Source organism: Diplotaxodon limnothrissa, linkage group LG20 (genome assembly GCF_057381915.1).
Source record: "Diplotaxodon limnothrissa isolate DT_005_m linkage group LG20, D_limnothrissa_male_GT1.1, whole genome shotgun sequence".
Lineage (NCBI taxonomy): Eukaryota > Metazoa > Chordata > Actinopteri > Cichliformes > Cichlidae > Diplotaxodon > Diplotaxodon limnothrissa.
In genome coordinates, this window is record NC_140615.1 from 27078302 (window position 1) to 27209353 (window position 131052).

The 131052-nt window shown below is 40.6% G+C and overlaps 2 protein-coding genes across 2 annotated transcripts; one reads left to right on the forward strand and one right to left on the reverse strand.

Annotated features, from left to right (window-relative positions):
* The first annotated feature begins 3184 nt into the window (after positions 1-3184).
* LOC146611087 (dystroglycan 1-like) lies at positions 3185-13694 on the forward strand. Its single transcript, XM_085344492.1, has 3 exons — positions 3185-3422; positions 9587-10153; positions 11210-13694. The coding sequence occupies exons 2-3, from the start codon at positions 9731-9733 to the stop codon at positions 13514-13516; spliced, it is 2730 nt and encodes a 909-aa protein (XP_085200618.1). The 5' UTR covers positions 3185-3422; positions 9587-9730; the 3' UTR covers positions 13517-13694.
* A 13602-nt stretch (positions 13695-27296) lies between these two features.
* LOC146611088 (metabotropic glutamate receptor 7-like) lies at positions 27297-100948 on the reverse strand. Its single transcript, XM_085345435.1, has 10 exons — positions 100445-100948; positions 71938-72154; positions 64828-64963; positions 64095-64249; positions 59260-59397; positions 57306-57506; positions 50690-50829; positions 45031-45966; positions 32776-33028; positions 27297-27346 (listed from the first exon to the last, which is right to left on the reverse strand). The coding sequence occupies exons 1-10, from the start codon at positions 100946-100948 to the stop codon at positions 27297-27299; spliced, it is 2730 nt and encodes a 909-aa protein (XP_085201561.1).
* Positions 100949-131052: the final 30104 nt, after the last annotated feature.

Genomic DNA, 131052 nt, shown 5'->3' on the forward strand with positions numbered 1-131052 from the left:
GTTGAGACAAAATGAGAGCCGGGCGATGCATTTGCAGTGAAAATCCCTCTTCTGTCTTGAGTGTAAACAATAAGATGAGAGAACAGCAACTATTAGTAAACGCTTGCATTCCTCTCACCTGAAAATGATATAATTTATTAATTATTGTCTGTGCAGATGGCGTATTAATTCAATTTTGAGACAATTAGGTGCAACATGCCTATAAAAAATAGATTCTGATTACAATGACTGTAGTATGTAGTGTGATGTGCAAATTGTAATCTGTGATTTAAGCAAATTGTCCCACAAATTTGCTACGTGATGATGAATTCTTTATGCACATATTTCAGTGCTAACTCCGAAAGAATTAAAGCACAGATGCACATTCATTACAATGTGCATTAGATAAAATATTGTTTTAAAATACTCAATATGCTACATGTACTCTCAATTAGATATGCAGCTAGGCAGCTGCAAGAGAAAGCCTTTAATTAAATCCATCACATTTTCAATTTGTTTCAATTCAGTTCAGTTTCTTGCAGTTTCTTGCATATTCTGCTAATATACAATGGCCACGTCAGAGCACTTTATATAGTATGATAATGTTTTATTGTATCGATTACTCATAAAATGTCATCTGAGCTTCAACAACTTTTCCAAAGGCTACTCAGAGTTAGGCATTCATTTAGCATATTCTTCTGACAAAGTATGCTATTCTCAAGAAAGATTGGTTAGTGCAGAGCAAGTCTCAGTCACCGCAACCTAAGACTTAGCACTGTAGAGATCCATGAAGCTGGAAAAGGTCTATATATAAAATGGTATAATAATAAATCTGTCCGCAAACTGAGAAAATTTACCTAGGAGTTGACACCTTGCAACGATTGCATTAAAGAGGTAAAAAAAAGAAACCAGTGGTAAAAACAAAACAGCTCAGGCGGAAAGGACTACAGAAATCTCAAAGGTAAAGCACGGAGGAGGAAGCGTCGTAGTTGGGAGCTGCTTTGCTACCTCAGGGCCAAAACGCCATGAGATCAGTGAAAAAACGTATGTATTCAAAACTTGTTTAAACTAAGTTTAACATAGAATCACGGGGCAAGCAGTCCATGACGCTCAGGAGAAGTGACATTGCAATATCCGAAACCACAGAAAGAAAAATTAAACAAAAGTGGTTGGAAAAAACAGGAAATGCAACCCACTGGTGATGCAGTTTCATCAAAAGATAGTTGCACAATTAAAAAACAAAATCACAAAAATGCTGAGGAACTGAAATATGTCTATATTGAGCAATGATCCAAAAGTCTCATCTGATGAGGTAAAGGAGGAATCAGTAAACATGTGAGGTTTTTCCTGGTAAAGGAGATTCTATAAGTTACTTAACTGAAAAGTACATTTTTTTCTGCAGCCTGCACAGCTGGTAGCAGGTTTACTAAAGATGTGAAAAGTGCTTCATCGCATTTTGTTTTTCGCCTGTATTTGTGAATATATCTAATAAATCATGTTAATGCTAAATGGGTTTTTTTTAACATGTTCTTGCAGCTGTATATACATGTTGCCTTTCAGGGGTGAACAAAGAGTCAAAGCGATTCGGATGACTGACATGTCTGTGAACTATTACAGACAGCTACTGTTTTTCCATCTTAAAATTCTCCTCATGGCTGCCAAGGGTTTTATTAGTATATGAAAGTCCTTTCTTTGTTGCCATAAACACAGAGTCAATTTTTTTGCTCCAAGATATTTGTGCAATTTATTGTTTATGATTATTTATGATGATGACATCATGTAAATGGAACCACATATTTCAGGCAAATATTTTCTGCAGGGTAAAAGACATCTAATCATTTGTTGGCAAAGTGAGTAAGAATGCCCATTTTTACCATTTTATCTGGCAGTTTTATTTGGCAGCTTTATTTGGCAGTATAATGACATCTATAATTGTTGTTTCATTTGAAGGTTTTCACTGTGCTGCTTGCCTCTTTTTCAACACCGACTGTCAGTCTGGAAAATGTTCCATTTTCTTTAAACTTTCCTTTCGTCTTTTAAGTATTTTTCCCAAAAGAGCTCATGCCCTATTTAAAACCATAATAATGCAGGCTTAATGCAACCAGTCATTCGTACAGGCTCAAAGATCTTCACAAAGGATTGCCACCATCTTTGTGTTCCACCTATAAGAGGAAAGGTAAGAAGTTGTCAAGGTGAAGAAAGGGGATTTTAAGGAATTTTATGCAATGCAATCAGGCAGCAGCTCAAACCATTGCTAAACAAATCCACGAACCAATACTGACCTTTTTCCTCATAGCTCTAACTGGTACAGGATTTTATATATTTGACATTTGAAAACGTCACACGTTACATAATGTATCAGAAACTTACCAAGGATGCTTTAGCAATGAAATGTTAACCTAGAAACACCTAATTCCTTTAAACCTTGGACTCATAAACAACCACATGCGTGCACCCTGTGACTAATATTACAGCTGCCCTCACTCAGGAGTCTGAGAACAAAAAAATCACTCTTGCAAATGCACATTGGTGAAAACCGTGCACGCACACACAATACCCCACTTCCAGCTTTTAGTTTGTTTTGACGATAAGAATGTGCAAACACGGACTGTATTTCTACCAGCACAAACAGAAAATCAGTTCAGCTGTTAATCATTTCAAAACCCTTCTTTGAACAAATATAACCTCCAGACCACGAGTGACCCTTAAAATATCTGACCAGTTTCCAGCGAAAAACAAGCACAATCTAAACTGTTGCCGCAACAGCTTAGATATCTTTGCCAACTCGTTGCAATGACCCCATAATATTTGCTATAAAGCACAGAAAGAAAGTCAAATATATCACTTCAAGAGTGTTAGTTAAAAGGGTACATTCACGGCAGAACAAAAGTACAAGTGGGAATACCTGCACTTGCCTTTTTAATCATCATCAGAGAGGCACATTGTCATAAAAATAAAACAAAGCTCTGCAGGGAAATACTTGCCCTCACTGAAGTTTGCATCGCAAGCAACACTGTGAGGTTAGGTTACTGGGGAACTTGTGTTTTGCTGCATACTGTCCTGCATCACTTTATTCTGCGTTCACCTGCACGTCTCCAAATAAAAGGGAGGTGGAGTCACGCTGGTACACACGATCGGCCTCAACCTGTAGACCTGTGTAAGAGAAGGATAGAGCGAGGCAGCCGGGGAGGGGTAGTAACCGACATAATTACAACACAGAGCTGTGAAGTGTCTGTAGACTTACCAACCCAGAGGGGAGACATATGTTACCTTGACTGTGCCCAGGTACCCTATTCACACGATACTAGACTTTTTATTTTTTCCTCCCGTGGCGCTCAAAGGGAAGCGCATGTTTTATGGCATTTGAGAAGTCTTCGCTGCGCTCTCAGGGTAGAAGAGGAGACATTACGGCGCGAGTTAGCTAACGTTAGCTCGCTAACAAGGTCAGTTTGAATTTTGGGGTTCCGTTGCTTTTTCACGAGTGGCACTAAGAAAAACGGCTGCCTCTTCGTCTTTACTTAAATGGGCGCATTTTGTGGCACGAACTCCTCTCGGCCGACGAGGCAGGTAAAGAGCTATATTTGTCACCACTATACTCTACTGCTGTTAGCTTGTTAGTTAGCCCGTTCGGTGGCTACCAAACCTCGGTCCGGTTCTTCGATTTTAGTGTTTGTGAGTTGATGTATTCGGACGGTGGCTTATGGAGCGTGCTGCCATGCAGCCCAGTTTTTGTCGTGTATGAGTTTGAGATTAGCGGCGTTTATTTTATTTTATTTTCCGAGAGCGAGAGTCGGGCATCTGTGGTGAATGCCCCAGCAGCAGCTCGCTGCTCTGGTCCGCCTAGAATAGAACAGGTGCATCCCTGAGCTAGCGATGGACGGGCTCGGGATGGCACGCATCGCGGCTCCTCGATTATACGTTTACTGCAGTTTTAGAGGCTTGTATTGCAGTCAAGGTGGAGTTTATTTACTGCGGGTTGCCAAATGGTTTATCAAGGTTGAACGTCGTAGGCGGCGTTGTCATTTACAAAGGCCTCGTCTACCGAGCCCGACGGAAACGGGGCAAAGGAAACGGGGCCCGGTAGCCAACGTTTAGTTACTTAGCTGACACTACCTCCAGGGCAATAACTGGCTACCCAAAATTACTAACAATCCTATAAACATGTAAATTAGGTGTTTTTAACTAAACACACACACACACACACACACACACACACACACACACAAATAAAAAATAAACGACCGCAGTATATGCATCTGTTACATCGCTAATTTCCTTTTAGCCTGAGTGTTTTTTCCCCTCTTCTTTTTCTTTCTATTAAAGCTGGGTGAATATCGAATTTTGACGTTATACCAGCTCGTTAGCTTCGCTTTAACCTTGCTTTGCGGGTTGTAACCTCACAAACATCAGTAGTCTCGGCCATAAATGAATTCTCACGACTGAAGGAAAATTAATCAGTAACCTAGATCTGAACAAGGACCAATTTCCAGATTAAAATATATTTGGCTAGTTGCTGTTTTTCTCCTGAAACTCCACTGCGTCTTTGTGCATTACAGAGCTGTGAATTCATTTACAGAAAAAAAGAAGTGTGATTTGACTTCCTGCGTTTGACAGCATACAGTAGTTTTTCCTGTAGCGTTAAACGAGCTGCTCGCAGGTCACCACGGCAGGTTACACTTTGACTCAGTCAAGGCCGATTTTGTGTTTTCTTTCCACATTATTTCATTACTTTGTTGAACAGAGTGGAGGGCAACACAAGGGAAACATCCAACTGCAAAGCAAGCTTGTCTTGTGGATATGTTTGTTATTCAGCTCATGCACTATCTAGAGGCTGCTGGATGTGGTACGTCAATTCAATTGGCCCAGAGTGCCACTGTGCATCGGAGCCCTAATTATTTTTGATGGTTTTCAAGTTTTAACTACTGTTGAACTGCAGACTGCATGGATACCACGGCTGTTAAACGGTGTCGTCGCCCCACTAGTGTGGGCCTCAATGTGAAATGGGCAGAAATCACCCACGCTCAAGTCTGTGTCATTGCTTTGTTTACCATAGATTTTTTTAAAAAAAAGGCTTTATCATAGAAATGGGGAGGTTTTGATGTTTTCAAGCATTTATACAGTTGTCATAGGAACATGATTTGTTGTAGCATATGTATTTGGCTCCACTATGTGTATAAAACAGAACAATTTAATGAGGTTTGGGTTAATGCTGGGGTTTTGAAAGTATCCTTTAAATATTTTAAGGAGTGCTATGTAACTCGGCCTCAGTGCTGCTACAAAGAAAATATGACAGTAACAATGGTGCATAATTATACTCTTTTATGTGCAATGGGAAAGGTAATTAAGCCAGAATAGGTTTTATTTTCTTTTTGAATGAGTGCTTTGATGAAGAACACTTTAGTTTATTTTTGATATATTTAATGATTTGAACACCAGAGACCCAGACTTCATGAGTAATCTCTTTATAAAACAATGTTTAGATTGCTGGGCTTTTCCTGAAATGACACATCCTAATTAGTCCTGAGGATTATTCATCTTAAACACACCCTGTTATGCAGACGTTTGAATTTTAAAGCCGTTTAGTTGTTCATTTGAACAGCGTGTTGGAACACTACAAATGCACATTGATTTGAAACGTTTAATGTTTCTTAATGAGATGTCGTTTGACTTTTATTTAAAACTTCCTACATACTGAACGTGATTAAAATCTAGGTCACACTGTGGAGAGCTTACTTTGATGCTCAGATGTTGCCTACCCCCCCCCCCCCATTTGTGTGTGGCAGCAGCCTGAGGTGTGGTGCTCAGTCTAAATAAGGCTTATGGGTGTAAACTGTTTTCATGGTAATGTTTGTGTTTTACATTTTGAACACAGATGGATACACGGCTCAAGCAGTACCTTTTGTCTTTACACTCAGCCTGCATGTTGCAGTCAATTCAAGATGTATGTGTGTTAAAGAGACTGCCTGGGTTTGGAGTCAGAAGAGAACTGGGGGAGAGGGACAGGGGATTGAAATCCCACTGAAGTGACTCAGATAAAAATCCCAGATAAGCAACATGTTTCAACCTGGTTTATGTGTTAGGTGTGGTGTGACTCAGTACTCTTTTGCGGAGTAGGCGTCAAACTTCATATTTGAAGAACAAATCCATTGTGTTCTTTTTTTTTTTTTTTTTTTTTTCTTTTTTTTAAACTAGTGTTTTAAAGTGCCTTTGTGTAAATATATTTTGTATATAAAATGCTCCTCCTCTGATATGTCTCTTCAGCAAGCTGGTGGGGGATACAGAATGTGAATTTTTCTTGTATATCATCATTTGCCCATCTGGCAGTGTAGTCGTAACAGTCCAAATCAGAGTGAGATACAACATACCTGCAGTGGATTTTGATCTGTGATTTTGTTTTTTGTTTTGTTTTGGGGTTGTGTGTTTTTTTTTTTTTTTTGTTTTTTTTTTTTTTTTTTTGGGTTATCTTATCTTAGACATTCATCCAACCGCATTTGGGAGACAGGGTAGTGATGCTTGTAACAGTCTAGACATGCAAGTTCAGCAACCTCAAATGTGACCAAATTTACATGTCAGTAAATTTATTACATTTAGGTTTGGAGTTTTGTTGTGTTGTTTTTTGTTCCATATATAAACCTAAAGCTTTCTGGTAATTGTAGTATATGTACTTGGAGTTGTTCATGTGTGGCTGTTTAGTGTCCTGATTAGTTGTCACATGGTATTAGCTCAAAACAAGCAAACAAAAATAGTCTTATATGTATCTATATATCTGTATAAATTGAGGGTTGTCCTCTCTTAGTCTCATTGGGGCATTGGTTGACTTGAAAACTACTGTAATGTGCACTTGTTGTAAAAAGAACTTGAACGATCTATATTTAAAACGTGGAACAGTAGTTGTTGGTTGTACCATTTTGACGGGTTAACAGGAAAAGGGTATTAATTTGCCACAAAAGTAATGACAATATTTCGAGCTACAAATTTTACAGTAATGTAAACTGTTATTTTCGTAATTGGCTTTTCTGAAGAACATGTTTTAGTTACTTAAAGCAAATCACTAAAATTAAAACATTTAATGTGTTTAGAATAATTTAGATCACAAAGGCAACATGGTATCTTTAGTCAAGTAAATATCCCATCCAAATGCCTTCTTAGTTGCAGTGTGATATTATAAAGGTTATTATATATGTGTATATATATTATAAACGTTATTAACACCTTAAAAAGAGGTGTTGGCTTAGGGATGTTCCAATTTTCTCCTCTTTTTCCTTTTTTTTTTTTTTAAAGCAGTGAAATGAGCAAATTGATAGAGGTCTGCAAATAATGTGCAGGATTTGCCGTTTCAGATTCCCTCTGAGATTCTGATCACTCCCACCTGCAACATTGCTTTCTATTGAAAACCTTCCAGTAGAGAAAATGCATCCATTCAGCTGTTTAATCAGCTGAGTTAGAATACACAAATTGCAAATAAGGCTTACTAAATGGGTGTAAGGAGTTTGGGGGGCAGGGGGGGGGGGGGGGGGGATAACAGTAGGAACTAAGAATGGGTACAAATTTTAAAGGTTGTCTTATTTGCATAAAATTGATCAACCAGGTGTTTGAGTGTCAGTGATGTAGTAGCAAGTAACAGTTATTCTTAGGAACTATCCATCCATCCATTCTCTTCCACTTATCCTTTTCGGGGTGGGGGGTGAGCCTATCCTTGCTTTCTTAGGGCAAGAGGCAGGGTACACCTGGGCAGGTCGCCAATCTGTCTAACACACAGCCACAGACAACAATTCGCACTCATTCACACCTATGGGCAATTTAGAATTACCGATTAAACTAACCCCACTAACTGCATGCCTTTGAACTGTGGGAGGTAGCCGGAGAGATCCCACGCAAACACAGGGAGAACATGCAAACTCCACACTGAAAGACGCCAGCCTGATGGTGGAATTGAACTCAGGACCTTCTTGCTGTGAGCCAACAGTGCTAACCACCGTGCAACTATAATTTCTTTTTCTTTTCTTTTTTCTTTTCCAAAGAGATTCAAGTTTAAATATGTTATAGATTGTCTTAATGCTTTTTAAAGGAGAGCGAGTAAGGGACACAATCAAATCTGAACATTAGAGTTATTGCTGCTGCATTTCAGTTTACAGGTACACCAGAGTTTCATGCATGGATGATTTCAGTAATGATTACTTTTCATTATGTTCATTAAATTTAATGGCTTATTGCAAAACAATAATGCACAGCCTGTGCTCCCACCAATGTAAAGTAAATACTTGTGTATATATTTTGTGATGTCTTGCTTCCTGTGAGTTTCCTTTCATTCATTTCCTTTCATTGCACGGCTGCCCTTTTTAGTTTTTATGCGCTTTCTTGTATGAATCATCCCGGTAATATTGTTTTTATTGTTAGTTTTTTTCCAGACAGCATAAAGCATTGATAAATGAGCAATTTGTGTATTAACTGTTTTGTTTTTCTATGGCTTAGATTATACATAAAGGGATTCTAGTGAGGGACAAGTGTAGCCACTATTTGACAATATATTGGAGTGTGTCTGTTGACGTCATACGTTGTGCGAGTTAAGCATTAGGATTCTGGGCAAACGGCTGACCCTCCTGTGCCCATTTGAGTGTTACAGGATTGGGGTTGGCTAGGTCAGCGCAATGGAGACTCTAATTCCAACCCCAGGGCATCTAATTAAAATTTACAACAAAGACAAACAACCTTTGACACTCCATCATCTCATGAGACTCATTATAACTCAAAATGGCGTGGCATAGAAGTAAAGATCATTAGGTGATCAACTTTTTTTTTCTTTCTTTTTCTAATAATGTATTTAAAATGTATTAACATTATGTTACATTGTTATTGAACTTTTTTTTTTTTTTTTTTTTTTTTAAAGAAGAATGCATTTGGGAACTTACCTGAATAATGTTGTGGCTCTAGATTACAGTGAGAAAGCTTAATACCGTTTCAAATCCTTTTCATTCACTAGGCCATGCATAATACTTGACAGTACTTGACTCCATGGTGACCTGTAAATTAAGATGTCAGACATTTAATATATCAAAAAACAATTTAATAACTTAAAAATTGTTGCCATTTTACACCATAAACCACAGATTTAAAGTTGCATAGCTGCAATTTGCATATCAATAAAATAAGACAAATAGTGTTTTGAGGGTTCTTGGCAGAAAGTGAATTTTTTTTGGATTGGCAGATGTGTAATGTAATGGGCATTTGTGGTGGTTTGTCATTATGTATTAATTCTGGGTTCCTTCTTAGAAGCTGGGCTATGGACCAGTGACAGAGTGAGACATTGAGGTTTTTTTTCTGTTGCTGATTTAGCATTCTAAATAAATGGAAAAATGAAGTGTCATAGCAGATCCTTTTTATTTTCCACTGAGCAATTTTTCAGGACCCTCTACTGTGTAGTACATATATTTACACCAAGAATTATGGACATTAATATTAATTGGTAAACAAGTGCCAAAAAACCCCCACCATAATAGATGTCTGCAGAAACTACCACGCAACCTGTAATAATAGATGTATGTTTACACTGATGTTTTTATGTATGTTTCCACTTTGTTGCCCTCATTTTTTTTTCTTTTCTATATAGCCAGATGTCATGGCTGTCTAGCAGGCTGCCAAAGATCTCTTCATGGATCACAGAGGACAACAAAGAGAAACCGTTGCATTTTCAAGCATAGCCAATCACTAAGGAATCTGACTGTCAAGCATATCATCAGTTTGACTTCAGTGCATGTGGCCTCTTCAGTTGTTCATAGACATCTGTTGGGCAGCCCAAAGGCCTATTGCTATGCACTATAAACGGAGAGACGTGAGCTGTGGGGATGCTGGGGGGAGCAGGCTTATTTCGTGCAGGACTATCCCTCTGATAATGGGGCTTCTGGCGACCCTGACTCAGGGCACAGTACCAGAACAGCAAGAGACACTTGTGGAGATGATATCTGTGGAACTAGAGGCATCCATGCAGTCCTCTGTGCTCTCTGAGCTCAACGCTGCAGCATCCTTAGTTGGTGAAGGGCCGCCCACAGCTGTCCCAGATTCCTCTGCAAAGAATGAGGGAGTGCACACCAGTATCCCTGACTCCTCAGCAACTGTGGGCCAGGTGTTCCAGTTGAAGGTACCACCAGGACGTGCCCATGCAGGCTGCAGTGTGCAGGTAAAAAAAACCAGCAAAATCATTGAGATGAATCTAATGGTGATATATGTGGCAATTTATTAATTATAAATTAACATTTTAAAAAAAATCTTTCTCTGTGAAGAAAAGAACAATGTTGCTGTACAAATGGTAACAAAAATGGTCTATATTAATAAAGTTTGCATAGTAGATTTGAGCTCCTTTTATTTGTTGGAAAATACAACCATATTCCTCTTCAGTGTGGATGTAGTGTAGGAGAAAAAAAGACAACTGAATGTTAAGGGTCCCCCCCCCCCCCAGGTTAAAATTCATTCTTATACTAAACTAAATGAAAGCTATATAGAAAAGTGTGTTAAATTTTTGTTTTTTTCTGGGCCTCTAATGAAAGTATAACTGAACTTAAGTGTGGTTGAGGAAACAAAATTTAACACATTACCTATTTTTTGTTGTTCTGAGTCTTGTCTCTTTTTTTCGCCTTGAATTTCAGTTGGTGTGGAGATTTGTCTTATCCCATTTACCCTTCAGATTTGATCACTGTATCACTGCTGATTGAAGCTGACTTTGTTGCAATTTGTTCAAGTCAGACTTACGAATGAGATGAGATTATTATTGGCCCAAGTGGTGATGCAGAATGATATCCTGTCATACAGTAATAACTCAAAATGATGAGTGATGACTCACAGTTCTTATTATGAATAGACGCTCACTCGGCTTCCTGTTCATGTTTGGAAGGATTTGATAAACTGAACTGAATGACGGTCCCGTTTACTGGCAGCTCGTTCAATGTGAAATATAAAAAAAAAAGATTCACATGTTTCCAGACAAGACTATGAATCTTCGAATTACTACTTCAAATATACTTGTCTGTCTTTGTTCTGTGTCATAGAATTTAATCTGCTAGTCAGACCAGGTAATTTTGATATTACTTGAATCCTTGTACATTTTCAAAGTCATTTGCAGCTACTTCTGATATGGAGCAGTCAATGAATGTGCTCAATTTTTATCTCAAAATTATCTTTGTTGTAAAAAAAAAAATGGTAATGACGTGTTTTGTTTTTTCCTGTTTCCCTCTTGAAGCTCACCGAGATGGGAAGGGAGACTTTACCCTCCTGGCTATACTGGGACAGAGAGAGCTGCATTCTCAGAGGTTTGGCTCTGGAGCAAGATAAAGGTGTATATCATATCATGGTGTCAGGTGAGGAGCAAAGTCAGAAGACTAGTAGCCAAGTATTCCCCAGTACAGTCTTCTCTATTGAAGTATACCCAGAAGAACGAGCTGATACTGAGCCACCCCTAATCACACTTCAGTCTGATATTGGTGGCCTGCAGCCTTTCACCTGTGGTTCTGAGGAGCCTGTCACTGTCCTTACTGTCATCTTGGATGCTGACTTGACAAAGATGGTTGCTGAACAGAGGGCCAGCTTACTGGGCAATATGAGGAAATTCTCTCATGTGCCACTGGAACACATGAGGGTGGTCCCTGTTGTCAACAACCGCTTATTTGACATGTCTGCTTTCATGGCTGGACCAGGAAATGCAAAGAAAGTGGTGGAAAACGGCGCCCTACTGTCATGGAAAGTTGGATGTGCTCTTGACCAGGGCAGCGTTCCTGACATTAGCAGTGTCCAATCCTCAGCAAAGGATGGGACTATGTCAGCTAGGCTGGGCTATCCAGTGGTTGGCTGGCACATTGTTAATAAAAAGCCCCAGGGAGTCAGACGGGTCAGGCGGCAGTTGTACAATACTCCTACTCCAGTGCCCTCCCTGCTTCCTCCAACTATTAACCAAGAGCCATATTCACGTGTTATTCCCACTCCAACATCACCCTCTATTGCCCCAGCAACTGATAATTCTGCTCCACCTGTCAGAGGCCCTTTGCCCCTTCCAGTCAAGCCTACCATGAGGGTCAGGGATCAGATAGCTCACACACCTGTCTTTGGACCTCCCCAACCCACCAGAATACTAGGAACTACAAGCACTATCCCCATTCAACCTACCATGACCCGGCCTACTTTTGTGGAAGCTACTGCAGTGCCAACACCACCAAGCACCACTAAAAAACCCAAGCCCTCTTCCACAAAAAAACCTAAGAAACCCAAAACCTCGACTCCACCTCCCCGAGAACCGAAGTCCACAACTCCTAAACCACCTAGGCGCACAACAGCTCTCTCTCTTGCTCCGGACTCTAATACAACTCCAGAGATCCGCAACCCCATTGATCAGGTGACTGCATGGGTGGGAACATACTTCGAGGTTAAGATTGCTGCTGATGCATTTTATGACCGAGAGGATGGTACTACTGATAAGCTGCGTTTGACTTTAAAGAAGACACCCAAAGAACCAGTAACTGAAACATCTTGGATCCAGTTCAACAGCACTATCCAGCTTTTGTATGGCCTTCCAGAGGAGCAACATGAGGGGAATCATGAGTATTTCATGTTAGCCACTGACAAAGGGGGGAAGAGTATCATGGATGCGTTTGAGGTTAGAGTCCATCGCTGGTCTAATAATAACAAACCTTCAGTAATGTTTGCTGCTCGTTTTCATGGTGACCCCAACACTTTAAGCAATGATGTGCATAAAAAGATTCTTTTGACTAAGAAGTTGGCTTATGCCCTGGGAGATCGGAACAGCAGCACAGTGACCTTAAGAAGCATCACTAGGGGCTCAATTGTTGTGGAATGGACCAATAACAGTCTCCAGCAGAGTCCTTGTCCAAAGGACCAGATCACAATTCTCAGCAACAGGATTGCTGATCCCCAAGGAACCCCTAAAGTGGTCTTTATCAAAGCCATGGAGCCTGAATTCAAACCCATTAACATCTCAGTTCGTGGCACCAATAAATGCCAACATTACACATTCATTCCACCAGGAGAGGTGCCAATGCCTGAGCTTCCTACAGCTACGCCTTCACCTGATCCAATTAAGGGCCCTGATGACGTTTACCTGCACACTGTCATTCCTGCTGTAGTAGTAGCTGCCCTGCTGCTCATCGCTGGAATCATTGCTATGGTTTGTTACCGCAAGAAGCGTAAGGGGAAGATGACCATAGAGGAGCAAGCAACTTTCATCAAGAAGGGCGTTCCAATAATATTTGCAGATGAGTTGGATGATTCAAAGTCACCACCGTCCTCCAGCATTCCTCTTATCCTCCAGGAGGAAAAGCCCCCACTTCCTCCTCCAGAATACCCAAACATGTCTGGCCCTCACAGCACCCTGCTAAACCAGGATCTGTTGGAGGAATATTCAGTTTATCAAGATGATGATCCTAATGCCCCACCTTACCAGCCTCCCCCACCATTTACTGTGCCCATAGAGGGCAAAGGCTCCCGCCCTAAGAACATGACCGCGTACAGGTCACCTCCTCCCTATGTGCCTCCCTAACGCACACCAGGGGCTTTGAGTTTTGAAAGCAGGTGCAATCTAGGGATGCTTGTCGAATTACTACAGGAGTAATTTTACATGTTTAATGAAATGGCTTTGACTTTATAGAGAAGCAGGCAACCATAATCATATATCTCACCAACATGGATAAGACAATACATCATACAATTCAACTACAGGCACAGGGCGAATGGATGAAAAACTGTTTAATTTTTCTTTGTCCTTCAGATCTGCTTTTGACTTCTTGCATATTTTTTTTTTTTTTTTTTTTTGTCTGTTCTTGCCAAGAGGAGTCAATTTTATCTTCAATGATGTACTATTTCTATTGTATAGAAAATAATAAAGAAGCAGGAAAAAATGAAGCCCACAGGGCCATTGAGCAGATGTCACCATGACAACAGACTTGAGGCTCTTCCTCACAATGTTAATCTTTATGAGTTCTATATCACTCTTATCTGTCTTTTCGGCTAGGTTTACTAAGATTTTGCACCTGTTATTTCTAGAGGGGAATGAAATTCATAATGCCAAACTGAAAGCATGAAACATTTTATTTACACAAAAAATTAGTTTGTTTCTTAGACATGAGTCTTTCCCTGTTCTCTTCTATGCTTTTTGCCTCCCTCTCGACAATAACATGCAAATGTTGCACTTATGCAAATTCTTGTTAAACCTTGCACTATGTGTCTTGCGCAGAACCGAAAGCATTACGTGGTGGTCGAATGAGGAGGAGAGGGGGAAAAAAAATGTATCCTTGAACTCATTACATGACTGAAATTCCTCTGGTACTAGATCACAAAAGAACATTACACTGATCACGCCTGTTGTAGCTGTAGCCTAATTAAGTTACAAAACAAATGATTTTATTTTTGTTCATCTGTGCCACTGAATCTGCCTGTGAGATGTCTGCGGTCACGAGGCAAACCTTGTAGGGATGCTGGAAAGATAACAAAGGGGCCATAGGAATGCTGTGCTTTCGAACAGTATGAGAAATGGAGACGTACCCGATGAGTTGGATCCACTGTCTTATATTCAGTTGGTTTTGTTGGTGTGGGGGCGGGTGGGTGTAAGAGTACTGTATTATCACTGCTCTGCCTCTAGGTGTTGCACTGTTATGCTTAGTGCACTGCCTGTTGTCAGTTCAGATGAGGCATGGGGACAAGGGGATGTACATAATTGTGTGCCTGTGAAATTAAACCACTCCATAATGTCAGTGTTTTATCAGTAAACCTAGTCGGGGGGAGGGGGCAGATTGGGAAATTATTTTATTTTTTAATTGTATGTCTAGATTTATGATCACAATCATAAAAAAAGACTTTATAGTTTGTGAGGGTATAAAATGTTTACCTGCCCATCACAAAAGAAATTCTCAATATGATGGGGGATCAAAGAAACCACTATAATATGTGAATTATGTACATTTCATATCTGATATCACCATAAGAAAAAATGGTTAAAAATCTAATGTTTTTACTGAGTTTTTGATACAGTCTTAAACTTGTTTTATGAAAATATATTAATAAAATGTAATACTATTTGTAAAGCCTCAAAGATGGTGTAAAGTCCCATTTATTTGAGAACATGGTGCAGCATTAAACATGTTTTCAATGATGATGTGTCTGTGTGTATTACAGGGGAGATAAACACAACTCGTGACAGAAACTAAAGACTAGTTCTTATATAGTGCTTTCTATATCTGAGTACTCTGAGAGCATGATACAATATGCCTCATTCACCCCTATTCATACAAGCACTTTTTTTCTTTCCATGCTTAAGTGCTTTCTGTCGAATATTCATACTCCGATGGATTCATCAGAGAGCAACTCTGGATTAGGATCTTGACCAAGGATATTTAGAATGCACCAACCTTCCGATTAGTAGATCAATTGTTTATATGTACTTTATTATTACACCTCTCTACTAGGTATTCAGCATTATTTTATTATTGACATAATGGCATAAAACAGTTACTGCAGTTTTGTCAGCTGCACATCCATGATGTTAAATTTCCCTTTCCACTGCATTCCAAAGCTACACTATTGGATTGCGATCTGGTGGCTCTGGAGACCTTTTGAGTACAGAGAACTCACTGTCTGGTGATGATTGAGCTTTGTGACATAGTGTGTTATGCTGCTAGAAGCAGCAATCAAAAGATGGGTACACTGTGGCCATAAAGGGATGGAGATGCTCAGCAACAATACTCAGGTAGGCATTTAAACGATGCTCAATTGGTGCTAAGGGGCCCACAGTATGCGACGAAAACCCTCACATCATTACACCAACTGCAGCCTGAATCGTTCATACAAGGTGTGATGGTTCCATGCTTTTATGTTGTTTATGCCAAATTCTGACCCACCATCCAAATGTCTCGGCATAAATTGGGACTCATTAGACCAGGCGACATTTTTCCAATCTTTTATTGTCCAGCTTACTTTAAAATGTTCCTTCAGTTTCCTGTTCTTAGCTGACAGGAGTGGCGCCCAGTGTTTAGCCCATCTCCTGTGTTCAGAGATACTCTTCTGCGTACCTTGCAACAAATGGTTTGCCTTCCTGTCAGCTCAACACAGTCTGGGCATTCTCCCCTGACCTCTGGCATCAACAAGGCATTTTCTGTAAACCCCAGAGGTGTTTGTGCAGGAAAATCATAGTAGATCAGCAATTTCTGTATGTGTGTGTATTAGGGTATTATTCTGTCTTTCAACAACAGCTGAAAAAGTGTTCAGGTTGTTCTGAATATGTCTACATGACTGAATGCATTGAGTTGCTGTCATGATCAGTTGATCAGTTATGCTAATGAGCAGTTGAACAGGTATATTCAAACTGTTCAAACTCATTGATTTGCACGTAATCAGTGACAACTTTTCTGCAAATCGGGCATCTGTGCAAAGTCGAGCTTGAATTTGAGTCAGCGGAGTAGATAATGGTACAGTCTTAAAATGTTGCCACATTCTTGACAGCGTTTACACAAGCATGCTACATTTGGCTCCTGTAGTTGGCTGGGTTTGCAGCATGAGCTATGCTCTCTTTGTTGTAATAAACCAAGCACACAGCAAGCAGCCCCTGCGAGACGGTGTGATATTTTAAGAAAAGGGCTCCCTTTCTGTGGCATTTCGGTGGGCAGTTTTCCTTTTTTTAGGCTCCATGCTCCTACGTCTCTTGGAGAAATATCAATAACAATGACTAATATCTGCTTTCAAATTCTCTTAGTATAGAGTTGTTGTTACAATGGCTTATTCAAAAAAGGTCAAAAACAGTTGACATGCTGCCGACCCATGCTGCTTTGGAAAACGTATATTTTCAAATTACAATACATGACATTTTGATTGGTTTTTGCGTAGTCCGAGAAAAATCATTAAACTGTGAATTGCTGTGAAACATCATGGCAGTGGTGTACACTTCAGGACCTATTTGATGTACTTTATATTCTGCTATTTCTTTAGATAGCATTACATAGAAAGAAAGACCGCTTTTATTTTTTTTAGAAAGGACTTATTCCCATAACTTGTTATACGTAAGTCATGTATCTGTAGCAGGTGAAGGTTTATGCAGAAAATGTCCATGAATTTCAAAAATTACATTATAAATTTCTTTGGCAGTTCTGTAATTATGCTCTCATTTGCTCAGTCTCACCAGTCTCTATTACACATAATTGATCATTATGAGGTGAATTATGTTACAAATTGAAGGTAATAATCATTTATCAGTTAGCCAACAACCATCTAACTGTGGGCGACTGATTCATTTACAGGAGATATTAGTGGCCAGCACTTAAAAGCTCTGTTTCCTCCAAGCACTAACTGTGTGATTGAACACTGCACAGATTAACCACAGCCCTGACAGGTGAAGTGTGTAACACTGATTAACTTATTTCAATGCAATGTTATGTTAGAAACTTGGCTTCTGGCACTAGCACAGTGGACGCTACTTACCTACCACCCACCTAAATACTGTTGCTTGCCAAGAGCTCTCCTTCAAGGCAAAACCACTGCCTGATGGCCAGACACTGCACCTCACAGCGCTAAATCGAAAACTGCTGAAGGATCATGACAGAGAGCCCAAGAAGTCCAAAATCCCCAGATTCTAATCGAAACAAGCTCCTACAGCATGCACCTCAGCAAGCCCGACGTTTTCGTGGATGAGGGGAGACCTACACAGTATTAGGCAGGTGATTTTTAATGTCGGGGGTGTCTTGTTTAAATATGAAGACATGGCACCTCCTCTTGCAGTAATATTAGCCAGATTTTTATTAACTTAAGAGCATTTGTACACCGTATGGATCATTAGATTGACCAAAAAAAAAGAGGTTTTAGGCCGTTAAGTGTCACCAGAAGGTCTTCAGTACACTTTAATTTATCTGACTTTTTTTTCTAATAGTTTTGAGAAGAAAGTCATGACCCCAAAATATATATATATATTCAGTGACACTAATCTTCTTCACTTTGTAGTATTTAGTTTTATCTGAATGTATTAAGAAAATCAATTCACTTGGGTGAATTTTCCCCTATTATTCATTTTGGCATTATGTCTTAAAGATTGCTCGGATATTTTTAATGACTTTCTAATGATGGGAATTTTAAAAACTGTTTACCAAACCATTAACACCTACAGGATCGCCTCTGGCTTGCTTTGTTCAACACGACCAAAGATATGTCGCGTCTAGATATGCCGTTATGATAACACACCACTGTGTTGCTGAGCAGTAAGAGTCACAGTTTCTAATATCAGCAGCTCTGGAGTCGAGGAAAGGCACAGAGGACAAGAACAGTTGTTTGTATCTTTTCTTTTTCTTAAAAAGAAAGAACTCAAGCTGGACCTTGTTTGGTAAAATGAACAAATTTGCTAAACATGGTGAAGGACTTGAAACAAAGGGATAGCACGTTTGCTTTCTATTTATACTCCAGGTGAAGACTTACCTAATTGCTACAGCTGAGTGATTTGATTCTAGAAATGGAGCTGAGCTGATCAATAAATAGATGTAATAGTAGGGTACATCAGAATGTGGAGTTGAGGCTATTTTATACCCTGCCAATCTCTCACTTCATCAGCCTCCCCCACTGCACTCATTAATAATGTACCTGGAATGAAAGTTAATGTATGTGATGAAAAATGTATAAGCTCGTGAAAACTGAACTGACCTTTCAGTTGTTGATGTGTCTGATGCACTTTACTCGAAAACCTGCTGTTGCGGTTGCTTTGCAGCTCTTCACACAAAGCCACTAATCTCATTTATTTCTGAACTTTTCATTTCTAAAATGAGAGAGCCTGCAGCTGTAGATACAGATCAATACAAATACTTGACTTTATGCGTTTAGTTATTGAAATTCTTTCACGGGTATCGACGTACCCACATTAGATGTTTATGCAACTCAAGCTGTATCCGCTAATCAGAAATACTGTTTTGTAAGTGTGTTTATAATTCCTACCGTCATAACAATTTCTAATTACACCGGTAGCCATGCCAAGCCAGGCTGTTATTATGCTCAGGAGGGTAATTATTTCCATTGCCCTGTATTATTGACACAAACTTTTCTCTTGATTAAAAAGGAAAAACTAATCAGTCATTGTATGTACCTTAGTGTTGAGGGGGCGGTAAGGCGATCTGCTACTAAGCACTGGAAGTAGCAGAGAGGGTATGATGGTGGGCAGCACCATGTGATATGGACGGCTTAGTAATAGGCCTCATTAGATGCCCAAAGCCCAAGAAATGTGGCACTCTGTTTCCCATTAGGAAGAAAGCACCATAATAAAAAACATAATAATGATGAAGGATAATTGTCAGCGAAACACAAGTTATATATTTCAAATGTTATTATTAGCAATCCATAAAAATGTCTTGCATATGGCCATATTAAATCATGCAGAATGTGCTGCGGTTGGAGAGTATCTATAAGGAGAGGTAGACTTTAACCTCAGCATTCAAGGTACTAAAATATTAAAAATGCTGCCAAGCAAAACTAAACTGAACCAAAGCCAGATCTGCTAAAGCCAGAATGTGTTTATCATTCAAAGGACATAAAAACAAAATCAATGCTAGAAATAAAAATAAAACATTAAATGCATTTAAATTTTAAATGATACTGCTAGCTTAAATTGTGTAGCATCATTAGCAAAATAAACACATTTTTTACAGAAACTTGTAAGTACACGAGTAACTAGGAAGTTTATTTGATAAAATAATTCACTATAAACTTTGTACAACAGAAGAAGAGACTTCTTTTTACCTTTGGTTTTGTGGTGTAAATACACGGGCATCCTGCTAGCCTGAGTGCTAATTTGCTAACTCATGTCAACACTGGCTTTTTTTACTGCTAGTAGGTCACTTTGGTTATTATCTCCTCATATGAGCATTTTTTTTCCTTTTTCTTTTTCATCATAGATGGGAGCTTTTATGGTAAATATGAATAAAACATACTTCTTCTTAATGGAGATCTCTAATCAGTTATTTACATGGTAGGAACTCATGTCGCAGACATGGACAAGATGACCTTCTGAAGTTCAAACCAAACATCTTCCTTTTCGTTAACCTTTATTTAACAAGGTTAATCCCATATTTTTTCTTGGCACACTATGGGCCCCTTAGTACCGACTGAGCATCTTTACTGAGCATCGTTGCTAACCATGTTCATCCCTTTACGACCACAGTGACCACAGTGTACCCATCTGTAATGATCTGAGCTGATATGGTGCAGTATCTTGCTGGAAGCAGTCATCAGAAAAGCAGTTTCTTGAACTTGAATGAGTTCCCTGTACTCAAATGGCCTCCACAGCAACCAGATCTCAATCCAATAGAGCACCTTTGGAATGTGGCAGAACAAGAAATTTTCTTCATTGATGTGCAACCAACAAATCTGCAGAAACTGTGCGATGCTATCGTGCCAATATGCCCCCAAACCTCTGAGCAATGTTTCCAGCACCTTGTTGAATCTGTGCTACAAATAAGTCTAACAGAGCATGCATTTGGGTAGTTCAACACCATTTTCAACTTTATACACAGAATGTATTATTGTATGCATATATCATAGTATATTGCCAGGACCCAATCACCCAGAGAAGCATATTTTTACTTTCTTTTGTATTTAAGCCATAACTAAATTGCACATAGGCCTATGAATTGGTTAACTGCACATAAAAGGACTGTTTTTCATTTTTGCTCTCACAAATGAGCATTGCTGTATACCACTGTGGTATTTTTAGGTTTTTGTATATTGTTTTTGGTATTTTGCATCACATTTTCTAGAAAATTTTCTCTTTTAGCGCACATTAAAGTAATGAGGAGGAAGATTGGGGTTAGACAGATTGTATATTCGTAATAAAATTGAAAACTAAATATGCACCTAAGTATGGCACTGAAAATGATCGTGATGAATTCTTCATCTCAGGCCACAGCTTGCTCTCCCATCAGCAATGACTCCAGCACCATCTTGTGAAAGAATTAGGTAAGTCAATTTAAATGCTTTTTAACAGAGACACAATGAGCTTCTTTGCCCTTAGCACTGAACAGGAAGTCTCTTCAGAACTACTGCATTTTGTCATTTGTCAGTACTGGTTGCACAGGTCTTACATTTAGAGATGTGATGTGAGATATCTGAAGGCTTTTAAGGCACGGGGGGAAAGCAAAGCTAGATGCTGCAGTATCAATAGATGGCAGTAGCATCACATCATGGCAAAGATACTGATTAATGCCCTTTGCATGAGATCATCACATCTTTTGTAGAGTAATAAAAGGTAGCCTCAAGCTGTGGCCAACTAAACACAAAAGTGCAATTATCATTAATCAGTTTCTGCATGTATAGACAGCAAGATCCTATTACAAGATATTTGTGTTTATTTCAATTCATTACCTTCCAGAAGGGTTACCATGGCATCACATGCTCAACAATGAAGGTATCATCGATGCATGTGATGCTATGTATTAAACAGTGCATCAGCAAAGAAGTGATCCTCGGTCAGTTCCCGGTGATAATAAAACGTGCCGGCTCTCTCTTGAGTCACACTTATAATTAGAAAATGAGATAAGTTGAGACAACTGTGAGACTCCATCATTCAGTCACAGATTTAGAAAGTGTAGAGTAATTGCATTTTGCTCCTTATCTCATAAATTGGATCCATTCCAGAGCTGGGGATGGAAATCCTCGTCTTCAGTCATGGAAGGAGCCCATTTGCGTCGAGGCTGTGGATTTTCAGAGGCATGACAAAGCTAAGAAGTTGGGAGACTTTCACAATCGACTCGGGGATGAAACATGACAGAATTCGCCTTGCACCGGCGTTAATGGTGAGCGCAGCCTTTTAAGCTGAGGCTTACTGCGGCAGCTGAGGGCGCGCGGCAGACACTTGTCGTGTGAGAGGTCACTTGAACCATTTATGCGGCGTTGCATTCCAAAGTAAAGGAGAAACAACAGCATTGAGGTCAGGTTAAATAACCCTTTGCTCTGTAATGTCATGTCGAGCCAACCTCCGCTTCACTTGAAAAGATCACAGCTGAAGCAACATGTTGTTTCGGCTCTAAATTATACACAACACAGCAGCAGGATCACTGTCAGTTTATGCACCGTGCCGCATCTTGCTCTTTGTGGTATGCATTTAGCTGGAAACTCTCTGCCCTGTGTCATTATACATGGTCCGGACAACACACAGCACATCAAAATAAAACATGAGGGTTTCTCAGTGTGTGGTTGCTGCTGTACACCATTTCTACCTTTTACAGGCATTGTGCAGTCTGCAAGGCTCATGTAAGCACAGGATGTTTGTGCACAGCTTTGGTCTTACTCCCTGCTGGCTTGATGGCCAGATGGGTCAGTGACAGTGTGGTCGGAGCTTGGCGGGCCCCTTCTGTTCGCTGTGAGGGTCCACTCATGGGATCAAAACCCCCGAGACCAGAATTCTAGAAACTGGATCACAAGGTAAATGGATTGCAAGCTGAGCTGAGACATGCAGTGCACACACATAACCCCACACAGTTACAATAAGGAATATGCACTGTCTCCTGAGTAGCAGAGCGGCTACGTGAACATATGCTTACACGTGTATGGCGTGTATAAGGATCTCCCACGATGAGACAGATCTGTCAGAGGACAGAATGTTTTACCCAGAGAAACAGAAAAATTAACTAAAGAAAATGTGATTTTATTTAATAAGCCAGAAGCAGACCTGATCTTTTATCATTCAAGGCAAGCTGTTCAGGAGGGTTAGATTGCCAAAGTGATATTTTTCTGGTCATGTCATGTGGAAATTTAGTCAAGTCATCTTCAACTGCTATTGCAGTCCATTAACTCCATTGTGAAGATACATAATTGATGCAGCCTTTGGGTAGAGTTTAATCAAATGGAGAGTTCTCCGCACTCCACCGCCAACTGAAAAATGAGACACACGATCCTCAGTGATGTAGTGCGTGAGGTAAGAGTATAAGTCACACTTTGAATTGATTTATAATCATTGCACTGTACACGTCCTGCACAATGCCCAAAGCAAAACATGTGGGTATAAGCTTTTAAAGTTGGATTCGTGTGTATTTATGTGCCCGAGACAGGATCAGCAGAAAGTGTATAAAAATGAAAGTATAACAGCCAGACAGCTGATTTTACTAATCTACTCCCAAACAAAAAGGAGCACCGTTTTGGTTTTCACTTTCATTTCATTTTTGTTTGATGTGGATTTTCTATCACTCTTCCCCAACTATTCATTTCCATCTTGGTATTTTGATTCTCTTTAGGCGTTTACTTTTCTTTGAAATAACAGTGATCTGTGTGGGATGTGGAAATGCATTGTTTATGCCATGCTCCCTGAAATCAAGGGCTTAGCTCTCTAGTTAAATTTCACACTCAGCCAGCACTTATCTCTGTCAGCTCCTGTTTGAGCCACAGATGATCTGCCTTGTTTTAAATGCTGTTGGCTTTTGTTTGTGTCCTGAACCTGAGCTGTGATTCAGTGGTAGAAATGTACTACTTTATTCTATACAAGTACACGCTCCTGAGAGTGTGCTACATCTTCCACGCAGCCAAGGCGGGAAACAAATATGCAACATATTCATAAGATCTATGCCAGCTCGCGTACGTCTTTTCTCCATGAATGCATTTTTGTGACAGGGGAAATTGGGGGAAAGTGGCAGATTAGCGCACCTACTCAGCTGCAAATTCTGAAGAGCATTCGTCTCACTCAGCCATGCTAATAACACAGCAGTCAATTAAATCCATGAAGTCAGATATGTAATTTTCGAATAATCATTAACTAGAATTAGAAGTTTGGCTATTGAAGAGATGGGAAAGGAAGACGTAGAGAGAGGCGGTGAGAGACGTATAACCATCATTACATTAGAAGCGACATATACTAAATCCCTCAGCCGAAGATGAGTGAAGATAAAGGAGGTGACTGAGCTAATTGTGTACTGTCAGAATCCATATCTCTAACGACTGTCAAACGAGCAAATTTCAAATCTATTCTCTCCACCCACCGACACCCCCCCCCCAGGCACTGAGAGAGAGAGAGAGAGAGAGAGAGAGAAATAAATACCAGGAGACACTAATGTGATGAGAATGAGGCCTAGTCTCTTCCGCTGATTAAAAATGCAATAACACTGTGACAAACACACACATGCATACACACGATGTGCAGCCAAGGTGTTGCTCTGTGGACCGACAGATAAGGAATGGCACCCCGGACTAATTATTCACTTGGAGTGAAAGGCATTGTATATTTTCATGTATCACTTCAAGAAAAACAAACAAAGGAGCGAATGAATGAACAGCATTTCACTGGTGGAGCAACAAAATTTACAAGTGATCTTTCTTCATATGATAATTAGAGTCAATGAGAAGATGGTGGATGTTATGACTCATGCCTAGCCAGTGGCTAGCTTACTGTACTTATGAAATCTTGACGTCACTGTGTACTGGTAATGGTAACTGGCCTGGTTTCTGGAGAACAGAAGGAATGCAGTGGAAGGAAAAGATGCTGGTAAACAAAAAGCATCAGAAGGAGGTTTCCAGTACAAGATGCAGCGGGGAAGAAATAAGTGGAGTGAAGAGTGTCTTTATCCACCCCCTGTTATATCAGGCTTCAGTTGGTCACTGATGGGAAGCAGATAAGGTTTCAGTCTGGCTGGAGTTGGATAATTGGACATTTATGGAGAGATAGGAGAGCCCAGAGCCCAGGAGCCATGAAACAGAGCTAATCTAGACCCAGCATCAGTAAATTGTCTGTGAAAGAGCGCATCAGGAGTTCTGACAAGATAAAGAAGGCTTTCCTCAAAGGCGGAGCTGGACCAAACTGACATGAAAACTCAGATAGAAGAAAGCCTGAGCCTTCGGTGCCAGGACTTTTACAAGTCACATGATGTGCGCGCTAAAACGCACATTTCACAGCGCAGCGCCATCACCTTGTCATCCAAATTGGGTCGCGCAGGCTTGTAATTCGTAGACAGAGAAGACAGTTTTGACAATTTTTGTAACTAGACAGCTCTTAAAAGCCAGAACTCTTTTCAAGCTGGTGTACATTTTTAAAAAGCCCATAAAACCTATTGTTCTGCATCAAATACTCCATGTCTTATAATCTGTGACTGGCATCCCTTAAAAGTTTCAAACATTTAAGCCCTCCTGGTGGAATGTGCCTTACTCTTAGTCCACCATGATTAGTTTCCTTCCTTTGATGATTCTTTCTCCCATTTGAGTCTCCCTGGAATGTGCTGCCTACAGAACAGGTGCATACTAAGCAGGTGGGTCCTTACGCAGGAGCCCCGAGAGCCTCGTGATGGAGTAGTTCATATCCCATACTATTTCAGGCAGGTTTATAAAAGAGATTCCAGGACCTGCTTTGTTTTTTTTTACACATTTTCTGCATTTTAAAGTTTTTCTTTTCTTTGCATCACGATCCAAAAAGATATTGCTTGAGTTATTTATTGTTTCGGTTCTTTTTTTTTTTGCTGAGCTGCAAATCTAAACTCTGTACAGCCCCTACTGATTGCTTGCACATAGGCACTGACGCAGGCAATTAATTTGGTGGGGGAGAGGCTAGTCTTAATTGGGTATAAGTGGGATTTTTCTTGGCTGTGTGCAACAGAAAATGACAGACTGTGCGTATGAGAAGTAAAGACCATCTGGTCCCACAGGAGTGGAGCGAGAAGCCAGACAAATGGAAAGAGAAACAACTGAAAACCTGTGTGTATCATTCCCCCTCTCGCACAAACACACACACACGCACAGACAAGAGGAATCGGCATTTCTTGGTCATATATCATTTGCCAAGTAACAGCCTAGAGGGTGAAGAAGCAGAAGTCTCTCATGTGTGGCCTATTCATGTTTTGATGCAATAATCAATATTGAAAATAGTAACATTATGCTTGTAGGCAGGCACGGGAATAAAGAGCGGTTAGCTTGTAAAGACTTGGTCATCAGCAGGACAAATTGATCTGACATGTTACATTATTCATGTAGGGGATTGGCGGTGAGACTCGGGAGGGGTGTTGGTGCGGGAAGAGGAGCAAACGGGCGAGTAAGGAAGTCAGCAAGTGGGCATCGTTTTCTCTCGCAGAGGTCACAGCTCCTCGGTGTACGAGCACCAAACATTTCCATCAGCTACGCAAGCCTACAGTATAAACAACACGACGCCTGATTGCACTTGTACGCCACTTTTGGACTTTAGTCTCTCCGAGTCTCTCGTGCAAACTCACACATTTCCGCACGCACAGAAATAACTATGATATGCCGTCTGGTTTCGTTGTATAAAAGATAACAAAATGATTTTATTACACGTCCATAATTTGACAGACATCACAATATACTTGCAAGATTGCTCTGATATTAATGTTTCCCACACCATAATTAGGCATAATATACCCAGTGTGAAACTAAATAAAACAAACATGCTTTTGCAGATACAGGGAAGGTCAGTTCAACAACAGATTAAAGCCATATTCTGTCCCTCAGTGAAGTTCACTTCTGGTAAAGAAAACGAGCAGCAGAAGGATGCTGAAGCTTATTATCATTTTCAGAATTTATGTTTATTTTTTATTTTTTTTCCCCTTTTTTTTCTTCAAGTTTACATCAAATAGAACAAACATACATTGGCACATGCAAAGTGAACACTTTGTGGTGCTTTTCATAACCATTCAAATCCAACAGAACAAAGACTGGATATCTATTGTTTTACTCCAAACATGAAAATACTCTCAGATATTTACAAAAAAAAAAAAATATATACTTACAATGCCCATCACTCTAACATAAGAATCATCTGGAACTGATTTGAATTAATTAAAATAAATTACTGTATGTGGCAGAGCTTGCTGTTTAAGGTTATTAAATCAATTTCAAGAAATAAGAGGCACAGGAGAAAAAGAAATCACTTAGAAACAATACAAACAGAAATCCAATAATGGGAACCCCAAGAGAATATGGCTTTAATGACATTTTAAAAGAAAATATCTTGAAAGCAGATCCAGTGTCTTTTTCTGCATTTGTCCTTATTCACGGTGGCCCCCTGTTTAGCAGGCATGTTGATCTCCGTCAGCAAGAGAAGGGGTGGGGGTGGGGCCATGACACAAGTTTAAAAAACCCCAAAAACCTACAGTTTGGTTCTGGAGGCTTGACCCAGCCACACAGGCCTAAAGCCGTGCTAGTCTCTGTCAGGACTCATGCATCATGTCTGGATGAAAGTTGGATGCAATCCATAGTCCTGGAGTGCATAGGTACTGCAGGTGGTGCTGGGATGCCTCTGTCTGTCTTTCTCTGCTTCTCTACAGCTCTCTTTTCAATCACAGATAAAGGACATACAGTATTCGTTTCCAAGCAGATCAGATCCTGAGGTTGTTGTAACTCACATATGTTTTCTTTGTTGCTTGACCTGAAATCACAGTGAAATATGAAGAGAGAAAAAAAGATAAAGATTTACTTTAAGCACAGCTAAAACATAAACAGAAGAATGGAAAAGAAAGCATGTTTTCAAAGGTAAATACACATCGTCATCCTCCTTCCTGCTGTGCTGTGCATTCTTATCGCCAGCTGTGTGCAATCAGTAGAAACAAATTCCAGGCCTTGTGTATCATTTCAACTCACAATGCCCCCATGCAAAGCCTTAGATTCTATTTTCAGATGTTAACTAGTGATAAAAAACACAAACACCACACAAGTGGGCACCGAACAAATGCTGGGGCATGCAACGCGATCCCAGTCTGGATTGCCATGGAAACGTATCAGAATGTGGCTGCGTGCCTGTGTGCAGTTTCTGTTTGTGTGTCCTGCTGTATATCGAGAACCACTTTGAGCTTCAGACCTTCAAAGTGAAAGTTTTTTTGCAAACTGAGGTCATCCTGGCTTGTCTGTTTTATGGTAGGAATAAAATGTGGAGTTGTGGTTAGTCTTTGGCTTGCAGTGACATTTAAGCAGGGTGTCATACTATGAAGAATGGGCTAGGGTAATGTGGATGTAGTCCGTAGAGCAATGACAAGTAGGAGGATATGTGTATCTGCAGGCTTGTTGTCCTGTTTGTGCATTTCTTAATCACAGTCATTGCTATTCTACTACTTTAATGTTGCTATGGCGACCATCTCCCATGGGCTATGCAATTAAAGTCGCACCATTTCTTTACAGCTGCATTTTGTAGTCTTGGCCGGGAATGATGAATAAAACATTAGTAAATGTACAACAGAATCTTGCTGGTAAACACAGTCAGGAGGATTTTTTTTTTAAATTTTTTTTTTAAGTAAGATGTTTTTGTGTGCGTTTTCAGGTTTGATACTAAAACATTTTGAACCGCATGCATTTTTTAAGAATCCGACTTCTCTGTTTATGATCTGCGCCAGAGTAGCGCATACATTGTGTGCATTAATCATGACCTGATCTAAGGGGTTAACATAAATGGAGGCAGCTCAAGCTGCGCTGCATCATTCACATGTAACATCTTTAAACATCCAACACATAGCTCATACAGTACCAGTCACACCCTCCCAATTTGATAGTCTATTTAAGCTGCAAATTCCCCCTCGCTCCCTCTGCCTCTTACACATCAGTGCCACCGCCGCTGCCCTCCATCACCGCCTGTTGCCTAACCCCTCCGCGACCCCAGCATCCCTGGGAAGGTTCCGCCGGGGATAATAACTAATCACTTCCCAATTTCTATGTATCATATTTATGGGGAGCGGTCAGCTCAGGGTTTAGGCACCTAACTCTAACAAAGCCCTTCCAGAAGCAAGTCTCGCCATTCTGCAGTCCTCCTGAAACGCCTCATTTAAGTGGGCCATTTGAAGGATTATGTAAATTAACTTTAATTTCACTGGTCACTGGGACAGAAAAAAAAACTGCATGTGTAGAATAACTGTTCAAATCTGATTAAAAAAAGTTTTACTTCCACCAACCCGTATCCCCCCCCACCCCCCCCCCCCCCCCCCACACACACACACACACACACAGCAACTGCAGTAAGCTAAAAACTAAACCAAAAAGCTGAATTAAAATCAGATCAGTACAAATGTATGCAAATTTATAGATGAAGAAAAATTATGTAACTCTTTTAAAGGCTTGTATTTTGGTTTCTGCTGTGTACAAGCAACTGACCCTGGAGCTTTCAAATCCAAGCTGCCTTTCCACTTCTTGATGACATTGTTTTTGGTTCAGTCACACTAGAGTAAAAATAGGACAGCGACCTCCATGTGACTAGGAAAAACTGGTGGTTGCCCGGTGCAGCTGGTACCCCAAAGATTAAGCGTGCAACGGCGTCAGCCTCTTTGTGACCGTTTTCGACTGCACAGGCCGCCTCGGGGTGAAAGCAACCTGTCAACCTGCCTCGGACTGATTCCTGTCACTCTCAGACGGACTGATGAAGTGTTGCAAACTACTGCCGTCTAATTTATAAACGTAGACTTATTAGACCATCACATCTAGCTAGCACAAACAATCTGAGCTAGTCTGTACAACTTGCATGCGATGTGTCCCTCTGCAACTGGTTGTATTCTAGCTATATCCCCATAGCACCTGTATCATCTTGCAGTTATGTCTGGACCTGAAGTAAGTAGTTAATGTGAATTTCTGTCTATACAGATGGCAACAGAATTGAATGATTTATCACAGTTTTTTCCATAAAACAGATTGCATGTAATTACCAACCTGACCACATTCATTTGCAAACTGAAAGCTGATCGATTGTGTTTTATCTTGATGCACCAAAGTTGTTTTGAAGACTACAGCTGACTCCAAACGGTTGCAGACCTGGTTCCCATCCTTGAAGCAACCAGTTTAAAGAAAACAAGATCGCAAGTTCACTGCAGTAATTTTGGTTGCATTGTAGTGTGACAGTAACATTAGTTATGTGAGCAAGTCATCCATCTGTGGCTGCCATATCCTCAAAGCTCATTTTCCTTTAAGGGGACCTAAAGTATTATGCTTTTCCTTAATTGCTGTCACATATATACAGTTAAAATGCTGAATTCTCATATTAGATATAGCCAGAGTTTCAAATAATAAAGTCTTCTATGAGATATGATAAAAGTCACATTCGCCTGCTATTCAAACTTTCTGTTTGTGAGCGGCAGCCAATCAGAAGAAAGTTGGCTTAATGGAAAAGAGAGCTAAATTGATTAACTAATATACATTTTATTTCCATATAAAGAAGTATTTAAAAAAAAATCCAGAGCATGAATCTTCTAACGTCTGTGATTCTAGTTAGTTGTAATAGAAATTGGCTCAGACAAATCCTCTCTATCATCCTAATTTTTAATATTAAAGCCTCCCATAACTCTTCTTCCTTTTGGTTCTTCCATTTGTTAAGTTGTGTTTTCCGACTACAGATTTCATTGTTAATTAAATGAAATCAGTCAGAGAAGCATTAAGGCAGTCGCGCACATGCCTGTTGGGAAAAATGTAACGGGACAGTGAATCAATGCGACATCTCAGGGCGAAGCCTCTTCTCCGAGAGGTGTAATCATGATGATATTACACCGTATCAATATCAATGTAAATCTGCAGAACTGCTAATGCTCTTAATCCTATAAATCAGTTTGAGTCATTCCATAAGGGGGCCCCTGAAAAGAAGGAATTTGGCACTCCGATGGTTACAGGAATTGACGGACATTCTCCCGGGATGTTCGAGGCGCAGTTCAGGTTTCAGGGCGGTCATGCACATAAATTCGCCATTAATAAATGTCAGTTCCAATGTTGCTAAAAAAAGAAGGGCAAGAGGAGGAGAGTGCATGCAGCGAGGGGAGAAAAGGCGAGAAGATATTCATGTTGGAGAGACAGAAGGTGAGAGACACACCGAGCAGAAGATAGGGGGCACTTTTGGGAGGGTCTTACAGAGACCGCATGCCCTGCTTGGGGACTTTTGATGTGCTGCTACAACAGATGCCAAGGTTTCACCCCTATTTACTCAAAGAGCCACATGTGTGACAGGCAAAGATGTGCTCCCCATCCCCTGATACGCTTGCATCAGCACTCTGACTTATGCGCATAACTCACACTTTCGACTCACACAATGATACACACATTGAGAAGCACACTCAGTCACAGACCCACACACTCATTCTGCTCATGACAGATGAGTGTGACAACTGTTGGCTGTTTGGAGAAATTCCCAGGAAAATCTGTGATCTCAGAGGCATAATCCAGAGAGGGGTTGTGGGGCTGGTGCACCTGTGGGTGCCATGATCACTCTGTGTGATTAGAAGTGTTGTGGGAGAAGAGGTCTTTGGAAGCTGTGATGTGTGATTTGCATGAGCTGTCAATCTTCACTGTCTTTGTCCTGACAACTAGAGATGAGCATAAAGCTTCCATGGCAACGCTGGCCTAGAATTCTGCCTTTGCAGTCTTTCTTCTTTAAAGGGCTTAAAAAACTCTTGCTCATGTTGATGTTTCTCACCCACAACAAACACCATATCACCTAACTACGGAAATATGTAGGCCTCCCCACTCACGTACTAATACCCAGCTTTCTCTCTGCTAACAGGATCACGCTTACTGTTTTAGATGAAGGGTGGTATGAGTAACACACAGCAACAGGGACAGATAATCTCCTTCCATGCCCGTCGACAAAGCCCTGCTGCTTGAAATCTCTTCAGAGAGCAAGTGCCCCCATCTCTCATGTTCCCTGCCATGCAGCTGGCCTAAAGGTCGAACTATTAATCAGGATACAAGATAACTGGGTCCTTTTTAAGGGACATTATACATCATTTTAACCAAGTCACCATCCTATTAAACCAGTGGAATGGGCTTTCTAGTACAAGAAAGGAAAAAAGATCTAAAAAAAGACTAAAAAGATCTCATTTATGTGTCTTGGGAAAATTTACATCTATTATACAGATGTAGATCTCAGCTCCTGGGTCATCTTTATGGTCTGTATCATTTCTCATGGCTATAAAGGGACTATTTTTAATATTAAAGGCTCACTGTGGACACAAATGTGTTTGTAGATTGTGGACCGTTCATAGGTTAAGCTTATGTCTAACTAAAGTGTTGTACTAAAGTACAAGCATTTCTTTTTACAATGTATTGGTCTTTAAAACTGTGAAAATAAAAATTCAAATGTGTATTTCTAGCAGTCCTTTGGTAATACTCTACGTCCACATTCAGCCTGTATAGAAAAACAATATTAGCATTATTGTAGCTTACAAAAGTACAAAACAGAGCTTAGGCAAGGGTTTTATATTCAAAGGTAAAATCTTATTTTTTTCCAGATTAAAGTCATATATGAGCAAGAAAAAAGAAATTCCAATTACTGGTTGCCATGCATTGTGCCTGCAGTGGTAGACCTTATCAAATTATACTCTGCAATCAGGAAATACTTAGGTCAGGACAGAATTGCTACATGATTGGAAGCATTTATGCTTTGAAGAGACACTGCCAGGAGAACACCACACACGTTTTTGTGAAAGAGTTACTGCTGCGTGTCTCTTACTACTCTGCACTTTGGGCATTCCCTCTGTGCTGGCCTCTGAGGTGTGATGCAGTTGGTTCAACCTAGTGAAAGTGAGGGCTGTTTTTTTATTTATATATATTTTTTCTCATGTAATGTTTTAAAGTTTTACAAGTTTAGCCTCAGAGAATATCACATGACTTTAGTCATGAATTAAAAATTTTAATCTCAGAGAGTCTGAGTTTTGCAGGATGTCCACAGAGTAAGTCCTGGACATTAACACTTAAAAAAGGTTTGTGTACGTATTCATGATTATAGAGTGCAGTAAACTGTTTATTAATAGTCTGCATCCTGCTTACAAATGTTAAAAACTGTGCAAGCTTCTCTGTTTTATTGCATGTTGGCTAAAAACGCCACACCAGATTACTTACTCATGGGGTCAGCAGCGGGGTTCTCACACAGCTCAGTCTTTGCCTCTCCATTGGGCCTCTCGTTGGGCTTCTGGGACAGACGTGATGACATTGTGGCAGCTGTGACTACAGCCTTGAAGCTGCGCTTCCTCTTCTGGACGTTCATCTCAGGGTGGAAGATAATGATGTACACCTTGGGCATGTAGAGCATGCCCAGTGCTACTGAGGCACTGAGGTTCATAGAGATGGTCAGGGTGGTTGTCTGAATGTACAGCTGTAAGTAAGCAGAGACAGGTGAAGAGTGATTTTAATAAAGACTAGAATAGCAGCAGACATAATCAAAATGGGTAGCTCCTTTGTGTGTGGTATCAGCTTTGATTTGGCTGCTCTATGAGGCAGATAAATATGTTAGGAGTAGCATTTAAACCCTTATAAAGAAAAATTAGAAACAAGACAGCGATGATGGCTAAACGTCTGTTGCCAATTAAAGAGCAGTCACACTGCTGAGCGAAGTGATGAGGCAAAACCTAATAATAGCCACTGCCCAATAACAAAATCTCAGCATCCAGAAGATACATTACATTGTTTGTTGCCATTTTCTGAGTCTTGCAATGTGGTTAACCTTTCTGCAGAAGGAGCCATGATGTTAGTCATTAAAAACTTTTATAGTTTTATAGGAACATATTTTTAATACTGAATTCCCACATAATTTAATGGATTATTCAATTATACAATTCTTGGTTTGATAACCTACTATTATTAAGAGATAAGTAGGTGATCCCGGCATTTGCTATGTGTTGCTATGAGCAAAAGAGCACTCATGCGTTTAGTACATGATCTAGAAGCATTTATTAAAGCTTGACCTGCAGCTACTCACTCAAGTCAAAGACGGTTCAAGTGTATTAATGACAACAGCAGAAGAATCACCAACAAATATCCTTACTTGCCCTCCTTCCTGCCAGCCTGTTGACTTTTTTCACTCTAGATTGATGGACCACACTGTCAGATGACAAGCTGTCCATGACATATTGAAGCCACCTTTCTTTTCCTTTTATACGAGCTGTTTTATTTCACCGCTCAAGCAATCCGAGCCCTACTTCTCCCACTAGCAAATTCTATTACCAGGCCCACTTTAATGTATATTCCTCTGAGAGTACAATAAAAGAACATGTATGCACTAAGAACACTACATTTTCAGCATACAGAAAGTCTACATTTATCTTTCTGCAGCTCTGCACACAGCAGAATGCAGCCCGAGAAAGGCTGTCAGTGCGGTAAGTGCTAGGATCATTCATTGGACTCCCGTGACATGAACACAGGTACATTCTCTCAAATGCATCCAACATGACATTCCCTTTCAGTCGTTGCATAACACCTTTCACACTGTCAGCCTGTAATTGTGAGCTTGCATAACCCAGATCATGTAGGGATTGCAAATTTTAAACACTGACTTCATTAGAATCTAGTGATTTTTCTAAGAGGTGGTGAAATCGGTAAATCAGAGGACATTTAAGAGCTCTTTGTTTCATTTAAGGGTCTTGGAGGAAAAATAATCACTTCAAGAGGGGACATTATTGTTTGAAGAGCCGATCACCATAGCCTCCTCTCTAATCTACTGCACTTGAAAGTATCAGATGTCACTTACATACTGCCATTCAGTCAGTCACTGGTAATGTGCACTAGGAGAGGGTACCATTGTAAACACATTATCCACCACAGCGTGTCTGTGGAGAAGCAAAATGCTCAGTGAATCAGTGAGAGGAGGAAATGTCACCATTTGCATACAATCTTTCTTGGTAAATATTCGGAAACGGTAATTTCTTTCACTCATTTCCATGCTAGTCATGCCTTTGTCTTCTAATCTCCAAAAATCATTCAGATGCCTGATATCATCAACACACCAATGCACTCAATTGCCTCCATACCCTCCAGTTTTTCTGTGAAGCAGCATCAGAAGCAGCGATCTGGCTGGTACACCATGCATTAATAACTGTATGAATATCACAGTACTCTCAGCGCACTCTGTTCTCTGTCACTCTGGGCTGGGGGAATGTTGTTTCAGCTGCAAATTTGCAGGGCTCATGACTAGATTTTTTTGGGGCCACGAGTTAAAGCGTTGTGGGGCAGCACACGTGGCATCAAACATAATCGCCAGAGAATCTTCAGCCTGTGCTGCTGCGCTTCCATGTTTGGTAGATGGTAACCTGTCTGGTATCCATAGCAACACTACAGAGTTTGGTGCAAGCAACTAAAGATGCCTGGAATAAGCTTTTAATGAGATTCTGATACCAAAGAGTCTGCAATGCTGACCCTATCACAACTGATTTATTGACCATGCAGGAGAGCTGATTCGGGAGCAAGCTCACAATAAGCTGTAATAGGCACTTTGTGCGCTCATACGCACACACAAAGCATGTGTAGGTATGTGGGCTTTCATGCTTTCTAATACACATGCACGCACACACACACACACACACACACACACACACACAGGCACATAAGCACACCAAAACAAATCCTTTTTCTAACCATCTCTAACCGCAGAGACAGGGTTTTTCCATTGTGCATCTCTGTGAGCTTGACCCAAATTCGTACCCGCCAATCAAATGCTTTGCTTGTCGCAGAACAGTCATAATTAGCTTCTGTTGCTTTAACATAAATAAATACATGAAGGCATTTTCACAACTGCTTGGCAACTTACTATTTATAACCACCGTAATGATTTATTAACGCGCTCATCAGGAATCAAACGGTTGCTTTTGAATTTTACATCTCACTGACAAGCCAAATGCCAACATTCAGTCACAACAGATGATGTTTCTACTATTTAGACAAAAAGCTGTTGAGCGTAATTCTCATAATTATACCCACCAGGGATATACTTACTGCAAAGGCAATTTAATTGTGTATGGATGAGTACTATAAATGCACACAGTGATAAGAACTTGATTCAGTAAGTGACAATTAGGATGCTCTCTGCCCCGTTAGAGAATGCCTTCAATAATGAATCCAGGGGATTTGCAGTCTCCCCTCAACTACCTGGATGTCTCTTGTTGTTTGGGGTGGCCTACTTTCTATCCTGGCTCGTGTCATGAATAACTCTGTCTGGCTTTGTGCTCCAAAGCCTGATTCTGTATTGTAGCTCTGTATGTTGATGGCCTTTGCTTCTTTTCAACTCTGTACAGGAGATCCCCATTTCTGGTATTCATGATTGGCAGATTAAGAAGCTGTGACCGATAATGCACTCTGCATGTGGCAGAGATGGTAAGTAATTGTCACAACAATTAGAGGAAATCCTTTTTGATCTCAGGCCCTCCAAGGTTTGGAGGCCTATCTCCCCCTACCACCACTTCCCCTGCCAGTGGCGGACTCCCTCAGACATCGGTGCGTTGGTGGTTCTTTGTGTCCGGGGATGGGCGTCCAGGTACACACCGGCTCACTCCTTGGCGGCCGCTTATCGGGGCCTGGAGCCTGGGGCTCGCTCGGGCCACTTCAGAGGTGGGGTGCCCCCGGCCTCTCGGCCTGGGGCTCGGTCACTCAGGCACGGCTGGCTGCCGGCGGGGCTCACGGGCGCGTCATTGCAACTCCCCCTGGCTTCTGCTCCGCGGCTGCTGAGTGAGCCCTCATCTGGGACTCTCCTCAGCTCTTTCTGGGACAGTGGCGCGGCTGCCCCTCTGTTGGTCTTCCTTGGTCTCTTGTGTTCTGGGGGCCTCTGGATGTCTGGAGTTTTGATCTCCTCCATACCTGCTTCATGCCCTGGAGGACGGGGCTGTGGCCCCCCCACACCCTCTAGCAGATCATTACATGAAGGAACCTTTTAAAAAAAACAAGCGCGTCCATGCTCACAGGTGTACACACGGGTGATCACACCCACAAACTACACCCTTTTTGGCTCCTACCTCAAAGCACACTGTGTTCTGTTGATCTTATGTGCTGCACAATAATGTTTAATATTTAGTATTTACTGTCATATTCCCATATATCATTGTGATGTTGTTTATTCTATTACTCTTGTTCTCTTCTGCTTGCTTTCTTTTTTCTTTCTCAGCAGGTGATCCAGGTGATCGATATATGCATTTTTTTTCTCTGCCCATTCTGTTGGTTTTTGTCTTTTGTCCTTCTCCCCCGTCCCTCTTCTCAGCTGTTTATTCTACCCTCTTTCTTTCTCCCCTTCTTTCCCCCAGTCAAGTCTGTCCCGTATTCAGTAAGTGAAAATAAAATAAACAATAAAAGGTGAATCAAATGGACCATTATGGCAAGGCTGGGATGGTCAATTTGGTAAAGTAAATCCGTTGGGCATCTTTCTTTGCCTTTAGACAACAATTCTGATGGCAAAAGAGCCAAACGGGACAGGCAAAAAGAAAAAAAAAAAAAAAGGAAATCCCTTTTGATGTTTCCTTGACATGATTTGTCAAAATACAGTTCAGGATCCATCACGTGTGTCGGCAGGAAAATTGTGAAAAAGTGACATAATTTAAGTCCTACACGACTAAGAATAAAACTCTTTGAAAAAAACAGAGTTATTGTGTTTTGCCTATTTTCTGTCACATATATACTGTTTTTAACAAGGGCAAAGTTTCAAACAATAACATCTATGTGCAAGTGATCCCTGTGAACCAGAAGCTCATGCTTCAAACTGCTGTAATTGCTCTGTTTCAGACAGTTCTCAGTGAGACTGTGTCTAACACTTTACAAAGTGTTACCACCATGTTTTTGTCATGTTGTTACTTTCATTACAAAGGTTCTTCAGTGCTCTGCACAATGGATGGATATTAAGAAGGTACTTGCTGCAATTAGCTGACTACTCTTCATATGAATGGAGGAGGAAAATGGTGGGACGGTCTATAACTTTTTATTGCATGAAAGGACAAAAATATGATAAAGCTACAACTGTGTCCAGGACAGTAGGAATAATCAGCTTCTGCTCACATAGCACTTGATCTTTGCAAGCATCTGCATAGACATCACGCTAACACAAAGCCTGTATTGAAGAACTGAAAGTGATGCTAAAGCTGAGTGAATGCCTACCCCAGCCCAGCAGCAAGAGACGATCTTCAGCATGGAACCAAAAAGTGATGAGCTGACAGGCTTGAAGGACTGTAGCCTCCATTTCTACCTGTAGTTATTTACATTTGGACTGCTCTTGTGTGTTGTGATTAGGACAGGGATTTGTGTCAGTGTATGAACCTGTAGCCTAAAGTTTATATTGTTACTATTTATTATGTGACAATTCACGTCAGGCCATGTTACAAAGTAACGACAAATTAATCTAACAAGTAATGTAGTGCCTTACTTTCTCCAGGTAGTAATTAAGTAATTAATGTAATGCAGTACCCAAAATTTAAGTCTCTCTAGGTGTTTGTTAGTTTGCAAACTCCTCCTACATGATCAGGAGTTTGAGTGACCAAACTTGCCACGCAGGTAGGTTTTGAAGGTTCTTATCCATGTCAGAGATTAAAGATCATCACGTTTCCTAGCAAACACCACACAATAGGCTAACATCACCAGTTTATAGCATTTATGCACCCATAAAACCTTATGAAAACATCGCATCATTTTTCTTTCATGACAGTGATATCGAATTTATACCCCTAAAAGCTGAAATATGTACAATATATTAAAATGCCATCATGTTGCCTGGCAACCGTCTAGCAATAAAGTTAAAGTCTTTGTACACCTACAAAACCTTATGAAAGCATCCTATCATTTTAATTTCGTGACAATAACATCTTATTTATATCCACAAATGATGAATTATACATGTGTAGCAACCACAGAGCAACTGGCTAAAGTGACCCACTTTATTTCCCTCAATTTTCTCCATGCGGGTAAGTAAGTATAAGTAAGTCTATTTCTTTGCAAGCAAAGGCATAGCAATATTTTAGCATAGGTATGTACTAGTAATGTGTAATAATTTACTTTTTTTTGAGTAGCGGCAGCTATCCTTAATATGGTCACCTCAGCCACAGCTATTCCACCCAACCTTCTGTTTGTCTGGGGCAGCCAATTGGAATAAAGATGGCTTAAGGCAGGGGTCCCCAATCTCAGTCCACGAGGACCGGTGTCCCTGCAGGTTTTAGATCTCACCCTGGGTCAACACACCTGAATCACATGATTAGCTCATTACCAGGCCACTGGAGAACTACAAGACATGTTGAGAAGGTAATTTATCCATTTAAATCAGCTGTGATGGATCAAGGACACATCTAAAACCTGCAGGGACACCAGCCCTCGTGGACTGAGATTGGGGACCCCTGGTTTAAGGGGAGGGTGGCCCTGAATGGAGGACAGCTAAAATGCCTTGTTTCAAAAAGAGGCTTTAATAAGAGGCTGCACAATGGCACGGGATAAAACCAATAAGAAACTTTTTAGTGTGAATTATGCAAAGCTACCTTAGTGCAGTCTAAGAATAAAAAACATGGTGCTGGAAATGAGAGTATTAGGTCTCTTTTAAACTTTTGAATTTGGGAAATCATTTCAACCTTGGCCAACATTTAGAGGAGTTCCAAAGAAAGAGATAATCTGTGAGAGAGACAGGTTTTGGTAAAGTTTGATGATCACAAGCCTATTAAAAGATACTAGAGGAGAACACACACTGCCTGCGGAGAAGCTGAGGATCCTCCACAGCTCCTCGCGGCCTGATGCTCCCTCACAATGAAGAAAATTCGACATTGAGAGCGATGATTCTGTCAGCAACAACAGTTTTGACAACATTCAATCAAACTTTAATCACATACTCTGAGATAATGCGCATTACACAGTTCCTCAGTGACAATGCAATGCAGTCAAGTGCCTCTGGCTGGATGGCATCTGTCATGAACAGTATCTCAACTGAATTACAACAGGTAAAATCTAATATAGCGTTTTATATATTTATTCCAAATGATAGCGGAACTACAAATAATGAACGATGTGTTCATATTGTTTGGATACTTCTCTGAGACTGGTTGACATTACCAAAATAAATTATTCCCCACCTACAATATAGATGATGTCAAGGCAGTAGTGGCAGACTGTTCTTCTAGATAATATTCAATTGGAATTTGCATGCATGTTTTTTCAAGCAAAGTCTTGCAAAGATTTCAATCAATCAGTAGCCCAGCCTTAAAAGTGTAAAAGGTAATATACATAAAACCTACATTATTTTCTCCATTTGTGATTTTTTCTTTGTATCACAACAGTCAGGAAAACTACGAGCAGCTTCTGCTTTGCAGCTCCCGGTGTTGCATGAATGAATAAATATATGAATTTTTAATTTCTGTGTTTGGACATTTATATGACCCATCTTTCATGGGATTATCAGACACAATAAGCCAAATGTCACCTAACATCCGGATCAACCAGACTTAGACGTAAGTGCTCAAACAAACATACGCATAAGGCTCCTCGAATATAACGCCCAAGGAGATATTTCACTATGGAAACATAAAAACACATGAGCACAGCCCATTAAAACCCAAGTCATAAATAAATCCAGACAAATCAAACACTACTTCTGCATCCATTAGTGCCAAATGTTTTAAATGTGACCAAGTTCATATCTAGCAGTCTGTAACCCATATAACGCACATATGCCACTTTTGCCCTGCGTTCTCATGCTTTAGAAATGCATTAAGAAAATGCAAAAACATTATGAAGAAAGCGTTTAATTAAAGCTCCATTCTCATTCCGCCTCACATCTAAAACTGAAAGATTAACATTTTTTATACAACGGTTGTCATAAATCATGATATGAAGGACAAGATAAAATGAAGTGAATTCCGCTCTCCGTCTCATTTAGCTCGTAATGTTCGCAGATTCTTTCATCTTCGGTCACACCTCTGTGTCTTCCCATTTCAATATGTAATGGCAATACTCCACATCTTAACTGCGCACAGAGTGTGAAACTGATGTCACACTCCCTTCTCCCTGATAAAAAATAATGGACTAAAGTTAAAATCACAACTACAACCTTTCTTTCTTTCCATTATACTTGACCACATTTAGCTTTTCGCCTGCAGTCCGCCTCTGGTGCAATCTACTCAAGGTTTCATGCATAAAACAAGTGATAGGCAGGGGAATTTCACATATTATTTTCAAAAGACTCCACATCTCCGCACTAAGTGTCACATCCAACTCCTGTCAAACGCTGCTGTTTGCAGAGAGACAGGAGTTTTAGAAGATGCAATTTTACCTGCTGAAAGCTGAAGTGAAAAAGTTTTCCGCAGCATAGTTAGTCATTGTTAATGATGCTTGTCAGGACGAACCGTCCCCATGAAGTTTATGTATTACAGGGGACATCTTACAAGAGCCTAAGAGGTTTCCACACATGTACTGAGGCATATAAGCTTCCAGTACATGGAGTTCACTTTTAAGCGTGACTGAGTCTTGTAGGTGTTTTATTAGAGTGTTTCAGTGCCTCGAGATAAATGTTTCATTATATCATCGTCCTACTCTTCTGAACTGCAAGAAATGTTCTATGTTTAAACACCAGCCCTCGTGTTTATTGGCAGAATACATTAAATCTATTTATCAGTCCTTTGCTCAGAGCAAACATTTATGGTGAGGCACTTCAGGCAAAAAGTGTTTTTTTTTCTTTTTTTGGTGTCTGTAGCTCAGGAAGTAAAGCAGGTCATCTACTTATTTGAAGGTTTGTGGTTCGATCCTTGGCTCCTCCAGTCTGCATGCCAAATATCCTTGGGCAAGATCATAACCCCAAGATCATAAGTTGCTCTCCGATGCATTCACTGGAGTATGAATGCGTTTGAATGGTAGATAGAGGCACTTAAGCATATAAAATAGAGCTTGTGTGAATGGGTGAATGAGGCATATTGTATAAAGTGCTTTGGGCGCTGCGGCAGAGTAGAAAAGCGCCATTTAAGAATCAGTCCGATCATATCTATTACCTGAACTGTTTATACCTGTATAACAGTTTCAAATAAAAATGTATAGCTTTTCACAACATATAAAATCACCAGCCACTATATTAGTTAGACGTGTTCAACAGCTTGATGATGCAAACATCTAATTAGTGAACCCAACAACAACAACCAAATGCATTTAGACATTTAGACACGGTAAAGACAACCTGCTGAAGAACACCAGAATGGGGGAAGAAATCGATTTAAGTGACTTTGAATGTGGGAAGGTTGTTGTTCCCAGGGAGGCTGGTCTGAGTATTTCAGAAACTGCTGATTTACTGTGATTTTCCCACACAACCATCTCTAGGGTGTACAGGGAATGGTCTGAAAAAGAGAAAATATCCAGTGAGCGTTAGTTCTCAGGGAGAAAATGCTTTGTTGGTGCCAGAGCTCAGAGGAGACCAGTCGGACTGCTTTAAATGGATAGGAAGAGAACTATAACTCAAATAACCATTCATTGCAACCAGAGTATGCAGAAGGGCATCTCTGAATGCTCAACATATCAAACCTTGAAGCAGATGGGCTACAGCAGCAGACGACCACATGAGTGCTGCTCCTGTCAGTTAAATACAGGTAAAGGGAGGCTACAATTTTCACAAGCTCACCAAAACTGGACAAGAGAAGATTGGAAAAATGTTGCTTTAACATGAAAGCATGGATGCTTCCTGCCTTCCATCAACATTTCAGGTTGCTAGTTGTGTTTGGATAGGTTTTCTTGGCACACTTTGGGGTTCTTAGTCCCGACTGGGCATTGTTTAAACACCACAGCCTACCTGAGTATTGTTGCTGACCCCGTCCAAGTTTTTATGACCACAGTGTGCCCATCTGACCCATGTCCCAAAGCTCAAATAACCTCAAACAAGTTTACTGAACATGACAACGAGTTAACTGTGCTCAAATAACCTCCAGTGTTACCAGATCTCAATCCAATAGAGCACCTTGGAAGAGGAAACACATCATGGATGTGCAGCTGACACTATCATGTCAATATGGACCAAATTCTCTGGGGAATGATTCCAGCACCTTATTGAATTTATGTCACAAAGAATTATGGCAGTTCTTAAGGCAAAAGGAAGTCCAACCCAATACGATCTGCGTGTAGATAAAAAAAAATCAGTCTGGCTGTGAAAGTATTTTCTAATTTATGCCGTGATAAAAAGTGAACTTAATTTTCCCTCAGTAAAAACCTTTGACTCTAATATGTCAACAAAATGTCACAAGAATAAGTGGGATTTATCCAATATTCATGTAGCTGTAATGGTAATATCCGCAGATTAACAGATATGTAAATAGATAATGCATCGTTTACATATTTAAAACCTTATTTGCAATACACTTTTTTTGAAATAATAAACTGGAGAGGTTTCATGCTGATTTGATCTGGATGCAGGTGACTTTCATAGTAATTAACTTGAGAGTGGTGAGTATCCGTCTGAGCACATGCAGGTGCACAGTAGATGCTCAGTGATCTTTAGTGTTTTTGCGTGGTTTTTCTCTACGATGCCTGAATGGGCAAACACGGGGAGGGGGTGTCACAGGTGTGGGAAATGAGGGTATCTAAATGGTGTGGGCTTTAAGAAATTCCACTCCTGCTGCAAAACAACATTAGGTCAAAGAGTCAAAGGCACTATCAGCTGGTGTCATGTCAGCCTGGTATTATTAGAAAGCATTTGATATTTGAAAGAGAGATTAGTCATATATGACTGGTTGCGTGGCCACATCTGCACATGAAAAGACAACAGGGCAAGGTATTAGAAAGTGAGGATGCGCTCAAATGCGTCACGCTGAGACTCATTTAGCCGCCAATTGTATATTTCCACGCATATCTAAACACAAGCAATTACACACATGGCACCGATCTAATCCAATCCCCTAATTACACTATTTCTGTATTTTGACATTACTTACAGGGAGGTAATCATATAGGCATCCTTTGAGCCAGTAAGTACAGTTTAAGCAGTAACAGATGTGAGGAAAGCGGGCTGAAAACTTAAGCATAAGTCGGCTGAAAAGACAGAAAAGTTAGCATCCCTTCAACTTGACTTCACTGCAGCTTTTGCAAGGGATTTTATCAAGACATGCTCGGGCACTTCTCACTAGCAGTGGCTGGGGAGTAAGCAGAAATGCACCCTCAAAGGCCATTACGCCAAGCTGCTGCAGTGTGAACCGGAGGTGTGTGCGAGGCAATGATCCAGTGCGAGGAAAGAGTTAACTGCATAAGGGGGAAAGATAAACACATTACTGCTTCGCTAGTCGCCGCAAGTAACATAATGAACTCCTAATCGCTGCTGAGGGTGTAATTCATCTATGAAATCAGCAGCAAATTGAGATGAGGAAAATCAGCTTCTGATCCATCTCATGTGGTAGCTTAGCAGGAAGGATATTGAACGGCGTGCCTCTCAAAAGGTTAGGAGCAACACTTTCCTGTCAGCATCGATATTCTGTCAGTGGAAAACTTCTCCTTGGCTTCGTCTCGTACTCACGGGCCTGCTGAGAAGCACGCGCGTCCAGCGGATGAACGTATTTGTATTCTGCGCAGCGCTGGCCAGATAAGCAATGACTAGCAGAGAAGGTCGGAGTGTCATATTCTCAATCAACTCCAGTAGCACACAATGTCAACTGCTTTGTTGAGTAGAGTGCAGCTGTCAAGAGATGGAATGTGTTGAATCAAATTTCTATTTACCCCCTCATTTCTCTCTGCATTCCTTCTCCTCTTGGTCCTCATCGTTCTCGTCTTCCACCTTTCCACCTGCCCAAACTGCTTGTCTCCCTCTCCAGAATAAAGCGTAATAGTATATGTTGGGCCCCAGGCATGAGAGCCAAAATAGCATCTGGAGCTGCCAGCATCCCCTTGTGTATCCCTCTCAGGCATTCAAGGATTCTGGTGCTTACCATCAGCCCTTCCTTTGTCTTTACATGTCTATTCCCTGAATGTCTGAGCTATGTAAATATAAACTCAAAAAGAAAAGAAATCCATAAATCACGTAGTCACTAAATGTATGTGTGTGTTTGCACGAATATGCACATACATGAATATGTTTGAACAAGATAAAAACGGGGCCAAAGAAATCCAACCACCCATCCATCCTCTTCTGCTTATCATTATCAGGGACGCAGGGGGCTGGAGCCTATCCCAGCTATCATACGGCGACAGGCAAGGTACATCCTGGACAGGTCGCCAGGGCTAACACAGAGAGACAGATAACCATTTTCACTCGCATTCACATCTATGGGCAATTCAGATTCACCAATTAACCTAACTCCACTACTGGGGATAGCGGGGCCAAAGAAATGAAAGTGAAATGTGTGAGGAGGGAGAAAGAGACAGACAAAAGAGAAGTCTGGTGACAAAGAGAGAGAGAGAGAAATGACTCACCTTCTCCGCTGACTGTGCTGTGCCAAAGAAAATCGGGATGAAGGCCAGCCAGACGATGCAAGTTGTGTACATAGTAAAACCAATGGGTTTGGCTTCATTGAAGTCTTCTGGTACATCCCTCGTCTTGATAGCGTAGATAGTGCAGGTCACCATCAGCAGGATGCTGTAACCCAGGGAGCAGATTATCTGTAGGTCTGTGATGTCACACTTGAGCACTCCGCGGGCCAGCCTGGGGTTTATGGTTTTCTGTTCATCGTAGTCGATGATAGTGTTTGGAGGGTCAACAGCAAACCACACCAGCACCCCCAGCAGCTGCACGCAGATTAGACTGGAAGTGATAGCAATCTGGGAGGTGGGGCTGATGAAGCGAGGAGCTGTCACTGTCTGCTTCCCCTGCTCGAAGATCCGATAAATACGGTTGGTCTTAGTAAGCAGTGCGGCGTAGCTGATGCACATGCCCAGGCCCAGAAAGATCCTCCTGAAGGCACACACGGCTACGTCAGGCTTGGCGATCATGAGGAACGTGATGATGTAACACAGGAAGATGCCAGTTAGCAAGACGTAGCTCAGTTCTCTGCCCGATGCCCGCACGATAGGCGTGTCATTGTAGCGGATGAAAGTTGCCATGACAAAGATGGTGGCGATGATGCCAAGCATGGCCAGGAAGACGGGGATAATAGCCCAAGGGGAATGCCACTCCAGCTTGACAATGGGGATAGGTTGGCAGCTTGTTCTGTTGGAGTCCGGCCTCATGTCATAGGCACACAGTCTGCAGGAAGTTTCATCGTACTGGTACTGGTAGCCATCGCAGAGCTCACAGTGCCAACAGCACGGCATGCCCTTTACTTTCTTCTTCCTCTCTCCAGTTTTGCAGGGCAGACTGCACACAGAGATAGGCACCTCCTGCTCCCCATCTGGCCACTGAAGCTCCTCCAGCTGGGAAAAATGTGAGACACCACAGGATAAGGGGTTAGCAACAGTGAGATAAGCAAGTGATACCATGTGGGTATTGGTAAGCAGCTGTATTTTGAGGCAACATAACATTAAATTGTGATTTTCCTTATTTTCTGCCATACATATACACTGCTACAAGGGTGGATACTCATAATAAACACGGCCAAAGTGTTTGAAAGCTTTTGTTCAAGTAATCCCCTGAACTAAAAGCCCCCTTGATGTATTGAAACAGTTAATAAGGTGTCTTATCGCATCATATTAACTTCTTACTTGTTGCTATATTCTCAAGCTTATGAAGTTGCATTGCAAAAACAAAGTTCAATGCAGTCTAAACGGTAGGGAGGGAAAAATGTGTAGAAAAAAAAATGATGAACCTAATACAGCACAACATCTTTCCTGCCAATTTCTTGGAGGGATTGCCTTTTCTAATACTTGAAAGTAATTGAAATCACCATGGCAACAGAGCCTACCTTTGTTCAGTGAAATAAAAATAAAGTGATGTGAAATGCAAAAGACATTATGTTTTAATACAGGAGCCAGTGAGGTATGAAATACGTGATGAGAAGGAAGGAGAATGGGATTTGGGATTGCAAAATGCTTCGGTTAGACTTTGCACAGCCATTTCTAGTTATGATTGAAAAGTGCAGTATACAGACACACTATCTGAAGGTCTAAACCAAAGAGGCCCAAAGGTGTTTCATGATTTAAGCTCAAACTATAGCTTCGATGTACAAGCCAGCCCTTTAAAAAAAAAAATCCAAGAAGAAATAGAATTTTAAGACTCTTACATATTTTGCTAGGGAGTTAAAAAAAAGAAAAACTTTCAAAGTACTCTGAGCTGATCTTTTTATTTATTATGAAAGTATACTGATCCGTGACTTTAAAAGAAGCAGAAGATAAAAGATACACCAACACGCTTTCGCGGCAATATCAGTCATCAGCAGTATCACAGAACTAAACCGAGTCCAACAAAAACAAAAGGCATTCGTATTCTGGGGCGCAAGTTTTAAGCCTGAAATACATCAATGTGTCGAGGTGTATAGAGCAACATAACAATCACATGAAAATGAAGAGGGATTGAATTTAGTGATTATTTTTTGTAGCGTGCTTTGATGTTAAGTGTATTCATGACTTAAAGACTCCCTGTCGAGTTTCTGACTTCCTTGTTGTTGCGTGTCCTCATTTTGTTTGTCTCAAGTGTACTCATAAAGACGCACACCAATATGCATGTGTAGTTTAGCCGACGTGTTCCCACTGTTTCGCTTATCCGGTGCAGATGATGGCAAAGAAGACAATTGGTTGTTTAAGGGAGATGCACATACATTACAGACTTTTTTCTCCTGGCCCATTACGGGGCTTCAGGGTTGGCCATAACTGTGCCAGAAATCATGCGATTACTTCCAGAGTCACAATTTTGACTGCTTAAGTGCTTTCGCACTGAGAAGTAAGGCTAAATGCAGTGCATCACATTTTCCTGGCTCGTGCAATCATAACTGTCAAAATTTGAGTGTGTAGAACTGCACACATCTCACACTCAATGGCTGTCAGCTTGGCCATCCAACAGCTTTTACCGAGAAAGCTCGTGAGTACTGATGCCAGTGCAGCGCGAGCTAACAATGAAAGATTTACTAGCTTTACTTTTTTTTAGGCATTGACTTTGCTGGTGTTGTGGTATTGATGGTGTTAAAATGGTTTTCTTCACTGTAGAAGAAGTTAGTACTATGTTTGGTTAAATGTTCAACTTGTGAGCGCTATCGAGACAGTCATAGTTAAATGCTGCCGTTGTCATTTCCCATAATTTCGCGACACTTTGCTGTCAAATTAAATCTCTCAACGTATTTTCCTTTTTTTGTGGTTTGTTTTTTTAAACCATTTGATCAACAAGAATGTGTTTCATGCTTGACTTAATAAGATAATAATATCTGCATTACAATGAGGGTGATTATCACTGACGTGCCATTTATTAGACTTCAGTGATACGCACAGTGCGTTTTAGTCCGTCGGACTGAATGTTTGTTTTTACAGAAAATCTCTACAAGGCAGCATCAAAGACCAGCAACATTTAGGAAAAGATTATCTGTTTTTTTCTTATTTACTTATTTATTTTTGGCTCACCTGCTCAATAAATATGAAGATCGAGCCTGCAGCCTGTTATCTTAACTTAAACCAGAGACATCACATCTAATACTTATGTGACTGCCAGACTTAAGGAAAACACAAGAAATCCTTCATCATCCGCAAACATCAATTTATCAAATGTACCATTACTTTTCTTTTTTTGTAAGGTTTAGAGAAACAAGATATAATGAGACAGTTAGTGAAATCTTTTTTTTTTGTCCTTGCTTCCTGCAGCTCAAACATTTCTAAGGAAATATTTTGACATTTTTGAAAATACACTATTTGTTGCAGTCTTTCTGTAGACTCAAATGGGCTTTAACATATCAACAAAACAAAAAACACTTGTTACAAACTTCAAACACTTATGGCTTTACAGTCAGACTCTTTAAGATTAACATGGATTGGTTTTAAAAAATTGCACCAGGTGCAAATACCATCACATATGACATGAGTCTGGCATCACCTCAGGTGATAGCATCACCTCCTCCACATGTGGCAACTGCCATTAATTGCACATGCAGATATGCACCCCACTCGCACACAAACGCGCACTCTCACACAGCTGCAGTGTGTTTGCGATGTGTGCACCTGTATGACGAATGTGTTGTTTCTGTGCTGTCTGGGTAGATTATCATCTGCCATTTATCTGAGGGCATGAAGGTGCCACTTGTTATTTGGACAATGAATGGTGCTCTCTGGAAAACCTCCCGATTACACACAGTGTGGAAACAGTAATGAGACCAACAGCTCTGTTGCCATGGAGACCAGAAACAAGATTTTTGACACCTTGGACTTGCTATGGAGGCTGCTATTTGGGTTTTGTTTTATTTGTTAATTTTACAGTTAATTTGAGTTTCTGCGAGCTGGAACAGCATCGCATTGAATTTCTTTATTGATCATCGCAGAGTGTATCAGGGTGCTCGTTCCAACGAAACCTTTAAATTAGACGGCGCTTACAGAACGCAGTAACACCTTCTTTTCTTTTCTTTTTCTGCATTAGGATATAATTGTGTTGTAACAGCATTTGGTTTGTAATCACACTAAAACAGAACGAAGAAGAAATCTCCAGCAGCAGACGTTGTTCCACCTGTTCTATCAAATGCATTTGGTTTAGTTTAATTCTTGTCATCCCCGAGAACCATTATGCAAATGTTGACTCATCGGTATGTAAATGTCATGCTTTTTTTTTCTTTTCTTTTTTTTCCTAATCTGAGTTACAAAGAAATTTCAGCTCAGGTTTCATCCTATCATATGTTAAATGTCGAGCCATGTTTGCCTTGAAAAAATAAGAACTCATCAGTTTCTTTATTGCCCACATGAATCACCTGAGCCCATTTCTCGTGTTGTGACAGTGAGATCTATTACAGTGGCATGAAACCAACTCCCTGCACTTAAAAAAGCAGCTGCAGCCTCCAGCTTTGCACCTAAACCCTATATTAGACAGTAGGTGAATTTAAGTTCCAAATGCAAAATCCATGTTGCTATTCCATGGGTTCAGCTTTCATTTGGATGTGCCAAAAATGTCAAACAACTCACACATCCACATATTTTTAGATTAATATCCTTCCCTTTCCCTGTAACGCACCCAGAGCCGTCATACGGTTTAACTTGTACTTTCATTTCATCTGATAAAATGTGATCATAGACTTTCATCGTGTAGTGCAGGAAAGCTAGCGAGCTGCAGTGGGAACACGGAAGGTGTGTATTTCAGGTGTCACCTTCCAGCGACATCTTTGGTAGCTCTCTGCTGCCACAACACAGAGTATACGGACTGACATAAGTTAGCTTCCACTGTACACCCTCAGTCCTCCAGAAGATGCAGTGAAAGAATAATGATATGCAACATCAGTGAGAGCTCAGCTAGCTGGTTTTCTTTTTATTTCCTTCTTTCTTTTTTAATATTGAACTCCCAAATCGTGTTGCTTCTGATGTATTAGTCTTGCCCAAACATTCTTTCACTGGTGGAAACATATCAGATCTTTTTAATAACATACTAAATGTGACCGACTAAAATCCTTTTATCCCTTTTCATGCACTAGATTTAAAATAGTCTGGTTTCCCTGCATATTTTTTCTTTCCTATTAAAAAAGCAGCTTTCAGGATATTTGATAACTTTTAACAGAACCAAGTTTCAATTATGGTTATAAACATTTTTTTATTAAGTCTAAAGTAACTTTGTGTAGGACTTTGGAATATGTTTAACATTTGGCTTACATTGGAGAGCAACACATCAGTTGAAATGTGTGTGCGTTTCTCTATTTGTTGCTGGAGGAAAATATAAGACCTGAAAATGATGAAATATTGTCTGCTGGGTAAAGCAAACACTTTATTTTGCATGTTAAATTGCAAACGCTCATTTTCTCCACCTGAAATACATCAATCAGAGTGGAAGTAAAAATGTCTGCACCTGATTTGTTTCCATAGTTGAGATGTAAAAAAATGCACACCTTGAGAGATTTCAATTTTGGAAAACACAAAGTCCTCGTGCTGTAGAATCGGCACACACATATCCCTTATCATCACGCATGCCAACATTTGCAAACGCATGCCTCTTGTCTGTTTCATCAGCGGCTGTAAATCATCATACCCTGAGCTGGAGGTTCTCCACCCACTGCCCTACCACTTTATACTCTGGGGTAGAGGAGTTGGTCATCTGGAACTGGAACAGGTCATAGCGTCCTGGAGCATCGCCATTCTTGTTAAACACAACAGAGGTGCCGGCACTGCCTGTGCAGAGCAGAGCAAGAGAGAAGATGCAAAAAAAAAGAAAGAAAAAGTGTTAGACGTTGGTGTGGAAAAACAAAAAACAAAAAACCCTTTACCTCGTTTCTCCCGACTCCTTGGTGGCCTACAAGGACAAAGCAAAGGAGTCTGTGTGCCTTTCTCCAAATATAAACCTCCAAAAACAAAGACACATATCTTGAACCTTTGTGATAATAACAGACAAAAAAAGTCTAGAAAGCTACTAAGCTCCCTACTGACTACTATAACACTTTCTTACCTGCTTCCTATTCATCATCACGCCTGCACAATGCCCACTGGCAGAATATATTCTCACATTTAAAACATGGTTAGTCATGTGGACTCTCAACTCTAATATCAAGAACTGGCTGCTGCTCCTTAAAAACAGCGCACACCTCCGCAGATTAAAAGTAGTGCTGCATTTCAGTCACACTCTGGTCAACAACTGGGGACGTAAGGAGGACAAACAGGTCAGCCAAAGCATCTTCCAGTCCCCATCCGCTCTCAGTGTGCAGCATCCAGGCTTAAGCGGTGCCCTGAAGATTTCACTAATTAGCTTCCAGATGACTGTGGACATCTGAAACATTTAAATATCTAAGGTTTTCCTTATTTGAACTTCTGCAGGCTCTCGAGCCTGTCAGTTATTTTAACACTGGTACACGTGTTAATGTGTGCACATTTTAATGCAAATGCCAGTCAACGTGAGTTCTCCTTTACAGCAGGGAGCGCTGAATGACATTAGCAGAATAAAGGTTGTACTTTATTTCATACATGAGGTCTGCATTGTTGATGAGGTCATTTCTACCACCTCACAATGCAGGAGGGAATGAAAAAAAACTGCTGTATTTCACAAGTCTGTTCACCTTGGCAAAGCATACAGTGGTTCACATGCACGGATGGCGATACCATTTTTGAAATGGGACAGGGGGAGCCTGATGACACTTGGCATGGGAATTAAGTACTTTAATAGCTCTGGCTATAATAAGTGAAGAGAATGGACCACGAGCATATGTCCACAACACTTTGGGAACATGTTGTTTTTTGTAACTAGAACAGAGCTTGTGGCTTTTGGATGGAAGGCCACCGCACCTTCTCCTTAGTTTTCAGCCAGAAGGGAATTTCATCTCCCTCCAGTTTATTTTTTTTTTCCAAGGACATTTGTCATTGAACACTCTACAAAAGTTTCAGGCTAAAAGTCTCTTGTTAAACAAGAAAGGCAGACGAGGCGAGAGAAAATCCAATTTCAGAGAACAAAATAACCAGCTTTTTAAATAAAATACTGTGAACAAGCACCCAAATTTTCTTTTTGACTTTGTGACACGATTGTGTATTACAAATGAAAGTTTGTGGCCCTTACAGTGTCGATGCAGAGACACGAATCTCTCCCATTTTGCGGTTATGCAAAGTGACAGCACCATATTCCACATTACCACTACAGAAATAGCAGCAGTGGAGCCATTTGACCCACTGATGTTTCAATTTAAAAGTAGAACACTAATTCATAGGCATCTGTGTGTCAGCACAGAAAATGAAGTGGGACGGGTGTTCAGAATTAATTCAAGTGTATTGTCAAAGGCGTACTGAAAACTCTGTCGATATGAAAACCAAACCCAAACCGGGTGGGCGGCAGTCACCGTCCTGTCACTTCGGCTTCCACCAAACAGAGAGTAGACTTGTTGACACAGTGTATAAAGATGTTGACAAGGTATTGACACCAGTGAGCAAAAGCTGTCACAGGGTTAACATTCTTATTGCACGCCCCAGCAAAAATATATAGCGTGCGCAAACACACAGTCATTCAGTAAAGTCACACGCATGATTGGGCACTTGGCGCTCAGTTTCGGCTTCAGAGCAAATAATTAAGTGGCGTTTCTGTGTGCGCAGATAAAAGGACATTAGAAATTAATTTTTATATTCTATTGCCTGATATTTTCAAGGGAACAAAATGCTTTGTGTAGAATCCTAAGCGAGAATGCTGTCTATGATGAAAGATTTATGCATTTGCATGTGGCTCTGAACTAAGACATGACAAAAGTGTACTGCTGCTGTGCGGTGCAGAGCAGTGTGGGTGGACTAGGGATCCACTGCTGTGTTTCTCTCGCATCATTATTCTCTCCTCTTTTTTTTTTCCTTCTGCCTCTCATTCTTCAGCTCTGTGACTCCAGCACGGTGGGGAGATCAACAAAGGAGGTTTACACTCCTTGGCTCTCAAACACGCGTTAGCAGCGGCACACACACACAGGATAATGTGCATGGTTCCAGTCTAAATGCAATAAGGGGCAGCGAGATACGCCTGACAGAGCACCAACAGAACAACCAGTTATAAAAAGGTGTGAGATACAACAAGGCAGGAAGAGGCTGTGGAGACTGAAAATGGAAAATCTTATTTTTGGTTCACATGAACTTCTTTATTTGTCATTACCAAAATGAAATGTTTTCTAAGGCCAAATGACAGAAAAGTCAGCAGCATGAATCCAGATGGTTATCGAGGTTGGGCAACAGCTTGTCAATCCAGTGCATGAATCTGCACTTGGTTAAGGCCTTCTTGAAATATTTATATTGCTCTGTCGTTTGCATATAGTCTGCTGCTTTAGTTCCACCTTAAACTCAGAGGGCTTCCTGCCTGCTGGAACTCTGCACTGCTGCCATAGCGACAGTGTTAAAGAAAGGCAGGCGGCTCTTTAGCCTTTAGCTCAATAACACAAGTTTGCTTTCACACTTTTTTAGTATAGAAGTATTTATATGGTGTAATTAACCTTGTTAAATTTCATCACTGCAATGCTTAGTGTCAACCAAGTTTCACATATACATACTTTTAATGCATCGGGATAATTTTAGTGCATAATATCACATATTACCCTTAATATTTCTACTGATATAATTTAATTTTCAATGTCAAGAAATATGAAGAAAATAAAGCACTGATTTAATAAAAAGTATTATCTGAAATCACAGCTTTCATACTGAAATCAACTTCTGCAGCCAGAGCCTTGCATTTTTTTCAGTTCCTCAGTGTTTACCAAAGTCTATTTTTAATGCACTGAATATGTTGCTTCATTATGATGAGCCTTGATCTTATATACACCAGCCTGCTGCTGTAAATACTCACTATAGCACCAAACATCCATCCATCTGCAATTAATACTAGTCCTTTAGTACCTGAAATATATGTAATAGATAGATATTTTCTTAGAAACATTAAAAGTTTGTAAAAATCGCATGTTTTCAGTGACAACAGTGAGCTTGGTGATATCCTACGAGTTGAATTTTTGCATTTCATCATTTTGCAAAAAAATATTTACAGAAAAGATTCTTTACGTGACGCCTACAGGTCAAAGTTGGTCCTTTTGGTGACCATACTACTTTATTCACCCACTGTTTATGTCATACATTTATACAGCAATGCAGGACAGGACTAATTTCTTCTGATACAGCAGCTATAGCACACTCAATCGTCCTAACACTGTCAAATACAACCGGTATTGAAAACTGCAACAGCCATTTCACTGATGGTTAAAAAACTATAAAGAAGCAGAAAATAAAAACCCATCCTCTGAATAGACGCATTTCAAATGCTAACAAAAACTGTTTGACGATTCCCTTTTTCCTGTGCAGCCCTCAGTCAAATGCTGCCTCCCAAAATTGGCACTCATTCATTAAACCTGGTTCTCAAAGTTTTGATGAATGCGTATTTGCAATAACAAATTTTTAAAGCAATTTAGTTTGGTCTGTTGTTGCCTGGATGATTGCAGTGTGTCATTAAATGTTTGTCTTCGCTCTACCTTAGTTAGTGTTTTGTCCTCTCTCTCTATGCTCTCTTTTTCTTTCCTCTTGTCTTTCCCTCCCCCCTCAACTGGCCACAGCAGATGGCTGCCCCTCCCTGACCCTGGTTCTGCCAGAGGCTTCTTCCTGTTAAAAGGTAGTTTTTCCTTCCCAATATCCCCAATATACCTATAAGTGCTTTCTTATATTTCTTAATTGATATGGTTTTCTACAAGATAGAGTCTTTAACTCACACCCTGACGTGACAGCTGATGTGATTTGGGGCTACATAAATAAACCTGAATTGAACTGAAATGCACTGGATAAAAAAGCAAAGAAAATCAGAGCTCTGTGGGAAAGAAAAAAAAGAAAGAACTGTGTTGCTCGGTGTATTACTACTTAAATAACAAAACACTGCATAATTATGGGATTGTTGTGAAAACTGTTAACTCTTCCCTAACACACGCCTTCTGTTTTGACTGAAAATGACATTGGGGGGATGGGATGTGACTGAACAACCTTATTTGAATAGATAGAACTAACACGAACAACAGGATCTCTGAGCGAATAATGAAATGAAATGGAAATTTAGTCTGATTACCACGCTAGAAATTTAATTGTTCAAATTCCTGGAGCTGCACGTGAATTAATAACAGCAGTAAATATGCGCTGCAGGTTCAAGGAAAATCAGAGGGTTGATCTCTGTTTTAGAGTAATGAATGCATTCATCTGAAAGAAAAAAGACTTGTGAAACTTTCATCTACTTTAATGTTGCAGTAAAATAATATGCGCATATTACTGTTTGAGTCATGCTTTTAAATAAATGAATCGAATGTTCCTGTTAATTTTCAGTTATAAGATAAATGTTTAAAAGACTGGGTCTCCATCCATCCATACATCTCTCTATCCATTTTCGTATGCTTATCGGTTTAGGGTCGTTGGGGTGCTGGGGCCTGTCGTGAGGTGAAGGGTGGGGTACACCCTAAACAGGTTACCAGCTCATATTAACACCCGGCCAATTTCGATTCACTAAATAAGCTACCATGCCTCTGGGCTGTGGGAGGAAGTCTGAGTACCCTGAGAGAACCCCCTCACAAGCTAGATGGCCTGTGGAATTGAACCTACAATCCACAGGAGAGGATATGCCCTTCCAAAAGGAAAGGAAATACTGCAATCTCAGGTAAATCCTTAGTACAATGTGCCTTCTGAGTAACGTAGCCAGAGGTACACTATTCCTACATATACTACACTGCAGGATTTTGTCATACTACTTAAGGAAAGTGTCATTTTTATCTGGGTCCACTTCTAAAGTTTTGAGAGAAGATTATAGCCGTGCTTGAATCACTAGGATCTAAAAGCTAGCCGAATCGTATCTAGAACATTTTGTGAAGACACCGTGTACTTCAAAAGAGCCTTTAATGATCACAGGCTGACATGCATGCCAGCAGATTTGTAATGACAAAGGTTTCTATGTTTTAAATTCGTCTCCCAGTCTCTCTTCTTCCTTTGCTCTCTGCATTTTAGAACAGCTGTCATTAAAAGCCGTTCGGCATTAATTGTTAAGGATCCTCTGATTTCTGCACAGGGATGAATAATGTAGTTATTCAAGCACAGGTAGGCCCATCAAGTATCATATTAATGCAAAATGTTACATATCTGACACATAAAAACAGAGGAGGTAGCCTGAAATGGCTTTTATGGCCATTAAGTTGGTTTTTTTCTTTCTAACTCACATGATGTGCACACAAAGCAACTAAAATACTCAGGAATTAAGTGTTAATTAAAGGAACAGTCTGACACTCATATTTTAAATATGATTAGTCTTCTTATTGCTACAAGTTCTAATAAAATACCGACATTATTTTTTGTCTTTATAACCACTTTAACACATGCACTGCTTTCTCAATACTGGCTGTATGCTGGAAATGCAAATGTCCAACTGAGTCAGATAGGATACTAAATGGTCTTGAGTTTCCTTGGATAAAGTCAGTGAACTATCTAATTGCACTCTGGTGCGAACAGTACTGATAAATATGCAATAATCCATGTGTTTTGTCTCCTGCCTTCTCTATCCAGACAGGTCCCCTCAAACCAAAACTAATCAGACTTGATTCTCCCAACACTGCCTGAAATTCATGTGTCACAACTTTTAAAGTGAGAATGTAGCTGGACAGTTGGTTGGAATATCGAGTGAAAAAAGAGGAAGCTTCTTTGTTTTTGTCCAAAACCTACCAGCACCTGTAAAGTGAACAATGCTGACCCTGCTTTTGCTTTGTTATCTACCAGAAACTTTATATAGTCTTTCCTCATGGCCCAGCAGTAATCCACAAAACCGTAACAAAAAAAAAAAGACACACTGAGAGGAACCTGGCTTTTTAAAACCACAATATGCTCAAAGATGATTAATCCATTAATGAATAAATGTTTGCACAGCTTCTCTTTCAGCTGATTCTATTATCCACTCGCTCAAAAAGAGAGCTTGAAAGATGCTGGACAGAAACCGCTCGTGCTGTTAAGTAAGACAACAGCTGCAATGTTGATAAGTAGCTGATAATTGAATTTTGACATGGTTTATTCTCAGGCGTACAAGCTTTAAATGCAGTCCAAAATTCTAAACACTTAAGCGATACCATAATTGAGTTTGTTTTTCTTACCCGCGCAGCCTGTAAACATCCGAACTTTTACAGCGTGTCACTCACCGTTGAAGCTGGTGTTGCGTATGTAGCTCAGCAGAGTTTTTCCCTCTGCTGCCTCCAACCGCGGACAAACGCCAGGATGATCAGGACATAAGTCCCGGTGCATCTTGTGGAGAGCGTGGGCCATGGCGTACACTGCGTCAATCACAAACTGCACTTTGCCTTCCTGCTCATACTTGGAGTCGATCCCGATGCGCTCCTGGCCTGAGGGAGGAAGACGAAGACGAAGACTAAGAGCCAAATGCATTATGAACCATTAGACGTTACATTCCTGCAGCTCTCCCTGTCATCTCCAGTTCCTTTTTTCATTCCTCAATTTGCCGTTTGTTGTTCTTACTTCAGTTTTGATTCTGAAGGAATTGCACCTAAAGCGACAATGTGGCTCAGGAAATAAGAAAACACATTTAATTCCCACGTGGAAGCTGGATCATGAGAAAGTGTTTATGACAAATACAGCAAATACATTTAATTACTGCAGGGCATTAGAAAGTAATAAACGCCTAATAATTGACCTCATTTGTCCCATCGGAAAGGTGATGAAGATCATGAACTTTAGACTCTTCTACAGGGGCCCCCCGGTGGACTGCCCTTTCACTGCAGGCTGCTGTAAAGGTTCTGCCTCGTCCTGCTGCCGATACACCGACTGAATATGTAACGTACAAGCTCGACAGGATTTTTGTTGTTGTTGCAAACTCAATTGTATTTCAAAGGGTGAAATTATGGAAATTATAACAACAAAAATACTACATCTCCTTTTAATGATGATAATCATCATCATCATTATCATCATAATCGAAATATTCACACTCCTACTTAACAAAAAACAACACAAAAAAAACCTGCACCATCAAAAAGGAGACTGAACGATGATTTCCTCCTCAGTTATAGCTGCTCACAGGAGACCTGAGTGATGATAATTGGCAATACAGCATAAGTATATAAAGAATGCAGAATATTTCAATAAAATAACGAAGCTCAAAAGCGATCTGCGCTGACATTCTAGCCCATTTCTAAGAACATACATTTCTGCCCACACATGACCTTTTTGATTTTCTGAGCTCGGTACAAGCTGCTCAATGGACAGTCTTTGCAGGGAAAAAAAGCCTGTTGTTAGTATTTAATATTCATAAATATCAACTCAGCTTGCAGTTTGAAAAGAGCCAATATATAGGCATTTGTACAGCCATTTTCAGGGGAACTGAAGAAAACATAAAAGGCATTTACAGTCATTTTACAGAGCTTTTGTGGGGCTCACTAAGTGGAAGAGTATTGTCTCTGACACATGATAAAAGACACCAAACAGGCGATTATAAAGGGAACAAAATCCTTCAGGAAACAGTAATTTGTGTCACGCTGCTATTACCATCATCACGTATGCAAGCAAGATTAATAGAGCATCCCACATCACAGGCATCATCCACATGGATAATAGATGCAGTGCAATGCCTGTCACGCCGTTGGCAGGCAAGTTTAGGTAAAATGAGCATGAATCACTGTAAGAAACAAGCCTTTCATTAATACTACTAGTACTAAAGCAGAAGACATAGTTTTCTGTCACTTTCCAAGCTAAATAAATTAGTCTCTGGCTCAGTTACTGTGCTGAGCTGCCAAGGTGACTGTGTTAAGGGGGGAATTGAGGGAATATGGGATTAAAGAGTTACAGGACATTAGCCACAAGAGGAGACAGTCTGCAACTGTAGAAAGACACGTGGTGCATTATTTTTCTAATAATAAACTCTGCCTGTCCTGCACCCGCTGGATAGAAACACCTGGTGTTAGACTTTCTGGATACACAGCAGACAAAAAACAAAAAAAAACTAAACCCTAATCGTTTACCTGCAGCTTCAAGTGCAAGCAAAAGGTCAAGTTCGAATCAACCGGGCGCTGACGTGGGAGAGTGAAACTACGCATCACCTTTTTAGTGTACTGCAGAGATGCTCATAATTGGTGCGCGTACCTGTGCATTTTCGGCTGGTATCCTCTTTCTTTGAGGCGCTCAGCAGCTTGCAGTTGAAGTTTTCCTCCCAAAACTCGGCAAACCAGACATTCCTGCGATTGTTCTCGAGGGTGAGTGCAGTAAAGTATTCATCAAACCCTGGAAGAGAGGAAAGAGGAGAATGGCTCAGTTCCGGACCAATTACCAACCAATTCAGGGCTAGAGGAAATGTACTGAAACTTTAAGCTCGGTGGTGGTGGTGCAGTAGTGCTGGTTGCTAGGTGTAGGAACAACACTACTTCATCAAAATTTGACTTTAGTGGTTCCTCTTCCTCTCAAGCCCCGTGGAACTTTAATCACTTCTTTCATCTAGGAAATTACACTAATTAAAAACCAGGATGCGGAATAAATAACGCAGGGATAGTAAGTGATGCCAAAGCCCGCTTCCTCGGGCTACGAGGAGCTGTAGGTGCTGAGCAGGTTTTCTTCACTTCATAAAATCCATTACAACGGAGATGGATTGAAGGCGTGATATATTAACTTAACACATATTTCAGCAGGGCTTTGGTGCCTGTATGAAGAATCATCTTTATGAGAAATAACCTGCTGCAAACAAAAAAAGAAAGCCTGTGTGGTGATTTTTTTCTCTTTTCTGTGAAACTTTACCACCCAATGTGGGTCAGCGAAGCGAGCTGGGACAAAACTCCCCCGCAAGCACCATGGTGCAGTCATTTTTTACTGTTGTTTCTGAGCAAACAGCTCTATCTACAATGGGGTTGAACCAGTTCTGGAATTCTGAGCTGATATCTATGTTTAAAATAACAATCTGGATAATCTCTAATGGCCATAGTCACGTCCTTAGTTTTGCTTTTCTTGTCATTTCCCCTGTGATAGACTGGTGACTTGTACCTCGCCTGTCGCTCAGTCGCAGCTGTGATAACCTACAGCCCCACTGTGACCCTGCATTGGATAAGTGGAAGAAAATAGATGGATGGATGTTATTTCCCCTTTTGTGCCAGAAAAATCCAGAAATTGTCATTCCAAAAATATTGCTTTTCACTGTTTCAGTCTTTTAATTCTTCATAATGCCACATTCGAACATTTAAAATCAAATTGATGCAAAGCCACAGATAAATATCAGTCATTGCCACTGTTAAATGTCAGCATATTTGGCCGACAGGCTGATGTCGTCTGATATATTTTATAGCATCCCAAATGACTGGAGGAGAGTCTGAATTCCCCATTTTAATGTCACTGTGTATCCACTCTTTGTTATCCAGTCCCATTGGCTGAGTTGTGGGTAAAGGTAATAATGGCTAATCAGAGCTGAATGACTCAGCTGATTTTCCTTTCAAAGACCATCAATAATGCATGGTGGATTAATAATTTTCTCACTGCCTCCAGAGTGTACATTTGTCCTGGCTAGACCTCCCCTAATTAAGGAAAGCTTCATAAAACCCAGCCTTTCAAATTTCCTCAATTGTAATGATGAGTGGTTATTAGGCCTGTGACACTGAACAGAACTTAAAATAGATGGCACATGCTGTGAATATTTCTGTGGTAAATTTTGCATGTCCTGGCAAATGAAGCTATATAATTCCCTTGTTCGCTTCCATTTTCTTCAGGGCAGACTTCTTCAAACTGCAGTTTTAAAGAATAACAGAGTCGCTAATGACATTTCATTTAGACATTAATGATATAAAATGTTAAAATAGTCCAAAAAAAAAATTTGTGTACTATTAAGGTTTTTCTCAAAACCACCATTAAGCGTCGCTTTTGATAACGAGGCAGTGCTTCTGTAATAATTTTAATACCTGTGATGACTTCCAGAGATGAAAAAGTTTACAGTCACTTATTTCTGTGTTTGAGAAAAGAAAAAATAAGTCATTTTATTCTAACTGACTTTAGTTTGGTCTTGTGCAATCCACAGCCAAAGATGGGAACAAGGACACGCTGGTTCTCTGCAGGATGTCAAAAGTCATTCAGAGAGATGTAGGAAATTGTTTGCTGAAGCAGAAATACATGATGCAGAGGGAGGTGAAGTGGGTAGAAAGAAAGTAAATAAAAATATGTCCTTGTTCTTAATAGTCTTTGAAGATTGCAGATTTTTGATCAGTATATGTTCAATGATGTTACAGGATTTCTACAGCATACTTTTTTCACTGCAGTCCAATCTGCTGGATGACACGACGGTTAAACGTAAAAGCGATCGTTCACTTTGATGAAACAACAAAGAACTATGATTCTGGAGCATTTTAAGATCTTTTCAGCTCATTACTTGGGTTTTATCATTTTCAATATTGAGTTTTGCCTTTGAAGATGAATTCATTTTCATTAAAAACAACAATACACTACCCGTGAGGCACCCGGGAGTACTCGTGCAGCCGTTAGCAACTAGTGATTGAACACTGAACCAACCTTTGGTTAGAGCCATGATCCTAGAAAAAGGCAATATGCACCATCTGAACTTAATAAGGTTTCACGTTTATGTGACAGAACAGCAAAGACGAGACAGGAAAGTGGGGAAAAATGTACGACCTGGTTAAATGGCACAAAGAATATGTATATGTTATATGAATATGTATAATACACTGTGCTAAAACAATAAAAAAAATTTTTGGACCACCATTAAATGTAAGATTTACACCACAGTTGTCCTAAATTAACAGTACTGGTAATTACCAAAATCATTTTTTCATGTTTCTGTGATGGTTAATCTTGCAGCATGTGCAAGCTCTTTAATCAAAATTATATTTTTAAAGCTGAAATATAATTATTGTTGTTATCCATTCATTTTCAAATTTCCTGTTTAACAAAAACTCTGTAAAAAAAATTTGTAAATCACATTACGTTTTGATTAGGTTGCCAAATTACAGTTATTTACTTCCATTCCTGAATAGAAAAATTAGTTTTGAATGTTATGCTTGATTAATTTCTGATGTCTCAGAGAAGTCCAGTGTGCCGGCTCAAATTTGGCTTTATTTTTTGCCAAATATATAATAATAGAATTTTTAGTGTTTTTGACAGAGTTCTAAAATATTTGTGTTTTCTTGTTTTTATGACAGGGGGTCCAATAAATGTGTTAAGTGCTGTATGTGTTTCAGAATGTTTCAGTCAGTAACTAATGCATATTTTTAATCTGCCAAACCATAATCATTTACTCCGTAATATAGCAGTCAACATGTTTGCCTCACATGTAAAAGATCCCAGATTCAAGACTGAGAACAGACACAAACTGGGGGGAGGGTGACAAGCTAGTGTAAACCCCTGTAAAATGGGAACCTCAGAAAGGATTTCTTTCACCATCAACAAATAACACATTACATATTGCACAGCACAACCTTAACTGGAAATCCTGAAATACGCCCTGTTGTGAAGCTATTGCTTCAAACAGCTACAAGGATAAATGTGCAGGCTGCGCCACCTTTAGTTTTCCAAGACCTTATGGATAAATGGGAAAGGGGCTCTTTCTGTCACAATCAATGATAGTGAATGAGAATATATATATATATACAGTTCAATATGTTATACAGAATGCATATATCTCCCAACTGTAGACATAATTTCCTCCCCAATTTTTCACCAATGTGCCTGAAATGCAAGAGAGAAATTGGCCTTTGGTCATGTCATAAGCTGCAAAAACACCATTCTAATGTATTATCAGACAGAATATATACTGGGCTGAAAATGGAGATGGACCAAAGTCTATTATTTTAGGTCTCCCTGGTAGATTCATCCCAATGAGAAAGAGAGGATTGTACTGTATTATTCTGAAAGGAAGAACCTCTTACTGAAGTAGATTAGTGAGAAAGAACCAAGTATTAAAAGTTGGCATAGAGTGTCATTAGAATATCTCACAAACATATCACATTCAAAAGCAGACCAATTTGGAAAACCTATTTGAACTACTCGAGACCTAATGTATCTACCATCTGGCTGCAGAGTTTGTTTGCTAGTTTCTTTTCTAAATGTTCTGATAAATGAAGACTGATTATTGTCATTTTTGAGAAGCTAGGATGATGAGTTCTGTTTGTGGTTTACTCACATAAATGTCTTTGTTTATAGATTTCAGAATGGATCCATCCTTTTATTATAAAACTGAAAAATTTGAGGATTAAGTGTTTAAATATGTATATTTTTATAGTTTTTCAAATCATTACAGTGCAATACTTTGCACGATTATGGATATACTTATAAGCACAAACACATGGCTGTTACACCTGTTACACTTTTTTATATATATTATACAGGATATTATACACTTTTACATTTTTATATATGATTCTTACTCCTGTTTTTTTTTTTCTCTTAGTTTAGGTAAAAGTTTTTCTAGTATGTTTCTCACAGTCGGGGGGAGTATTTTTTAGCCGGAAAAAACATTTCACTGTATGTTGTACCAGCTATAACTACATGTGACAAATAAATAAAGAATTGAATTGAATTGAATAAAGAATTGAATTAAAATCAAATGCATGAATCCACCGTCTCCTGGTGAGCACTTTAAAAAGGGTGAAGCTGAAAGTACTTATTCCAATCCTAAACTAATGAATGAATTGAAATTTACTTGATAACCAAAAATAAAGGCTTCCTGTGAACACCATTGTTTTCTTATATTGGCTTGCTGTGTAAATGAGCAACTGTTGGCAAATTTATGCATCATAAACTCAACAGGTAACAATGACAGCATTGTATTCACAGTATTTAGATTGATATCGTACTTTCTTGTTTTTAGCATTGTTGACTTTGAACTGATGAACAAATTAATCAAGCGGGGGGGGGGGACGACACCCTTAATGAGCGAAGCAACGTAACAAAAGATGCGGTGAAGACTGTAATGTGAATATCTGTGTGCCCACCTTTAATGGACGAGCGTTTCGGCAGTATAGTGATTGCTCCCACTGCTACATCCTCAAACTGGTTGATCGGGCTGCTTTTGGACCCCCAGCTGTCAGATCCAATCCACAGGAAATGGCCCACCTGATTGGCTCTCTTGGTGGCATTGAGAACTCCCCTGCAAGAACATTCATGTTTATTAGGAGAAAGCAAAAAAGGCATGTGCAATCTAATATCTATTACACAGAGCGTCAGCCAGCTTTAAGAAGCTGTTTGGACATTACAGCCATCTCATGCACAGTTCTCCGGTTTATCTCATTAAACCTGAGACGACAGCTGTTTTGTGGGTACGTGTTTATCTGTTACTTAAAGAAAACAGACATTTTTCCTGTCTGTTTTCCTTTTTCCTTCACTTTCACATCCACTTTTTAGTCGTTCGAGCTGAATTTGCAGTTACCACAGTAAATGTTTGATTCTGTGTTTCTTTACGTAAACACTACCCATGGGGCATTGTAAATGAAACAATATCTCTGTTGCTTTGTTGTGATCTGTATTCCCACTTCTCCTCAGAGGCATGCTTGTGTTTGTGTTGTTACAGGTATGTTTGTGTTGCAGACACAGCCCATGCACATGGTAAATCTGTGCCTCTAGCCTTTCTTCGGGAGCTGCTACTTAGAGATTAAAGACCTCGACATGGCAAATCATCAGCATGCCTGAACAGACATGGGTGAAGCCAGAATGTGCGGCGCTGCTCACCGTATGTCTTCTTCGCTGGCAAAGATGATGACTGCCCGCGAGTGCTGCGTTTCCAGCAGTTGTTGGATGGTTTTGTCGTAATCTTCCAGCTTGGGGTTGTGTGGAATTTTTACAGACTGGGCGATGCAGATTCCACCTTTTTAATGGGAGAGAAGTAAGAAATGATAAGGCCTCTGGGATGATCTCACCCATTCACCCGCTCTTACACAGAGATGTATGCGCACAAACACACAGAAAAAGCCCAAGGTCAAAATATTTGCTTTGTTTTCTTATCCTCTATGAAAATCTATGAAAACAGAGCTGAAGACTCTGCTGATTTTAATGAAGCTGTCATGCGTGCTACACAGTCTAGATTATGTATATTCTTACTGTGCCCACAGTAACATTTCACTATAATCTGCAAACCACAATAGTATGCAATATGAAGCTCACACTGCGCCTTCTAACCGAGCATCAGTCTCAGAGTGAGGGAATTATAAACATATCAGCTATAACAAATCCAATAATCCACACCAACAGGGACATAAAGCTACAGATTTTATATTATGGACTTGGGAAAATCCAGCAGCTTGTCATTGAATTTTCATTTAAAGTCATTATCAAACAACTCTTACTGGAACCTGAACCAATCAGATAGCACAGCTGGCAATAACAAACAGAGAGCATATTAATACAGACAATAAATCACTCTCCGACGGGTCATCACTAATGAGTTTGTACTGGATGGAGGGCGCTGATTGCTTTAGAGACTAACTAAATACAGCAGTTGCTAAATACTTTATTTGGCACAGTATATCATCAGAACTGCCTTTTAGCACATGACTAGATATTGCTTTCTGTTATTCATCAGCCAGTTATTGAGTAGAGAAGCAAAACTATAGCTTTAAAAATAAATAAATAAGATTTTTGGCCTACTCTGGTGTGGTAATTACAGGTGTGAAGGATAAGATAACCTCTTAAGCACTTTGGATAAACAGATAATATGATCGCCTGTGCCAGAGAACATCTTAACCACTGTGGCCCTAGACTGAAGCAGCTTTTGTCCCCCGGTGAACAGCAAACGTCTACCGAAACAATTAAAATTATTCCCACTCAAGCATTTTAATAGTCCGAATAACCTTTTAGTTTGAGTTTCTCTGCATAGTTAGAGAGGTGGAAGGAATCTCTTAATTGCCACTCTCTTCAGCCTCATTACTTTAATATAAACAGCTTTTCGCTGGGAGATCACACGTCTCCAGTCAAGGTTTACTGTGGCAATTTCTGACGGCAGAAGATAAGAAAATGACAACAGCTAAACCTCCTCTTTACTCTCCATTTTTCTAGTATCAGCAAGCAAAAAATTGTGGATTTTTTTTCTTGATATAAGAAATAATCGAGTATCTGCCAAAGGATCTCTGGGATAGCTGCTGTTATCCTCCCTGCATGGACTAAACTTAAACATGGAGACACTGCCAATGTACTGGTTGTTGCTTAAGGGTTTGTTGTATCCTGTTAAAGTGAAACGTGCTTGATGTCATTTGTGCAGACTAGCCAGCGCTGTTGGTCTCAAAGGAACGGCATTTAAAGCTTTGTTTCAGCAGAGAGATTTCAGATCATTTCAGCCTGAATCTACAGTATGACACTGTATTTGTTATCTTTCTTTCCTTTTTTTCTCCTCAGGAAGCTCTAGCTCTGTGCTGTGACTGATTTGGTTAAATTCATATTAGCTGCAGCTCTTAGTTCCCAGTTGCAGTGTGGCTGCAGGTACATGGATACATATAGTGACTGCAGGGAGGGGGAAAAAACAAAAGAAAACAGAACATACATCTGCTGAAAATCCATTATCTCCATTATAAAAATAAAGAAAAAAGAAACCTGGGGGCTTGTGTAAAGAGTCATGATGGTTTAACAGTCTTCAACAGCAATGTACTATAGGTCACAACAGTCAATTATACAGACAGATACCACAGGAGCCACTGATTAAGATAAAGAAGCATTTGGAGCAGATCCCATTTTCAGAAATAAAGAGCACCAGAAGTGAATGTGCTGCAGGCTTGAAACCACCCTAAAGGCTGCAGGCTGGTAGTTGTGCAACAGTGGCTAAATTATTGAATGGCTGCAGAAACCCTCATCTGTCAGTTAGTGAGATGGTCAGTCAGTTAGTTTGGAAGGCAGGCGCGATGAAACAGCAAGTGTTGTATCGGTGGTTCCACAGTACTGTGCGTTGGGTCAGGCCGTTTTCACCTGTCACAGGAAGCCGTGTGGACTTGAAAGAGTCCTCGACTCAAAGAGAAGATTTAAGCAAGAGGAGAGCGTGTGTCTGTGTGATGTGAGACAGATAAATGTCAAGTTCTGAGAGAAGAAAGTGTCTTATTACAACTAATTGAAGTCAATTCAAGAAAGAGGACTAGAGATAGAGATGGGGGTCTTTTAAGCTGTCGTTTACAGTCGGTGAGTGAGGACAGGAAGTGGATTTTTCAAAAATATATCAAAAGACTCGAAATTTCTTGAAGTCAAAGCGAGGTGAATTGGTTTGTGACATTGAAAGCTTTACCTTATTCACTTATTCGTTTACCTATGATCCAACGACAGCATAATAAGACTATATACACCATGAACCTGTACCCTCTGCTCCAACTATGATTAATATGTTAAAGTCAGCTTAATGATAATGATGGCTAAATTCATCAGGCCCTTGGAAGTTCTGCGCTTATCTGTTTGAGTGCCATAGGTCATGCACTGCATTAACTGCTTCAATTATTCATCCTCACTGCCCTCGGTTCTGGAAATGCACGGCAGGGTGAGGAATCCAGCATTGCCATTTTGCTTGGTGAAATATAAATCCCTTTAAATTAGAGGCTCTTGATGGATTCGACCCCCCACGTGACTACTCAACACCCTCCAAACCTGAACCCCCAGGGGATCTATAATGCTGCAATTATATTTATCACCTCGATAGTCAAAAGGAAGGCCCTCTTCCCCCCAGTCTCTCTGGCTGAACACTTGGGAGTAAATCACTATGGACTGACAAACAGCTGACATTCACGTGCTACATCTTTGTGTCCTTCTTAATCCAGCGTGCCTTTTCACTGCGGGTCTGGGACTTGGCAAAGTCAGAGAGTCCTGCGAAAGTACTGTGGTCTATTTTATGACCGGTTTCATCCCCGGTCTCCTGCTATTGCTAAATATGAGTCCTGTCCTTAACAGGCCAATTTCTCCTCCCTCGCAACTCAGACTAGGTGTAAAACTCATTGTGCTGGCAACTTACTGCGATCAATTCCACAGTGATACTTTGTGGGAGGTTTTCCTGAAATCCAAGTCGTTTTATCAAATGGGAAAACTAAAACCCATCGCTCTGGCTTGACTCCAGACAGACAGGAAAGTACAAACTACAGTTATCTCTGCCAACTTCACCTGAAGCCAGGATGAAGGTGCACAATAAGATAGTGCCTGCAGAGGAGAGAGAAAGTAGAACAAAAAAAAAAAGAAACAAAAAAAAAGACGGAGAGGAAAAAATTGAAGAGATCAATACAGGCTGGCCATCACTCTAGTCTCAGCTTGGGGTAATGGGCAGCCATATTGCATTAGTCCGCTAGATAGTTCTCCTTGAAGTGGTGAAGCGAGAATCCTACTAATGCATCTGACATTTCAATGCAACCAAACACGGCAGCCACAAAGAAATTTCTCAAGGCCTCGCAGATCAACTTGCACGGATGCTGAAACAATATCCACCCAGCAATGCTGTTGTTGTTGTTGTTGTTGTGCAGCTCTTAAAAACAAAAAAAAAACTAACTGTATTTCTTCAAATAAAACCCACTTGTTATCTCCGATCAAGGCCGGGGGGGGTGTGGATCACAGAAACAAATAAATATAGCCCCTTAATACAGGCCAGGAAATGAAACAATCCCCTCTGCCTGAAAATGTTTTGCAACAAGGCTGCTAAGAAATTAAACAATTGCAGGAAGTGTTACGTTTCAGTGTCCTCAGGGAGTGTGTCAGGGAGGATCCAGGTTTGCAATATGAAGGTTTTCCATGGAAGCTACAATGTTATGCATATTCTGCTATTGTTAGTTTTTTTTCTTCTATTATATTTACAGTTCATGTGCTCATGCTGTGCATCATTAAACACCGTGTGAAATTAGCAGAGCACGAGTGCATTTGGTAGCTGGATTGATCACCATCCTCGTTTTGACACACATTGATGTGTTGAGGGCAAGCGGGATCCTCCAGGCTTAAAAGGCGAAGCCAACCCAGAAGTGCCAGAGACTATAGTTCCTCAAATAGCCACTTGAGGCTGGATCCAAATGCAAGTCAGCCCCCAAAGACTCCCACGTGCACACGACAGCCTGTTACAAAAAATGCTTTTAGTCGGCACTGCTAATTTTCCTGTTCATGAAAACTGTACGGGGGGTACATTTTTAATAACTCACCAGAGTAAATTTTATGAGAGCCCAAAGTTATGCATTATTAGAGACGTTTCCGCTTTGAGTGACAGGCAGATGGGAAACAGGCGGCTATAGCTGCTAGCTGTCTGCTGCTCATCAGCTCAGCTCTGTTGTCTGGAGCACTTTTAATACAATTATCTGACTAATCTTGTTTGCTGTGTGGCTAATTGTACCAAAAGACCACTGACGATGCCTGTGCTGTAGTATTTTGTTAATTTTATTGTTAAGTTAAAATTAAAGCATTGTAGTTTTTTTTATATGCTAGGTATCTGTTCAATGCATCCTTAAATACAGCTTTCTAACCATCCAAAAACAAACACTTTTAGCTCTAAAAAAAAAAAAAAGATGGCAGCCCATTGTTTATGGATCTGTGCATCAGAGTGATGCTCTACTTGTTGTTAAAGTAAAATAAAAAGTTTAACAGATAAACTCAGGCAATCCTGTTGATTTAATTTAAGACTGAGTCACTGCTCGCCACAGTATTAAGAGTGTAATGCAGTAACTTTAACAGGGCAAGTGGGAGAAGATTGGAACGAGGCTTAGTACCTAATCATGATTACTTATAGAGATGAAATGGAGGATATTACAAACTAAGGCCTGCCTCTAACAAAAGCCTGTTACGTCCTGAAGTTGAGGTAAATAAAGAACCCGGTGATTATTTAGGAAATATAGTCAGCCATTTAGAATAATTCTTATTTAATTCAATACCTTTGCGGTTAGTTCTGGTGCAGAACCGGTGCCCCTGAATGAATTCTGTGACTGTACATTCACGCTATTACATAATTAATGTGTTTATTAAAGATAAGATGCCTTGGGTACTGGAAGCTTTCCGTCATAGGGAATAATTCCCATTTGTGTATGAATACAAAATAGTGCAAAGCGACTGGAGCTCAGTTGCAACAGTGTGACTGAACAACAATGGCTTATAATTCCATAGCCCTTATGTAGCTGTTAGAGAGTCATAATAATATCACAGTGTTTACTGCTCTTTGCATAAGAATATAGGAGACATCAGTAGGAAATGAGAAAACTAGTGGGAAGAAGCTGTGTTTATCTCAGGATACTGTTTAGGATAAATCAGGTCTTTTCCCTATTTGTTCCTATTCAGGCTACTTTCTCTCTCTTACTTCTGCCTCTGCCCCGTCTATCTGTCGATGCATATTACTCAGGCACAAACAGCTTCTTAAAGTTTTAATGAGTGATCACACTGGACATGAATGCACACAGATAAAATATTCATGCATGCTGGACTTCTGATCGGTGCCTGTGGGACATCATTAGCTTCGCTCATTTTAGAGGTTTCTGCGCATTAGTCTATTAGAAGAAGAGACAGAGATCACTCCCTTCAAAATTACAGGAAATGGACTGGGATCTATAGAGGTGAGAAGCAGCAAAGTACTTCTGTGGCATGGCTGTGTCCTATCATGGATGAAGGGTAATTTTTCCCAGACCTGGGTGACATCCATCTTCTTTGCACAAAGGAGAAAAAGGCAGAGAAGCTACAAAAAGCCCAGCTGTTGTTACCTCTTGTGCATTAAGATCTTTCTGCAATCATTCAGTATGTTTGTTTGAATACACAGGGCATTGAAAATGTGGAGTAATGTACCCTTGTCCTAATTTCACACACAAACTGCAGTAGCAACTGCAGAAAATCTCTGCAGACCCTGTAAAGCGCAGCACAATAAACTCAATTTTTTGATAAAGCTAGTTGACCCGTTGTACTGTATACCAACTGAGCATCTCCTGGCGACAGTAACGACCGCTGTTTCACACAGACCGCTATGTGCCAACAACAGCAGCAATGTGGAAAAAGCTGGTGAGTCACGCGTGTGCACAATTTTCAGCCCAGTTACAGCCAGAAACCACCTCACCTGTGTGAATGCAAAGCTCTGCTGTAAGATCCTAACCTCTCTGGACACAAGTCTAAACATAATCACCTGTTTACCCAGCAAAAGGATCACAGTGGCTTTAAACAATCAGAACAAAACAAACAAAGCTGTTTCTAATAGGGAACTTTATCGACCATTAATTTTCTTTGTAATTATATGGCTTTTGTGAGAACAGCCTAAAAACGTTCAAGAAGCTCGACTCCATTTACTAAGCAGACTAAATATCTTAAACCTCTCTGCTACATACAGACCAGAGCGATTCGAGCTGACTACTCAGAGAGACCATCTTTGCTCAGACTCGTGCAATCTCACTTCCAGTGGTAAAAAACAAACAACAAAAAAAGAAAAAACCCACAATGGCAGAATATAAAACAAAACTCTCCCAAATGACCAGTTTCCGAACTATTCTCTTTTCTCCTCTTTGGATAAAGTGAACATGTTAGACATGTATTTTCAAACAATACCCTTTCTGCTTCAGCAAAATACTCAATGATTGCATTTAAATAAGAGTAAGATGTGTTCGGGCTTTCCTCATTACTGTGACGCGGCATCTTCTCTACAAGATGTTTCTCTGTCTACATTTCTAGTAACACTCCACAACTGGCTGGGGAGAGAAAGCAGAAGTTGCCAAACAGATCAATAATTCATCCACCCAAAACAGATTTTATAATGAATTGGAAAGGCAAAACTAATCATCTTCTGGGTGGGTGCAAGTGCAAGTGCGTTTTAAAAATTGTAAATACACATTTCAGAAAATAATTAGAACTTAACTTTGTGGACGGGTCACCTTTCTTTACCTGCTTCTTTGGAGAGTTGTGTGAAAGCCTCCACTCCCTTCTCTCCATAGCTGCCCTCCGAGGCGATGGTGGAGACGTAAGTCCAGTTCAGCGCTAGGATAATGTCCACCATGGCCTGGGCCTGGAACGAGTCTGGCGGAACCACCCGAGAGAAAAAGTCATAGCGTCTGTCATCACTCAGCTCCGGGGCCGTTGACGCGTAGCTGATCTGCGGGATCTTAAAGAGAAGAAGTGCGGCTGTTATTGTGGTGCAGCAGCAAAAGGTAGTTTCCGTGGTGACTACTTGGACAAATCACATTTTTTGAATGACTGTGTTTGAAATTGCGCACTATTTATTGTACGGTGCACTACATTTGCTCTCTGTCATTTTATTTAAGTGCTCTCAATTTAGTATTCAAAGTGTGAAATGTATGCGCTATATACCCTCGGCTCGGCGCTCTGAAAAAAAAAAATCCCGCAGTGGAACGCAGTAAGAGTATGTTTTTCTACCATTCTCAGAGACTGATAGAGTGTTTACCCGGGTCAGCCATATTTTGAGGCTAAACTGCCTCGAGATGGTGTGAGAAGACTTTTATGTTTTTGAAAACTAAATACAAAGCAACTTCCAGCAGCAACACTTACTAAGAAAACTGGAGGAGAAACAGCTCTATAAGAAGACAAGCATCTCTAAGGCTTACTACACATCATCTGTTTAAAGCATACTTTGTTTAAATATTACTTTAAGCCAAAGGGGATCTTTATTCTTAGTGTTCTTTAACACTACCCATTCTGTCACAAATGTTTGCAAAGGCAGAGTCTGCCGCTTAAATTTTGTACACCTGCAGCAATGGGACTGAAAATATCTGGTTCCAACGGTTCAAACTTGTCTTTAAATATCTTAAACTGAGCCTTGGGGCAGCACCTGAGTTGTCAGCTTAAGTTAAGTTTTCTGATTGGTTTAACTCTGCAAGCAGAACGTTTAATTTATTGAATTTTATTGTTTTATTTATATTTTGATATTGCTAGGGATGATGCAATGATCGGGGACCATTCTTAATTTCGTTGTTCTCATGACAATGACAATAAAGTTTCTGATTCTGATTCTGATAAAGAGTAGGTGGGTGGGACTGCTGGCTTACATACAAGAGTAGAAAAACCTTAAACTGATTGGTTGGGGCAGTCTGAAGTTTTTGGGTCGTTTGATTTACTTGTGCATACACTCAACTCATTGTCTGTAACTTTGGTCATGTTAAATAATACGTTCCACCATTATAACAGCATATCTATGATAGAAAATGAAGGAAAACATAATAGCAAACCTTTAGCTAACACAGTGGCTAATGCAGAAAATGTAAACACTGTTCATCTCCTTTCACTGTGTCATAGCCAGATGTTGATCAATGTTTTTGACAAATTGGGGTGTAAAATAAATGAGCGTTTTACTTTCCTTATATTTCATATTACCTCATCAACTGATCAAGTACATATTCACATTTTGCAATATTTTACAAGGCCTATATTGGGTCTATTACCCAGGCCATATGCAGAGCTGTCACTTTCAACTCTTATAGCATATCAATGAAGACTTATTGCAGAAAATGCCTTTGCAGCACTTTTTATAAAACAGCAGCACAGATTGTACTCTGTAACACTTACCCCTTAATAAGACCTTAATCTGTCTCCATCATCCTTTAGCATAGCCAAATTTAGAACTTAAAGAACTCAATATAACTGTGCTACTGACCTCATCTATGCACATAGAAAGACAAGTTTTATTTCATTTCTAGAGCCTTCTAGACTTTCAATCACATCCTATGGCCTTTCTCAGTGAAGGAAGTAAGGTAGCATGCACCAAAAAATAAATAAATACAAATAAAAAAGATGACTCAAACACCTGGAGTTTAACATTTTAAAATAAATCCATCAGGTGCTTTTCTTTTCTTTTCCAGTTGTCTAAGGGATCCTTCATTGTGAAAGCCCTGTTTACAAATTCAAGAATGGACTTTAATGTTCACATTATTAAGGTTTTTATGCTGAATGGACAAGAAACATGTTATTTAAAACTTGCAAACGGTGCTTTCATTCTGCCTCATTAAGACTCGAGGTGCCTTCTGCACTCGTGCTACATCCGGTCTTAATGGGTTAAAGAAAGCAACATAATCACACTTAATTATCACCCCAATCTACGCAGCTACTGTGCAATTTAGTGAATGAGCAGATAAATAAGAGTGTCTCAGAAGAACATAAAACTGATTCAGTAAGGTCAAGCTCTTTACAAAGATGCAAGATAGTCATTTTTCCTAATGTTTAGAAAAAGGTTAATAGTCTGCAGGTGTTCTCTGAGTACCCTTTGAGTGGTTCAGATTTTGATGGAAACTCATTCTGTCAGTCCACCACTTTGGTCCAGAATTACCTATTAAAACTAAACAATTTTATGCCATGAAACTTTTCACAAGGCTGCATGGTTCACACATCAAACATTTCAACTGTCCAGTACTTTGATTATAACCAAATACTTTCATTCTGACGGTATTCCTGGAATAGACTTTATGTTAGGGCTGGGCGATATGGCCTAAAATTCATATCGCGATATAATTCGAAGCATGCGCGGTAACGATATATATCGCGGTATATTCTTTTCTTCTGTATAACGTATTTTCCACACTACAAGGCACACTTAAAATCCTTTAATTTTCTCAAAAATCGAGAGTGTACCTTTTGTATGAATTCTGGTTGTGCTTACTGACCTCGAACCGATTTGGGCGTGCAGAAATCTGTTAAAAAATGTTTTAGTACAACTTTGGTAAGCCGCACTGCTTGATGGATTGTCAGAGCATTACGGCTGCCTTAGTGAGGAGCTTTGCGGAGTAATCTGGGTCCAAAACTCCGTCTACTTCCGGTCCCAAAATCAAACGATCACTGAGAGTTAAAAACGGTCTAAATTCTTTAATCTTTAATAAAATCATCAGCGTTGCTGTTTTACCAGGTGTAACAATTAAGTTTAACATCCAGGCATCCATGAAAACAGAAGTTATTAAAGTTAGAAGTTAGAAGGACGTTAGCTCGCTAGTTTCCACCTAAACATGACATACCATGTTCTGACTGAGAGATTTTTGAAACTAATTAAAACGTACAGCTCTGCTACCACTTCCGACATAAATGAAGACAGAAAACTAAACAGCAGTGGCGTTTGCAGGGTTACTGAAGTTGGACTAGCTGGTATATAATGTTGTGCTACGTGATTGCTAGCGAGCTGTAGTGAAGCTGGAGGATGAATGCCAACTTTTTTTCCACTCGATAAAAGTTAACGTGAGGGATTCTGGTGGTTAGGGACAAATGCAATCGTATAGCAGGATGCTATACAAGGGCCAAACTTCAGTCAGGAGTAGGGTTGCCAACTCCCTGAAAAATAAATAAGGGACACCTCGTGGCCAGGGCCGGGCGACCCAATTGTCTTCACCCTTCCCAGTGTGGTGAATTTTCTAGCTCTTTTTTTGTGTGTGAAATTATTTTTTTAACCATTTGACTTGAATTTGATTTAAGTAGATGTGTATTCTTTGTGATATGAACACATGTGAAACAAATGATCATTTAGCCATTTATTTTTAGCTCAAAATGACAACATTAACACGATAAAACAGGTCTCCTTCTTAAACAGAAGCCTGTCATGCTTAACTTTTGAGAATATAAGTAAATCTTTCTTTAAAAGAACTCTGTCCTGCTTAACTTAAAATAATAGAAAACAATAGAAAGAAAAACATTCTTGTAACAGTGCACATTTAGTGCATTTAGTACAATTGGCTTCAGTTGAGGTATTATTTCAGCTTTTCTAATGCTAATCAGCTGCTCCTGTTTGTAAACCCACTTGCTCCCATGATTACGCATCTTAACTCATCATCATTATTCATCTATGTATTACTTTTATGTATTAGTCATCTATTTGTTGTAATCATCTATTCTTGCAGTTGTTTATTACACAAAATAAATTATATTATCACACTTCTGGCCACATAGCGCTGATATTCACTGCACATGCCCATATTAACTTTTTCCAGCCAGGTGTTTTCCTTTTCCCATTCTTCCCTTTCTCTGAGGGGAACAAACATTGCTGCTCTAATGCTGGGCTCACACTGTGCAGTTTTAGGCCCATTTTGAGCCGATTTTTGAGTGATCGGACCGATTTTGGCCTTCATCGTGCGTCGTGTAGTATACGTGGGGTAACGAGAAGTGATTAACACCTCACGACCAGCTCCCGATCATCAATCGCTCGTGAGCCGCTCACACTGCTCGCGCGCAAACACGTAAACGCCGTGAAAAAGACGGAGCAGCACGGCTGTGCAGCGTGTGATCTGGACACAAGCGACGGAGGCACAACTTGGAGAACTTTGGAAAGCTCATCCGAGCCTTTTCGATGTGGCATCACAAAATTATCATGACCACAACAACCGTGAAAACAGTTGGATTTACATCGCTGCTCAATCACAGCTGCCCGATCAATGTTTTTCATTAGCAATTTAGCAAAGTTGATGGTGGTGGTGTGTGTGTCTGTGTGAGTGAAAGACAGAGAGGGAGAGCGACAGATTTTCTGTTATAACCTTCATTTTATGGACGCACAGTGTGAGCACTCAGGTCGCATCAGAGCATCGGGCCGTATAGTGTGAGACCTGCATCGTGACCTACCAACTTCTAACCCCTGCGAGTCAATCGTGCAGTTTGAGCAGGAGCTGAATAACGTGACTGAAAAAAATTGCACAGTGTTTGCCCAGCTTTAGGTTTACTGTCGTCCGAGACTTGCACCGCAGTGTCTGCGTTTGTTTCCCTGTTGGCCATGCTTCTTGTTGTGGTCATTTGTTGTCTTCCGGTATTTTCTCCGTAAGCGACCTTTCCTCGACCAATGAGATGAGTGGTAATCTGAATTGTCATACTCGTAAGTGTGCTGTCAGCTCATTGGTCACAAAGCAGGAGAGGGGCTGGGAATTATGTTTTCAAACAAAGCGTTAATTCCATTAACATTTATAGACTACTTTTGATTCTCACTGTATTACGGGACAAAGTGCGTCCCTTATTAGCTCAATACGGGACGTGTACTTTTGTTTCGAAATACGGGACGATTCCGTATTTTAAGGGACGGTTGGCAACCCTAGTCAGGAGAACAACTGATCATTCATCCACAATACAAGATTAGTTATTAATATACTGCAACAACATGGGAATAGAGCAGCTGCGAGAGAATTCAACATTAATGAATCAATGTTACGAAAGTGGAGGAAGCGCAGTTTTTGGCTTTCCCCATATTTCAAAAGTTTCTTTGCTATGACTGTCGGCATAATTTGCAGATGATAATGGTTTTAGCCGCTGCGATGCTTTCGACCAAAACAGGCGCAGCTTGATTACATCATCAACATGCGCTATAGCGATAGAGCGGTATAGTCAAAATCTCTATCGTTGGCCAAATTTATATCGTTTCTATTGTATATCGTTTATATCACCCACCCATACTTTATGTGTGTTCAGACAGAAAATTAAGTCACTTTTAAAGTCACTGCAAGGACAAGAGTGTACACGAATTTGTCTGGAAAGGTGCAAATTGATGCCAAGACACATCAGTGTGTAATAATGGAAGTCTGTGCATAACCCAGGGATTTAAATGGAGTGGGAAAGAATGGCAGAATGGGAGAGCAGAAAAAACTTTCACAGACACACGCAGTGCACCCAGTGTTAGCTGTAGCTGTGCATCTGGCTGTTTGGGGTGAATAAACACAAATAATCCAGCTGTTAAATTTGCACAAATGACACGAGGCGACGCTATGCTTTCTGTGTCTGAACACAGTGTTTCTCTTCTCTTCTATTCACATGAGCTGTATTAGCTACTAAAAAATCCAAACTCCTCAGACAACAAAGGGATCTAGTGTTTACCCAGTGTGTTTCGGGATTTGCCACCATAACCACATCTGCTGTCACTTTTAGGTTAAAAATGCCCCCCTCCCCCTCCGCTTCCATTAGACAGGTGGGTGCACAAGCAGGGACATACAGCATGTCCTCTTGAACCCAGTGAAGTAGCCCATTACACAGTCCATTAAAAGCAGTGTGTGAATGGCATTCATTTCTGTTAGCGTGATCAAAAGCAGTCGGACACTGGGGAAACACAAGAATGAGGACACTGCAGCTCGCTGATGAGAATGCTTCAATTCACACAGTGTGAGCTATAGCTCACAACTCACAGAGGGTCAGTTGCACAAAACTGACAAATGGAGGACCAGAGGTGGGGGTTAGACTCAAGGTAGCTCAATATGTTTCAAGCAATAAACAAATAAACACATAAAAAGAAGAAATCAGCCAATGCCAAATTTAAGTCAATGTATGAGCAGGGAATGCTGTTGCATCACAAGTCAGATACTACCAAATCCGCCTAAATTGAGTGTACTGGGTTAAAGATGAAGTACAACAAAGTAATGGAAAAGCAAAAGCAACAGTGATTTGAATTTAAAAAGACTCTTCTTCCTGAAAGTGAAGCACCTATTTGGAACATTTGATAGGGTTCTATCTATCAGTGCTGCTGTAGTAATACCGTGGAGTAAAAAGGTGTTATAGGTTTGTTGAATCACGTCCTATCTCCGCTCCAGCTGGGACCAAAAGCTTCTTGAACATTTGGCTCTCAGGAGCTTTTCGCTGCAGGGAAACATTTAAGATGGCAATGTCTTTTTACTTTTTCTCAGGCTTGCACCCTGTTGATATAATTTCTCCACTCCCTATGTCACAGGAATTGCAGCGCAAACATTCGCACGTTCAGTCGGTCCTTTTTTAATTAGCACTTTGACCTCCAGGTAACAAAAGTGCAAAACCCTGATTGAGGAAAAGCTCGGTTGCCGAGATTAAACCTGCTGAAAGTATAAACTGATGCTGACAAGATTGTAACACCTTTCAATTTTCCTATCTGGCGGTTATTAATTTAGCTCCCTGTATGAAATAAGTGGATTAAATTAAAATCTTAACTTGATTATCTTTCTCAGTAGATTAGAAGAAACCGAGTTTCACGTTTCCACTTTGGTCACAGTTACGTGACCGATTCTCAAATCCGTCAAACAAATAAGCTCTCGTTGCAACAAATTGCAGCAGATTTGAATGTCTTTAGAGACGCTGATAATGCAGACATAATCAGGCAAGGAGAACAGATATTTCATCAACACTTTTGAATTGTTTTTCCGCAAATGACAATCTGGAGTAAAAGATTTGTTTTCCCTCAGTCCTTCCATCTAATTTGCTTTTATCTATATTGCACTTGATACTTTTTGTGAGTCGCATGTTTCAATAAGACATTTGACGCTATTACATGTGAAAGATGACAACATTCATAACGACGTCTTTTACGCTACAGTGCCAACAAGGTGAAGAGATGACACCGATGCCTGAAAGCAGTCTGTGTCGATGACAACTACAATAACCATGAACCGATCATGAGCAACTAAAGTCAGGCCAAGAAAGAATGATTAATGATGCCCCCCTTCAGTATCACAATTACCCAAAGCTGATGTCTGGCACCTGTCATCTGCAGTATAGATCAAGGGAAGGATTGCTGAGGGTAATCGTTGGCTTGCTCTTGAATGTATCTGGGCTGACAGGATCGATGGAGGGAAAACACAGAGGTCTGTTATAGGGGACACTGTTTTATTGATTTACCACCACAAAGTGCCGTAGCCGCCCTGAATAAAAATCTGTTGGTGGAGCTTAACGAAAGTAGAGGGGGAAAAAAGAAGAAAAGGAAGGCAGAGACTGAAGGTGGGAGGTGGGAGGAGGGTGGTAATCTGCTTACTGACATTAAATGAGAATTTCAACCTGGGTGTTTAAGTGGAGAGGTGACTAAGCGAGGTTGTGTAAAGGTTAGGCGCATTCACAGTTAGTGGGAATGCCAGGTGAAGTTAATTAGAGCACCGTGGCCTTTCGCTTGAATTTTCACATACGGCAGCCCACAAGCACCATGGACAGCTCTAAAGAAAGGTGAGAGACTGTAATGTTTGTGCTTAAACTGTCCTGCTCTGCTAATGTGAAGGTGATAATTCTAATGAGCTGAGAGCAATTCTTGCAGATGCTGCTGGCTGCATGGTCTCTCTCTCGTGCCACAATTTGTGATTATTTGAAGAGAAATATGCAGCATATGGCACAGCACGACTCTCAGGCGGGGTAATGGCAAACATCTATCCCTGAAGATATGAACGGACACATATCCTTCTGTACAAAACAGAGGGCTATAACAGTCCATGGATTCTAAACTAAAAACAAGGGCCATCTTTCAAAGTCAGAATTTCTCTTAAAAAAAAAAACGAGACTCTGACTCCATCACTCAAAAATTAGGCACAGAACACTGGAATATTGTCCAGGCTGGGCTTTCTATCCATTAATCCATGAGCAACTCTCAAAAACACAGCTCCAAATAAACTGTGAGTGACACGGCTGAAATGTTTCCCATGGATGGCTCTAACTGGGGCAAGGGCATCCAGGCAATTCTTGTTGCAGGAATCCCTGTGCCTCTATTTGCTGCATGATTAGCTTCTAAGTATATCTTGACATCAGTCAGCTCCACTCGGCTGTTGGTAACAATTCTCCACAGTGATGGCGGAAATGACAGCGGGTTCTGACAGACTGAACTCTAACCCCATGCTGTCTGAGGCTGAGCGCCAACACACAGATTGTCCACATGACACCAGCGCAATCACATGCAAACTCTGAGCGTGATCCTCCAAACTGGCCAACCAAAAAGCTACACACCCTGGCCGTAATAGAGCAAATAATTGCTGCCAGAAAAAAAAAAAAATCTCACATCACTAGATTTATTTGTAGTTCCGCTGCCTGGCGTTGTAAAACAACGATGGTCGATATTCTATAAACAAAATAATGCAGCACTATAAACAGGCCTGTAAAGATATTGAGCTGTTATCAAGTTTTACAACTTTCCCGCTAAATCAAGTCTCGAAAGCAGTGGTGCATGGAGGTCCGGGGTCGGGAGGGGAACACACAGACACGGGTTTGTATTCAGACAGCAGTGCCATTTGTAAGCAGGGCAGAGGTAATGACTGTGTCCATACATGCAACCTCAGGCTGGGCTTTGGTAATCTCTCTTTACCAGAGCGTGGCACTGCCAGCACAGCCGAAGAGGCAGGGAAGGAAGGGTGGGGGGAACTGACAGCTTTCCCTCCCTCTATCTGTCACCCTCTCCCCCTCTTTCTTCCTGCCCATCTGTGTCTCTCATTCTCACTCAAACTCTCCTTTTGTGAAGGCTCTGTCTCATCAATGTGCCCCCATACAACCTGTAACTCTCAGTCTCGCTCCCTTGTTCTCCGCCCCTCGGTGTATTTCAAACCAGCTGAAGGGAGACGAGTGAGTTTCATCTTCCTGTGCGTCTCTTCCTCCCTGTCGGCTGTCCGCATGCAGACACGCCCATACAGATGATCAGCAGACACTTCCTGCCCAGAGAGGTCCTTAGGCTGCCAGTTTCCCCCCAACCCGCGACAATCTGCCTTCAGTCATTTGGTCGAATGCCAGCCAACTTTGCCCTTCGTGGTGTCCTTCGTCCTCCTCTTTCCATATTTTTTCATTTTAACCCTCGCTCCAAAATTCTCCCACATACAATTAATTTGCAAAAGCAAATAGAACTACTGGGATTTTATCTTTACAATTTCTATCAACAATGCATCTGCAAATTTGTCAGTACCAAAGCAAAATCAGAATGTAGAAGGTTCACTGGGAGGTCATTTCATTCACAACAAATGCTGTGCCAACTTAAAGAGATCATTCTTTTCAGTTCAGTTCAGTTCTTTTTTATTTCAAACATATACATTCACCAACGTTTCATAAAATCATTCCATACAGTTACATACATTTTAATGATAATGTTTATAAAACGTCAAGTGTCGACATTAAAGTTGACACATTAAACATTTGTTTGTTTATACATTTAGCAAATATCGACAATTAAAATAGAATTTGTGTATATTTGAAATTGTGTTTCAAAGTCTGATATTCACTCTCCCATTAGCTCTGGTTTTGGTCTCTACCAAATATGCTGCTACCGTACCAAAGAAAGCCTCTTTAATGAGTCAGTCACACTAAAGTTAAAATAGGACATTTAAAGCTCATAGTTGCTCAGACTGAGAGGGCAACAACCACAACCTCTGGGTGACCACTTTTCACAAAGCAACTGGTCAAGTCATCTGATGAAAGTGAACCGGACTCCAGACAGTCTCAGTCCAACTCTGACTGACTGCTATCGCACTCAAACAGACTGGCAAAGATAATCGCTGCCTGGAAACCGCTGTCTAATTTATAAATGAGACAGACTGCTAAGACGTTGCGATCAGTCACTTGTGTCTCTTTGCAACAGAGATTTAACTGGTTTGGAACTGATTGCATTCTGACTTTATTCTTATATAAAAGCACGGTTGCCGAGCATTTATGTCATTTTGCAGTTCAATTGCTGTCCTGCTGCGACTGTGCCACTATTTGTGGAAGTATTTATGAATTTCAGATTTATATTTCTGATTTTATGGATGGACTATAAGTATAAGTAGTTAATTTTTGTGTAAACAAAAAATTAAACATAATTTCCCTGGGGATTAATGAAGTATTCTGATTCTGATTTTGATAAATAGATGTCAAAAGATTTGCAACAGACGGGAACAGATTTGCAATTTTTGCCTGTTTTTTGTAGATAATTGCTGTATTATCACAAACATGATGTCATTTCAAACTTGAACCCATTCAATTGCAAACTGATAGCAATTGAATGGGTTTTAAATGAATGGGTTGAATGGAGTCAATAGATTTGCTGACTCCATCTGTTTTTAGCCACTTAGAAGACGGAAACTGACTGCGAGCGGTCACAGACCTGATCCTTGTCTCCAAAGCAACTATTTCGAATGCAGCGAGATCACAAGTGCGTTGCACAATAGAAATCATTTCGACCGTGTCTAATCACTGTTTACGCTAGTGTGACTGCACCGTAGCACTTAAGTGTGCCGCTATCTACTAGTTGCTGCCTGCGTCTGACCTTGAACAGAAAGAGTGAAGTGTGTAATTATAGGTTATTATAATTAAGTACAATTACAATACATAGACTGAATTGAAATTAAATGTGAATACAATTAAAGTTGCACCACGCTAACATGGTGATGGAGCTGTGAAATGAAGCATGAGTAGCACAGGTCCTGTGACTTACATGGCTGAAGCCAGCCATCTTGCAGCCTGCAGTTATTTCCAGTTTACAGTCACAAACCCAACTATTCACATTTACATCCTTCCTAAGTGTGGTGTGTGTCTCAAGTCTTGGATTAAAAGATACTGTAGTTGGCAAAGAAAATTAGGTTTTAACAGCGGTTGGGAGACAGGTTACTTATTTTAATCCCTCCACCACTAATGTCTTTACTCTCATTTTTCTCTCCTCTCCAAGGCCAGCCTCATATTGCTCGTTTTGCCATTTTCCCGGCAGCTTTTCAACAAGGATATTACTTGAACACTATTTAACCAGTCGGGATGTTTATTGTTGCAGCAGCTGGTTTTTTGCCTTGTTCTTCTTGTAGAGAAATCACAACACCCTTTCAGAGTTGCCCACACGTTGAACTAGCCCCGGTGTTACATGACAGAAAGTTAGGCTTTTATAATCCTTTATCTAACACGACCTTCCATCGTCTCCTTCTTTCCGCCCACTTTTCTTTCTCCCAGTCGATTCCCTCACCCTCTGTCTCTCCCGCTCACTCCATGCCAGTCCCCTGGGCAGCTCCCGTGCTCTGTGCCGGGCCTGAGCTCTTGCATGGCTGCCCTGCCAGAGTGTATTTTAAGACAACCAGCATGTTTCTCCATGGGTATAGAGGCTAGGTATGACTCACAAATCAGATATTTGACCAGGAGAGCCACACAGTAGAGTAAAGCTGAGGCGTGGGAGGAAAGTGTGGATAGCTCACAAAGGGAACCTGACCGACCTCCATCTTTCCATCTGGTAAACAGACTGCTATTTCAACTGTATCGGTATTTCAAAGAAATAATAATTTCCCAACACCAAATAGCTGCCTATAAGCCTCATCAGAGAAGAGTGTGTATTGAGCAGAAGCTCAGCATCTATGCAGTGCATCGTAAAGGTGTAGTGTGTTTGTTGCTGCTACAAACACATGTCACAAATAGAGCCTAGTGAGTTCAGGATCCTGCCTTTCATGCTAGCATGACAGTCGAGCTTTTATCCTGTCACTCATGAGAGTTATTTTGTACAGATACAGTATCTCTTCAAGTCATTCCGTAAAGCTTCTTTTGACTTAGGATTCAGACAAAGCAAGGCCCTGCAGAGAACAATGCGGTTCAACAGAACAGCCTTGATCATCGAGGCTGTGCTGTGCGCTTTCTTCAGGTGTGACAGAATAAAACACAGCCTGCAGGTTTATGACTAAGTGTTATCAAATGTATTCCTCTAAATCCACGGGATCTCACATTACAGTTGGCTGTATTGATTTTTCCCAGCTGTAAAGTGCACTGGACGCAGTTTCGTTTTTTTCCTCTGTGTTCTTTATAGCCTGCATGCTGACTACATTTCTTCGGCTGAAAAAATAGGAAATCTCAATAATGCTGAAATCTACATGTCGTTATTCCTCATGTGACACATCTGAATACAAATGTCCATATTTGTGCTTTGGGAATCATGGGTGTGCGACACACGTCGACACCCCTGCTCGGCCTCATTGCTTCATCCAGTCCTAATATCGCTCTGACATATTTTTCACCAAAGAGCGAGCATAGGTTCATGTTTTTCCCACCTCCACCTGGAGCATGCTGGGTCTGACACATTCATTGTCAGTCGTGCACCTGCAACACTCTGACCTGCATCCCAATGAATCCCTCTGTACTCCCCCCCACCTTCTCTCCCTATGTAGCGCTCTCTTCAGACTCGACAGAGCATCATCACCAGGCCCATTTCTCCCCTAATAGTGCAGACAATGCGGGTGAGCCTCCTCGATCTTATCGTCCCTGTCTGCTCACAAAGAATTTTTTAGCAGGGCCATATAATTACAGACTGATCACAGGCGTGGAAAATATCACAGCTATCCTATTCCTTGTGTTAGTACTTCTGAGCTCTTATTTGATGCCATGCACTTGAGACATATGTACTGGTTTGGAAGGCGCACAGAACATTTTCATAAGCAGTTATCTGCTTGCTTGGCATTGCCTGCAGTGCTGCCTTGAACCTCTCCCAGAGTTGAGATCGTAGTATATTATCTGCAACACCTGCATTCACAACACACACACACCAAATTCCCTGTCAGCCCTCGTGGATCTGCATGTTGAGAGTAGTTGAAAGAGCATGGAGACGAATGCACTTTCCTCACACAGGTGAGTTAAAACAGAGGTAATGTCCACACACCGTGCTGTGCATTGTGGTAACTGTAGCGGTTACAGACTGTCTGCAGTCACAGTGTGTAGTGTAATTTCTACGGCGCTGAGATCCTCGTGTTACAAGAAATAGGCAGACTTAGCTGCTTAAACTGCCACTCAGTAAGATATTCACAGTCATCGACCACGGCTTTATAAAATTTGCACAACAACAATGAAAATTCAAATCTATAAAAAGGCAATAAAAATGTACAAACACGAGAATTGTAGTTAAATTGAAATGAAAAACAAATGAGGGGATAGACGAACAAACAAATACCGAAACGGATAAACAATTAAAATAGAGCTGCATGAAAACAAAAGTGAACAAAAACTAGAAACTGTCGAGTATAAAGCCCATAATAAAAGTGATTTAAAAGGCAACTGGGGTTTTTTTCCCCCCCACTTTTTTAAGTCTTCACTGTAGAGGTTTTTACTGCCCTTATTACTTTGGGTTTAGCTGCACACCAAGACCTTCCACCCGGGCCTTTATGTACAAAATCTTAACAGGGATTTCCAGACTAACTGGCCCTCACATTAACTGTCTTTCACACGAGGCATTTTATTGGTAGAACTTGTTGGTGGATGTGCACTGCCCCGGGAGGTTCAGTTCAGGTCAATAAAGTCTCTTCTCTCCAGCGGTTTCTGGGTCCTCACGGCAAAAGCCCATTCACCTTTCTTCTTCTGTCTAGACAGGGGTCAGCCAGAATAGCCTCAAGATCTCAGCTTACGTGACTCATGAGAAAATAAAAGCTCTGCTGGGAGGCAGACAACAGCAATATGCTTTCAATGTGACTGAGCTGTCAATAAATTACTATCTTTAAGTCTTGTAAGAAAGTGAGTTGATGCCATTGTTAGGGATGCATATTCTAAAAATGCTACATGATACACAATACCATTAGAGGTTACCAAATTGATACAAAATTCTAAAAAATGAGGACTACTTTTGATATCCTTCTGCGTTTTTTGCTTTAAAATTTTCTCCTTTCAGGCTGGTTTTTGCGGTGCTTCTCTCATGGTTTTATAAATCTATGCCCACCCAAAGATTGGGTAATCCACCACTCTGGTCAAGACTGAAATATGTCGATTTCCATTAGATAGGTTGCAGTGATATCTTGCACACATCACGTCCAAAGGTTGAATCCAATACCTCTGGTGATTGCGTTACTTTTTTTTAGGCCCACCAGCAGACTGAGTTTTGCTATTTTTGATGAAATGTCTCAAAAACAAATGGCAGGATTGTCATTAGATTCAGCACACATGCTTCATGGCCCGCTAAAGACAATTTATAATCACTTAGTTGATCCATGACTTTTTCCTCCAGCGCTGGCATCCAGTTAACATTTTACTGTAATTTACCCACTACTAATTACATCAGAATGAACCACAGCTTTACTCTGTGTTTAATGCTAATTGAAGAGATGGTTAACATAGTAAGTACAGGCTCCAGAGACTCTAGCACAGCTTTGGGCACTAAGTCTTGTTGTATATTTGTCTGTTTTTCTGCTTAATCTTAAATTTTATTTTGCTAACTACACCTGACTAAATGTAAGCATTTACAAAGTCCCTTTTCCTTCACCCAACACTTTAAATCATGTTTTGTTTTAAAATTCAAAAATGTATTTTTCTACCATTACAGGTACACAATCTTTTCTGAACATGACATTGGGATACTCTTGAAAGTTGCCCTAGTTGTTTGTAATCCATCACAGTGAACAACATCAACACATCCATCTTCTGAAGCATTTATCCAGTTTGGGGTTGCGCTAGCTGGTATTGGAGAAGAAGATGAGTGAACCCTCTATCTAGACCTGTGGCCAATTTAAATGCAGATATTTGACAGTATCGGAATTATGCAGGGAGGAAATACTGAGGGGGGAAGCTAGATCATTCAAGGAAAGTCATGCAGGCATCAAGCATTTGAGAAAATTTGCAATGTGTCTCTGGCCCACATTTCACTGCAAGACTGTTTTAATTGAGCCACATTGGAGGGTTTTTGTGAATCAACAACCTCCTGAAGGTCATGCCAAAGCATCTAAACTGGATTTAAGCCTGGATTTGACTAGGCCACTCCAAAAACCTTCAAATCCACAGAAAATGTTCTCCAAAAGTCTTAAGGATCATCATCCTTGTGTTCTTTTTTGTCAGCAGTGGGTTTCGCCTTGGAACCATACTGCTACTACTGCCCCACTCACACATATGTGTTTGTCATCTAGAAAATCAAAGTACAAGAAATCCCTGCAGATTTAACGTACCTCAACCTCAGCCTTAACCAGATCATTTTTCACATAGTGTTAGTTGTGAATAGCTTTTTCCTTTAATACATAAAATCATAACTTCAGAATTCCATTTTGTATTTAATTTTGGTTATCTTTGTCTAATATGATTTTTTTTGATGATCTGAAACTTGTACACCCATCCACCATTCTCTTCTGCTTACCCTTGTCAGAGTCATGGGGTAGAAACATGTAAGTCTGACAATTATGCAAAAAGAAAAAAAAGAAATCAAGAATGGGGGAAATAGTTTTTCACAGCACTGTAGATTCTGCAATATACTCTGATGAGAACAACCCTTTGTTCAATCATGGCCAGACGGCCCTGAGGCTCTCTGTTCTGCTTTGTGCTCCGGGTGTCATGCATCACTGAGGACATCTGACCTGCCAGTCATGTCAGCAACACACTAGAATCCCTGCACAAGCAGAACAATGGACAATAGTTCATTCAGTGAGCCCAAGAAGCTTTTTCCAGTGATCTATTGAAAACCTGCCAATAGTGGAAGAACTGGACACGGTCTTTCACGCAAAGCTATTCTGTGTAAACAGACTCCATTGGAAGTGAGATCACGATTCATCAAAGCGAGTGTCTCAACTAATGGACCGAGAAAATTTATGTGCGATGTGTTTTTGTGACATGAACATTTCACATAACTTCTACTCGCAGTGTAAGAAGGCTACACGCTGTCATGTAGTTCAGAGCCGGAATCAAAGATGCGCAACAGACGCCAGATCAGACAATTAACCCCAGACAAGTTAACCAGCCGAAACAGGAACGAGTCCTGCCAAATACAATGAAACTGTCACACATCACTACTGAAAGGTTATCTTTATTTTCAACACGAGCGCGAACATGCATCTCTCCCAGAACAGCTCATGTGGATCTCAAGCCTGCTAATAACACAATCTGTCAAACGAGCTGAAATATCACAAACAAAAAAACTTGAACGTATAAAAGATCTAAAAAGCTGAATATTGAGCTTTTTGGCTCATTGATCATTCAAAATACAGTATGTATGAAGTCTTGATGTATTTTTGTACAAATTTCATATGCGTTTCATAAAGACGGATTTTCTATATATATATATATATATATATATTTTTTTTTTGTGTTTTCAGTAACTTTTAAAGACTCAGACATTAATCCAAATCCCTATATAAAAATGATGACAGGGTTCAGAAACAGAAAATTCCTCTATAGCGGTATTAGTGAAGCTAAACACATGAATACGGCATTGAAGAAAGACAGGATTATGTGAATTGCACATGGCCTAAATGTAAAGTGTTAACATTATAGTAGAAGGACACCTCAAAGCGTCGGTGGTTAACTTGGGTGCTCCGTAACCTTTTTTTGCATGGTTTCTCCAAATAAAAAAAGGTGTGATGTGTTTCCAACTGTGCACAGGAGCTGGAAAATTGAGCATTGAGAGGGAAGGATTACTGCCACCCAAAAAACCCCCCACACACATGTATTTGTCATCTAGGAATTCATTAAATTAAAGTACAAGAACTCCCTGCAGATATACAGTACCTCAATCTTAGCCATAACTAGAACATGCCTAAACTCAGCCCCCATCCCAACCAGCGGTTAACCTCGTGGTAAACCACACATCAAGAATTATGTGAAGACTCAGCCAGCAAGTCATTAAAATTCAAATGAGCTCTGCTACCGATAACCACAAACTGTAACGATCTGCCAAAGAAAGCGCCCATCTAGCTTTTAACGAGAAGCTCATGTTAGTGACAGTGTGGAAGGATGTAAAAATTAATGGCACCCTCCCTCAGCACAGCATGTAGCTAGGTGCATGCTTCCTTCAGATGGCAGGTCTAGAAAGCAGAGCACAAAAAGTACAGCTTCTAAATAAAAGTGCTAACATCAGGTTTAGGAAGTTTTCTGGAAGGAGATCCAGCTTTTTTAAAAACAGCTTTTTACAGTGGATATCTCAAAAACTGGGCATCTCATATCAAAACATTTTACATAGATGAATAGCACTCCAGGCCAGAGAAAAGTCAAAAATTGATTTTAAGGTGAGCTGTCCCTTTAATGTGAATGAATATAGGCATTTCAGTAGCAACAAACACACTTAATACAAGCAGACATAGATACTAAAACATAAGCTGCCAGGCATATAGTGCACAAGCTGTAATACTAACTCTGAAATACAGTGTGGTTAGATTTCTTCGGTACTAAATACATTTTTCACAATTAGCCTCATAAACTAAAGAGTGGCGAGAATAGTCTTTGACAAGACGATGCATCGTACACAAAAGCTGGAGCAAATTTATGCTGGCATGTATCGTATTTCATTGGACTTAAACTTCCAGGTAGTGAGCACATGACGCCTCTATGCATAATCCATTGTTGCTATTGATCCACCAAGCCTCATTAAGGGTAACATGTAAGTGCTTCAGCACTGATAAGGCAGTTAAAAAACACTATATTCGGTCATCAATAGCTTCTGTCCAGGAGACAATTGCAGTTTAAGCATCCTCTATTTGAAGGCAAAGAGCTTCCATAATTTGTAAAATGTCAATGGTGATTGAGGTCTTCCCCCAAATCAATGTACCTGTCAAAAACGGGCGTTTCAAAGAGCCCTTGAAATCCCACAGGATTTGCATGTGAAAATAGTAATCCAGTCAACTGATTTTTTATGTATGCTGGCTGCTGAGGCACAGTATACTTTTCAAGCTCAAAAGAACAGAGGACACAAACACGTTCAAACAGCACTCACACTCCACTGCATAGCCAGCAGAGAGAGGGAAAGAAAGAGAAAGAGAGGGAAGAGGGAAAAAAACATTCACCAAACATTATCTCGAGGGAAATACACACAAAATGAAATTGAAGCTAATGAAACTCTGGAGTTCCGCTCTTATATTTTCACATGTAAAATCAACAGGTATTTTAGCTTAACTACCTGGGGCCCATGCTGCACTCTAATAATTTAGTCCCCCAATAAAGGCCACAGCGTGCTGGCTGATATAATGGCTATACCGTATATTACAGCGTGTTGTCTGAATGAATGTTTTGATGCACCCCGAGGCCCTGCTGTAATAACACAACTGAAGGACAAGGAATGAATCCCAGTGACAGTTTATTATGTACGCTGTGAAGAAGAGAATACTGGACCTCGACATCTCTGATACAAAGAGCAAACGTGCTCATACACTCACTGGACACTTTGTTAGGTACACCTTTGTTAGCACTGAGTTGGACCCTGTGTTTTGCCTTCAGAACTGCTTTAATTCTTCATGGCACAGATGCAACAAGATGCTGGATACATTCCTCAGAGATTTTTTTCAGATACTGACCTGATAGCATCACACAGTTGCTGCAGATTTGTCGGGTGCACATCCACGATGTAAATTTACCATATCCCAACGGAGACTTGTTGACTGTGGAAGCCATTTGAGTTTTGCGACACAGCATGTTTTCCTGCTGGAAGTAGTTATCACAAGATGGATACACTGTGGTCGGCAACAATACCCAGGTAACCTGTGCTGTTTAAACAATGCTTAATTGGTACTAAGGGGCCCAAAGTGTGCCAAGATAATATCCCACACACCAGCACACCACCACCCACACCCTGATCTGCCAAATATAAGGTAGGATAGCTCTGTGCTTTCACGTTTTAATGCCATATTCTGACCACGCTATCCAATCATCGCAGCAGAAATCGAGACCCATCAGTCCGGACAATATTTTTCCAATCTACTACCGTCTAAGTTTGGTGAGCACATTCAAATGATATCCCCAGTTTCCTGTTTTCAGGTGACAGGAGTGGCACTTGGTGTGGTCTTCTGTTGCCTTCAAGGTTTGATGTGTGTTTAGAGATGCCTCAGTTGTAACAAGTGGTTGAGTTACTGTTGCCTTTCTGTCAGCTCAAAGAAGTGTAGCCATTCTCCACTGCCCTCTGGCATCAGCAAGACATTTTCGTCCAGAGAACTGCCACTCACTGGATATTTTCTCTGCTTTGGACCATTCTCTGTGTGAGAAAATCCCAGCAGATCAGCAGTTTCCAAAAATAATCAGATAGACCTGTCCGGCGCCAACAATCATGCCACGTTCAAAGTCATTTAAATCACCTTTCTTTCCTATTTTGTTGCTCAATTTAAACTTCAGCATGTCATCTTGACTACGCTTGCATGCCTAAATTTGATAAATTGAGTTTTGCGTTAATGAGCAGTTGAACAAATGTATCTAACAACAATGACCGGTGAATGTAAACATTAAAACAGGCATATTCAAATAAAATTGTATACATGCAGTACTCATGTATACAATTTATTTACTCAACTTTTTCATACAACTTTATTGTTAAATGTTTACACTTTAAATTTACACTTTACACACAAAAAGACTAAACCCTTTACTGTGTACATTTTTGTTATTATGCCAGATTTTTAAAAAAGTAATTAAAAGTTGTTCTACTTAAATTAATCACAAATTAATGCCTCGGGATAATTATCCGATATTTGTCATAAGTAAAAGGATCATACAAACTGCACTCATTCTGATTAGTAAATTATGAGGGTATTTCGAATCACAGTCCAAGTACATTTTGCTGATAATGCTTATATGCTTTTACTTCAATAAGAAATCTGGACTATACAATCATTTGTTGCACTGCAGCAGTTTTCTTTTTTTGTATTAGTTCAACTAAAATAAAGGTTCTGACTAATTAACACATAGAAGCGGAGGACATATTAATTATGGTAGTGACTGCATTAAACATTGAAATATACTAATTATACCTTTTAAAAATCATCAAAAACAAACATCTCTTCTCACAAGCAAATGCAAATCTGGGGCACATTAAATTAAAGAGGAAACTAAGAAAATATAAACACTGCAGCAGAAGGGCCATTGTGTTTTCTCTTTCCTCTCTCGCAGTCCTAACTGCCGTGTGGCGTGCCTCTACTTCTTGCCGCTCTTCAGCGGCATGCCAACATCAGAGCCCTCACACGGGTGTGCAGTCTATGCAGAGCCTCGTGCCACCAGCCTCCAGGGATGGCAAGACAGACATGTGAACAGTGCATCTCCTGTCACTTTTAAGTTTAAGTCACGCTGCAGGAAGTGTATTAAGTGTATTGTTTTATTAACCCTCAATCAAATGAAGTGTGTGATGGAGACTTCAAAACAACAGTGACGATCAGATCTGTCAGTCAGCAGGCCGAGCCACCATTTTGGTCTCTAATTATTTAATTTTGTTGTTGTTTTTATCTGTCAGGTGGAAATTTTGTGCAGAAAATCTTGGTCTCTAGAGGATGACTGGCGTTCTCAACACTTGTTTACCTCCTGCTGCACCCTTAGCCAAACACTCCTTGTTTTCAGACCTTTTAACCATTTGTTGTAACGCTTCACTTTACTCTCCATTAAAATGAAAAAGCAAAACGTTCTCACTGTTGAATGATTTCTTACATAAAACACACACATACAGAACTCAGGTTCATTTCCATCAACCTCAGCTAGATTTAAGTTCTAAATGGCAACGTGTATTTGTTAGCGAACATGCTAACATTAGCATACTGAAATATTTGCTAACATTTCGTACACTACTTATGAGCATAATGTGTTTGTAAGTAGATTTAAGAGGCTTTTACTATTATTTTCATCTATTTACAGACATTACTTCACTTTTGGATGTCCACAGGAACGTGCTAATAAATGCATTACTACACATAGCTGCATATTTACATTTTAGCATGTTCTGACCATTTACTAATGTTTCTATACTGCTCATAAATGTTAATAAGGACAACAAAAGTAATGTCTTCCTCTTTTTTCCTCCTGTTTTCACCGTTTTCTTGAAAAAAGGATATATTTTATGTGTTGAAAGCAAGTGATAAGAACATAAGAGAACAAATAACACAATCCAGGTCTGAGAGGACCACACGGCACACCCTTTTGAAGAAGCACACGCTCTCACAGACAGCACTAAAAGCAGCCTTTTAACAGTTCCACTTAATTCATTTACTAGGATTGAGACAGGTGCCGGATAAAATACAGATCATATTTAAAAAGCAAATTTCATTCAGATATCCTGTGCTTAGCCTTACAGCACTTAAGTCCACTGTAGCTAAGTGGTCCAGCCTCTTAGCTGTACTGTTGTAGTTTGCTGTAGTTTGTTCCTGCGTGCAAACGAAACTACAATGAGGCCTCTGATAAGTCTTTTCAGCCCGTGCTGGATCATTTTCTGCTGAGGCAATGGGGACAATTTTTCCTTTTGGAGGGATGAGTGAGAGGCCGGCCTGCAGCCAGCGGAGACCTCCTCATGCTTTTCCACTCATCCCCGTAAGGAGATTGGACGTAATGGGGTTTCCTCTTCCATGGCTCCTTCTGCTCACCAGATAAACTGCAGCAAACTTCCAACAAAGTCTTAGCGCTATTCTTGTCACATTTTACAGTCATTCCAACAATAACTTTTGACGGAATACAGTTGTGACCTCATTGTGAGCGGAGCTAAGCTTTTAAGCAGGTGGCCTCGTCCCCACCCTCCAGGGCAGTGGAATAAAATAGGGGAAACAGCCCCTCTGGGGAAGTCAAACTGCAGCAATTGTCAAGAAGAGACCCAAAAACCCATGTAGAAATGAGGGATGGCGCCTCATTAAAGACACCATATCAACATTTTCCAGCTATAAATGGAATCACAATGCAATAAACAAGCTGCATTATGATTGAAAACAAAGAACGGAATAAAAATGTACTGGCTGCGTTTTCATTGAGAAACATTTATTCATGTAGCAAGCTATTATGTAGCTTAATAATAGGGTGCAGCATCCCCCCCAGGCCTGCAGGGAATGACCAAGACCTTGATATAAGGGCTTGGATTGATTTTCATATTCTCCCCGTGGCAGTCTACTGACCTAATGGCCTTATGTCAACAGAAATGACAACTAGTCTAACAGGGATATTTTATTCATTTTATTAATATTGCATTACTTGCTCGCCATGTGTTGTGTTTGGGTGTGTGAATATATACCTGGTCTGCTCAACGGCACTCCTTCACAACATTGCTTGAACTAAAAAGAGAGGAAGGAAGGAAATTTCAAAAGACATCGTCATTAGGCATCGTCTGTCTCGGCGGTTGTCTGTGTAGATCTGAACCCAGGATTTGGCGGACTCTTTGATGCATTTTCCTTGAGTACAGTTCATTATCTGAAAACATTTTGTAAACACTGCAATATGTGTGCAAAAAAATCCAATTTTCACATCAAATCCATGCACATTTATTGCTTAACAAGATCAGCGGTTCTCAGTCCCGCTGAAATCCTCTCGGAACAGATAACATTGTTTGAGGATGCACCAAGAAAGGTGAGATACATTTGCTTCTCGTCGTATATTGATCTTCCTGTCTTTCTCACTTCGTCCAGAGTTCAACACGTTTGAACTCTGGCCTGGGAAATGGCAAGTCCCGCCAATATCCAGCCAATTTAAAAGAGCCGGTGGAATTGACCTCTTCTTAAGTAAGTATTGATTGTCTGAATCCTTGTTTGTATAACTGTATGCTTAGGAAGGTTCTTCCTGGATGGCAGGGATGCAAGTACAAAAAACTATGGTATATAGAAACTGATAAAAAATGGTGTATATTTGTCAAATTCTGGAAACTCTTGCTAGCCTATTAATTATGTTAATACCTGCAGCCTGTACTTGTATCCCTGCCCACATTATTTCCTGGATTTCATGCGTTTTAACACAGAGTGTGAGCAAATTTCACCGTGCCAATTCGGGTTTAAACTGCCCATAAGTCAGCACTTGATTAAACGACTGGAATGGAAACCAGCAGGGCTCTCAGTCTCAACTAGAAGTGAATGTCACTGAACTATAGACAATGCATTCAGAATCATAAATTAAAGTGCAACAGATTCATTTCAAGTTCAACAGCATCTCTCTGCATATGTTTATTTTGTTTTTTTGGTTTTGTTTTTATATTTTTTCTCTCTAAAATAAGTATACTATCTAATGTTGCCATAACAACAAAACCATAGAACTTGTAAAATCAGCCACCACCGCAACATGTCACTTGTTTTTAAGTTAATCACGTAAAGCTATTAGCCCCAGTCTTCACGTGCATGGCAGCATTATTACAACGTTTCTCTCTCAAGTATTACACTTTGTTAAAGCAATGTTTATATTTAGAATGGCCTGGATCTCAGATAGTGCTTTTCTACAACGCGTCTCAAATCCACTTCACACACACACACTTTATTCTGTGTCTAAGTAATCATTCGGCATGCAGACTGGAGCAGCCAGGGATCGAACCCCCATCTGTCCGCTCAGCAGAAAGCCTGCTCTACATCTTGAGCCACAGCCACCTGCAATTTAGGATCATCACCCTATTTTAAATGTGACTAAATCCACAGATGATGTGTCATCACATCTCATCTATACATAGAAGCATGTTCACATCCTTATTTTAATCTAAAGGTCGTGTACCCAAATAGAATGAATAAGATGTCTTTTCTGTCCTAAAATATGCTTCTTTTGTTTGTTTACTTTTGCACACACAGTGGTGCAGCGGTTAGCACTATCACCCCCGGCACAAATTTTCTGAGTTTGAATCCACCAGCAGGCTGAGGGTTTTCTGTGTGGAATTTCCTCCTACGGTCACGCTTCTTAGACTTATTGGTGAGTATAAATTGGCTGTGTATCTAAGTGAATCGCTATCAGCCTCTACACGATAGACTGGTGACCTGTCCAGAGTCTACCATGGTGGATAATCAGGAAAAATTGATGTTTGCATGCTGCCTGCATTAAATTAACATCGCACGGTGATTTTCTTTCTATTTGAGAGTACCTGTGTGGCTTAGGTTCACTAAACCACACAGGTACATTTTGTGATCTCATAATCTAATATTCAGTAATTCCCTTTTTCTTTTGTGGATAAGTCACGACTGCAAAGAAGGGTGGATATAATTGGATGGGTTTGATGGCTTATTAAAGTCATCCATATACAGTCGAGTTTTCAATTTACATCTGCATGATAAATCCCACTGATTTCTCAAAAGAGAACATTTGGAAATATCTAACCTATTTATCTCATCTCTCGTATACAGTACAAATTCTGCTTGTTTTTTATGCTGTTAAAAACATTTTTCATTTTATTTTTGGCACAGCTGACTTTCTTTTTATAGTCAGTAGTCAAATGTGCACTACTAAAACTTCATTCACCATCCTCTTCAGTAACAAATCCAACTCTGTTGTTTGTGATCTTAAAAACGTTTACTTATGAGTTAAATGCTGAACCTTAGTTGAGAAAGAACTGTCAAGTTAGGAAATTAATTTTCTTTTTTTATCCACGTTTCAAGCACTTGTTATAAAGTTAAAATGTACTGAGTTGGCTTTCTATGTCAAACTCTGAATAAAAGCCAATTAGTAAGTGATGGAGAGGAAATACAAAAGCCGAAGCCACTGGTGTGGATCATTAGATATCCACAAGACAGCTGTGTTTCCATCCCTTCAGCATTGGTAATAGGCCAATTTGTGGGCATATATGTGCATATCTACTCATATGCTGGCTACTTAACATACCAACGGTGTGTTTTATCGTATGGCTGAATGCAGTACTAGGGATGTGACTAATGGACCTGAGCTGCTGCAAGCATCCACGTACAAATGGCAACCGTTACCATGTTTAGAAAACTAGATATATTAAACCTGTGCCATCCGATGTCACTTTTAGAGCTTTCTCCAAAACACACACACACACAGCTCCTTCATATTCCTTTGGTGTCCGTCTTTACCATTGTCAGCTAAATAGATCACACTGCAAGGCTTCAATCTCCTTCAAATCAGTCACAGTGATGATTCTGTGAAAAAAAGGGGGGAGATAAAAAGCCGACCGGAGCCTGTCAGGGCTATGAGAGCAGAGGACGTCAATGCCTCACTTAGACAGCCAGTCTGAAGGGGCCGGTTCCCCAGACGAAGAGGACAAGACGGAGTTCACCTCCATTCAATACAAAGTTTTGCCACCGCCTTTGGGAGAAGAGATGCGACGGAGCATAGCAGGCTGCAATCCCTGATGTAAATGTCATCAGGATCAAAATCAATTTCATGATTCATTCAAGAGGCCAGAACTTTAAAACGTACAAAGTTACCTGTTATTAATTTTTTTAAATTAACAACAGCGTCATCTTCCCGCCTCTGCTCGCGTTCATGGAGTAAGGACTCGACGATTTTCTGCACACATGCAAACAATTCAAAAGTTTGGCTGATTGATTTTTTTTCCTCCTGTGGCATTGTTGCTTCTCATTTCCAACACAGCATGAAAGGCACTGACATAAAAACATCTTAGCAGCAAATCGGCCTCACCATGGCAACAGTATTGATCACCTCTCCTGGGTCCTCAGAAAAATCTATCCCTCATGTCAATTTCCCAGCACTAACAGTTCAGCAGCTACTCACGTCTTGAATAGACAGGCATGATATTTAGAATCTAGTAATAAAACCTACAATCATTATTTAGCTTCCCTGATGATTCATTTATCGCAGGAGTGAGATACAAAATGACCTGATGATTTTCACTGAGAACAATGCGGGGAATCGGTTGTCACTATTCACAGTCTTGAAGCATAAAGATTACACTAGGATTTCTTGATTATGGAGCTCAACCAATAATGAGGTCTAATTGAAATTGACTAAGAGAAGAAACTGAACGCTTTGTAGAGAGTCCGTCTGACTGAGGTCTGGTCTTTTTGATATGAATCCCCCCCCCCCCCCCCCCCCCCCCCCCATTTGCTGGTTTAATTACATCTGAATGGGGGTTTCTCAGGCATTTGATGTTTTTCACAAGACTCACTGAGTAGTATATAGATTTTATTTCAAAGCAGCCTCAGAAACTTAAAGTTACTGCCACCTACCAAACAAACACAGTGTGACTAATGCAAGTAAGTGGGTATGTATTGATTATATTGTATCGTGTGGCCTCAAATTTAATTTGTTATCCATAATACCATTGCTTCTGGTTCCACTGAAAACATAAGTGTGCTCAGAGGCAAAAAAGTTTAAAGGAGGACTGAATCTAACTTCTCAAGGTATTTGGATTTAAGTGCGCCGAAGAAATATGCCTTTTTTTTTCAGCACTTTGAGGAAATGAGAACAAATGCAAAGTGATGGATGGGTCTGCATGACAACTGCTGTCAATCCACAAGCTTGATTACAACACCTGAGCTTCAGCAACACCATGCCTACACTCTGACAGCTTGACACTTGCAGACGTGTTGGTACACCTGGTGTGAGGAGGAGAGAATAAAGAGAATTAGGGACTAATCTGGCTTCCCTTTAAACCCTCTCAGTTTCACAAATGCATAGGTTTTCATGTTACAGAGCTTGCACGAAACTGAGGAACTCTTGCAACCCTCGCGCCGTGCAACAAAATAACAAGTGCAGTTATGCTTCAAAGCGTAACTGCAGGGTTTTGAAATCTTGTAATAATAAAAATTTAATTTATTAAGTGAGCCTACAAAGAGAGAACAGGAACTAAAGCTAGGCTGAAGATTGTGGTGTTGTGGTGGGGACGATCAGTCCGGCAAAAGGAACCACAAACCCTGGATATAAAAAAATGAGTATATATATATATATATATATATATATATATATATATATATATATATATATATATATATATATATATATATATATGTACACAAATGTGTGGCATGTGTAAGTGTCTGTAGAGTAGAAAGGGAAGACGACTGGGTGGGGGTTAAAAGCTTGTTAAGTACTCTGACGGTCTTACAGATGCAATTAACCAGCTACTTACACAATTTGTCGAACTGAGCTGGAACAAAAACAATGACTGACAAGACTCTGAGTTACAATCTGCAACCACAAATCATTAGCACCAACACTGCATGCAGCTCCTCCCCAGTTTAAACGCCACTTTAAACTTGCACAGGAAAAACTGTACAGAATTATGCAAAAGCATGCACATGTTTTTTCGAGTAATTAAATACTTTGCTATGTAGATGTGTTTTAAATAATTAATCTTTCTGTACTGGTGCCTTGCTGCATTTCCCATTTCACTGCAGCACCAGCAGTAGGCCAACATCATCAGTTGACTCTCAGCCAACAGAAATAGAGACGTTTTCCTATATGCTCAAGCTATGCCATTAGGAAATTAGTCTTGTGAATTCCTTTCATTTACTTGCAGCCATCAAGCTCAATCAGGCTGCAAAGCGATGGAAACAAGCTTATTTTGCACCCCCTTCCCCCGTAGGTAAAAGCTAAAGGAAACTCAAGCATAACTCAATGCTTTCAGGTTCAAAACAATTCATAAAACCGCCTGCAGTCTGACGTACAAGAGGTTCATATAATCATGTGCAATCATATGAAACAGGCCTTTTATTCTCAGGAGGGGGTTGTTGAGTTTGGGTGTGATTGTGTCAGGCTGTCAGTGCCCACTCATCCAGACTCCGGAGTGAGACTGGAACAGACGGGAGCTGTTCTTTCAGCACCACCGGGGACAAGCAACAGCACTCTCAGCTGTCTCATCCACACAGTCTAGTGGATTGAAAAACCACCCAAACTCACTTCACCTTCCTTTTGTGCCCCATGTTTTAAGATGGAGAGAGGCATCAGTGAGAACACATCGAATCCAATACCACCATCTGAAAATAGATTCTTGCTCATGATGGATTCTCTCTCTTTTTTTGTTGGTGTCCTTTCTCAGATACAGTTTTCAGCTGTTTCACTTTTGCTGTCCTTTCAAGCTGCTTTTGAGCGACAAAAAAAGTGTGTTTACCCCTCTCTAAAGCGCATTATTACCTCCAAATTCAACAAACTTCTGCTGCAATAGTGGGAAAAAATGCGATTATCTTAAAGCCACAAAACTAGTGCACACGCTCAGACTTGCCTGGAAGAGGCGTAGGATGTTGGCAACCATAATCGATACTGAACTCGCCGAGGCTCCGATGACTCCCACCACTTTTTCAGGCTTGACAAACACCGGTGGGTCCCCGTTAGTGCACCGCACGTCGGAGGTGTCCTTCGTGATCAGCGCTTGCACGAAAGTTAACGATTGCTCCAGCGCATAAGTATCCCTCGAACAAGTGTCCAGCACCCGTGCGCCTAAGGTGATGTTGGGTAAGAGTTGCTCGTCCTGGTTAATTTGGTCCAAAGCGTACATCATGGCCTCAAGCCGCTGGATGCCGTTCTCTTTTTTGAGGTCCCCGCACGGCGCACCATCGATTCCTCTGGCATGCACCGGGAAGAGTCCGCCGAGGGTCAGGTGTCCCTCAGTCCGTATCGAATGGGGTGCATAAGTCTCCTGAGGCAGCGCGAAATCTATCACAGTCCTCATAAGCCAAAACACCCTCCATATAAAGCTCAGCTTCACGCGTACACCGGGACAAGCCATGATCAACTTTTAGGAAGGAAGAAGCCTGCGATCCGACGATGATGAGACCAGAAGAGGCTAAGAAGTTTGCTAAAACGAACCCATTCTTGTCACCAGGGAGGAGATTCAACAAGCTGGGCTGAGGAACCAAGGGGCAGCAGAAGACTCAGGCGAACTGCGCCCATCGTTTTACAGCCAGGAGTGAGCGGTTAAGCTTGTTGAATAGTGAAGCCCCTAACGGAAATTTAGCGCTCTCAGGAAGGGAGGCTACATCCATTAGTTAGAGAGAATATCACTGAAAGGAGACGAAAACCCGCAGCAAATTATCTGGCCTAATTTTGTCCATTTATGCTAAATCCAAAGAGCGAATAGAAACATAATGAAACCGCTGCGAGGAACTGGCATATCTTCACAACCCAAAGCCCGGAATTTAAGTATCGTGTAGTAGGAATTATCGCTTTAAATCAATACTTCTTAGGACCGGCAGAAGTGGGTGACATTCTCCTTCCCCAGAACAACTCCACGGGAGCGCAGGAATGGCTCGCTCGGCTGTGGTGTTTGTCTCCCAGGGGTGCATATCATCTCCACAGTCTCCAAAGGAGGGGAGGGAATGACGGAGGGAGGGAATGAGGGGGGGTGGGTTAAAAGAAAAAGGAAAAAAAACGGTTAGTGTGAACGCAAACGTGCGTTCATTAAGCAGTGGACTAAGAAAAACCAGCTAATTAAATCCCCGACTCTTTCTCAGTCTCCGCAACCGGTCGCCTTTATACAAAATGAATGAGTCACAGCGAGGGATTCACTGTGTGCGCCGAGTTTTCAGCCCCCTTTCGACGCGAGACGTCATTCAGCTGGCAGCAAAAAAGAAAAAGGAAAAGGAGAAAAAAGATTAGCATCACTTTGTGGAAAGGTTTCCAGGAAGTTAGCGCTCGCTATCTTCAGACAGAAGAGAAGGTAAACAAGGCAAACAAATGCACTTACAGACTTGAATAATAAGACAATTGTTCCTCTGAGTGCCTTTCAGTGGCTGCATCTCAGCATTATAATCTCTGTCTCCCTACTTCCTCTTCCTCCGTTATCCCCCTGAAACACACACACACACACACACACACACACACACACACACACACACACACACACACACACACACACACACACATAGACACAAAAGTGTTTTTTCCCCCCCTCTTTTCTTTTGATGTTGACGGTGGCAGGCATGGAACAGAGATCTGTGGCATTATGAAAACACAGAAGAGCTGCAGGTATGAAGGGCTTCACCCGCCGACTAAAAAGTGGCTTTCCTGAAATAGTTTTGGATTCATTACTGATGCACCTTTAAAACGGAGCAGAGAGGGAGGTATGGGAGGGAGAGAGAGCATAGCAGACACGTTTGGAGGGGTCCAGGCTGGTCTCCAAGGCAACCCTTCTTCAGAAGACTCCTGATTCATCCTGTGCAACCCTCCTGCCCCCACAAATACACGCACATCACCCCCCGCCCCCTTACCACACACACACATCATCAACATCATCCTGGATAAACATACTGGTCCACAGACTGGTGAAAATTGCCCACACCTTTAGGAGAACGGAGGCCTCACATCTTCCTAACAAAACTCTATCATCACCAAACTATTTAATTGCACAGATGGTACTTTTACAAACAAGAAGATTATGATAATTTGCTTTTGTGGGCATGCATTAGCCAGGGACTCACTTGGCAATTTGAGGCATTAATTAAAAAGGTAGTTTCTGCTTTGCATTCAAAGTAAATCGCACATTCAAAATAACAACAATAATCATTGTAGTCTCTGCTAATGAGTACATGTTCAGTGGGTTACGCGGAGAGAAGGGGAGCGAGAGAAGAGGTGCCCGCTGAGCACTCTGTTAATACATAATTCATGCATAAGCCTTCATTTTCAAGTAACCTTAGAAACTGACCACTCGCCAGCCAACACACATGCAGCAACAGCATCCACATTGTTGGTGGAAAAGTAAAGTACAGTGGCACTCTGGGAAACAGGAAACAGGAAGTGGATTACAGGATAAGTCCCTTAAGTTGGTTTATCATTGAATAATAAGCAGCCTCAGAGAGTTGTTTTATCGTGAAAATGATTATGAGGCATGGAATCCCATTTTATGAACGTGTTCATTCCATTAGTTTCTGTTCAATTAAAAGATTAGAAAAGGCGATGTAGTTCTAATTGAAACATGTCCTATTGACATTACAGGCTTGGATGGACAAATTTCTAATTAATTAAGTTGAGATTAATTCGAGCCTAATCCGGCCATGTAGTGTATTTATCTTCATTAGCCACGCTGAGTACATGAATATCTTTCAACAGGCAACTCGTGCATGTCCAATGTAGTTTTGGGTGTACATACTGTACACTGGGGCCAAAATTCATGAGATGCACTAAAAATACATTTAAGGAAACTGTGTGGGAACTGCAGGGAACAGACTGCTGAGGAGAGAAACCAGGGATGTGAGAGGGGAGGGAGGCAGATGGCCACCTCCACAGTGAGCACACTGAGACAGACAGGAAGGCAGGACTGGAAAAATGCAGCAACAGCCTTTACAAATGACACCCGGAGAGACTGGTGTCGCAACGCACGACACTAATTCCCCAGCTCGGACTCGGCGGTGAGACTCCCACTTACACTGTCAATGGAAAGGTTACTTTTGAAAAATGGGGCCTTCACCGTGATTTAATTCACTGACTAACCCCAGGAAGAGGGGCCTTTTCCCCGGGGAGGCTGTGTGATTTAGACTGAGATTACACTTTGGTTTGGATCCTTTCTTTCTCTCCCCTTCCTCGCTTTTATACAGACAAAGAGTCACGTGTCTGCGCACTCAAACAAATTCCATTTCACTTTCATCATGGGATGAAGTAGGAAGCAACAAGAAAGAGGAATGAGAGGTTTATGTTTAATACACAGCTGACCAAAAAACCAAATAGAGTCATAGTTTTCACATGGCAGGGGCGCACAATATTTAACAGGCATCCTGCCAGATAAATTATGGTCTCCTTTGAAAAAGCCAGAGCTTTTGTTTCAAGCATTCAATAACTTGTCTGCTCGATATGGTCTTTTTCAAGTCAATTACAGGGGCTGGCACTGTGTGCTCCTCTAAAGAACGACGAATCCAAGAACAATAAAAAGTCAACATCCAGGACAAGAGGCAATAAGGTTTCTTTTTGGGCAGACACTAGGCACAATGGCTCTGTCTGTCAAATTAATTAACCTGGAAACCTGTTTAATTCCCAGACTCGAATGAAAGGGCGACGGTATCCACAGGAAAGAAATAACTCCAGAGCAGGAGGTAATTGCACGTCGAGGTGATTTGTTCGAAAGCACACAGGCCACCAGCCTGTTTGGAGTCATGCATATTCTGCGAGGGGTGAGGTGTTAATGTTAGATCAATGTAGGAACATTGTTAGATTAGCAACATGAAGGTCACTGAGCTGCTGGGCCCCCTTGTCTCATTTTGTACCATCTGCTTTGGAATAATAAAATCAGGGCTATCCAAGCTTTTCTGTACCACTGTAACCAGAAATAGTGCCTGTAAGGAGACAAAAAAAAGCATGTTGTAATTCTACAGGCGTGCTGCACGAGAAGACAAATTCTTACCTCTTCTGCTGTTTATGCCAAAGACAAAGCAGGTGCAGTGCAGCTAGGACAATAGACTCTCCACACTCTCAATTACGATTGTAATCCATCTGTCATACCCTCTCCCTTCTAATTATGTCTCTGTAAAGCTGCTGCTGTGAGCTCAGTACCCATTCACACTCTGAAATGTGAAAGATAGACAGATAATGCACAAGTGACCACTGGAATACATAACTGCAGTGGGCAGCTTGGTGACAGCTGGTTTTCTCCTGTTTGAGTTTGCTTACATTATAAGTGCACATTGGCAAAAATATAAAGTGAGAAAATGGAAACCCAGTATAATATTAATGTAAACTATAGCTGTTTTTCTTATATAAGACAAGTGTCTACTCCTTATTGTGAGCCAGCATGGTTGTGATAATGACTATAGGTGTTATATGTGACAATAATGAATCCAAAGGTGCTGACCTTCCACCCACAGAGGCCAGGAATTTTCCAGAGACCCTATTAGTGGGTAACTGGGCCTTTGTTTTGATGGCTAACGTCATGCTCCACTGGACTCACATGGTAAGTGGGTGCAGCTGTGTTAGTTAGCCAGGAGGACTTTAGCCACAAATGTGATTGTGATAACAAATGCCTATTGCCGTACGTCCGTTAATTAGCCAATGCTTTGAGCAACTCTGTGACATTTTTCTTTTTTTTTCATCTCAAGTGTTTTTATGTGGCCTTGTGAAAGAGGAGATTTTATCCTCAGTCTCGGTCAGTGAGTCATTACAGCCCCTCTTCATCTGTGTTTCTGTTTTATGGGGATGATACGACAGGCCTGTGAAAGAATATAAAAAGCTACAGCCGGCATTTGTTTAGCTCATCTTACCAAAGGATAAAGGATAAAATTTAGGCTGGGTTAGTCCAAAAATAACCAAACCCCCCAACAAACAAAAAGCCTATAGGGCAAAGACACAAACGGGTTAAAATAAAGTCAGTGTAAACATGATATAGCCAGGCTTAAAGTCAAAATCTAGTTTGTTTTCCTATAGTTGCTACTCAGACTACACAGCTTGTAACACTAAAGACAATAGCAAGCTCCAGGTATCGACTGTACAGCTTGCAGGATTTTAGATGATGTATACTTATTGGCGATGGAAATACAGCGCACTTGATGAGGAGTTGACAGAGAGGTTTCGATTCCGTAGAAGCGATTTATTTAAACCTGCTGAGAAGCTGTTGCAATTCTTGCTGGACACAATCCAAAGATTGGTTTGTACCACTGATCGGTTTTCCCATCAACCAAATCAGTGAAAGCAGGTGAAGCTTTCCAAAAACCATCAACGGTTATACCGCTATGTACTGACCTTTTCAGTGGAGAATCGTATCAAGTTTGATTAATTTTGTGCTTTTCTTTGTGTTGCTGAGGTCTTTCCACTTTTACCTTACACTTTCTTCTCAAAGCGGGGCGCCTGACTCACTACACTCCAAGTTGAGTGCTTTTTCTGGTTAAGCTATCAAACTAGTACTGCTAGACTGTCAGTGTGTTCTTGTGCTGACTATAGCTGTTTTCTTCTTTCAATGTCAGTGAAAATGCCTTTTCTACTTCTATTATCAACAGTTACTGCAAATCAGAAGTGAAAAATCAGCAAGAGAACAACAGGCTGTTATTTATGCACCCTAGCAACTAATACTGCAAGGCAACCACGGTAGTCACATGGGTATTCACATGAATGCATCGCTAAGATCTGGCACAATTAAGACTGGGTTTTCGCTTTGTTGCTGCAAACAAATGATGCGGACAGCGTGCGTTCTAAAGACTAGTGTTAATAATAAAGTCAGGACGATGCTTAGTAAAGTCTTTTTGTTGCTGTATAGTTGCTGGGCAACCACATTGATGAAAATGAAACTCTTTAAATTTGGTTTAATATCACAGAGACATCATGGTAAGAACATCTGGATTTTAGATTTATCATAGTGCAGCTATTTCTTTAATGCATTTGCCTAAGGTTACAGATGAAGAATTAGTTTGTCACTTGTGAGTTTTTATTAATCCAAAGACTAAAAGAAACACAGTAAAACAACATTTAGGTCCAGTATTTGGGCAATGGCACATTTTATATACCACCACAGTGGATTTCACATCAAACTCTCAAGATATGATTGACTTTCAGCTTTAATTCAAGAAGTTTAACACAAGTACTTCATTAACCGTTTAGGAATTACAGACATTTTATACACAGTCCCTTATTTTCAGAGGTTCAAAGGTTAATGAACAATTGATTATCCAGCATTTTCATTACAAAGTGAGGTCGGTTCCCTTGTCATTTCATGACAAATTAAGCGAATAAAGGTTTTGCAGTCCACTCCAAGCTTTCCAGGCATCAATACAAGTGAAGCGGCCCGTCTTTAGCATCTTTAGGCTGAAAAACGAAAACAGACCTATGAAAAACATTACGTGGCAAAATCAACAAACTAAATTCTTTCAGAATTCTTTCTTTACTTAAGAAAACAAACCTCTCATCACATTTAGCCATGTTAAGTAAACACATGAGGAGGTCAGATGATCATTATCAAGGTCTACAATTAAGCGATTCTTTCATGAAAAGGGTTTACACTAAGGTGCAAACAACTGGTTATGCTCAAAAAAATCTAAAAGAGTCTGTACAGTTCTGAAAAGAATATATAGAGAAAACCAAGATTTACCTGTACCAGAATGATGGGAAGAGAAAAATATGGAGAAGGAGAGAAACAGATGATGCACAGTATTCCACATCATCTGTCAAACACGGTAGAGGTAATGTTATGGCATGGGTGTGTATGACTGCAAATGCAAGCAGTTCGCAGGTGTTTATTGATGATGTGACTGCTCAGAGAAGCAGCAGAATCAGAACTCTGAAGTGTGCAGGGCAAGAATCCCTGCTCAGATTCAGGTAAATGCTGCAAAACTGGATGGATAGATGGATAATGACTCAAAGCAAACTGCAAAAGCAAACAAAGAGTTTTTCAAGGCATAGAAATAGGATATTCCTCAATGGCCAAGTCATTCCTCTGAACACAACCCAAATGAACATGCTTTTTAATAACTGAAGACAAAACTGAATCCAGAGAGACCCACAAACAAGCAGCAGCTGACAGTGGCTACAGTAAAGGCTTAGCACAGCACTGCAGAATATTTTCATCCAAGTATGAAAAACAATGCTTAAATTGAAAATTATGTTAATATGTCCAATTACTTCTGAGCCTCAGAAAAAGTGATGGCTGTAATTGCTAAACAGTTAATGTCGTTTTTAAATTAATTAGTGTTTAATTTAATTAATTAAAGCTTAAAGTCTCACTTCAATTGCATCTTTATTCGATGATTTGTGCGAAAATCGTGTAATTCTCCAAATACTTTGTAACTCTGACTGGAATAAGGACGCTCATGCACAGAATGGTGATCTGAACATTTAAAACCCTCCAGCTACAAACACTCAGTTTGTTCTTTTTGTGATATCCCAGCATGAGAAGGCAGAGGATCTCACAAAGAGCGCTTACCTGGAGAGAAAACAGACACTTGCGAACATGGCTGAAGAAAAGACGCCACAAGCTGATAGATATTCTGAAAGTTTTTGGATTTTCCAGAAACAGAAGGGGCTTTAGCTAACAGCCTCCCACAAGAATACCACAGCCACATCTGTCCACTCTAAAACACTTTTGAGCACAATTATACGACAATCACTGTTTGTGAGTATGTGTGCTCACAAACAGTGTTTACGAGCTGTGTGATTTTATCGTATCCGGTCGTTAAGTGATGACGTGACGAATCCTACTTCCGGGCCTAAAGTAGTCTGCATTTAATATGGCTTTTGTGTTGTTAACATGTTTAATGTTGTCAAAGGAGCTTGCAAAGAAAAGCGTCTGGACTTCTTTAAGTTACTTGAAGACGTTTCACCTCTCATCCGAGAAGCTTCTTCAGTTCTAAGGTCAAATGGTGGAGAGTCCCAGATATAAACCTAGTGGGAGTATCCCCCCACAGAGGGACAAAAGGACCCCCTGATGATCCTCTAATCGCCTGAGCCAAGGTGTGAAACTGGGTGTGGGTCCCAATCAGCCAGAGTTTCGGGTGAGTTCATTGTGAAACCTGGCCCCACCTTATCATGCGAATTCCTGAGATCAGATGGCCCAGGATGTGAGTGGGCGTTAAGGTGTCTGGGAAGGGATCTCAAAACTGGATTATAGATGGCAGAGAGTTGGTGTCGTAAACCCCCGCCTCTGTTCAAAGATGGTCGCTCACAGTGGACATAGATGGCTTCTTTCACTCCTCTTTCAAACCATCTGTCCTCTCTGTCCAAAATGTGAACATTGGCATCCTCGAAAGAGTGTCCTTTATCCTTAAGATGCAGATGGACTGCTGAGTCTTGTCCTGTGGAGGTGGCTCTTCTGTGTTGTGCCATGCGCTTGTGAAGTGGCTGTTTGGTCTGTTTGGGCCCAGCCCAGACCTCTACATTGGAGAGATCACTGTTGACCTCCCTCGGCTTTTATTACCGCTAATCATTTATTTAAGCTCAGTTTTAAAACCTTAGGATGTAACTACAGCCCAGCCCATGCAGCAGTATATGAATGACTAACCTCGTATTGTTGATGGATTATCTCAGTTGTTCTCCTGGCTGAAGTTTGGTCCTTTTACAGCATCCTGCCATGCGATTGCATTTGTTCCTGACCACCGAGAACACTCACGTTAACTTTTATCGAGTGGAAACATTTTTAGCTTGTTTATATTATGCTAACATACCTGTGTCGCTACCGGTCACGTAGCACATCATTATATACCAGCTAGCCAAACTTCAGTAACCCTACAAACGTCACTGCTGTTTAGTTTTCTGTCTTCATTTATGTTGGAAGTGATAACAGAGCTGTACGTTTTAATTTGTTTCCAAAACCCCGCAGTCAGGACATGCTATATTGCATTTAGATAGAAGCTAGCGAGCTAACTTCCTGCTAACTTCTAACTCCGTTAAATGTCATAAATTCCGTTTTCATGGATGCCTGGATGTTAAACTCAATTGTTACACCTGGTAGAGCAGAACGCTGATCATTTTATTAAAGATGAAAGACTTTAGACAGTTTTTCAACTCTCAGTAATGCCACAGTGATCGTTTGATATATGGACCTGCAGTGGAGTTTAGGTCCAGACACAGCTAGTGACGTCAGACTTAACGACCGGATTGCTTAATCTACTCGATATAAGTACCAGAGATAAAAAAAAAAAAACCCCAAGGCTTAAGGTCTGTGGTAAAATATCTCCAGTTTCAGACTGCACTCGATTAATATCAGGATTTTTTGCTGTATGATTGTTCAAAGGAACACAAAATGATGGGTATGAGAAAAAGCTTTAATTTAGTTTTCAGAATTAAGCATCAATGTTTAACATTGATCTTCTACCCTCACTCCCAGCAAGAAAGCAATTAAGTGTAAGATGTTGAGTTATTCCTTTAATGAGGGTCTATATAACGATTACCTCCCTAATATCTGTGAATGAACATATTATCAGCCCTTTTAGCGAATAACCCCGAGTCGGCTGGTGAGTAACTGAAAACTAATAACTGCTGATAAATTCTAATTAGAAAAATGTCAATATTTTCTTGCCCCTCTCACTTAAACGGTGACTCACACCAGATCACTTTACATATTGATCACCTTACCATTACTCACAGTTGTTCCTTTATAACAACTGTGAAGAGCGCTGGGAAAAAAAAGAAGAGATAAAACATACAGTGATAAAAATCGGGACATTTTCTCAAAACAATGTGAAGCTGAACTGTTTTGATCTACGATTACCATTTTTATTCAAAAATGGCTTGTTCTTGTTTTGAATTGATTTCTGTCCCCAAGGTAAATGTCCAGCAGTACAAGGCATTTTGCAAAGTGCAGACTGTGGCTCCATATAAATTGTAGCACTGCACTTGTGATGTGACACAAAGGAGACCTCTGCTTCCAATCTCGACACCTACAAGCCCTCTCTCTCTCCCTTCTCCTCTTTCGGCTCAGAAGTGCACAAGTGTTAAACAGCAGTGCTTCTAAATGGGCCAAATATTCCAGATTAAAACTATCTTCGTGTTAATAAAGATGACAATACTGAGACACTGCACATATTGCACTGCAGATGGATATCATACCCTCATCAACCCTTTCACTTTGGCAGGCACGCATGCTAATTTGTTATTCTTTTAAATTTATGTTTTGGCATCTGGTCACTGTAGCGAGTTAGCATTTGACATATTTGCAATGCACAAGTCTGATGCTGAATTATGTAATTTTTTAATGCTTACTGTAATATTCCCCAAATGGGCTCAATGTTCCATTTTTCAGACAAACTTTATATTTTAAAAACTGTTGTTGTCATTAAAACCGTGTGAGTGGATTATATACCCGTGCTTCTTGAATTAACTGCAGTGCTGTTTGTGTTGCAAAAAACATATTTCCTTCATCTTACACAGCTCATTACCATATGGAGCTGCTAGCAAGGACTGCGGTGGAGGGCAGGCCTACTTATTTCAGATAAGTGCCCCTGCAGTCTTTACCGCAATTGGAAGCGCATACACAAAAGGTACACACACGCACGCACACACGCGCACACACATTTTCAACAAGAGTTTGCAAGAGTGCTCGCTATTGTGCTATTCATCATGCACATGAATTAATCTCGCTCACTCATTAGGTGGAAATTAACAGTGTAACAAATTACTGCATGTGGATATCACATAAGGTGGAACTATAAATCACTGCCTATATGTATAAAAGCCACGTGTTTCAGTCGACACTAATGGTTGCTGCCTCATACACTTTTTGTCGCCTCCTTTTAGTTGGAGACTGTACACAATTAAAAGAAGTTCCAGTTAAACCATTCCCCATTTTGACCATGTGCAAGCCTGAGGAGTGTGCAGCCTGACCGTAATCCCCTGAGTTTATCTGTTCAGTGAGCTCAGTGCTTCACGGTCCCAAGTATTCCTCCTGTCTCTCAGGCTCGCTCTGTCCCCCATGGCCCAGTGGTCCCATTGGAGCACTGTGGCTGGAACTTTGGGTCACAAAAGCTGCGTTATCCCAAGGGCAGTTCTACTGTTGGCACACTGGGTGCTTTTTTTTGTAGCCATCACAGCTGATGTCTCACATGAGAGGAAAAGTGGTGGAGAGATGCATATATTTACACAAAGCTACGCACTGGTGGCATTATGGAGATAAGAGGAGTCACGGTCAAGTCACGGTCCCTATGTGGAGGTGACTGCTGTGCTCGAACATAGAGAAAGTATCAGCAAGCACAGTGTTTACAGAGTTTGGAAGGAGGAATAATTGTGTATTGTAGCATTTAATGGGTGCCCGACAGTGTCAAGTGAAAGCGAGTCCTGTCGGCACAGGGCACAGCACAATACCGACAGAGCAGAATGGGACTTCTTATGGTTGCTCGGGGATTGAATAAAGCCCAGTTCATTTGCTGCATATCACGTTTTGTTACATGGTTTCCGACAATTCCTCATATTTCATCCGTGCAGCTGGCAAAGGGCGTTTTATATCCTTCCTATTTCCCCCACCTTTCAGCTCGTTTTAAGCTCCTACATGTCATGGTGGTGCTTTTTCTCCTTTTGGAATTTCTCCCTTCTTGCTTTCAAGCTGAAAATCAAATCTATAAATCAAAAGCAATGGGAGAAAGACATCAGGACTGAAGGGCATTTAAATCCTTTCAGAGTTCCCAAAGCTTCAGAGAGTGAAATAAACAGGAAATTAAAATGAAGCTGGAAATGGTAGAAAACCCTCTTTTTAGGAGATTGAAACCAGGTGCATTTCTCTGGTATATATTAAGTACTGTTGGGAATGAAGCCTCCCAACCCTTATTAAATTCATTACAAAAAGAAATGATTAAATTCTCGGAGAAATGCCAGACGCGTCAAAAAATTATAACTGATGCTTTTTGCTGAAAAAGATTTGAGGAGGTCACGAAAAACGCTGTCACGCTTAATGTGCAAAAAAGCTGCCAGTTTCAAAGTTCTCTTAAATTACATCATGTCAGTTATCAGGTTGAACATAGCCTATAACCATGTCGGCTCACCTGGCTGTGTGTTTTATTGAAATATTGCTGCAGAACAAAGTTGTTGGCTGACCTTCAGAGTAAACTTCATTTGCATAAAAGCTTGTGATTAGACAAGGTGCAGCCACCACTGCAAAAACAAATTTGTTCACACTTGACAAGCACTGGCTGTGTTCATGACTGAAAGAGCAGGTGACCATAATTTACCACCCGTTGGCCAAACTTGTGCCAACAGGTGTCCACAGTCAAGCCTGTCAAGATCTGTGGCACTATGAACAGCAGTGCTTTGAGTTAAATGCTAGAGTAGATAAGGATTACATGTTTACTATGTTAGCTTAGCGGGTTAGCATGCGAGCATTTGCTACACACCACACAATCAATAATGAGATAAGAATGGACCTGACATTTTGGCATAAACATAAGCAGTGTTGGTCAAGTTACTTGAAAAAAGTAATAGTAAGGAAGCCTTAACAGCCCAATTAAGAGAAATATAATTCTGCTTTTCCTCCAGAAAGGATATTAGATGGTATACACTCAGACATTTAGTAGAAACTGAGAATGACATAGTCAACATGACTCTAACTCCCGCTTCTGTGGAGACGAATCACAAGCAAACATGATGACTCATGTAATTCCTGACAGCCTCTTTGCTGAATTTTAATTAAAGCTAAGCCTAATACCTACACACACGTCACACACGCTGTGATCACCTAAGTAACACTATTGATTAACATCCTTAAAATCTTTTCAGAAAATCGGTGTTATCGAACATTCATTTCAGGCAACTTTTCTCAATCAAAGAAAGGCCAGCAGTCCAGCTCTGCTCAAATACAAACAGATTTACTGCTCGCGGTGCATAGATCAATATTTTTTCTTCATTGTCTTGAGTTGACGTGTGAATGAGAAATCCAAAACTCAAACATAATCACATCAAAATGACTGCTGAAATGAAAAACGATACCTCTAGTTCTTTCTTTCATAGACTCCCATACAATAAATTGAACACCATCAAACCAACGTTATAAATCATGGCACTCGGAGGTAAAGGCAGGAATGAAAGGCACGCTTTCCTTTTAAGTGGAGGCTTACGATTGAACCTCGGGCACTGGAGTCCATAAATCGCAGCATCAATTATTAACCCAAATCTGTTTTAATGTGCCAAAAGAAATCCCAACGGACAAGCTAATGCAACTAGCAGGAAACGAGGAGAACAGATAAAATGACCAGTGTGGCCAGAGTAGGCCTCTTTTTACGTCAGCACTGATCTAGAGTGCAGGAAGGCATCAAACACAAAACCATCCAGTCAGACTTCGGGGGCCATCAGGAGCCATATTAGCAGCTAACAAATAGAGAATTCCACTCATTTGCAAGCGGAAATATGCTGTTAGATTGAGCCTTAAGGACATAATTGATAAAGGCCTCAGAGACATGGCAGTGCACAAGGGACCGGCAGAGTTGAGCGAAGCCACATCTTCAGCCTTCTCCCTCGATGCTTTTAGAAAGCATGTTGAAGTTTACAAAGTGATACAGGCGATTTGGAAGTGCGTAGAAAGCCAACAGCCAATAATTAGTAGACAACCTCAGCAAGTGCACAGTGCCGCTGCAGGGATGTGTGTATATCACGATCACAGACTGAGACTAAAAGCAAACAAGAAATTCATTCCCTTCAAGGTCAGTGAATTTGTGTGCAGTTCATTTTGCGGTAAATGTTTTTTTTATTAACCTCTTCAAGTTGCTCACATATTATGCAGGAAGGACATTCTTGGCATGAAGGCTGCTCCGAGAGGAATTCAGGTAAACATCATTCATCATCATTCCTTATTAAATTTTGCTTATAAAACCCAATTACCAATAGGAAGGGGCTGGGAGGGGGACGTAGATAAAAGAAAAACAGGTTAGAGAGGGATATTTCAAGTTCGAAAAGAACAAACAAATTGTACAAACTCAATAGTGGAATTTATTTTTTTCCCCTTTCTTACTTCAGGGATACCGTATAAATCAAGTTGAGGCATTGATGCCATTTTCCTTGCTTCCACTATTTATTATTTAATTATTCATCATGTTTTGAGGGGGGAAACGGCATGCTGATATGGGAGCGAGCCCTAATTTTGAAAAGCAGTACTTGCCAGCATTCAGCAGCAACCCAATTCCCTATGCTCTGTGTACATGATGCAAAACCTGTAACTGGTTTTGATTTTCATACATTAAAATACAGCCTGGGGCCAAACTATACCACTAGCCAGTCAGTTGGATGTGGTTGTTCTTACTTATTTAAGAAAAGAGCTTTATTTCCATTCAGTGATCACCGGGGAGGCTCTCCAGGATGCGCTCTGATCTCCTTCTTCATCTGACAGAGGGAGGGAGGGGAGTGTGTGAGATGGACACTGAAGCTGTCTTATTAGTGCTTAACTTTCCTGCTTAGGGCTCCAGATTGACATTATAAAAAAATAGAAAAGTGTTCATGAAGGCTGCACCATAAACAGTGGCAGTGATAAATATCTGCTGTCAGTTGCAACATGACTCACTTGTCTGACTCTTAGCTTTACTGCACACAAAGGAGGCACGAGCAGAGCAACCATACACTGCTGTGAAATCTTTATCAGATTACAGATAATAGATGCACTCTATGAAATAGCTTATATTACCAGAGAGTGAGCTGAAGCGGAACACGGTTCTGCACCAAATAGTGAATAATGACCATAATTTTACAAAATCACAAACAAACATTGATACAGGTAAAAGGCCATACACGACCTCATTACTCTTCCTATGAATGTGTCGTTTTGTGTGGATTTCAGTTGCTTTCTCCTTCCCCTGTGTTCACCACAGTTCTGCCCGTGCACCAGCTAGGGTGAGGTTCATTTTGGAGTTCACTGAAGTGGATGGAGGATACAAGTCTAGTCCACAGCGAGACTGTAGGTGTAATATGGGGTCTGTTTATAATATGGCTAATTTCAGAACAGGAGAGATCAGAATCATAATATCATATTATTATTATTTCTATTGTTAATCGGGATTATTTGACATGACATCAGATGTGGGAAAGAGTGGCTTTGTTTTTTAATTGAGTGGTTTTCCTTGAATTTGTTTTGAAATGAGCAAAATAAATAAACCTGCAAATATAAGCTGACCTAAACCTGCCACAGGAACTTCACATTTTTACAGAACAGGAGGAGAAGCATTAAGAGAGCGTTACTTGCAAACTAGAACAGCATAATAATCATTTTTAACTTTATTATCTTGGAGTAATAATTGTTGGACAGGCAAAATTGTACTAGAAATGAAAATTAGATTCATTGCACAGCCTGCCATTATATCTATACACTTTCTGGAGCAAATCTTCATTAACACAAATATCTAATCAGCTAATCACATCTCAGGGACTCCATGATTTTATTTATGTAGATATGGTCAAGATAACCTGCTGAAGTTCAAACTGAGCATCAGAATGGGGAAGAAAGGTGACTTAAGATTATTTGAACATGGTACGGTTGATGATGTCAAAAGTGTTGACCTGAGTATTTGACTAACTGCTGATCTACTGGGATTTTCCCAAATAACCAACAACTAGGATTTACAGAGAATGGTCCCAGAATTTGGCTTAAACAACACGAAAGCTTGAATCCATTACACCCCCCAGCAAGAGGCTGGTGGGTGGTTTAATGGTGTGGGGATATTTTTGTGACACACTGTCACAAGCACCAACTGAGCATTTCTAAACACCATAGCCTATCTGAGTTTGTTGCTGGCCACGTCCATTACTTTAGAATCACGGTGTACTGCTTGTAGCAGAATAATGTCCCAAGCTCTAATCAGCTCAAAGTGGTTTCTTGAACATGACACCAGATCTCAATCCACTAGAGCCTCCTTGGCATGTGGTGGAATGGGAGACTGTCATTATGAATGTGCAGCCAACAAATCTGCAGCAACTGTGTGATGCTATCATATCAATATGGACGAAAATTTCTGACGAATGTTTGTGATTATCTATGCCAATTAAGGCATTTCCGAAGCCAAAAGGGCGTCCGGTGAAGGTGTAACTAACGAAGTGATCACGGTGTTTAGTTAAGGAGATTTGCATTTGTAAATCAAAAAGAAAAATAATATAACTGGAAAAATTTCCTCCCACAGCCTAAAGACATGCAAATGAAATCAGGGGGGTTAATGACTCTAAATTACCCATAGATTTAAGTGTGGCTTATTAAATGAGTCAGTGATCACTCTGAAATCTGTCCAGGTTGTTTTTCTTCCTTTACTCCAATGAATGGCGTAAAAGACTCCCCAGGCCCTGACTACAGAATGACAAGTTAGAGAAATTGAATTAATTTTGTGTAGTTTCACATCACAGTTCATATATTATGATATATTTACACTTAATTCATATGCAGCTTAAACCACAGTATTTTAATCACTAAAAACAGCCAAGCCCCTTACAGAGCTCCGCTTTGGCAATGCTTACATCTATCTTGTGATGAATTCTTCCTCTCTCACTGCTGCCAGGATGAGTTCTGTTCAATCTAGATCAGTCAATAATGCTGTCTTTTGGGACACAAAGGACAAGAAATTCTTGCTAGCTTCCTAATGTCAATCCGTGGGTTGTTAATCTTCAGGGGTCACTGCAGTCAGTGCTCTAAGGCAATGGTGATAAGGCACTAATATGTTCTTTAGGTCACAATCCACTTTTGTCTGCAGTCTTATTCGTTTGCTGACTACACACGAGTTTGTGGCCATAGGTAAGTGCATCAACATGACAAATGTAACAAAAATGTATTTTCAGTGCAAGATAAACAATCCCTGCAGTTCACAGAACCCACAAATTAAGTTGCAGCAGAGAGTCATAGGTGCCATTTGGGCTGTGCACTAGTAGAAGATTAGATAAGAGCCAGTGCTTTGTGGCTTCTTGTTGAAACATCAGACCTAAACTATCTGGAATTTGTGCTAAATGAATCTGATAAAATTAACTGAGAGGCAGCAAAGGAAAGCCTTGTTTTGCCCTGCAGGTGGGGCTCTCCATAAAGATATGACATCATGTGAAAATTATGACTAGGCATAACCCTGCAGCTGTCAGCTTTACACAAAACCATTGAGTTCAAGCAAGCATACATGTTTGAAACAGACCCAGAACAAGGAGGGACTCCTGCAGAAATGACTACAGTACACAGTGTGCAATGCTTTCATGCCATAGTAGTGCCATTCATATTTCACATGTATATCATCAGATAATGCTAAAGAGATAAACAAACAAAAAAAAACCAACAACATAAAAATGTTTCCTTTTGAGACACATTCACGTGAAAAAGAAAGCGTTAATGGGATTCTCTGTAATCTTCGTTTACTTAGTTTACAAAGTTGCATGTGAACAAACCCAGAGTCCTTTGGATATTTGAAACCAAAGCGGAGATGTGTGCCCGTGATGCACAGTGCCACATTTGGCAGAAACCAAGCACAGCATATCAGCACAAAAACTTATACATACAGCCTATCATGCACAGTAGCGGAGTGGTGATGATTTAGGCTGGTTTTAAAGCCACAGGACGTGTGCACCTTGTAGTCATGGAATTGACCATGAACTATATATAACCATATATAGAGAGAATTTTAGAGTCAATTCATCTGCAACAGAACCATGATCCCTAGCACGTCAGCACATCAGGATGGCTGAAAAAGAAAAAAAATCTAATTGTATAGCAATGGTCCAAAGGCCAGACCTTAACCTGACTGAAATACTTTGGCAGGACCTGAAGACAGCTGTGCATAAACCTGCAAACCCTTTAATAAACTAAAGCAACACTGTAAAGGAAAGTGAGCTATAACTAGTCCACAATGATGTGAGAGGTTGATAATGTCATACAGAAAATAACTACTTTACACTTTTGTTGCCAAAAGTAGTTCTAAAAGCTACTGAATAATTAGTATAATTTTTTATGACTTAATAGAGCTCTATTTTTATGACTGTGCATCCAGCCTTTGTTTATTTTATTCAAAAGATGATATTTATATATATATATATACACAATAATTTTAAATCCTACAATTATTTATTACCTGCATAGTTCCCATTTCTGTATAACTGTATATCTCAGATTTCTGTAAAGTTTTTTTTATTTCATATTTATATTTTGTTCATAGCCTGTACATAGCTTGTACTCACTATAGCCTGTACATACTTATAGTTATAGAATAATCATAACATACTTCATACCGTGTACATTATAACATACCATAATAGACCCATTTCTGTAATATATCTATATTATTGCTAATATATATTGTAATATATCTATATCATGGCTAAAGCACTTCTGGATGGATGCAAACTGCATTTCGTTGCCCTGTACCTGTGACATGTGCAATGACAATAAAGTTGAATTCTATTCTATTCTATATTTAGCGTTGCAAAATCTTAACACTAAAACACTATTGGGGGTGCACTGACATAAAAAAAAGAAAGTAATCCACTTGGACTTTGGTTACTTAAACGGTTGGAGTACATGTAGACTCGTCTTTGCATTGGCAACCAACAACAGAATATTTGGCACTCTTTGCTCATGGCTGAGAAATTTTAAGAGCAGAAGCAGCTCTAGCGAGGGAATAATGATGGATTGTAAGGCAGCTGCTCTCCATTCGAAGGCGTGCCAATAACTAGCTGCTAATCAGGCTTGATACAGATGTGTTATGTGTTGATACAGAGAAAATACAGGAGAAAGCCTGGACTACAATCAAGGCATTTAAGGCAGTTTCTGGGGGAGAGAAGTGGGTGTTTTTACCTTTTTTTCCACTTTGAAAATGCATGAAATCTAAACAATATATACGCAAAAATAAAATTAAAAACCCCACAACTAATCTGGGCACTTTAACATAGCAGCACAGCTTTGGCTTACATTTATATGAATATGAAATATTAATGATTTTTTATATTGACTAAACTTTTGAGGGGCACATTATAACCCTAACAGAAATAAAGAAACAGTCTCTGAGTTAACAGGCTGCAAAAACATTTTCTGTTTTAAATTACCTGCAAAGTCCAAGAATTTATGACTGACCAAAAAACACTTATAATTCCAGATAGGATGACGTACACTAGAGGACATTTAGCTTCAGACACCTGATGAATTATAAAGTGAGAAACTCATGAAAATGTACAGTATTAATGACTCACTGCTTTTCAGAGAAGCCATCAAGTCTTCTACGGTTCATGACAAAATTACAAGTGGAAATTTACCAAAGACGTGCTGAGAGGCCGCTTCTTTTTCTTGGCTTCAAAGAGGATTATCTGATGCTCTTTGGCAAAATATAAAGTAGCGCTATGATCAATGTGAGTTAATTAAATCTTTGTTTACTTGGGGCCATAAACATGATTAATCTATATTTTGTTTCGGAGAATATCCAGTGAGCTTTTATCCACAGGATACAGCTAAAGTTTCCCTCTGAGTAACCTAGATTGACTACCTCTCATAAATGCCAGACACACTGGGATTGAAGTAGGATTGGCAGCCTTTTAGAATTCCTTCATTTTCATTTCCCTGCACAGCAGCAACATGCAGAGCACATATGCTGCCAAGAAGCCTTTGCAACAACAACGAAATATCTTAAGAATCCTCCAACCTTGATTCAAACACTTCCTCTATTTGAATGCTTCAAGCAGCAAGCATAATAGTCTTATAGCTTTTAAAAAGCTAATGTGGGCATGCTCACCCGTATGCAATAAGCCACTTTGTTTGTTGAAAACTCGCCAAGTGGCAAAAAAGCAGCTGCTATCTCTGCAGTCTCAAGGGGCTAGTTAATTTTAGAAAGATAATCTCCTGCAATATGCTGAGGGATTAAGACGTTAAAAGTCCCAACATGGAAAGACGATAAGACTGTATAGTCATGGACTGTGAGAGTCATCCAGTGTATTTTAGCGAATAGAAAACTATGTTATTGTGCTAATCAGCATGCAGATCAGGAAAAACAAACACCAGTTGTTCAATTACATGTCTGTGTAATTTGCGACTACCCCTCTCTGTCTGTGAGTCACAAATGATGATGACGATGATGGCAGTTCATCTTTGGCTATTACTATTGTCTCCCAAAGCTAAACTGCAGTACTTTCTCAAGAGATTACCTGCAGGAGAGGAATGCTACACTAAAACAGGGGATGCACTCTCTTTGGCTTAATCAATGTCATTTGCATATTTAGAATAAAAACTAATCCTCATCAAAGTGAGGTTCTCCACCTGAGGCCCTTTCTTGTCCTTTCCAAGCAATCCTTCTCTTATTAAATGATCCCTTGACGATATTCACCTTGCCAGAGAGAACAAAGCACACTCACACAGTGTGCAGAGGGAGGGGATACTACAGGGATGTTTGGACTCAGTATGAAAGCATGATGTGATGCAGAGAATAAAGACCTGGGGTATGCTGAGATGAATGCTAGAGAGAGTAGTGCAGCCGCGCTACAATGCTGTTTGGGTTTGGAAGTCAACCAAACAGTAAGTTCCAGGTGAATAACAATGTCTAGATTTGCAGGAATCAGGTTCAAAGACTGTGGGACTACAGCTAGCACAGCCAGGCCACCCACTTGCATCTTGGGATGTGGCCAAGGTTTTTTTTTTTTTTTTTCTCCTTTCTTCAGAGCACAGCCAGGGGTGACATTCAGGCTTCCCCTGCTGCTTCTCAGCTGTGCTTGTAGGAAACGCGTCACACACAGGGCACAAATATGCAAGTAAATACACCTGAAGCAAACCTACGGATAGGAGAGCCATTTCTCCATCAGAGGGATTTGTGTCACATTAGAGGGTTGCTGAGCAAAAAAGAACTGGGTTTCAAAAGATCCCCTAAGGCCTCGTATTGAGGAGACAACCTCTTCCCTCTCAAGGGCTCCATTCTATATAAGATAAGCAAATTTACACTGGCAGACAAACGTGACTTTTTGCTGGTGCAGGAAGCGCTTAGGAGGAGGTATCATAGGTGGGCAAAGCTGATAAGATGACAGCTGGGATTGGAGAGCCTGGAAAACCAGCATGAAAAAGAGATGCCGAGAGGTTGGATTCCTCCAGGCCTTTTCATTTCAAAACATCCTTTATGTAAAGATCCATAAACCATCTGAGGTTTTAGGAGTCATAACCTGCCAGTCCACAGACTGATGCTCCTCTTCAAGCTTATTTCTTTATGGTAATATCCACCCCAGGGTGCTGTTTGGCTGAGGTTTTTTTTTCCTGGCTGAGGTTCATAAGATTCTCACCCTGTTTATTGGCTGTCAAATGGATTACAGACTCATTATCAACAGGCCTCTGCGTGGCCACACAGGCCTGTTGTTTAAATCACATTTCCACTGTGTCAGCTACAACACTGAATTCCATGGCCGGGGAGTATCAAAGGATGTGCGTTTTGGGTTTTTTTGTGTATGTGAGTGTGTACAGAACACAGTCTAAACAAAGTGGCTACACTAAAGGCATGGCTGATCCAGTTTAACACCATGTCTCACTTCTAAAGTTGGAGCAAAGTGACTAGCCACTGAGTTTACCACCCAGACTTTAATTTCAGGACAATGGTAGGGAATGACCCGTGAATCCACTGCAGCAGTATATTCAGTGTTATTTAAAAAGAAAAGGCTTTAAGGCCACCGCTTTTTCTCCTTCATTTTTCTTTTTGCTGCTCTGGCTGTGGTGTTGCACTAAACTTAGATACTCGTGTCTGCTGCAGCGTGCTGTGGTGAGGTTTGTTGGTGTGATGTAATGTGATGTGATGCTCTTTGAAGGTCCAGGGCTCAACGATGCCATATATGAGACAATTTAACATCTCTAGCCATTATGAATTTACCTGCAAAAGGTGATGGGAAAAGAAAGTAGTGTTATTCAGCTTGGAAATGACAGCATTGGCCAGAGTCTCTCTAAATCAGATTGATGATCCATTTTTCCTGCCCCGGGGCCACAGTAATGTAAGGGCCTGGGATCCACCGAGGCTGCAAAGAGACAGATGGGACCTTGTCTGCTATGACCTTGCTGAGCTAATATTTCTCCCAGGCCTTGTCTGTTGCCTCATCATTAAAGGTGCCATGGCTATTAACATTGGGAGAATACTTCAAAGACGCTGTTTACTTGGACAAGACACAAACCAGGTGAGGAAAATATCATCCGCAGAGTAACAAGGCAAAGAAGGATTGCTTGATAAATGGCAAGTGTCGTGCATTGCTGTGCAGTATACCTATTTACACATAACTCATATGCAGCACATCACAGCTGACAGTATTCCTGAATGGAGTAGTTGAAGAAAAACTTTAATATATATTAATTATAAATTGTGATTTTTCTGGGAAAAATGTCTCTTATGTTAGAGAATTTTCTTAATGATTTCCAAATCTTGGGGTTGGAACAGCTGGCGCATAATTACACAAAACAACTTTTAGAGTATTTAGAAGTTTCCTATTTTCCTATTCCTATTTTTCTCACCCAACACATTAAAAAAGGATAATAAGCAGAGTAGGAGACACCAGTTTAGTGAGACTTAACAATGCATATAAAACATAAATATATTTTTTTTAAAAGTTTTTATTTGTCCATGTGGTCAGAAGCAATATCATTGGTTGCAGGATTAATTGCTGTCCTTGTCCCTGAAGATATTTCTCATGACCCTGGGTTATAATAATTGCCTCGAAGAGAAAAATTGGTATAATAATAATAATAACGAATTACTTATTTACATATTTATCACCTTTAACAACGAACAAAAAAAAATAAAGACAAAATTCATGAAATTAAGGGCAAAGCAGAGCAACAAGAAGAGATAAAAATGATTTAAAAAAATACAGCCAACAAGTTTTAAAACAAATAACAGTAATAATGCTAACAATAAAATGCAATAACAACATAACTGTAACAAAGCAATAAAAAAATGTCACATCAAAGCAAATCTATAAAAAATGCCTCCCTGATGATAATTTTTGACAAATATGTATTCACGCATCAATAGTAATGGTCTACTTTAAAGATGACTATCACAGTACAGATTTTGTTTAATCGTACCTGAAACAAGTTGTGTGTTATCGAAATTAAATGAAACTAAATGTTCTCAAAACTCAAACATCTCTACTCTATTCAAAACCTCAAAAAGCCACAGTGGTGAGGCCATTCATTCCCATCCACTAATGAAACCAAAGACAGGACAAAACATGGCAGTCAGTGAATCCTGAATATGAAACTGCTACCAAAGCCAACCAAAAGCTGGACCAAGAATCATATAGGTAAATATATAGGTAAGTGTACTGTTTTTTTCTGGACTACCTGTATGCACATGGTTTTTTCAGTGTTGTTTATTGTGTCGGCACATCATTTATGAAGCTGCTATGTTGTAAAACTGCAGTTTTCATGTGTCTTTGACTACTGAAATAAAATTTATGGATTGCTCCATATAGGAAAAGGGTGGAGTCCCCACTCCGGGTCAGGGATGAGTTCCTGCCCCAAGTGGAGGAGTTCAAGTATCTCGGGGTCTTGTTTGCGAGTGATGGGAGAAGGGAGCCGGAGATCGACAGACGGGTTGGTGCTGCAGCCGCAGTGATGCGGACGCTGCACCTGTCCGTCGTGGTGAAGAGAGAGCTGAGTGTAAAAACAAAGCTCTCAATTTACCGGTCGATCTACGTCCCTACCCTCACCTATGGTCACGAGCTGTGGGTAGTGACCGAAAGAACGAGATCGCGGATACAAGCGGTGGAAATTAGCTTCCTCCGAAGGGTGGCTGGCCTCTCCCTTAGAGATAGGGTGAGAAGTCCAGGCATCCGGGAGGGGCTCAGAGTAGAGCTGCTGCTCCTCCACATCGAAAGGAGCCAGCTGAGGTGGTTCGGGCATCTGACAAGGATGCCTCCTGGGCGAGGTGTTCCGGGCATGTCCCACCGGGAGGAGGCCCCGGGGCAGACCCAGGACACACTGGAGAGATTATATCTCTCGGCTGGCCTGGGAACGCCTTGGTGTTCCCCCGGATAAGCTAGAGGAGGTGGCTGGGGAGAGGGAGGTCTGGGCTTTTCTGCTTAGGCTGCTGCCCCGCAACCCGGCCCCGGATAAAGCGGAAGAAGATGGATGGATTGCTCCCCAATTGGGTTTTTTAATTATTGCCCAAATAAATGCCATTTAGGTATTTCCTAAATGGTTCCAGAGTGATAAGATCTGTTTCTAGATGGACATAATTCCATGTTTTTTAGGCTCTCTGTGACACGGGGGAACGCTAGCTGTGTTTCAACAATAATAATCACTCACACCTGTGAAAGACTGTTTCTATGGTAACTATTAGTGAGACCTGGAAACAATAAAATCATTAGAGATGGCAAAACTCCCCTCAGAAAGCAACAAGGATGTTGTCTGTTGTTTCTTTTGCCACATGAACATTACAAATAGGCAGAATCTCTGCAATTCACTGAAATTTTATGTTATTGGACGTTTGTTGACCTTATTCATGAATTTTCCTGGTCAAGTTTTTTTTGTTATACTTTTAAATTCAATTGTCTGGAGATAAGGAATATGATGTGATTCCTAAGTCTTCCATGTTCTTTAGCTTAAAATACTGTCCTAAATGGTCTAAGAGTTGGAGTAAACTAACTTTTCTCAAGACTGTAAAGAACAAGAAAACTTTTAAATCCACGCAGACATTTATCTGAAGTCTGACTTTTCATTAGAGCTAACCCATAGTCTATTATTTGTTTTCATTTCACTTTCACCGACCATTAATCGCCAAGTCACATTCAGCCTCCTCATGGCAGCATGTAAGCTACATGCCCAACATAAAGTTTATTTTATCATGAATTAATTACAGAAAATGCCTCGGAAAAAAAAAATCTACTGACATTAGGAATAAATTGCAATGCCACAGTCAGACCAGGAAATATGGTCTAGGAAGCAATCCAGTGGGTCACTGTTACTCACCGCCAGCCAGTAAAAGAGAGAGATAAGGAAATAATCAAAACAGAGAGGCGAGGGACTACTTCAGCCAGACTGCACTGACAGATGGGTTCCTACTTTTATTAGTATTTAGTATTTAGTATTTATTTATTTATTGTCATTGTCAAGAACAATGAAATTGCGTTTGGGGCTTCCATACAACCCCAAAAAAAGAAGAAAATAATAAATACCCCTTAAAACCCAAGTGTACATATTTAACCCAGTGTGACTCCAATGCAATAAGACAATCCTTAGCAATAATGTTCGTAGAAATTCAGACAAAGACCTGAGAAACATGACAAAATACAACAATGCAACCCATTCAATATTATTGTACTGTGAGATATGATATCAGATATGATAGTTATCTATTTAAGAAAGAGGGGGGGGGGGGGCAGGAGGGGGAAGAGAATAAAGATATGATGCACCAATGCAGACCAGTTCATTGCTATTAAGAAGTTGGATATGGTTATTGTCCGTGAGAGGGGGGCAGAGAGTTCAGGAGCCTCACAGCCTGTGGATACAGGCTGTTGGCCAGTCTGGATGTTCTGGCCTGTATAGACCTGTACCTTCTCCCTGAGGGCAGCAGATGGAAAAGGTGGCGCGCAGGGTGATGTTGGTCCCGCAGGATACTGTGCACCCTCCTCAGACAGCGAGTGGGGAAGATATTACTGATCTCTGGCAGACTTGTTCCAATAATTCTGCCAGCTTCTTTCACCACCCGCTGGAGTGCTTGCTGATCGGCCTTGGTGCAGCTGGGGAACCACACTAGAAATCCATACGTCAGAACGCTGCTGATGGCACAGTTGTAGAAGTTCAACATCAGAGATCTGGGAATGTGTGCGCTCCGCAGTCTCCTCAGGTAGTAGAGGCGCTGTTGGGCCTTCCGTACAACTGAGGTGATATGGTTGCTCCAGGACAGGTCCTCGGTCACAGTTACCCCCAAGAATTTAAAACTGCTCACCCTCTCCACCGCCTCACTGCCAATGAAGAGAGGCAGATGGTTGTTATGGCCCCTCTTCCGGAAATCTACAATGATCTCCTTGGTCTTTTTGGTGTTTAAGACCAAGTTATTGTCGTGGCACCATGACTCTAGTTGTTGCACCTCTGTCCTATAGTTTGTCTCATCATTGTTGGATATAAGTCCGAGCACTGTAGTGTCATCTGCAAACTTAACAATGAGATTGGACGCGCAGGAGGAAATACAGTCATGGGTGAAGAGAGTGTATAGCAGAGGGCTCAGAACACACCCCTGAGGGGCACCGGTGTTGACCACAAGGGTGGAAGAGGTGTTCTTACCCACTCTGACACTCTGTCTACGGTTAGTGAGGAAGTCCACAATCCAGTTGCACAGAGAGGAGTTAAGTCCCAGTTGGTGGAGTTTGGGACGGAGTTTGTATGGCCGGATGGTATTAAAAGCCGAGCTGTAGTCTACAAAGAGGAGCCGTGCATAGGTGTTCCTGTGTTCCAAGTGCTTCAGTAATGTGTGCAGCACTGTGGCGATCGCATCCTCGGTTGACCGGTTCTCCCTGTATGCAAACTGGTGCGAGTCCAGGGATGGTGGAAAAGCAGCTCTGATGTGTTTAATGACCAGTCTCTCCAGGCATTTGGCGGGAATGGGGGTGAGTGCCACAGGTCTGAAATCGTTCAGACATGTGACATTTGACTGTTTTGGGATGGGAACGATGGTTGCTACTTTGAAACAGGATGGTACCAGTGAACAGGACAACGAGGTGTTATATATAGAGGTGAAGACGTCCGCCAGGTCCGCAGCACAGTCTTTTAGCACCTTTTGGTTACCCTCCTCTCTTATTTTATCCAAACCAACCAATGCGTGTTTGATATCTGCTGGCTTTTGCAGAATATTTTGTCTTTTATAACCTTTCAGCTACTTTAGAGCTTAGTCCACAATAAAGCAAAAGAACACTCCGCAAGCCCAAACTCCCTTATCTCCAGTTTCTTATCTCTCATTAGCTTTAGCCTGTGATGAATTTTGGGGCTTTACAGGGGAGCGATTATCTATTGAAATACGGTTTCATTTTGGAAAGACTTTATCAGCAAAGCTATTTAAATGTTTATAATGAAGAACACTGTAAATCCCCCAAGTGCCCCCGTACAGCAGAGTATACACAGCACAACAGTACGCAGCAGGTGGTAATCATTGTGTAATCACTCAAACAACAGTACACACTGAGGCCCCCGAGCCTCCAGCCACTCCCCGGGCAGCCCAGCCCCTGATATTTGCTGGGCGTGTGATTTGTTCTGGGATCTAAGCAATAAGTAAAGCTTCCTCGTGGCCTTGTAGCCAGATTGAATTGCAAAAAACATGTTGCACCTGGTGCAGCAAGAATGGGAAAGAGAAGCAGCAGCACTGTCTGTATTCACTATCTGATGGCTGCAACCTTATTGAAAATCTGATAATGATATTTGGTGAGCTTAATGGTTTCCCTCTGCAGGCGACAATCAGTCTCACTCAATCCTGTTTTCGTACCCACCGCTCCCCATCCCCCCTTCTCTTTTTCATCTTCTGCCTCACTTTCACAGCGTGCGGCTGACAGAGAAGCATGATATATGGCTGCATCTCTCCGTTTTAGAACCCACAGCAGCACGTCATTTTTCCCATACATTTTGTTTTTCAACTTGAATTAGCGTCTGCTTTAGTGAATAATCAATGGGAATCACTGCAGGTGATCAACGCCAGTCTGTCCTCTCGTTATGTCTATTCTGTGGCTCCACTGTGCCTCTGATTCAGCTGCTGAACAGCATAACTGAAGCAGGTAAGGGCTCTTTGTCCAGCCCAAGGTCACTTCAGCCAGAAAGGTTGGTTGTTGTAGCACCTGCTTGAAAAAAGAAATATAGAAAATGTATGATGCCAGTACAGGTTATATACTCCCCTCCACCCAACACCACCCAACATGAAGGCGTAATGACCCATTTGCCCACCGGCAACATTAAACTTTCATCAAATGCGTTCTAATGGAGTCATACATACTTTACCGAAAGACAGCAGGCTACATCCAGAGTCATATCTATCTGCTGCCGCGGCTCACTTTCGCAGCAGACGTTTTATTAACAGTTCCTCCAGAAGCACGAAGCCTGCATCACTTCCTCTGGAATACCTGAAGGCTTTCAAGCCACATTGGCATTTTCACTGTAACACATTTGCAATAATTAACAGAGCTAACTTTCTTATTGTGATTAATAATAGAGTAGAAGATACCATTATTGAGCCACACATTAAATTGCACTCATTAAATTGACTTCCCTGAATGTACCAACTCAGACTACTAAGCAGGACTGTGGAAAGGTCAATGTGATCGTTATATAATTTAGCTGGAGAACAATTATGAAATGGTCTAATAAGAGTGATTTCTAATGAGCGATGTGAGCAATGTGAGAGTGACACCCCTTCGTCGGTGCAGCTAATCTATCTCATTGTCAAAATGTGAACATCCATTTCAGGATTACTCTCCCTTTAGCTGTTTGTGGTACCTACACTGAGACTGCTAAAGCAACTCAATTATAGTTTTGTTTCTTTATACTAAGCCAAAATAGAGAATTTTTAATTCCATTGAATGCCATTTTATATTGCTTATTTCTTTACAGATTAACACCTTGGATTTTAAAATATGTGAGTGCTTAAAAAATTCTTGTTTATGCTTCTAGAAATTAACCAGTGGGTTCAAAAAACTATTTGGCTTGTAAAACCGTAGAAATAAGTGCCGTCAGGTGCTTTTGTCACTGGTGTGTAGATTTCTTTACAGAAGCCTGAAACCCTGTATAAACAGTCTAATAATCATCTAACATGCATATATTATGTGGGTTTTAAGAGCCATTTTCTGCATGATAAGTGCTTTTAATTCTCCTTCTGTGAGTATTTTTTGAAAACAAACCCCTAAAACAAGACAGACTCACATAACATATTCATTGTCTTTTCGCATCTTGTTTGTTTGTTTTTTTTTTAAAGTAATTGATTTCCATGCAAAATGCACAAAGTAACTCTGAATAAAAGAACCTTTCTAAAGTTTTGACACCTCATCTGCTTTGCTACAAATTAAGTCCAAATTCAGTATTTTCCCTCCTGTGCACGGAAATACTTCTGAACCAGGGCAAAGTTGGAAATGGTTGCAGATGACCAACTATCTATTCTGCTAGCTTCAGCACTCAATAGCTCTGTGATTAAAGCCAGTCCATTTTATCGATTGAAGTGGAAGGAGAAAAAAAACCCAGAACCTTTCAACATTTCAGTCTCCACTTCTCCATCTGTAAAAGTGGTGGAAAACCTTGACCATGTCCAGGCAATTTGGTCGGAGAGGGCCTCTCCTGTTGCACTCAGTGACTCTGGCCATGCTCTGTTACCTCATCTCATCAGCTGGGAAAGTATTTGTGCTTGTAGCTCCAGAGAAGGCGGCCACGAGTTAAATTGAGTTACCTGTTCGGAGATGGTTTCATTTTCCACGGATGGCCCCGGAGAGCCTTGATGGAACTGCTAACTGCTCATCACCCTTCATGTCCTCCAGTGTCTGTCTGAGCAGAGAGCAGCGACATGGCGACATCAGCAGCGTGGCTCAGGTGGCACGGACAGCTGGCCGCAGGATCCATCACACTAGCTCAACTGTGGAGTGCAGTCAGATAAATCTGCTCCAAATAAACATTGCTGTTTCCATCTTTCACTGACGTGAAGCAACATTCTACTTCTCCACTTGCCATCTCTTTTCTTAATAAGCGAACACAAGCTGCGGTCTGATGAAGCCCCGGCGTTTCTCAACTTCACTCATTCATTACAGAACAGAAGTGGTCATGCATGAGAACACACGCATACATGCAATCAGACATTTTAGATAAGTGGGCAGCGGATTCCCTCAGTAATGAGATAATGATTAATTCTATGGCTGTGATTTATATGAGAGGTCTATATTATGTAGGTTAATCCTCATTGATTTGGGTATAATGGATTTTCTAAGATATGTCAATCTCTCATAAGTGATATTGAAGGGTAAAAGGCTAGAGGCCTGACTCATGTCCTGTCTGTCTGGGTTGATAACCAAGGGGCTGGAGATGAAAGGCGGAGAGGAAAGGTGTAAAGAACTGATGTATGGAGATAAAAGTTGAGAGGATAAACGAAAGGCGAGAAATAAACGATGAGAGGGGATGAGGCAAGAAGTGAAGGAATGGAACAGAAGGAAGGTTTGCCAGGAGAGCGGGGAGGAGGGGGGGCAAGCGGAGATATGGAAACTGAGGAGAGAAACAAGAGATGACAGAAACAGGAAAAAAGAAGGGGATGAGAGGATAACAGATAAAAGAGCAGAGGATGAGCAGAGAGCCAGCCACCCCACAGTCACGTCACACAATTTACTATGTTCTGGCCCATAATGTTTTATAGCACAATCATTGATAGCACAGTAGTCAGTAGCGATCTCATTTCACAACCCATATCCTTCAGTAATGTGAACACAAAGGGAGAAGCAGAGCTATTAGCAGTGTCCAGTAGTCATCCGCTGCTACTCATGCATAATTGGCTTTCATGGAAGGAAGCAAGAAAGGGTAAACAGCAAGCAATCATATTAACT

Excerpts from the sequence above, each read along its gene's own strand:
- LOC146611087 (XM_085344492.1), top strand. The coding sequence starts at position 9,731 with ATGTGGCCTCTTCAGTTGTTCATAGACATCTGTTGGGCAGCCCAAAGG. Across the intron at positions 10,154-11,209 it reads ATGCAGGCTGCAGTGTGCAG|CTCACCGAGATGGGAAGGGA; the intron begins GTAAAAAAAACC and ends TCCCTCTTGAAG.
- LOC146611088 (XM_085345435.1), bottom strand. The coding sequence starts at position 100,948 with ATGGCTTGTCCCGGTGTACGCGTGAAGCTGAGCTTTATATGGAGGGTG. Across the intron at positions 59,398-64,094 it reads GAAACGCTCGTCCATTAAAG|GGTTTGATGAATACTTTACT; the intron begins GTGGGCACACAG and ends CCTCTCTTCCAG. Across the intron at positions 50,830-57,305 it reads ACGCAACACCAGCTTCAACG|GCAGTGCCGGCACCTCTGTT; the intron begins GTGAGTGACACG and ends TGCTCTGCACAG.